The sequence below is a fragment of the Vidua macroura genome, chromosome 4, assembly GCF_024509145.1.
Source record: "Vidua macroura isolate BioBank_ID:100142 chromosome 4, ASM2450914v1, whole genome shotgun sequence".
NCBI classification, from domain to species: Eukaryota; Metazoa; Chordata; class Aves; order Passeriformes; family Viduidae; genus Vidua; species Vidua macroura.
The window spans coordinates 3,399,669-3,543,847 of record NC_071574.1 but is presented as its reverse complement, the minus strand read 5'-3'; the positions used below and the strand labels follow the sequence as shown (position 1 = coordinate 3,543,847).

The 144,179-nt window shown below is 45.7% G+C and overlaps 2 protein-coding genes across 7 annotated transcripts; one reads left to right on the top strand and one right to left on the bottom strand.

Moving 5' to 3' along the window:
• Window positions 1-44,430: 44,430 nt before the first annotated feature.
• On the top strand, window positions 44,431-52,287 carry PAQR3 (progestin and adipoQ receptor family member 3). 4 transcript variants are annotated; one of them, XM_053974913.1, is made up of 7 exons: window positions 45,578-45,901; window positions 45,987-46,149; window positions 47,117-47,272; window positions 47,950-48,147; window positions 49,533-49,623; window positions 49,928-50,076; window positions 50,496-50,582. In XM_053974913.1, exons 1-6 carry the CDS (start codon window positions 45,717-45,719, stop codon window positions 50,068-50,070), a joined length of 936 nt encoding a protein of 311 aa, XP_053830888.1. In that variant the 5' UTR covers window positions 45,578-45,716; the 3' UTR covers window positions 50,071-50,076; window positions 50,496-50,582. The 4 variants fall into 4 exon arrangements, with proteins under 4 accessions (XP_053830889.1, XP_053830890.1, XP_053830888.1 ...); XM_053974914.1 differs by lacking the exon at window positions 49,928-50,076 and having other exon boundaries at window positions 44,431-45,901; window positions 50,496-52,287; XM_053974915.1 differs by lacking the exon at window positions 47,117-47,272 and having other exon boundaries at window positions 44,432-45,901.
• Window positions 52,288-52,856: 569 nt separating this feature from the next.
• Window positions 52,857-102,803, bottom strand: BMP2K (BMP2 inducible kinase). 3 transcript variants are annotated; one of them, XR_008436641.1, is made up of 17 exons: window positions 102,399-102,803; window positions 83,648-83,766; window positions 83,199-83,304; window positions 81,383-81,525; window positions 80,977-81,098; window positions 79,907-79,988; window positions 79,140-79,272; window positions 76,956-77,059; window positions 75,461-75,540; window positions 74,510-74,670; window positions 73,035-73,195; window positions 72,303-72,398; window positions 71,443-71,624; window positions 70,473-70,630; window positions 67,327-67,440; window positions 55,704-58,035; window positions 52,857-55,550 (listed from the first exon to the last, which is right to left on the bottom strand). XR_008436641.1 is itself a non-coding variant. In XM_053974912.1 (16 exons), exons 1-16 carry the CDS (start codon window positions 102,547-102,549, stop codon window positions 56,609-56,611), a joined length of 3,339 nt encoding a protein of 1,112 aa, XP_053830887.1. In that variant the 5' UTR covers window positions 102,550-102,803; the 3' UTR covers window positions 52,857-56,608. The 3 variants fall into 3 exon arrangements, 1 of the variants encoding a protein (XP_053830887.1); XR_008436642.1 differs by having other exon boundaries at window positions 52,857-54,555; XM_053974912.1 differs by having other exon boundaries at window positions 52,857-58,035.
• Window positions 102,804-144,179: the final 41,376 nt, after the last annotated feature.

The window sequence follows — 144,179 nt, the reverse complement described above, 5'->3', positions numbered from 1 at the left end:
TAGTTACGTAGATTAAGTTTGCTTTGGGTTCACTGCAATGAAGCAGCCTTAAAGTTTATCAGGAGATTGTTTTTTCACCTTAAAAATTATCCAGGATTTTCCTAAAAGGACAGAAGTGACAGCGTGAATTCCCTTTATTAGAATCGTCAGAATTAGGATTGAGACTTGAGCACTAATGCCACAGGATAAAGTTTCAGCTGTGCATTCCAAACATTCCAATGCCCACTGCCTAATTGTGTCCAAATATTTTTAAAAAAAAAATTTAAAAATCAAGATGAAGATGTCAATCTTACATGAACTAATATTTCACTTGACCAACAATTTTGGGTTTTAATGCTAGAATTAAATAGTTATTCAAAATAGCTTTGGAAAAATTATTAGAATCTTGAAGTCCAGGGATTTGAACAGTCACAAGCTGTACAATCAAAAGGCATGAAGGAGTTTACTTCATTTGGCCAGCTGACAATCAGATTTCCAGCTAACTTCCTTCGTTACCAGAGAAAAGGAGAGGAAGAGAGGCAGAGCCTGTTGCCACACTGAACTGCACACCAAAACTGCTGTTCCATCAGCTGAGAGCAGGATTTGGTCCTGAATATTTCTGGGAAACCATAAGAATTCCCAGATTTTTCCATCCCCAAGCACAATATTAGATTTTTTTTCTTTTTCTTCCCTGTAATTAAATTCTCACCAGTCAAAGAGGGCACAAGAGCAATCTATAAAGAACAGTCCTCGGAAAAAGGATCTGACTCACCCTCACTCTCTCCTGCACAGCAGCTGGGGCTTAATTGGGTTACTGGAAAGTATACATACAAACTAGAGATCTCATATTTCTGACCAAGCATTTAAAATTCCTGTAAATAAGACAACAATAAATATTTCACATGAAGCATAATCTGGTGCCAAGCCATTTCACACACAAAAAAATTAAAAAGGAGACTAAGCAAACAAGCAAACAATTGCTGTATCCTGGTCTGCTGCCTCAGATCCTGTTTCAAGGGATGCTGCTCTTATAGTCCCTGACCTCTTAGCAAAGGGCTTGGCCCTGGCTTTTACTGCTGAATATTATTTCTCTTGGGAATGAGAGATTATGACACTGAAGTGATGGGAAAAATATTTATGACTCAAGGGGAAGATGGTTTGAAGCATTTTCCCCCTTTTAAGCTCACAAGTCCAGGGAAGGGAAACTACAGACCAAGTCTTCTTAAACTCTATGAAGTCTGAAAGAATTGTTTTATCCTATTCTACTCTTACCAACAGCAAACACGGCCTAAGGTGTTCAAGACCCACCCACCAAGTACTCATGGCTAATTTAAAAAATCAAGTTGTGTTTAGAATTTTATCCTGACCATGGAGTGTCTGGAGAGCCTGAGCGTGCTGAGCATTATGTGAACATTGCAGACTCCCTCCTCCACAGAAACTTGCCAAAATAGGAATGCTGGAGTAGGGTGGATTTGCCCAAGCTGGTCCTCTTGCCACTGTGCTTTTCCAAGAGAACAATACACAACTCCTACTTTCCCTCTGCCTGTTTGCTGGCTGTCCTACAAGGTACTGCCCAGAAGTCAGAGGATGCACTCCAACTTCCACAGCTGCCTCCACACAGGACCAAATGTACTCACTAGAAAATCACATTTTCACTCTTCTGACTTCCTCAAGGAAGGAACCAGAGGAAAGGTCCAAGTTCAGCTATTACCAATCATCTTGGAAGGTTTTCCAATCTAAAGGGGCTAGAAGGAAAGCAAAGCCATGTTTGTTGGCGCTGACTGTCACCAGTGGACAAAGTCCACATGTCATCGAGGCCACGGCTACAAAAGAACAATTACATCACTTGCTTGACAACATTTGTGATGGCACCTCAGGGCTAAACCAGATTTAAACACCTCCCTCAAAAACATGAGGGAACAGAGCCATAGGAAGTGAAGTTTGAAAAACCATATTTATCAGCAAATAATGGTGTCCTGGAGACTGGGTTATCAAGCTGAGGGATAAAGCCTTGTCACTGTTTGTCATGGGTCCCTGCAGTGTGCACAGAGCTCAGCTGCACAGTGATGCCAACACCCAGCCGTGACACAAGTGGAGATAATCCCATATCCTTCCAGTGTTCCTGCCCTTCCCAGGCCAAGGCAATGCAGGTACTCGCACAGTGGCCAGCTCAGCAAGTAGAGAACATTCCAGGCAAGTGCCTGTGTTCAAACACCTGGGAACTGGGATTCTGGTGGACAATATTTACACTATCTTGCCCCAAGCTGGCACCCAGGTGCCTTGTTCGGGTACACCACCCATGCAGAGAACAGCACTGCAAAGCCTCAGGATGCTTTCCTCCTTTGCCAGGGAAAATGGGGCAACGTGCATTCAGCAGCAGTGAAAGGAGTTATTAGAAACAGAGACTGGGGGCTGAGGAGGGAACACTGACCACAGGATCCTGTACCTGCATTTGCACCCATTGCCCACACAGTGAGTGTCACCCAGTCATTCAGTCACTGAGCTTCAGCATCTCATGTTGAAGCTGCCAGCAAGCACCCCAAAGATGGTAACAGTTTTGGTCAGAATAATAACTGAATTCACAAAAAAAAAAAAAAATCACCGTTTTCTTCACTCTTTCAGTTCCACTGATTATTATGATTAAAGGAACAAAGGAGAGGAAAAATAAACCTGAACCAAAATAATTTCAACACTGAGACCTTTTAACACCAGGACCCAACTTTAAGCTACTGAGCTCCCCAGCAAGACTTACACACTGCCTCATTCTGAGACTCCAGCATACAGCGCTGGCAGAGTGTCAGGGAGTTTCTGACACTCTCCTTGACCAAAGGACCTGTGGCCTAGGTGACTGTGGTGTTTCCTTCACATTTGAAATCACGTGTAACTCCAGCAGAACCAAGTGCCCTGGACAGTGTTCATTCCAGGACAACTCACTAGAAATATTTTGCCTAATTAAATACACTCCATTCTCCACAGAACAGCAGATCTCTCGGTGCTGGATAAATTATATAATTTCTTTTCAGTGAGATGGTCGTGCTTTTCCAAAAATGTAAATTAATTCCTGAGGGGAAGGAGAGTGAGGTCTGGCCCAAAGAGTGCTATTTGGCATGATCAGCTCTCCTTGCTGTCTCACCGTCGTTCCTGCACAAAATCTGATGTGGCAGCTTGTTTGAAACTTGTTTATTGGGAAGAGGTCATAAGCTGAGAACTGTTCAGAACAGGTCAGGCATCTGATTAAAGGGTAAAAAAACTGAAATGCTTCACATGCATCTCTGAGACAGAAGCTTGATGAGGAGAGAGCTTGTTGTAGAAGAATGTTGCCAAGTACCTCACACGGCAGGCAGCAGCAGACTGCAGGACTGGTTAGAGCAGGGGAAGATTAAGTAATTCTGCTGTCAGCATTAACAAATAGTCAGTATTGTTCTTCTGTACTTCAGGACAGGTTCGTGCTGGAAGAAAGCCCCTCTCTAAAAGGGAGATAATATGAAACTCTGCTAGCCCTGAAGAACTGAGGGTCAAAACAGATGGGGAGAAAGAATAACATTTTGAAATTATCTGCAAAACAAAGGAGAGGCAGATCATCTGCTTATCCCTGGTCTTGTACCACTTCAGTGGCTGAATTCCCATGTCCTGAGCCCCAGCTCCACGACTGCTTCCCCAAGGTGTTCCTTCCATCTGTTGTGCTTTTTGCAGTGTGTGGGGGAAAAGAAATCCAGGGCTTTGCTATGTTATGCATTGTTGCTCATACACATTCCTGTCAGCTCCACGTGAGCTGTGCTGTCCCAAGCTTTAGAGGTCGCAGCCTCCAGCCTGGTGACACCACTGGGCTACTCTCACCACTGTTGAACTGGAGCTGTCACGCACTCCAGAAGTACCAGGCAAACAGCCATGTGCTTCTTCTCCATCTCTCACTCTGCCTTTCTCCTTCCAATTTCATTGTGACGCTGTTCCACGGAGCAGCCTGAAAAGACAAATTCCTTGTTCCCTGCAGTGCAGGTATGACACGGTTTTCTTCTTGCCAACTTCACACACTCTTCTGGTTAAGCCCTGCAATGTCCTCCTGGGGGACTCGAAGTTATTTGCATCTGGTATGGAACAGTGAAACCATTTCAGAGTCCCCTATAAATGCTGAAGTAACTGCAAGTTAGGAAAAAAATAGCTTACAGATTTTCCAAGAAGAAGAAAATGCTTAGGAAACAGTAGGGAGAACCAAAGTAAAACATGAGAAATCAAAGTTGACTGAGAGGCATGAAACTCCACTTAAAAAGCAAAATCTGATTAATTTTTCTAGAATGATTTCCTGATCAACAGCTGCACAGAGAAGGGATGGCCCAGGTTGTCAAGCACAAGTGTGTGGTCCTTTGCTGCACTTTCCCTGGGAAGCTTTGTGGCACTTCCCAGGATCTCCTGCTCTCCTGGGGCAGTCCCCTCTCAGGAGCTGAGCTCAGCACTGCGTGCCTACAGGATTACTGAATCGGCAAAGGTGTTCCAGGAGCTCTGACCCTGCATTCCTCAAATCTCTTTCACTCCTTAGAGCATTATGTCCCTCTAACCTAGAGAGCACCAAATAAATCTCTCTAGCTGTTAATTCCATGCAGGCTCTTGCTAAGAGTTCCCTGGAGCATGAGATGCTGCTTTCTTTAGAGTATGCCAGCCTCAACTGTACTATAACCCGACCACTCCTCTGGTGAGAGCCTAGAGCTGACAGCAGGGACCTCCAGCCCCCCTGCTGCCCTGCAGGGGTGACAGGAGCAAACCCCTAAACCTGTGGTCTGGTCTGTACAGTTCCACACAGGAGATGACAGATACCATTTATGCCACTTAAAGTACAATTGTTGTGCCTTGCTACCTGGGCTTCCAGCATGCAAAGCACTGGAAATACAGGGAATTTTTAACAGATACTTAGAAGCCCTCAGGTGAGGCATTTATTATTAAGAAACCAGAAAGTCATGGGAAGCCCAAGTAAGGCAATAATGCTGCTTCTGACACACACATTTCGCCTGCAGCCTTCAATGCAGTCAGTGGTTCTGAAAAAACAACCAACCAACCAAATCAGCATCGCACACAGCTCCTTACCTCTTACAGTGCTGAATTTAGCCCTGGGGAGAGCACAGCTCTGGCCTGAGAAGCACCCCAAACGTCTCCTCTTTAGCTACACTCCAGCCTGAGCAGGTTTTTTGTGGAGGAACAGATGGCTGCAGAAATTACAAAGGTACCAAAGTAGAATCACCTTTTGAAAAAAACAACTAAAAAGTGTTCTACTCTAAAATTAGAGTGCAAAGCACAAAGTGAGGAGGACACAGGAGAATTGCACTCCCTCATGCCTTTCCCTTCTGCTCTTTAGAACCACTTGAAAGACTTCCTCCTGCCCCCCCAGTTAGGACACTGCTCTCTCATGCACTCTCACTCTCCCCCCGTCTCCCCATTGCAGTCTCCAGCAAAATGTCAGAGGAAAAGAAAAGTGACAAGCTCCTAAGAAACTGAATAGCTCATTCTGTTTGAATATCGCATTAACCCAAAGCTCTGCTGCTTCATTTGTCAGCTTTTTCAGCACTCTCCATCTCTGCAGCCCCCCTGACCCAAGCGCTCTGATTAGCCATGATCAATGTGCACATTTGTGGGAGCTCTGTGCACACCGCTGGACCCTCGGCCTCGCCTGCTCATGCAGATAATAAAGGCACTTCGAGTCACTTGCCCATAACTCCAAGCTTCATTAAACAGGGGGGATGTCACCAAAAGTCCCTTTAACTGTCTTTTCACTTGCCCGTAAGGGAAAAATTGACAGTGCTGAAAAATGGGATTTGGAATATAAATAACCCCTGTTTTGGGTGTTGCAGTAAATGCACGCTGTTGCCTGAGCCCTCGTGTAGAAGCCTCCTCGCTGGCATAGGTGGGAGGAGAGGTGGCTGTGCAGAGAAGGGAGACTGCACAAAACCACCCCCTGGGTCAGGAACAGCTTCCAAAGGAATGGTTTACCCTGCACAGAGCAGGCTCTGGGCAGAGTCCTGTCAGTCACCTCTGCTGCTGGCTGGCACACTATTTTCCATCTACCCTAAAAATGAAATAAAGGTCTGACGAAGCACCAAGGGGAAAAAAGGATAGAAAAAAAATAGGTATTTTCCCAAAGCAATGGAACCCAAACCCCACAACCCCTCACACCCAATCCTTTGCATTTTTAGGCCATGTTAGATAGTACCCTGACAGGCTCTGGGGTTCAGAGGTCTGAACCCTAATTACAGTAAAGAACTACAGAACTACTTCTTATCTGCCCCCCCAGGATGTCCAGAACTATTCTCATCTGATCCCTGAGGAGCTTTCTACAGAGCTCTGTACAGATCATTCCTCCACTCTCTCAGTGGGTCTGAGGCGGGAATGCTTTCCAGCAGAGCCTTAGGGCAAGAGCCCTGCAAACCTTGCATCCCCCATGAACGTCTCCGAGTAGATCCTCCCATATAGCTCAGCCAAGCGATGTGCTTGTCCTATTACAGCACATTCCATGATGCAGACAGGCTCCCAGAGATTTCCATGGACTCCAGAGCAGGTTCATGCACTGTCACCTCTGCTGGGAAGAGCTACACATTCAGGGCAAACAAGAGCCCCTTCCTTTGGGAGACTCCCGACCCCAGACAGAATTTCCCTTGCCTCCAGAGCACAGTCTGCAGAATGAGCCACTGTCTTTAAAACAAACACTCCAACGTCGTGCTTCTCATTAGCCCCAGTCTTTTGTCCCCTTATTCATGGGAAGGAGCACCCTGACCACAGAGCAGTCGTTCCAGTGCTCTCCCTGAATAGGGTCTTGTTTCTCTGTCGGAGCCCGCAGCTCTGCTGGGCTGAACTCCCCAAACTGCAGCAATTATTCTGGCTGAAACAAGACACAGAGCACATCGGGATCAGGCCACAAAGACTCCAATAAAGGCAACAAGCACATAATAAAGCCCCATAACAACTGATCCTTACAAAAGGCTGTCCTTACAGAGTGATGTATGGCAAGAGTTTTCAGCCCGGTGCTCCCTGCTTTATCTGGATCCAGTCAGCCCTGAAGCTGAGATGATTTCTGTGCTTTGCTCTCGTTTTCTCCCTCCTGGCAGTACTGCCCAGGGGACAAGGGACAGACTGACAGAGGCCAGCAACCTCAGCAGGGACACTTCTATCCCAAACCTGCCCCTTCTGTCCTGCTGTAAAAGTCAGGGAAGATCTGAAAGGAGGAGCAAGGGGGAGGAAAGGAATGCTGGACACACAAAAAAAGATGGGGCAATAAAGATGACATGCTTGTGCTGTTTGAGGGAAGGCAGCCTGAATATGCAATGGGAGTGCAGCCTGAACCCCAACACCTGCTGGATGTAATGGACTCTGAAGTGTTGTTTCAGAATTAATCAAGTCATTTAAAATCATAGCTGTAGTCTCCATTCACTACTCCTGTGCATAAACGCACTGATCCCGATACTCATCCATGTCGGGTGACTTGAGCAATATATCACCATAATTGCCATTTTAGGGCTGCAAATGGGAGCTAAAATAACCAGATGCAAAAGAGATGGCCATATCATACTCTCAAGATGGATCTACAAAGTTCAAGGAGAGTTCAAGCATGGAAGAGGCAATAGAGAGGGGTCAAGTGTAAGGAGATTGTTCATGTTCAAGAGGAATTAACTTTACAAATATATTGTTTCTGAGGTGGTAATTGTACCATCTTACAGCTATTCATACCTCATTGAATCTTTGCATTCTTCTCAGCCATTAGAGTGATTGTTCCCCATTGAAATAAATTTGATTTTGACAAAATATTCTGTTTTAAAACTGCAACTGATTTCCCCAAGATTTTCTGCTTTGAAGTAATTCCTGCTGAAACTCCAGAGCACCCCAGGTATGAGATCTTCAAACTACAGGCTTCACATCCATGAGAGTAACAGAACTTAGACCTTGAGATCTCATGAAGAAGAGCCTTTAGAGTGCTGTTCTCACCCAAAATAATGCAGTGTGGCTGTGGGCCTGGTCTGGAAGCTTTGAAGTATTCAAACACTTCAGCTACCATGGATTTTTGGTTGCCAACACAGAAATGCCTTTCAGCAGTCAAGAATAGTATTTTCCATACAACTTGACAAAGAAAGGCTCACATAAAGAGCTAAGTCAGTTGTTTTCTGAAGCAATCAAGAGACAGAGCATCAACAGCATCAAGGCAAAGCCCATATTAGCAGGAACAAACTGTCCTGCCATGTTTGGCCAAGCATTCCTGCCCTCAAAAGACAGCAGTCCTACACATCTCTGCAAACCAAAACAAAAGGCATTCCATCAGCTCTAGGGCAGGTGCCTATGGAACTTTTAAGCCTCTCAGCAGCACTAATTTAAGAAATGGCTTATCTTTTATGCTTTAGAGTCAGGTGAGCCCATTATTTGTGTTTCTCTTCCCAGCTTCAAATTGCACCATTTAAAGTCTGATTCCAGCTTATTGCTGAACCACCCCCAAACCTAAGAATTACTGGCAGCATCTAGTAAGTCACATGCACAGCCAGGGAAAACGCACTTCCCATTGTTCCTGTATGGCTGGGTAAGTCTCCCCTGCAAAGCTGTGATTCCAGCGTGCTGCTGCTGCACCCCAGCAGACAAAGGGGCAGCCTCAAGCCCTGTAAATCAGGCTAGCACCATTGTGCAGGGAGAGCTGTGCTAATTCATCCTGCGAGGAGCTGGTGACCTGAGCCCTCCCCACAATGGCAGTACAGAGAGCTAATGTGCTATGGGTTACTTGGTAATTCCTGCAGCATAATTGGCCAACATGGAAACGGTAGCAATGATTGAAGTTCATAACTAATTGCAGCCATTACCGAGACAGCATCATTTATGATTAACTGCATGCAGTAGGCCTGATTCCGATTACACTCACATCTCATTCCAGGCAGTTGTTTGACAGGTAGCTGGTGATGTTTCCCTTCTGGAAGAGGCTCACCCTCATGGCTACAACTGTGTTTCCAGCATATCAATTCTACATCATGCTGATAACACCAGGAAAGCAAGGGTTTTGGGGCTTGAACTCTAGGGTGAGGGGAAAAAAGTCTGCATTTTACTTGTCCTTTGATTGCCTGATAGCAGAACTCTGCTAGCCCACTCCTGTTGCTTCAGGCAGCCTGCTGACCTGTCTGCTCCTTTACTCCCATGTTTACCTGGCTGTCAGGTCAGGTGGGACTTCTGCAGCCTCACTTGACATGTTCAGCACTGGCAATTACCTGTGTTTCAAATCCTCACGTGCTGTTTGTATGGAATTGGAACAGAGAAGGGAGATTGCCTCAAGAAGCTTACATGCCATTTACAGTTCAAAATAAATGGCTTCCGTTTCTCATTTCTTCCAGAGGTCTGGCTGTTGAGTTTCAGCAGGAGTTTTTGGGAACTAGCCTCCCTTGGAAGTCTCCTTTCAGCTACTGGTGCTCAGCACAAAAACGCAGCTGGAGGGAAGGCGGCTCAAGGCAGCATTACTTGGGTACTGCCCTAAACACAGATTCATACACAAACATACAAGAATGTGCGTATGCACATACATAAAATGTATGAAAAACAAGTCTCCATAAAGTGCCCCAGGTGGACACACTCATTACATTTGATGCAGCTGGGTCAGAGCCTGGAGTCCCTTGCAGAGAATGAACAGTTCCATATCTTTATTTTACTGAGAGGCCTTGTCTAAAAACCATCATCTGCAAATGTTAATTTTTCTCCACCTTTCATAAACACCAGCAATAGCACAGCCCTTTCTCCCCCTCTCTTTTTCTTATTCAGGATATCAGGCAGATAAGAGTTATCAGTAAAGGTCATCCTCAATTTCTGTACAGAAATGATCTGTCTCCGGTATGTAATAAACATTTATCCATGCCTTTATTAGCTATATTGGATCTGACAGTTCTGTTAAACCATTTTCTTTCATTTTGCTAGGTCATGACGGTTAATGCTGCTAAAAAATCTCATCACTGCTTTTGATCACTGTATTGTCTTCCCAGCGTTAGCAGGATTTTGTAAAGGTAAGCACTGGCTGGAATGACCTATTAAAGTTACAGCCCGTTGAGCTCCTGGCTTTTTTCTCCTCACAATAAAAAGCGAAGGAGTGCAAAGCATAAATTCTACTCTCAGGGTTATATTTAGTTGGGCAGCTGACATTTAGGAGAGCAGCCACTTCAAGCCCACTTTGCATTGGTTTCGCTCCATCTTTTTCGCATCCTCGGGTGTCTGAAATGGTGCTGGAAACCACAGCATGGCAAATGAGCCCAATTAGTGGGACCAGGAGGTGATGTCCCAGTTAACCCCCACCATGCCAGCAGCATGTTAGGCAGCTGCTCAAAAAGCAGGGGCTTGGCAAAAAGCTACAGGAAATACCAAAGTGTAGGAAGACCCTGCCCATGACTGGGATCTGCAAAGGCAGCAACAGGAATGCAGCTACCTCTCGTGTACCTGGGCAAGGCACATGGTCAATGCAAGTCTGCCAGCCTCTGGAGAAGTTCAGTGTGAGTTTCACCTACTGTTCCACGTAGTTAGCAGCAGCCCCCATAGCCTGCTGTCCTGCCAAGCACAGAAGCCAGAAACAAGGGGTTCACAAGGTACAGGTATCCCTTGTGATGGCTGGCAAGAGAAACCTCTCCTCAGAAGGAGCCTGCACTGAATTGTGATCAGCTTACACACAGTTACAAACTCTAAAACACCACTCTGCTGGGGGTGGAACAGGGCAATATGGGGATACTGCAGCCACAGAGACTGCACTGGAGCTATCTTAAACATCTATAGCTAAAACCTACCTTCTGCCTGCCGCTTTGTTTTTAGACTGTAACAAGGGCTTGAGATCAGTGGTACAAAAGAGCATATAATCTCTTTCTGTAAGCAATATATGGCTTTTCAATTTCCTCAAGCAGCCCCTTATTCAGCAGCAACAACCCATGCTGTTCTGTTCTCTTCTCCAGCTGTACCCAGCTGTAGCTTCCAAAGGAAAACAGGAATGGATGACTGCAGCAACTCACAAGAACAACAGCAAAATATTTTCCCGGTCTCCACGACAACAGGCATATCAAAGAGACAAATCTCTCTGACTGCTTCTCCCCACATGCTCTTCATCTCCCTTTGTCCTGCCTGTCTGTGTTCCCCACTGTCCGTGTGATATGTACCTGAGGCAGCAGAAGACCTCATACCTTCCTGATAAAAATGACTGCCAACCTTGTATACACACAGGGGCTGGTGTCCCTGCTGCCAGGACCCTGGTCAGCCCCGGGGAAATGCAGGACTTCCCATCCCTGGCTTTTCTCTTACCAAAAAAACCGCCACTTCCCACAAAGGAAGATAAAGGGTGTTAACCCTGCCGCCCCAGCTGGTTCAACCCAAACCTTGTTTCCGGTACCCAGGTTCCAAGGAAGAGGCCTCTCTTCCTTGCTCCTGGGTGGCCACCCAATGTCAGCAGCTCCCTGTGATAATTCATGACCAGGCACGGCCAGGGGCAAGGGCTCGGCAGCAGGGACTGCTCAGACTCTATTGTCCTTCTCTCCAGCCCAAGCTGGAAGGGCAGACAATAGACACACAGCCCCAGAGACGCACTCTGACCCCAATGCCTCAGACCACCAGGCTGCTAAACAAGGGGCAGGACCCCTGTGGCCATGGGAATCTCCAGCCTGCGTTTAAAATTAACACTGTTGGTGAGCTTGGCCAAAGCTGGCTCTAACACTTCCAGGTATGCACCTCTCTGCAAGATATTCTCACTCTGGATACAGACATGCAAGCACAAAGAGAGGAAGACAGAATGCCTCAGAACAGCTTTTGGATGAGCAGCCACTGCTGGTGATTTTTCATGTATAGCTTTAGTTTAGCTGGCAAACCAAAATTTGCTACTGAGCCTTTTCATATTACAAACAGGCAAATCTGTGCCTTGGTGAAGACAGCAGCTTGGGCCCCAGGCTCTGTTTCCTGTGCTCTGCTTAAACACAGTAAAGTGCTTTCTGTTGGCTGGGAGCAACTCACATGCTCCAGAGAATTCAGGCTCAGCAGCCAGCTTTGACCAGCTCACCTTGTACAGCTCCTCCTCTGCACATCCCAACAGGACTCTGAGGGGTTATGTAACAACTGCTTTGGAAGGGCCAGTCTTCCAGGAAAATGTCAGTCCTGACTTCTCTATGACCAAGCAGATTTGTGCAAAGGAATGAGAACACCTCATGGACCAATTTGCCAAGCTATTAGTCTTTACAGTGAGACAGGTAACATATCCTACTCTATGCTGAGGGATCAGAGAACAAACATAGTGCTAAAAAGTAAAATCCATACCCAGATAATGCAGCTGGTAGTTAATGACTACAGTATGTGATATGCATACCCACTGAGTTGACACTGACCTGATCTGCCTTCCCTAGTTTGTGCTAAGCAGGTTGGCAAATGAGGAGAGTGGTTTATCTACCAACATATTTAACACAACCTTGAACTAAATTACAATCAAAAGCCAGAAGCCTGCCTCATTTTAGTAGTTAAATAATTTATTTCTAGGAAAAAAAAAAAAAAATAACCCCCAATCCTGCCCTGAAGTAATTACCAGCATGATCATCTATTTGAAGTCTCGCAAATTCTCAAGGAATGGCACTAGTGATTTGGCCAAAGCAAACCAGGCACTCAGCAGTTCTACACAAGCCAGAGGAAATGCAGATCCCAGTATGAGAAGATTAAATTATTATGGCTTTTGCAACAGGGTGCACAACTGTGAGTGGCCCCCTTCCTCTGCTGACCAGGCTGTGCTCCTCCCTGTCGTGAGCACTCACTGTCATACCTAATACTGACAGGCTTTGATAATAATAACATTGTCAAGATAATAGCAGGGAAGTTTCAGTAGAAACTCCATATTCAAGAGCCAGCTGTTCACAGCCCCAGTTGCTTTTTCTAAGAAGATGCCTTCAAAAATTAAAATTCAGCCTAGCTTCTGAGGAAAAAAATAATTTATTCTACTCCCCAAAAGTGAAAAAAGGAAAGGAAGTTATTGGACAAGAGAGGGATGAAGACATTATTACATGAGTTTAAATTTCTCAAAGTTCTCAAAGGCATTTTGGTCACTGCAAGCAAATAACATTGCAAACAGAGAGGCAGGCCTTAAGTCAGAGAATAATTACCTTTGTCAGGTGTACTGATTGCTCTGATCAAGCTGGAAGAGTTTGGGAGCTTTTCTCCCTCATCCACCTTCCTGCATGACATAACCATTCAACAGTTCAAACGAGGTGGGACATAATGTGATTTTTCACCAGAATGGTACTATTGCTGAAATCCAAAAACTCTGTATTTCTTAGGGTTTTGGCAAACTTGCTCCTTTGTCCCCACAAATAATGGCTTAACAAATGAAAGGAGAAGAAAAAAGTCTGCTCCCTCTACTCTTTGTCTTTTCTCCCTGCTTCAGACTGCATCATCCTGAGTTACCCAGGCTGAGGGCTTCAGAACTCTTGTGAAAAAGCACAGCAAGGTGAATGTCATGCACTGAACCCTCAGGGCACTGGAAGCTCACCCTCTCCTGCACTGTGGGCACCCTAGCAGCCCACAGCCACTGAAGGGCTGAGCTACGGCAGTCAGGCAGTCTTCACCTGCCTCTTCTGTGCTCTTTGCTCACCTTGGCCTCATTCTACACTTTAAATAGTTTTCTTTTGAAAGTCATCTGAATTCAAGTAGTTTCTCCAGTGCTTTACACACCTCTCCAAATACATTGAGACATAAAAACTAAGTATTTGCTTCTAGATTCTGGAAGCAAAGCCTGAATGGACTGCACTGAGCTATGCTGGTCTGTAACCTCAGTCCCAAATCCCTTTTCACAGAGAGAGAGAGAGAGAGAGAAAAGATCAGAGTTAAAACCACCTCAAGCAAAGCCAACCTTCACTCTCTCTCACGGACACCTCTGAAATTCTAACAGGTCTGTGTATAGTCCTTTACCATAACTCAACTCACAGAGTGCAAGTCACAGCCCAAAAGGCAGGTGATGGGGAGGAATTCCACAATATTTTACATCATTTGGCCCGATCAGGATTTATATGTTTCTGGGCCCTCACAGGAGTCAGGAGCAGGTAGTGGAGGCACAGAAACCTACGTGTGCTTCCCATAAACTGAGGATGTCTCTTCACTGGCTGGTGTCCTGTAGAGTTATGTATACAGTAAGAGTGACATGAGCATAAATGACTAAGCATTGATTTGAGTTCCCTGACTCTCATTGCTGTGTGAGCAGGGATCAGCACAGAAGGTGCAGCACAGAAGGCACAGCACAGAACAAAACCCCACAGGACTGAGCTAGAGCCTCAGGCCAGAACCACTGGAAAGAACTTTTCTTGAAGGTGGGAGGCTACTGAGGGAGTAACAATCTCTAAAAGAAATCAACAACAAGGAGCAGAGATGGTAGCTAACTGGATATGCCTAGGAGACATAAATACCAAAATAAGAATGGCAAGACCTTCCCTTGCTTCTGGCATTACTGCTTTCTTTGGAGGGGTTTGGAAAGTAGATCACAGTTCTAATAATCCATAATTTTGTTCCGTGGACCAATCCAGATAATGGTGGTGCACCACCACCTCCCTATTAGGAGACTAAAAGACAACAAAGCATTTATTAAATGCTTTCAAATACACTCTATAATTCTAGCAGGGTAAAGACAGAAATATATATATATATATATTGCAAACAAAATATGTCTCAGCAGCATAGCCTCACTGCCCCAAAAGCACAAACCCCAGGCAATGGGTTACCTGCATGCTCAGCTCTTTCTGCCTTTGGCACTCCTGTGCCTTGGACAGCCAGTCTCCCATAGGCTGAGGAAAGGGCTGCCTCAACCCCCAGTACTGGGAGTAGCACCCCCAGCTCAAGTCAAGAGAGTGGAAAGAGCCTGAAATCCCTGACAACTTTATTTCCTTCCCTCTCTCACCAGGCTCTGCTCCTGTGTTTTAGTTGCAAATTCCTGTTCTGTCACTCACTTGCCTTTCAGGACTAATAAGTGGACATCATGATGCCTTGAGGAAGGAAAGGTATCAGCAGAGCATAAGGAAGAAATCCAAGGGATAGAAAGGAAGGAATAAACTCCAATATTTTAGTCCAAAACATGTGTCTTTTTACAAAATATGTCTTTATACAGCACATAGGTTTTGAGGGGTTTCCTGTTTTTTTTCTGTGTCTTGAAAAAGCAAGGGAGCAGGCATTTTGCTGGGAGCTGGTGAGTGTGGAAGGGCAACTTCAGGATTCCTGCCCACAGCCCAAGTGGATCCCCAAGCTGGCTGCTCCCTCCTTTGGGAGGGGCACTGTGGGACAGGCAGGAGAGGGGGAAGGAGGGAGGCTTTTCTTTACACTTGTGCTGTGCTGAATGTGGACCATCTGTGCCCCCAGCTGGAGTGCTGGAGATGGTCTGGCACTTGAACCACACCATATTTACAGATCTAAACACAAATGGCTACTGCCTGATTGTTTCATGATTCATTAGTCAGACAAGCTCTCCTCTCCCGCCAGCACAGCTGTTACAGAGTAAACCTTTGTCACTTAATAGGCCTGATTATTACTTTCCATCAAAGGTATTGATCTGTGTCATCTCTACTTAAGGGAAAAGGGGAGAAGCGAAAAGGGGACCAAAATGTGTCGGGAAAACAAGAAAGGGGGGAAAAAAAATTCCAACAGAATGACATTTGTGTGGTGAGTAGGGGCAGCGGTCAATGCGTTTCATCTCTCCTGGCTGTACTGTATCCATGTATTCATTTGCCACGGTGCTGAGGTTACTCATGGAGATGAAACGTCTCACATGATGTGGCACTCCTTGCGCCGCACCAGACTGCTGCAGTCACACAATATGGCCATGCATATAATTGGTCGGCCAAAGACACAACGTGAATTAACAAACAGTATTTTTAAAAAAATAGAAATCAATTAAGACAAGCAGCAGAAGGTAAAAATACAGGTTCATCCCCAAATGGCACTGCAGAGATTGATGGCAAGACTTGGGTGAGCAGCCCCAGGGTTCAGGCCTTGGCCACCCCAATCAGTGCTGCTCCCCAAATTTCCACCCATGGAGAAGCTGGTCCTTTTTGTTCAGCACACGGGCTCGGGTGGGATGTGGCTGTTACATCATTGCCATGCAGTGTTTTACCACAGCCTGAGAGCTCCTCGTTGCTCCGCAGCCACCTGCCAAGCTGCCATTGCAGCAATCCAGGGTTATTGTGGATTCAGTCGCTCCACTGGCAGGAGGAGGTTTGCATCAGCCAGACTGAGAGTTTCATGGGCCCTCTGACTCCCAGCACTGTTACCAGCAGCATTTTTGCTTCCTGCTGCACCCAGCATGCCAGCAACCGGGGAGGCAGTTCAGAGCCACAGATGTGGCAGTGGGGAGTGAGCAAGATCTCCAGCAGAGTTTCACTTTCCATTTTCTTGGCATTTAAGGGATCCTCTCTCCTGAAGCCAATTCCCAAAGTCCTCGGCCAGTCCTCTTTCAGACCAGGTGAAGGTCTGGGAGGTATGGGACAGAAAATGAGTACGGTGAAGACTGCTTGGCTTGCACCCACAGCAGCACAACAGTGTCACAACTGGGATCACAGAGGAATAAAAGCAAATGTGTCTTCAGAGCCAAACATGACATATAAAACCAGTGTAGATGTTCTGAGTGCTAGGTCCAGCTCTCTCTCCCAGTTTGGGAACAGTTTCAGAGCCACCCCAAAATTACCGCTGCTCAGCTACCCCAGAACATGTTCTTTCTGGGTGAAACCCACTCCCTTTGTTCCAAACTCAGTAGCTGTAGGACAGGGCAAGGAATCATCTTGTAAATCCTTTAGGAAAAGAGAATTCCAAGACCCACACACATTCCTACATAGTACAGTAAGACCTTTTCCTCCCTCCGCACCTCTCAGGAACAGTCTAGAAGTACAAGAAGTTTGTCCTCAACCCCAAACTGTGTTTTCCAAGCAAAGAGGTCAACAGGACATCAAACAGGGAAGACCTGTTACTAAAGGCTAAGCACTGGTCAGAGAATGAAGGGGAAGGAGTGGAATGCCCATCATTGCTGTGGAGATCTGCTCAGAGCACATGGTTTCCCCTGAGGTCAGCCTGCCTTGGGGCCACCAAGGCCTGTCCAGACAAGGGTTGGAGAGGGTATTGACAGACACTGTCCCAGCATGTCAATGGACAGGGAAGCCATCCACACTCTCTGGAGAGGAGGATACAGGCATGTGTGCAGTTCTGACATGGAACATTCTTTTCCCATCCGGTTTCCACCCAAAGCTCCAAAACAGACCAAAACATGCATGACTAACTCCGTACCCCTCAGGAAACCTGGCGTCTCCACCCCAGCATTTCCCCCAGCCGGGCCAGGTCCCATCATACCCCCTCACTCCCGCAATTGAGCTGCATGGAAAGAGAATTCAGAAGCCTGCAGCACGTGACACCAAGCGAGAGTCGTGGCACACACAATCCCTGGAAAGAGTAGCTTGGCAATCCTGCGCGAGCTGCGCTTCCCGCCAAGGGCCCGGCGCTGTGACGGTGCCAGGAAATCAGCCGTTCAGCCAGCAGGCACAGCAGCAGCCACGGACATGGAGGAGCAGAAGGGAGCCGTCAGACCCCGGAGACACGCTTGTTCTCTTCTCCTCCCGCGCTACAACAAGGAGCAGGGGGCTGGGCGAGTGAGGAGGCAGCAAGATGCTGGAAATGTTAGCTTAACCCATTTATCTTTCCAATGCATCAAAAAAGAAAACTGCTTAGTCAGTGCTTAAAGAGAGACCCAAACCAACAGACTGAGATGATGCCTTAGAGCTCAGGTTATGAGCAAAAACCTTCCCACTTAAGAGCTGCCTTGCCATGGCAAAAGGTGCCCTTTTGTCTCTGAGGCATTCAGAAGGAGGCCGAATAAAACCATCAGGAACAGGCTGTTGGGAACAATTCTGCAGCAAACAGGTCCTCATCATTGTCAACACTTCACTTCCTTCCCTTGGAGATCTTCTTCGGTTCTGGTAGTTGGTGACAAGACTAGAGCAAGGAACCAGCAAGGGAGATGAAAGACATGAAAAATCCAAAACCAAACAACCCAAAAAAACTCAGCCAACCAAACAAACAAACCTCCAATCAAGTAGCTCTTAAAGCCTTAGCTTCCAAAATCAGACCTTTCCAGGTACTTGCTGAGAGCAGGGGTTTATTACTAATTTTTCTTCCTGTCCTCACTGATGCAAATCAGGAGCAATCATACATGAGCCCCACATCACACCTGCTGTCAGTGCAGCCCAGTAAGACCCTGCAGAGACCCTGCAGCACTACCAGCAACATCTCCTCAACTTCACTGCAAAACTCAGACAGCAACTTCTTCCTGGAATACATCACAGACTACACCCCAACACCCAGCATTATGGATCCTTCTTAAGTGAACAGGTACTGCTGGCTGGGGTGGATTTCCCACCAACTTCCAACACTGATGTTCTCCCTTCCCTGATGTTCAAACAACTCCCTTGGACGTCCTTGGCAGGTACCAGGGGCCTAAGGCCTGGTGACCTGACCTACCTGCCATAAGCATGGCTCTGACTTCTCTGCAAAAGGCAGCAGCAACAGCTAGGCAAGTCCATTCCCAGATTTTCCATATAAATATCTACATTTGCTGCTTGTATAAATTGCAGCAGGGCTTTGTCAGGTTCCCTCTGTAAGCGTGGTGAAGTACTGCCCCCCGCAACTGAATTGTGTCGTCAGCCCAGGACACCTTCCCTGGGAGAGGAGGGAGGAAAGCGAAGAAGAAAAAAGGGAAAGCTTCAGGTCAAACGATTGATTACAGCTCTGAGTTACAGGGGGCTATTGATTTTTCATTAAACACCATGTACTGCTGTAAAGCAGAAAAAAAGTAATTCATTGATCCGAGCTGTGGGCCATGTTCACTTATTGGCTTCCTGCCACTTCCCATTATTCCCAGTTCTAAATGTATACTGAGGTCAGTTCATTCTCATCATTGCCTCCTGTCACCAGAAATGTCTCTCAGTAACTATTAGTTTAATCACCCCTTTCTTACAATGATAATGAGTGATAATATCCAGCATTATGGCAGATTCAGGAATATTATTCGATGTATTCTTGTATTGCATTCCACAATGCTACAGTTAAGGGTCTGTCAGTGTCTCCATTACAAAGCCCCAGGCCTTGAACTTTATAAATCACTCCTCAAAATTTGCTGCTGGCAGAAGTAAAAAGCAGAGGATGTCTCGGCTCTGGAGAGAATATTGCTGAAACCGCACTCTACAAAGTCTTTCTGGCCACAGTTTAGCCGCAGTGAATGGGAGCTGGAAAGGGGAGGAAAAAAGGGGGAGAAAGAAGAGGAACTTGGCCGGCTCAAGCTGCTTTCTCCAGTGAATTAAAATGCCATCATTTCACAAACAGGATGATCTCGCTGTTCCGTTGGACGGCGATTCAGGAACAGGCACACTCCTCCTACAGCTGATACACAGGCAACACTGCCATCCTGCCTGGCTGAGAGTGACACTGGAAATCTAAGAATGTCTACTCTGAAGCTTTTGCCTTGTGTTGGATAACCTGCACTTCGAGAGTGCTGCCAATGTAGGGCCAAGGGCTGAAACCCTTAGAGTTTAGTAGCACCTGCTCAGGTAAACCTTAGCCTGGGAACAGTGGTGGGTACAGCTTTCGTAAACAGCTTGTACCAGACTCCAGCCCAGAGATTTAGGGAGAAACCGGTCAAATTTGGGATTTACATCCATACCTACTGGAAACCTTGCTGTGTACAGCAATAAGCATTCCACAGAGATTTCACTGGAACTGGATGCCCTAAAAGCAACAGTAGGCTCTGAAGTGTTAATTTCAAAACTTTGCGCTGATGAAGATTTGCTGAGGTGAACAGTCATCAAGCAAGAAGAGGAAAAGTAGATATGGTAGGATCCAAAACTGTGCTACGATGAGAGAAGAGAAATGAGCAAATAGAAACTGCATCCCAGCTGCCTCCAGCAGCACAGAACCAGGGCTGAAATAATGTAACCGTGAGCAAAAAGACTATTTTTAGAGAAATATGAAACTTTTAGATAGAACTTTTCTAATATGTAAAAAATTTATATATTTTCTTTGTCACTAAGACCAAAAAAAAAAAAAAGTCAAAGAGAACAAGAAGCACAAATGACTATCAAGTGGCCATGCATTTTAGGCTACTGTACGACTTCTTACACTTTTTGATTTTGTCTTAGTTTTCTAGAATTGAAAGACTTATTACAGGAGAAAATAGAGAAACAAAACAGATGACTACCCAACCATAAGGAAGCATTACACTAATTCGGTAGAATTACTTTTAGGTGGACCCTACTTCAGCACCCACACACTGCTGGCAGTGCCAATAGTGACTTTTCTCCGCCACCACTTAGGGATGCTCCAAGGAATCCAGTCTCAAACTCTTACCAGGCTGGAAGAGCTTACAGACCACTCAACCCCTGCAAATGAAGCTGTTGTTACAACCAAACCTGCACATGTTGCTACAAGCCAGGTTTGGCCTCTGTTGCTAAAACTTCAACTGTGTGCTTTTGTCACTTAGCCTGGAGGTGCCAGTGCCACCCTCCCCATCAGGGTTCTGTCCCCACCGTGGCCATCACCAGCAGCCACTGCTGGCACAGACCAAACAGCCACAGTGACAAGGGACATCCACAGTGCCACCCAGCCCAGGGAAGTGCCTCTCAGGGGCAGATTCCAAAGGGGCAGCCAGAGCAGCACTGAGGAGTATCCCCTTGCCCACTCCAGGAGGAAGGGACCCCTGGGAATGAACATTTTCACCAGACACCTGAGGGAGTTCTCTGTTTCAGCGGGGGGTTCCAGGCCCCCCCAGCCCTGCTGGAAAGCAAGTCCCAGCTCCAGGCATGACGGCAATCACTCATTTGCTTCCCCACATTTTCTTGCATGAAGTGGCTTCTCCAATGTGCTCCGAAACACTGCCTTCCCCTGAAGCCAACCTCCTGCCCAAGCTCTTCACAGCTTGTGGTGAAGTAGAGTATGAAGCTGGCTAATTCCTGCTTCTGAGTCCAGAGCCTGTTCGTGAGAGGTCAAGTAGGGCTCAGAAGGGCCATCTGGACAGAGAAGGAACAGCAAATTCCTACCAGGAACTTGCTTTTGTGCAATAGGGCTCTGCAGAGGGAGAGGAAAGGGTCCTACGCACGAGGCAGAGGTGGTGCCCACTGTAAATGAATTCTAGTGAAGAAAAGAGCTAATGGGTGAGTTACAGGGTGTGGGAATAAGGTAGAGGATGATGGCAGGGACAGCAGTGATCAGCCTGAAGGCATCAGGTGCAGCCCAGAGGGAACTCTCCATTCTCAGAGGATGCTGCAGGAATAAATAATACTTTTCTTACCAGGCACACGAACAAAAGAGCAGCATGTCAATGTCAGGTAGTTATATGGCTCCTATTATCAATAAGCACTTGGCAATCTCTGCTGTGTTTATCCTCACAAGACCCTGACGAGGGAGGGAAAAACAGTCTTTGCAGATGGAATAGGTTTGCCTGCATAGATCTTGAATGTGGCAGGACAAAGTATCTGTGAAGCCAAAGAGAGCAGGACCCAGGCTGTTTGAGACACTTCAGCCTCAGGATATCACTTGGGAGTCAATGTGCAAACACATCCGAGAATTTTGACCTACCTCAAGCTCACACCAGGAGCATGCAGCAGGAGAGACTTACCTCCCATGTTCTCTGGGAGAAGTTACTCTCATTCCTGCTGAGACAAATGCACCCACCACAGACAGGAGCAGCCTGCACCTGCAGGGCATTTCCGCAGCCTCCCAAGAAGTTACAAAGAGCTCAGAGCTGTTATTCTGGCTGCCCGAGCACTCCTCATCTTCCAGAAAGCCCCATGCCTGCAGGAGCCAGGTCATTTAAAATGGATTGGTTGGTGCTATCACATATCACCCTAGGAATGAAGCTCTTACTGGCAAGAGTTGTTTATTCCTCTAATATCCCCACCTTGTGCCAAATAAACAGCGTTGATGTCACATCATTTGCAGAGGACAGAAAACCTCTGCAGAGCTGCAACCAACAGCCCTCTCTTGTGCCAGGACATAGCACACATCCCAGGGTAATAAAGGCTTCATTTCATGCTTCAGCTCACCTGGGCTGAGGCTGGGATTCAGCAACCTATCCAGGCACAGCTCTGACTCCACAACAGCTCCCGCCTAGTCTTGCTATGAATGCTCCCAGATTTTATTCACATTTTTAACTCTTTAACGCAGTCTAAAAGCAGGGTTCAAAGGAAGGGAAAAGGAAAGGAAGGCTTAAAGAGAAAAGGAAGATAAAACCCATTCAGACTCTGTACTTTCCACTTATTTGGTAACTTTTTTGCAGACCAGTCTGCTGTAACCAAACCTGAGAGAGCACTGACACATTTTAAGACAGTTCAGCTCCTGCAAGGATCATGAAAATAGGTTGCTTGCTGGAGAGAACAAACATCTTAGTTCAACAGCAATTTACAGCCCATCTTCAGAGCAGACCCTTCTCTGACTCTCACTCAATGCTTCACCATCCGTCCATATGAAGGGTCTGTCAGAGCCCACGAGGCTGCAGAGCATCATGAAATATGTGTGCACTTTGTCAGAAGCATGGCCTAAACACTTAGAGTGCTGTAAATATAAACTCAACAGCTGCTGTGCCTTACAGTTCAAGGTAAGGGAGAATAGCTGACGTAAATTGTGCCAGTGTGCTATCAACATAAAACAACAGGGCATGATACATTACCATGAGCCCTGAGCACTCCACATCTGTCTTGACACCACTGTGGGTTTGACACCCGTCAGTTCAAAGGAGAAAATACAGCTTGCCAAGGGAATCGTTCCGGCCCTGCATCAGGGCACTTGCCCCACCACAGAGCAGACAGACAGCACTCTCTGCTCAGGCAGCATAAAAGGATTTGGGCCATGACACACAAGCAAACATGCCGATCTGTTCCATGGGAAAGTACCTGTCAGGATGAGTCTCAGTCCAGCTGGGTGCCTATGCCAGCACATAACCTCGAGCACCCACTTGAAGAGAGCTGCTTGCAATTTCAATTTATGCACATACTTAGACTGTGTTCATCCACAAGGGCAGGCTAAACCAGGCTCTGACAGCCCCTGCCTTGTCACGGCGCTTCAAGCAGCCCAAATGGCATTCCTGACCTGAGCCAGCCTGGGGCCCAGTCTGCCCTGCATCGCAAATGCCACCATGCTCATTGCCCGCTACCAACTGCACCGATTTTAAAACCTCTCACCCCCATCCCGAGGGAAGGCTGCTTACTTCTGAACAACGGAAGTCTTGGTTAAATTGTTATTGAAAACCAGCAAATATATGGCACTCGTGAAACAAGGTACAGTCCTGAAGGCTCACATGGCAATTGGACACTAAAAATTGGGGATACAAGCCATCATCAGGGCACCCATATTCCTGAGCCAAGCCTTTCCTGATCTAAGCATGGCTTAGAAGTCAAGATAAACATAAGTCATTCCTTAAATAAAGTTCTTCGCTCTTAAAGATTTTTTATGGACTTTGACCTGACAGAAACCCTTGGCTTTTGGATGTTCCTCACACTTTAAAAACCCAAGACCCCATCGTGCTGTGACAAAAATCTTTTTGTTGAGGTTTAACTCAAGGTACCTGTGTGATTCTGGTGACACCATTAATGGCATCCACACACTGAGCAAGACATGTTGCTGGAAAATCAGGGTGGGAGACAAGTTTGTGCTCAGGTCCCCTTCCAATATACATATGGGCAGGGCATTGCCTGTGCCTGGCACCTGGGAAGCACTTTAGGATCCCTGGGTTTGAAGGGATCCCATGAGACTGCACAGTTTCTTCAAGGAAAAGCTTGAGGGCTTTGTGGGATGTCAGTCTAACCTGGTTCAGAGAGTTCAGGTGGTACAACAGCAAGGCACATCCTCACAGGCCAAGCCCCAAGCACATTTCCTATCACACGACAGCCTGGAACACACCTAAGCACCTGGCTGAATTATGACCAGGAATCATGAGAGCCCAAGGACAAGGTGTGTTTATGGTCACCACTCCTCCATACTCATTCTGCAACAGCACCACTATTCTGGACACCACAAATGGGATTACTGATTTTCACAGATAACTGGAGTTTCCTTACTCAGGCTCCAACTTTCAGACACAAGCTTTGCCCTGGGGAACAGAGCCAGGCACAGCAGGTATGTGTGACTGCTGGTGAGCACTGAGTATTGCCAACCATTATAAAACACAGGAAAATAGCAAGCAAGGTTTTAGCCAGTTTAAACAATCCTGCAGGGAATACTACCAATAGAAACTAATACATATGTAAGCAAGAGCAAGCTGCCCAGGAAACGGAGCACTTTGCCTCCAGTGTCAAATAAAGCACAACACTTACATTGCCTTTGGTCCAGTGTTAAGTGTATTATTTAACATGCATATATTCCCAAAAGATTCTTCCTGAATATCTACATAGATTTATCCCCTTGTGTTCAAAGCTTTCATGCATGAGGGCAACATTATGCCTGTGGTCTGAATGAGGAGTGACTGGTTTTGCTTGTCTGGAAACAGTCCAGATTTCTCCCTAAGTACCTGGGAGCAGAATTTGCCCATGTGGAGACATCCCCCAGCCTAGATGGTGACGGCAGTCACTTGTGATTTCTCAGGAGTATTCAAAGTCCACATGTAACCATCCTGTGTTTTACTGTGGATTTGTCTTAGACCTGCTTGTTCATCCGCCCCTGCTGTTGGTGTAAACTCAATTTATCTCTGTCCCAGTCCTCTCCTCCTCTTACAGGAGAGCTGCATCCTCTCCTGAGTGATGCTGCTGCATGTGTTTGTGAAACAGTCCTGTTCAGAGCAAGGGGAAGGGCGAGTGAGGGCCCCCACACAAAGTGGCAGTGCTGTGCCAGGAACAAAGATCTCAAGCAGGGGTCAGCAGCACAAGTGGCTGTCACCTGGTCAGCCCAGCACTCCAGAGGCTGAGCACTTCCAATTGCAATTCAAATCTGCCATGGAGTTGCTCGTGTTTATTTAGCCATTAAAAGCAATTTCCCAAGCACATGTCTGTCACATTTAGACACAAAAGGCTGGCCTGTAATTAGGATGTATATGACCTCACTGGCTTTAATTGGGAGAAGCCGGCATCCAACCCATTTCCCAGATAGAAGAAAACTGACATTAGGAGGGAAGTTTGATGTCAGCTGGTAGAACATGCACAATACCTTCTGTAATGGCCCCCAATTCATCATCAGCCCCTCCACCATCAGGACTTTGTCAATGCTTTACTCATCAATTTGCTCATGCACCAACACATGAGATGAGGAGACCGATACTGTGTCAGAGAGAATGATCACACAGCAGGAAAAAAAGGATTTTAAAAAAGGAAAAAAAAAAAAAAAAAAAAAAAAACAAAAAAAAAAAAAAAAACCAAACAGGACTAGCAAATTCTGCTTTGGTAAGGCAACAGGGTAGGCCCAGGGCCAAAGGCAGGGTTAGCCCAAGGGGCTGTAAGTCTGCTAACTTTGCACCTGCTTATGCAGGTCAGAATTTAGCCCGCTGAGGTTTGCTGGAACTTAATGCACAAAGAAAATATTTAAGACTGAAACAACACAGCAAGAGCCAGTAGTAAGGAAAAGTCCATTTGCTGTAGGAAAATCCCGCAAAGAACACCGAATTCTGCTACACATATCCTGATGCAGAGAAGGTACAATTTTGGCCTGTTTGAGAGCTGACAGCCACACCTCTACCTGCAGCGCACTGCTCCTGCCTGCAGGAGAGGCCAGAGAGCCACCACCCACGCCAGGCAGTGCCAGACTCACCCAAGGGACAGACAGAGGTGGTGTCAGTCATTCCAATCACAGACCCTCACCCTCCAAAGCGATCTGTGCTCAGGCCCAGATTGATTGGTCCCATCAACCAATTTTTTTCAAAACAGGGACAAGGCTTGGAAAAAAATACTGTACATAAACTACACCTAATTTTATTACTTATATTTTTTACTGTGACAGGAACAGAACCTGCAACTCTGCTACACCAAGAACTGGAGAAATTCAAGAGATAAACAACTTAGATCTCAGAACATTTTCCAGAATTAAATACTTACTTCCAACCTATATCAAAAAGTTTTTTCTCTCTCAGACAGGCAAATACTTGGTCTTTCCTGACTGCCATATTTCACTGGGTCAGCAGAAAACCTAAGTGAAGCCAGCTGACTACTCAGGCATAAGGAAATGCACCAGGTAGGTGAAAATCAAGGAAAAAGATACCAAACTATATCACATAATCAGTCTGAATTCTGTTCTTAGCACAGTTAATGAGCTCTAACACAAAGAAACTGGCCCCCAAGAGACAGCCAAAACCTGCACAAGCTGTAGAAGGCCTCTTGCTTCCTTCCACTCCTAATTCTGTCCTTCATGCTTCTGCAAAATAACCTGCTTCTCCATGTCCCTTCTGTTGGTTTCTGTCGCTCTTGTTCTGCTCTGGTTTTCCTCTGGCATTCCAGCTCATGGGGGTCATCTTGTACTCGTGTCCCAGTCCCCCCTGGCAAAGAGGAAGAGCCGCACGGGTTACTGCAGCATGCCTGATCTGTATTCTGAGCCACAGCTGGGGGACAGACCCCAGCCAGCCTCCAGCCACAGCTCCAGGATACAGAGCTGGGCCAATGAGGGAGAGACGCTGTCTGCTTACTGTTTCCAGCAGACATAAAACACAACTCCCAGTGTGTGCTCCCAATAAAGAGGGGCTGGAGGGGTGGAATTAATAGCTGCTGAGCATATCGTGTGCAGGATTGATGAGTTAAATAAGTAACAAACACAAAAAGCACACAGAGCAAACACGCAGGGGGAGGCAGGAGGAAAGGAGCAGGCACTGGCCTGGAGGGCCTCCAGCGCCATGGAGCCCCTCGGTATCTTGGAATAGGCAGGGCAGCCCACAGCCATGACACGGCCTCCCCAGGAGCCACTGCCACTCCAGCTCCGAGGCAGCACTTGCAAAAGCCATCAGCACCAGAGCCTCAAGAGCAAGGGCTGCTGCTGGTGGGGAGGGCAGGGATGGCACCGGGTGGGCCTTGCAGCCCACAGATGTGTGCCTGTGCACTGGGGGAACCCCAAGGGTGTGGGGAGGTGTCAGCCGTGGGCACACCGTACCTGGCATTGCCCATGGACAAGGAATGGAAGAGAACATCATTTCTTTAAACTCATCTTGCATTCAGCCAGCTGCATATAAATTTCCCTCTATCTCATCAAGCTCTCACTGTTTGGCCTCCTCTGACTGATATTGGCTCATCATACTTAATCTAGGGTGAAATTTCCTCGTCTGAGCTAAATTACTCGCAGCCATCAAGGGAAACGATATTTATTTTTCGTGGGGCTAATGACCTGTCCCCCGGACCCACCCACTGATGGTTATTTACTAGGGCCCAGATGCTTGGGCTCAAAATGAGTGCTAATGTCAGCGGGGGCCATTCCTCATCCAGGGCTCTGATTGAATTGGAGCGATCCCATTGACATTGACTCGGTGACTTTTAAGGCCATTACCCTCAGCAAGAGATGAACCTCTCATCATTGCTCCAACACTGACAGCTGATTAGCGACAAATTACAAGCGGGAAGAACCTAAGACTTTGTTGGGTGATGGAGGGGAGGGAGAGAAAGTGGAGGGGGAATTTGGAGGAGGTGTGGGGAAAGCACAGAGTCGGGGAACTTGGAGCAAGGAGTACAGGAAAAGGAAAGAGTGGGAGGGGACAGCAACACCCAGAAGCTGATGCCAGCCTTTGGCTGATGTAGAACAGGGCCCACAGCCAAAGGTTGCAGAGAGGCAAAGACACGTAGTGACTGCAGGAAGCCCAGAGTCAGAGCAGGGCTGGGAGGAAGAACCTCCACTTCCAGTCAGCGTGTGAAGAATGGACAGCGGGGCCAAACGTAGCTGGGGCAGGCAGACAGCTTGGTGGCAGCTGTGTGCCAGCTCTCAGGAGACACAGGTCCTGTGAAAACAGAAAAGCCTCCAGGAGAGGAAAGGCAAGAGCTGCCTGACAACCCTGACATGCATTTCAGTTAGCAACTGAACGTTGTTGTTAACAGCAACACCAACACGACTGAAGGTACTGTCACAGTGACCTGTTTTGCCAAGTACACTGGTACCTGAGTTTCAGGTACCTCTTTTCACTGCTCTTACATTACTGAGGGATAAAGTTTTAATGACTCCAGGTCACACAGTTTTGGTTCTAATCACAGAAACACAGATACTTCTGCTGTCAAACATGGGAGCAGCCAAGAACCCACACCAGTCTCTTGTGTCAGCTCCCCAAAGAGGGAAGAGTGGGTAGGTGTTAATTTTAAAGGTGACAGAGAAAGATACCATACCTTAAAGAAAATGCTACCCCCTGTGCATACAGCTTTTATCTGGATGATTTGTGAAGCACACTATACTCGCCCCCTAAGTAAAAGAGAGTATTTTCAGTGACATCGTTAATGGAGCCATCCTGAAAGGCATTACAAGGAGGCTTGTTGCTCTGTGGTCCTGCATAGCAGGCTCACCACACTTCACAGCTCACAAAACACCAGGCCCATATCAAAGAACAAGTGTCATGAAATACAGACAAAGAAAATGCTTGCAAGGCTGAACCACCACGGTTGCAATTGCCTTCTCCGAAATAAAACCTGGCTCTGGGTACTTGGCAAACAAATGCACTATGCCTAAGTGCAGTCTGTCAGCTGAGGTCTGAAACCTCAAACGCACCTTCAGCAGGTCATGGTCATGGCAGTTTGAATCTCAGCCCGCAGCTGAAGGAAAGCTGCTCTGAGAGACCCAAGCCTGTGGCTGAACCTCCCCTTGTTCCTGCTTTACAGCTGCATCCAGCACCTGTCTGCCACCGCTTCCAAGGAAAGGCAGCCAAAGCAGTTGCACTGCTCTCCCCCTCTCTGCTCCACATCAATTGTTACAGTGATCTCAAGAGGTCACTAGGAAAGGTAGCATACACTGACATCCTAAAATCCTCCTGGGGAGGAGCAGCAAGCAGTGCATTGGACCGGCCAGACAAGTCACTTTGTTTTTTGGTCTGCCAAGAGCACCTGTGACCTCAGCTCTGCTCCCGGAGGTCTCGAGCTACTCCATTTCAGTAGATGCAGATCCCTCACTGCAGAACTGATGGGGCTGCCATCAGCCTTGGCTAGACATGACCAGCTGACACATACTTTGATGCAGTGACTGACCAACAACCCTACGCAGTGCTCTTCACAGCTACAAGCCTTGTCCCACCTCCAGTCCTGCAAGTTTGGACAGCACTCAATGGCTACCTCAGAACATTCTCTGAGGGAACGCAGCTTGGCTTCTCTGACACGAGCATAAGCTATGGCAAGTGTTATCAGCATGAAGGATGTGCTAAGGGATAAATGTCTGATTATCATGGGAAGTTCCCTGGTTTTAAAAGATCCTAGCTGCAAAATTTCCACCTCAGAGACCATTCCATGAGCTCATCACCCTCACTGAGGTTTTCCTCATACAGGGAACTCATACTGCCACAGTTAAGTCCTTCTTTTACCTAATTTCCATCTGCCTATCCAGACACTATCTATCAGTGTGCAGGGAACCCACCTGTCCCTCCAGCACTGGCCAGCCTGCTTTGAGAGAAAGCCCTGCCAAACCACTACCTCCTAGCTTTGCAGCACTACCCTCTTCTGAAGCAGGACAACACCAACTTGGAACATTCAACAGAGATTAAAAAAACTTCTATGGACAAGCAAAGGTTCACCAGCTTGCAACAATATTGAGCAGATACGGTGTACAGGAATGCATATGGCTTCCACCCTAAGAAAATCTTTCTTCAAGACAGGACAGAGGAGCTTTTCTACTTAGAAATAATCTCCCCAATAAATGTAGCATTGTAGGGAATTAATCATCTCCTAGAACCAAAAAGAAATCTAGGTAATTGGAGCAAATCTAGTTGTCACCTAGTCAAACAAAACAGAATCCATTCACCAACTGCAGCATCACAATACTTGGTCACCAAACTGCATCTCAGAGCTCACCAACAGTATAAAAGATCTTTAAAAACCCTACACATTAAAAGGAAAAGAAAAGATTTCTTGCAACATGTTCTGAATAAGCCCAATGACACCTGCTAGTGAGAGGAGGTCTGAGCCAAGCTGCCAGGTAAAAGCAGCTCGTCTCTCCGGCTGTGGAGCGCAGCAGGAAGCTGATGGAGTGCCTGGCTGCCTGTGTGTGCTGCACAGTTGCTGGGGTGGGTCTGTCCGACCACGCATCCAAACAGGCTAATGCTCCCTTTCCCAGCCTGATTGGTCAATTTAGGTGACATATTTTGGGCATCTCTGCTTACTCAGTGACTGCAACTTGTACCCCGTCCACAAATCCCCATCTGCAGCTACAGATGGCCCTTTTTTTTTCCCCCTTCCTCCCTTCTCCATTGTGTAGAACAGCTCTTGGAGGCTGCAGAACAGAGGCAGAGATGCAGAATTGCTGTACTCTGCCACACAAGCCAGACAGACATTAAATTCAACACAAGCAAGGAAACCCCAATTCTGAACCTGCAAACTGTTCACTGTGCAGCCAAAAGTCCCTTTCTCCAGGTCTGGCTCGCACACAAAGCACAGCCCAAGAGCAGCAGTTAAATGCTCTTGTAGGACAAACCAGGAAAAAATCCTGCTGAGTTTTTAACTGTGCAAACTTGATTCTTCCTTTAGTGTTTAATATACTTTATGCCAGACTTTGCAAAATGTTCTCTTCTTCTGCACCTTATGAGGAACAATAAGACTTACCCCAGCCTGGGAATAGTTCCAAAACCTGGGAAAATGCTACAAGGAAATCCACTTTTATTTCTGTTGCAAAATACCTACCTGTCTTTTCTCACATTGCCTCATTCCTAACTCTTCATTTTCTACTTCAGTACTAAACAGCGACAGAAGATTAAAAAAGAGCTGTTTCACCACTCATTTAGTCTCATTTCTCTTACCCTCTAGTGAAACAGGACCCAGACCAGGGGAAATGAGTTAAACAGCAGAGAGTAAAGACACAACTGTTTGTACATAGACTCACCTCTTTCAAACCGCCTGTGCTGCAAGAAGGAGGTAATTTACCTGTACAATGCTACCTCATGCTGGGCTGTTGATGCTGCCAACCAAGCTGTTCTCAAGCCCTAGGGTTTTGGTCTAGGAATGTATTTGTTGTTGTTCTTTTGCCTAGGAGAGTAACTGTGGTTATTTTTCATGGTTATCACCACTGTTACCTTCAAAGCAAACAAGCGAGGCTGTAGAGTTTAACCATGCTCCAGTTCTGCATGAATTACAAGTGCTTTTACACTTCAGCTGAAGGAAAGCAAAGCCTTGTCCTCCTCCCTACATTGTTTAAATGCCTTTCCTGTATTTCAGTCCTTTGCACTACAAATATATCTCTTTTTTTTTCCTTTTTTTCAGCCTGTTTATTGCAAAGTTCTGTGCTTCTAGAGTCACACCTTGAGCACCGTTAGTGACATTTATTTTACATTACTCCTAGTCTGAAAACACATTTCATGTGATATTTTGCCAGCTGGGCTCAAAACTATTAATCCATTTTTAAAATGCAGACCATTTTGTTTTTAATCACACACTTCTATTTTGAGTTGGGTGCACTGTAATCCATGGAGTTCTGTAATTTTCCACTTCATTTATTTTGGATTTAATGAGCTGGTAATAATGTATATTTCCAACTGAAATGACTGCCTGAAATGTAGAGCAGAAAGTCACTAAAGTAAAGAATTTGGGCAGGGAATGTTGCTGTCTGAAGTTTTATGGAAATAAATTGAGCAACATTAAGATCTGGAACTATAACAGAGTGAAAGCCATGGTTAAGTGCTGATTTTATGTTTTCAGTAGTTCTTAAAAAATATTTTTTAGTGCTTACTGTTGTGTTAGTCTGAAGAAGTCTTGGTACACCTCTGCACAACATCAGTTGGAGCCGTGATGTTTAACTGCAGAGGGGAAATCCCCTCCTCATTAGAGCCTTAGGTGTAATTCCCATTGCAATCAGCCCAGGAAGACTCAGATGATCCACCTCCCAAATCAGGCTCCTAGCCTCCACCTGGGCGGCTAGGCCAGGGGGGTGATTTCAGAAAACTCTGAGCAACCAGAAGATGCTTGAAAATTAGGCTACTTAATTAGATGTACAAATATGGGACATTATTTTCTACCTTGAAATGAATTCTTTGATGGCTCCTAGATTTTCCTCTGCTCTAGATGAGCAGGAATTTCATGCTAAGCAATAGCAACCAAAAGTTTCACCTGTTATATGTGTGTTTATGTCTGATGTGTATTCTTCTGTGTGTGTATGCTCCATCTGGGCATGGACAAAGAACACCATCACGTCGTTATATCTACAAAATCCGTTTTGGTTTGCCACAGAGGGCAAGGATCAGACGTATACAAAGTAGCCTTGCTTCATGTGAAAACACATGGGGTTTTCATCTTGGTTAATTTTAAAATAATCCTAAAAGTTGCATCTTCTTGCATAGCAGCTCTTTAAACAGAGTAATAGGTCCATCGCCCCTACTCTCCATTCCTGGTCAGTGCCATGGAGTGCCAGAGAAGAGGGAGTGCTTCCAGCAGTGATCTTAGACAAACATTTGAATGGTTAGCAGGCACAAGCCAAATGTTGTGTTTGTTATGGCAATCCCAGCCATGATCTAGCCCGGCCAGGATGTGTCATCTAGAACTCAAGAGTAAACTTGGCAAAAAAAACCCTAGGCTGTCTCTTCAATGGCAAAACTGCTTTAAAAGATGATGTTTAAAATATTAGTTTAAATGCTACATTCACAGTCCTGTTCTGCAAACTGTAAACAAAAGCTGATTACCCGAAGACATTTTCCTCTGTAATTAGGTTCACTCCTCAGTTTAAAAAATCCCCACATATCTTGTAAGGAAAAACAGTCATGTGGTATATATCCCCTGCTCTCCTCAGAGCCTCTGGATAATGTGACTGTGCTAATTGGTACCCATTAGGGCAGGAATCAGAATCCCACTGCCCCAAACATGCTGCCTTTTCCTGGTAATTATAGTGCTGGCAAACAGCCCCCCCCCCCCCCCCCAACAATTTCGGGGCTAATCACAGTGAATCCTGTACATAGTGTGATGCTGCATTATTCAAAAAGGTAATGAAATTCCAGGAAACATCAGATGCAGCAGGTACACGAAGATAATTCTGTTTTTATAACCAATTTCAGTCAGATAAATACTAGAATCCTTTCCAATTTTCCCCCCATGAAACTAAAGTGTCACTGAGATTTACAGCCCCCTCAAGTTCTTTTTTCAGAGGAACATTCATTTACATAAACAGATAATCCCAGATAAAAATTTCCATTAGACAAAGGTGAAATGGATCAATTTTCTCTGCCAAGACAAATCTTAAATCTTGAACAGATAGGGTCATTATTACACCAGGCCCATTTCAGAAATAATGTGTTAAAAAAAAAAATCAGCCGATAGCAGCCATTTCCAGCTTTCCAATTATCTTTAAGAAAAGCTTATTCTGTGGACAATAAAGCACATTACTGCACAATATGATACAGTCCATAAAGATCACAATGTTTTATGAAAGGTTAAAGAAAGCTCAGCACATTTAGGGGAATGTCATAACCCACAAAGTCTTTCAAGACTTAACCAGATCCCTGTGCAGGCCGTGCCAGCGCCGTGCTGTGCGGTGCTGCCCTCCCGCTATCGCAGCGGCGCTTCCCGGGGGCACCTGGAGACTGGGGGGTCCGTGTGCTGTCACACGGAACGGACGGGCTGCCACAGCTCCTCTTCCCCCGGGAAGAAAGCCAATTACCTCTCCCTTCTCAGCGTGCTGGGGAGGAGGAGACAGTGGTTGATGACACTTACCACACAGACGGAGTCCCTCTGCCCCTGTCCTCATGACCAAAGGGCTCTTCTTAGCCCGCTGGGACACCTGGCACACAGAGAAACATGGAGTGAGGTCACTGTACTGCCTCCTCCTGCTTCACCTCCACCCCCAGCTGGGCACTAACGGGGCGGAGGCAGAGCCCCAGCCTCTCCTCCCCACCACAGCCCCCTGCTCCCCACCACCTGCTGTGGCCTTCCCTGCAATGCCAGAGCAGAGCATCCAGCTCTGCAGCCCTTCCCTGGCCCCAAGTTCCAGGGGGAAGCCGGGCAGCTGGGGCAGGAATACCCTCCTGCAGCAGGGAGGCCACACTGCTCTCCAGTGCCACACAAGTTTGTCAGGCCCCTGGGAATGGAGTTTATGAGGGGTGACAGCAGCAAGGAGAAAGTGCCAGAAATCACTGCCTAATAGACACAGCAGTCAAAGCAAAACAAGCAGCAACTTACCTGAATCGATTTTTCATCCAAGAGGAATCAGATTTATTTGCCATTTAACTAACTGTCTGCTCCTTACAGACATCACAGGAGGAACAGGGAGAGGAGTGGTATGGGTATGAGTGACATGTGGCCAGTGTCAGGAAACAAGATCGCCTCACAAGAAATAACCTGCAGGAAGGCTTTATCCTGCTTGCTGCCAAATCCTGTCCTGCAGATCCCTAAGCCTGCTCAGGAGTGCAGGTGATAAGGCTGCATAAATCCCTGGGAGAGTTATAGGTACTTCAGAGCTGGGGATGTGCTGTCACTTGCTCTGAAGAATGAGAAGCAGGAATAACCTGAAAGAGAAATGGACACCAAAAGGTGAATCTGGATGTGCCTTTCCAAAGCATTATCCTATACCAGAGCATCAGGCAAAGTTATTTTCATTCCTTTGCTAAGAGCACCACAAGACCACCAAGTGAACCCAACAGTCTCCTGAGTGGGGACCTAGTTCAGTGACCTCGCCTGAGGTATTTTAATTCCTTTGTTGTGATGGATCTTCTGGACCAAAAAGCCCAGTGGAAGAGAGGCTGCTCAGTGTAATTTACCCTTACAGCAGCCAGCACCCAGGACCTCTGGGTTCTCTTCTCCATGGCCATCACCAATAGATAGTGACAAAACTGTGGAGTAACAGCAGGTCATTCATCTGTGGAAGGAAGGCCATCATCTATCTAAATGCAAAAAAAGATGTGAAACTGCACAAACACTTTTTAAACGTCTCTTCAAGGGTCTTCTGGTTCAGCCACCAAAGCCAGAGACATACCAAATTTGAAAAGTCTAATGATAAGGAATCCCTATTTGCAGGTGAAACAAATCTCTGCATGAGCAGCAATGAAAATTTCCCTCCTACATTGCTAGAAATGTGATTACCTTTTAGTGACACCAGAAGAAAAAAACCTGACAGGACACAGCTGAGCCATTGGACTGTTTGCTACAGCTCTATCAGCTCACCAGAGAGCTGGCAGCCCCTGTGCTGGATGGAGCTGTGCAGGCTGCAAAGGATTAACACCACCCTGGTATCAGTTCTCATCAGATTTTTCAAGCCATGTTTGCGCTTCTATTTCTGTCCTACAGGAACATGACAGAAAGTCTGCTGTCACCTTCTACAGCTTGACACTATTTGTAAACTAATAAAAGAATTACTTGGTGCAGAATTTCTGAATGACTACTGGAATTTTAACCAATACCTTTGGTTTGAAAAAAGGGGATTTTCTGTAATGTAGATAAATGCCCCGGTGCCAAACTTAAATTAAAATTAATCACAAAAACCATGTCTGCTTTATCCCACCCCAGACAGCAAAGAGCCCATAAATGACAATACTTGTTTTCAACTTTATAAACTCTACTATCCTGTGTGTAAGTAAAGGATTCTTGGGAGGCAAGAAAGAATAACAAAGAGCAGAAGCTCAGAACTATCATCTCTCTCTTTCATACAGGCTGCATGATTCAGTGATCACTGCACAAAAATCACTGTACAGGAGGGACTTGGGTTATCCAAAGAGGGATCACTGGATCACCTTTCAACCTAAGACGTGGTCCCAAATACTTCTAAATAAAGTAAGGTAACTGCTGCAACCCAGAAAAAAACCCAAACAACCCAGGCAGGATTTCCTACAAACCAAGACAACTGTGGTAGATCATGTTGGGGTCTCATCTGCCCCAGCGTGCAGCCTTTCAGCTGAATTTTGAGTAGGTAAGGCTGTAGAAATCACACAAAAAGAAAATAATGTTGATGTTCAAAAGTGTCAGGCGATGTGATTAAAGCTGTCAGGCGCAGCAATCAGCATGGCTTCAATACACAGAACTTGCAGCTCACTAGAAGACAGTACATGGCTGACTTCATAATTTTATTAAATTGCTTTAATTTTGAGCTGAGAAAATCTTCCAAGTAGAGCCATACTTCCTTTAACTGCTACTGGAAACTTTTTTAATGTGTGGAAATACTTGCTATTGCCATTACTGGCATATCAGTCATAACATCTAATGGTGTGGAGATTGTTGCCTTATAAAATTCACAGCTGGGTAGCTACATGGCTCAAGGCTAAAACTTATTTTAAAATCCAGTATTTTAGGAGGGAGAATGTTTATTAAAACATTTTGCCCATTAAAAATATATGACATATCATCGGTCATTCCATGTGATGCAGTGCCAGCCCTTTTTTAGGCAGTCCACTTGGGATGACTGCTGAAAACCTGGCAAGCCTGTTTGACAAGACCACATCCTAATAACTAACTAGTCCATCAAAAAAATCCCAAACAAACAAACAAAAAAAAAACCCCGCAAACAAAAACCATTCCAGCAGCCTGAAAGAAACTCACCACTGCCCCTGACGTAGCATGCCCAGAACTTGCTCACACACAGAGCCACAGTTGGTCTCTTCACGCTGACAGTCACACACTGACATGCTTGCTTGATCTCCTCATGGCACAAGTGAAACTGAAATAATAATGAGGCTGCAGGTTTTAGTTGGGTTTTGTTGCAGTTTTTTGGTTTGGGTTTGTTTTTTTTTTAATGAAATGTGGTGAAGAGAGAAACGTTGATAAATATTCTTTCAGCAACTCCAGGGGCATTTGGCATCCACTTCCATGAGCTGATGCATGTCTTAACCTGGAGAACACAAGGATGAATACTTGGAGGCTAAACAAAAGCACAAGATTGCTGTCTCTTCAACCATTTCTCCACTTGTACTCTCTCTGTAAGGAGAGCTGCTGGCACAGGAAGGATCCTCCTTGTCCAGGGTGAATCTCCCTCCCCAGCGAGTACTCCCACTAGAGTCAGCAGGATCACCCACAGAGGGACCAATTGCCAACATGAGTGACCAAGTTCTCCACCTGACCCCACCTTTCAAACAGCTGGCATTTCAATTGTTAATTGAGAAAATTATCCGAAAAGCTCTGACAAAGTGGAAAGGACTCGGATATGGAGAGATGGATGTGCAGTCAAGGTCATCTGTTCTCATGGCTCGTCACTGCCCATCCTGCAGCTCCCTCTCACTCTGGCTGGCAGCAGCAGGTCTCACTGTGACCTGAGGAACCACAGCCCTTCCCAGCTGCCTGCAAGACATACTTCCATTGGGATTTTGCTTCCTGTAGCAGCAGGACCAACAAGGCCAGGCAGGAACTAAGAGGTCTCTCTTCCCAAACCACCGACATAGCTTCTGGATAGCCAAGGAGGTGGGGATGAGGGCAGACCAGGCTGCCTGAGCACAAGAAGGATGACACCTTGGATGTGAGGTGTCAGTCATGTTCAGTGTGGTTTTTGTCCTGTCAGGCCCAGCCAGACTCCTCACAGGTGGCAGAGTTACCTGCTCTTCCTACTCAATGTGCAGAAGAGAGGGCCAAGCTGTTAAAGTCACTTTCCTACTGCAGGAGAGATTCTTCTGGGAAGTTAACCCAATCATGTCCTGTGGTCCCAAGGAAGCACAGCCTGGCCAGTACATCCTTGTTGTAGTCCCAGCTGAGTCTTTGCTATGGACTAACTCTCCAGCAAAAAGAACACCGTGTTTTATACTTGCAACAAGTATGCCACCACTGCTAACAACCAGGAAAACAACTGTGACTGCATTGCACATCCCCTTGCAGGAAAAAGCATGGACACTGTTATTCATACTTGTACTGTACAACTGTTCCCAAAATGTCAGTCTTCTCTAATGACCCTAAAGAGACTGAAAATTAAAGTGCAGTTCTGGGCAGGGAAGCGACTCTATTAAAAAGAGACAGACAGAGAGAGCCCATAGCTGTTCCGAGCAGCCTTCCAAGTTCTATATATTAACTAAGCCTATGCACCAAAGCCATGTTTTTAACTACTGTCAGCACTGAGGAGTCACTCCAGCAGCAATTGAGCAAGCTGTTCTGCCTCATGCCTCATCACCATTTCTCACAGCTCTGCATCAAAGCACCAACATTAGCAAATTCAGCTGCCCTTCAAACTCCCAACTCCAGTCAGGAGGAAGCATCTGCAGCCATTCAGCTCCTTGCGAGGCCGCGGAACAAAGTCCCAGCTTGCCAGGAGCACCCAGAGTAGCCCAGCCCAATGGCTCTCCGCGACACGTGGCCCTAGGACAGGCAAGGGAGCTGCGAACAGCTCCACATCCCCACATCGCTGTCGGATTCCCACTCCAAACCCCTCCCGGCAGCATGGATCATCTGCAGGCTTTCAGGAGTCACTCCTGCCATTCGGCACGTCGGCAGGTATCAGATTTCAGCGGGGGAAGAGCACACTTCACATGTTGGTAAGATCACTTCCCAGTGACACAGCACAGGCTGACACAACTGCGGCTCCAGCACTGTGCCTTCCGCGGAGCACAAAGCTCTCATTCCAGCAGTCACTCCGACGGCAGAACACCGTCAGAAGGCATCCATCAGCTTAGCAGACTGTAGGAAAACAGGAAACAGAATCAAGATGGGCTTTGGGCAAGAGTAGGAGAATTCTAACTCCTCACGGCTCAATGTGCACAGCGCAGACAGGGAGTTCAATCACTGCCTCGTTTCTCCCAGAACACTGGGTTACTGTCATTCTGAGGTCACAGGGAAAGGAGGAGCAGAAGCAGAACAGAATTCTCAAGACTGGTCAAATCCAAGTGCTCTGCAGCTGGACATGCTGGTGAGTTTTGTATGACTGATGAGACACAGTACACAGCATGATTTGTGAAATGAAATGGCAAGGAGGGTGTAACTGGAGAACAGAGGAAAATTCCAATAGATGCTTCTAAGACTGGAAAACAATCTTCTGTGGACCTTGCTTAATGTTTGACAACTTAAAAAAAATCAACACATTAGCTTAAATATGTGGAAGTAATAGATGAAATGGTCAAATAATTTGATGACAAAAGGGAAAAATTAGGTAGGAAAGCGGGTTACTGATTCCCTGCCCTCTCTTCTCTGCAGAGAGCTTTTAGTCCAAGTAATAGCTGAAAAGGAGCATTCCAGGTTTCCCAGACCCACATGGAGATGGGACAGGGGCATCTACTAGCATGAAACGTGGACAAACACAAGACCTTACAAAATAAGAGATTAAAAGCAGTTCCAGGGCTTGTTATACTGTACTTGGCTCTTCACCAACTTCCAGCCCTTCCTAATACATGGCCTCCTCCTCGGCACTTAAAAGCCTCCATGATTTAATGAAGCTAGACAGAGAATGAGGATAAGAGAGGGAAAATGACCTGTGTATTTTCAGAAGGTCATGGAATTCCAATTTTAGTAATCAAAGCAACTCAGGAAAACCTATCCAAAGGCAAACTAAGTAGCAAGGGGAAAACCCCAATCTGGCAGGCAGGCAACAATATCCACAGTGCAGTGAGCCAAACAAGACGTTAATTTCCTCCCCATTTCCTGGATCTTTCTGGAGCATTTTTGGATGCAAGGCAAACCTTCATTTTGATATCACCAATTCTCAAACTACACCACTGCTGCTTAGCAGAGATTGTGGCATTTAGCAACACAGGAAAAAAACATGATGTGCATGTGTTCATCTTGGCAGATGACGAAAAAACAAGCCAAAAGGAAGTGCAGTGAGATCATCCCAAATGTCAATACTCAGGCCTTGTTTGGGATTAAAGCAGAGCTTCATAGATCAGATTAAAAGGCCCACTAAAAGTTTGGAAGAACTTTTGGAAAAGGCCCAATTGATTTCAGCGTAGAAATCCTCATCAGAACCAAATGAGAACGTGTGTCTGTGGTCCTACTTACAGCAATATTGAAATACCTGGAGATATCCATCAGCACTAGTGAGGCTTTACAGCAAAATCCACAGGATGACTTTACAGAAAGGCTGGTTTGACTTTTAAGTGCCTTAGAAACACAATCCCCTTTGGTAAATCAAACTCCAACCAGGTGAGAGGAGCCTCCGACTGTTCCACAGGAACAGTCGGGTTCTTTCTTTAGCAAACTCCCAAACCCACATACTTCTCCAAAATTACTTTATGGAAAGTTGTCCACAATTCCTAGAGTTTCACTCTCAACATAAATACATCAACTAAACTTACCCCAACTAGAGAAGCAAAACATCTCAGTCAAAATAATTGGTCTAGAAATGCCTTCTGTTGTGGCATGAATTCCAGCTATGACAAAATTTTATAGGCAGACTGGAGTTAAAGAGACCTTTAAATATGAAAAACAAAAAACCCAATTCTGATGCGCCTAAAATTCAGGACTCCACAGAAGTGGAGGATTGTTTTTTTCTCTACCAATTTCACTGGAAGCAGACTGCTGTGCTAGGAAACACCACCCATATGATTAAGAATCTTTCCAAAGCAGCTTCTCTCTTTCCCTGAAAATCCCTGCAGTTCTCAAAAAAAATTTCTTTATTGCCCCCATACCACTTCCACCCTCAGAACATATCCAGAAAAAAAAAAAAACATTTGTCAGTTACTTCCAGTTCTTTCCGTTCAGGACTCTATTATGCTGCACAATTGTTCATGTGCATCTGCTTAATGTGGAAGGAAAAGATGTTGCTAAATTGGCAGCAGAACAGTGGGCTGGGCAGGAGAGGTGCCTTCTCCATTGTGTGCACCGGGCAGTTCTGCTGACTGCAAGGGCTCACGCAGCAGAAAAAAACCCAAATGCCATCCCTGCTCTTGCTATTGGCAGCTGTTCTCTTATCACCAAAGAGAATTTATTGCACCACTGACAGATGCTGAGATTCAGAAGCTGGAGCTGAAAGCCAAAGGGATTGATTAAAAAAAAAAATCCCTTGAAAAAAGAATTTATATTAAAAAACATATAGGAAGAGCCCTACCAAACCAAGTCACTTCCGTGCACACATCACATGACATCTCTCCATGGCGAGAGGAAAGAGGGAGCCGAGCCCCCACAGAGATGTTAGCAGGTCTGTCTGCAGCACTCCTGGAAGCTGCTCAGTGCTAAACCAAAGAGCTGCAGGAAACCATGGAGAACTTGGCCGCAAAATTCCTACTGGGGACAGTGGGAGGAGAGAAGACTTTCAGGGAAAAGGACCTTGAAATCAAGCTTTCTTGGTATTAAAGTCATTATCAAATACAAGATACTTGCATTCCTAGTGCTCTCTCATGAAGGGAATTGGTGGATCAGGGCTGTCTGGGATTTCTGTTCTTGCACACACACACACACACACACACACACACTTTGTCAAAGCCTCTTTCACTCCTATGAGGCTACAAGTCTTAGTTTCTTATATGTGACTCCACCGTGTACCAACATGCAGGAATCCACTGCACAGCTGCTGTGGCTACTCCCAAGAACTGGAGACAGGATTCCTGTGTTGTACATGACAAGGGGCTTTAATACCTCCCCTCCCAATGTCACACATGGCCGGGTGCACACGGACACTCCATGCACATGAACAGCTACATGGTGTCTGTGGCCGTAAAGCAGAGCCTGTACTTCATCCACAAGTTTTGCCAAATTGCTGCACACAGCATGCCAGTATATCCCTCCTGCTTCCTGTCCCCAGGGAAAACACAGTTTTGTTTATCACAGGCAAAGAAACCCTGAGCTATCCACCAACACTGCTGTAGACACAATGCAAAGGAAGACATGCAGTGCCTTCTGTCAACACTCCCAGGTGCACTTCCCTAACTAAGGCAGCCTGATATAAGGTTTAATTCCTGGGCTCTAATCTGTCTTTTCTGGAAAACTCAGAGCAAGCTGAATTCTCCCAGAGCAGCGGATTCCAGCAGTGGGGAAAGGAGTCCCAGACCACCTCCCATTTCCTTGTAACGTGGGAAGCCCCCGAACAAAACTCAAGAGGAGGCATTATGCCTGGCACTTCAGAAGAGGGCCAAACTGGGAGCCACGGCAACTTTAGGAACGCCAGCACCACCCCGATGAGCACTGCTAGGGGTGTGCAAGGCCCGGCCCCGCCGGGGCCAGCCCCGAACTCTACGGAATGAGGGTGAGGACGACAAGGCAGCCGGCGGGAGGCAGGCCCAGGTGTAGCGGCAGGACGGGCGGTAGCGTGGAGCAAGGCTGTCACCTGCAGGGAGAGCTGGGCATGAGCGAGGCGGAAAAACCAGTTTCAATGCCTCAAAAATCAGCAGCGAAAATATTTCCACCCTTTCAGTTTTAAACTTGAACCGCTTTGGGGTTTGCTCACATTCTGCCACCAATATTTCAGATATTTGGTTGGGATCATTGTTCTTCCCCCGGAAAACCAGAGCATAAATGGAGCAAACAGATCCTGGGATACCACACAGTCCAACCGGCAAGGTTTCCTTACCAGCTCGGCTCTAGGTTTCGAGCGGCAGAGCCCCACACCGCTTGTTCCCTAAATAATTTAAATGTGGTGCAGACGCACAGTAGCAACTTGGGGTGGTGCCTCGGGAAGGCCCGGGGACAAAGGATTCCCCAGGCGTTTATCACCTCCCCGGCTGAGCGCCCAGAGTCTGGGAGCTTCCTGCTGAGCCATGGGCTCTTGCAGTCTGGGAGTGCCTGGTCACCCTTCCGGAGCCGCAGAGCCCCGAGCCCTTGGCCAGGCGCAGGGTCAGGTCGCGGCTCCTTGCTGGGAGCACCGTCCATTCCTCCGCTCAGGGCACAACCTGCAGTGCCCCGGAGCTCCCCTGCTCTCAGTGTGCTCCTCAGCAGGCAGGGACAGTTCGGCTCCTGGGTGACCTCCTCAGCCACCTCTCTGAAAGGCTTCCCTACCTCTGTCTGCACAGCTGACTCCAGTCCCAACAGAAAAGATTATGGAACTCTCAAGTGCATTCATCTTTCCTCCCAATTAATCTTATCTGCCACGTAAAATTCGAGTAAAATTTGAGATGCAGTGTAGGAATTAGGGCAAGCTACTTACTTACCCAGGAAGGTCAATTTAGGTCAAAGCTACCTCACACAGATGGCTAATTTCAATCCCTTACACATACAACACAATTGTTCAATATACTCAAAATAAATAGTGTGAGTAATTTGAAGCTGCCCTAATTGTTTCTCAATTTCCCCTATTAATTTAACCTATAACACACCTCCTATCAAAGCTTCAAAGCTCTAACTTAACAGCCAATTAAAGCTTCTTAAGGGAAAAAAAAAAGTGCTGTCAGCGCCGATCGCCGATTTCTTCTGACTGAACCCCTTGAAGCACTTGGGAGTTCATTTAAGTTGCACTGGGCTTAGAACCAAAGTGCTTTTTACAGGTATAATGTTCTCAGTAAGCTAATGAGACAATGGACAATTAAGATTAATTAAGGTTTTCAACTCCGTATCAACTTTCTGATCACCCTTTGGCTTGACGAAAGTGGTCTGACTCTGGAGCAAACTAGAAATCCCTGGGTGTGTGAGTGGGAGCTGGCAGGAGCAGACACAGTTTTCCCCCAGCTCACTGAGATCTGGGGCTCAGCTACGGCTGAGGGTCCCCCCGCAGAGTGCCTTCTCTCTGTGCTTCTTTCCTAAATTAGTCTCACTAACCTCATTAGTGGAAAGCTTGGGTGAATGGGAAATCCTGAACCAGAGAAGCAGTACAGAACAGGAAACAGAAACTGAGTAAAACAGGAATGAACCATTCCGAGTCAGGCTCCAAATACATCCCAGGAAGTAGAAACACAAGCAAGTATATTAAAGCTAAGCCTGCTCAATTATTATTGTGAACAGGATTCCTCTGAGAAACTCCTGGGGTTACATGAGGGGGAAAAGGTACCCAGCACACAGCTCAGCTGAGCAGGAGGGAGGAGGGAGGTCTGAAGGGGCAGGAGCAACAGCGCTCTAAGGACACAGGAAGAAAATCTCAGTGAATGATTGATCGGTGCAAATATTCAAGAGCTGTTGCTGACCAAATCCACCTTAATTTGGGGAACCAAATGGCATAACACAAATCCAGGGGTGACACAGCACAGCTGGTTCTGTTGAACACCTGGCCTTGACTGTCAGTGTGGATTTTAACCTCCCATCATCCCCATCTTTTACTTCACATGACACATCTGTGCCATAGGACAACCCTGCACACTCCTCACATTGTTTGGTTTAATGAGACCAAAAACCTTTGCAGGGGCCTTCCCAGCACAGAACCGGCAGGGAGGGCCAGGTGAACCAGGATTACCCTGTGGCATGCTTGTCTGCAACATTGAAACAAAAGTGTTATTATTATACCTGGGGAATTACTGCTTTACCCCCACTACTTTTTTTCCTTTTTTTTTTGTTGTTGTTTTTTTTTTTTTATTCTTTTAATTAGCAAAAAAAACCCCACTAAAAGTAAACTTCTGGAAGAATCATTCTCACTACTAAGACTTTTTTGTTACTTCACAGAGTACACAGGGAAATCCCCAAAATGCTAGCAATCATGATCTCAAATTAACCAGACATTGCTCTTGCACAGTGTAATTGCAATTCCCACGGGGAATGACAGCCCTCAGTGTTGTTTGACCTGACAAGTGTGTTCCTGGCCTCTGTCACTGAGGTTTGCAGCCTCAGGCCTACCTGAGAGGAACGCCTGACTGGCCCAAAGACACGTCTCAGTTGTTTCGGAGGGCTGAAGGGTGCAAGGGGCTCCCAGGGGGTCCCTGCGGGTTCAGAGGTTCTGAGGAGTCCTGGAAGGTCTGAAGACTCTGAGGCATCCCAGGTCGAAGGTACCTGAGGGGATCCTGGAAGTCTGAGGGGTCCCAGAAGGACTGAGGCACCCCAGGGTGTCTCAGAGGGTCCTGAGGGTCTGAGAGCTCTGAGGAGTCGCAGGTCTGAGGGGTCTGAGGCACCCTGGGGTCTGAGGAGTCCAAGGCATCTCAGGGGGTCCCAGAGGTCTGAGGGCTCTGAGGTGCCCTGGTTTGGGGGGGGGGGGGCGGTTCTGAAGGTCTGAGGGACTCTGAGGACTCCAGGAGGTCTGAGGAGTCTGAGGCACCCCTCGGCTGGGGGACCCCTGGGGGACCCCGACTGGGTCTGAGGGCTCTGAGGGATCCCGGGAGTCTGAGGCACCTCAGGGGGTCCCGCTGGTCTGAGGTCTAAGATACCTCAAGGATCTGAGGAGTCCAAGGCGCCCCAGGGGTTTTCAGAGATCTGAGGGCTCTGAGCGGCCCCGGGGGCGTGAGGGCTCTGAGGCACCGCGGGGATCTTAGGACTCCAAGGCGCCTCGGAGGATCCCGGAGGTCTGAGGGGTCCTGCGGGGGTCCCGGGGGTTTGAGGGCTCTAAGGGATCCCAGAGTCGGACGGCTCAGAGGTCCCGGAGGTCTGAGTGCTCTGAGGCGCCCCGGGGCGCTCCGGCGGGCCCGAAGCCGCTGAGGTGTCCCGGAGATCTGATGAGTCCGAGGCGCCCTGAGGGCTCCGGAGCTCCGAGCGCACCCGGCGGCTCTGAGGGAGCTGAGGCGGCTCTCGGCGCCCCCTCGCGGTCATTGCCGCCACAGCACGGGGCGGAGCCGCGCAGTGACGCCATCGGCGGGCGCCGTGCGGTGACGTCACCACAGCCATTCCCGGCGCCGCTCCCGATCCCCATCCCCATCCCGATCCCGGCCCCCGGCCCGTGAGGGCGGCTTGGGGCGGTCCGATGCGGTGGCGGGCAGGATGCACCAGAAGCTGCTGCGCAGCGCGCACTACATCGAGCTGGGCAGCTACCAGTACTGGCCGGTGCTGGTGCCCCGCGGCATCCGGCTGTACACGTACGAGCAGATCCCGGTGTTCCTAAAGGACAACCCCTACATCACCGATGGATACCGCGCCTACCTGCCCTCCCGCCTCTGCATCAAGAGGTGAGCGCGCCCCGCGGCCCCGGGCGTCCCTCGGCCCCGCCGCCGCTGCTCACCCCTACCCCGCCTTGTGTCTCCTCTCCCCCAGCCTCTTCATCCTCTCCAACGAGACCGTCAACATCTGGAGCCACCTGCTCGGCTTCCTGCTCTTCTTCACGCTGGGCATCTACGACCTGACGGCCGTGCTGCCGGCGGCCGGCGCCTCCCGCGAGGATTTCGTCATCTGCTCCGTCTGCCTCTTCTGCTTCCAGGTGGGCGCCGGTGCCGGCGGGGCCGAACCCCTCCCGCTGTGCGGGGACAGCAAGGGCTCAGCGGCATCGCTGCTCGGGGTAAAAGCCGCCGCGGTTGGGGGGCCGGATCTGACCTGTAGTCAGCCGGGGGAAGCTGAACGCAGCTGGCATAGGAGAGAGTCCGTGGTAGTGGTAAACGAGTGCGTTTGTCCAGGCCGTGTCCCTGTCCCAGAGGTTCCGCAGTTTGAGGCGGCCTGAGGTGGCTCCAGGTGCTGCTGGACAGGGCCGAGCACCGGAGCACAGGGATCAGCCGTGGCCTGATGGTCGGCAAGGGCAGGAGGGCCGGTGGCCTCGCTTCTTACTTGTCAGAGAAATCTGCACAGCAGACTTGAGGCGTGTCTCCGGTGGAGCTCCTGTGCAGCACGCTGTCCTTGTGAGAGCACAGAGAGCTCCGTTTGTGTTCTCTGCAGGGTACAGGATGCCTTTGTACAGACACAAGTGGCTTTAGTGCTCCTCCCTGCTCCTGCAGAAGGCCAAACACTTCTCAAGGAAAAGATTTTAAGCCAGCCTTAAGGAGCAAACAAGCAGCCTGTGCCTAAGAGTTAAATTTCTGTGTGTTCCCTCAGTCAAGGCACACAGTGGGTGCTGGGCAGTCAGGACAGAGTTGAGCTTTGGGCTCTGCCTGGGGCACTTTGGCCCAGCAGAATTCATCCTCCCCCTGTACTGGTGCGGATGTGTCTCCCTGGAGCACTGTCAGCTCCCTCAGCCTCAGGAGCCCACGTGTGTTACTTGTACAACTGGTTACCATGGTTTGCAGCGTCCTGCTTCTCCTGCCAGAGAAGCTTTATGGCCAGCTGGCAGGGATCACAAGTGCCTGCACCAAGGTGGGTCATGGGCCAGGTGCCTGCTCCAGCTGCAGGGCTGAATCTTGCTGTGCTCCCTGCTCCTTTGTAAGGAATTAACCCTCCTCCTCTGGCCCTCTGTGTAGGTCTGTATGCTTTGCTCAGTAGGATACCACCTGTTCTGCTGCCACCGCTCCGAGAAGACCAGCCGGCGCTGGATGGCGCTGGATTACGCGGGCATTTCCATTGGGATCCTGGGCTGCTACGTGTCAGGCGTGTTCTATGCTTTCTACTGCAGTAATGTGAGTCAGGAACACGTGTCCTTGTAGGGCTGAGTTCGTGTGGTCTCACTGTAGTTTCTGTGCTGCAGGAAGGGGGTTCAGTGCAGGTGTCCAAAGAGAACAGGAGTTGGGAGGCAGGGATGGGAACTGGAACACGCCCCTCTGACCTCAGCAGAACTCTGCCAGCTGGAGACAGGCAAATGCAGGTTTTCCTTTCCAGCTGTTGATTGCACAAGCCTCAGGAAAATATTTAAATTTCTCTCAAGACAGGGAAACTTTACAGGTCCTACCTGTATCCAGTGCCTGAGGCTGGTCATGGGATGTGCCCCATCACAGATATTTTATTCAAACAGCATTGCCCACGAGGTAGCTGCTGTGAGGCAGAAACAACCTTGTTTTCCTTCCATCTAATGAGTTCCCTTCCAAGGCCTGCCATGGACATGGCTGTCCAGGAGCTGAACTGGGCTGGTGAGGCACAGGTGCATTGAAAACATTTGGTGCAGGAAGTGCTTGGAATGAAGGATGTGGTACCAGGTGCCCCCCAGGAACAGAGTCTCCTCCCCTCAGTGCCAGCTGACAAGCACAAGGCCTTGCACTCAGACCCATCGCAGCAGGGACAGGGTGAGGTCACTGAAACCTTCTGCCCAGAGCTGATTTTTGCACTCCACAAACTTGCCTTTGTTTCTTTCTGCCCTCAGTACTGGCGCCAGGTGTATTTGATCACTGTGCTGGCCATGATCCTGGCAGTGTTTTTTGCTCAGATCCACCCCAGTTACCTCACACAGCAGTGGCACAGGCTGCGCTCCATCATCTTCTGCTCCGTGTCTGGCTACGGAATCATTCCCACCATCCACTGGGTTTGGCTCAATGGCGGCGTTGGTGCATCCATTGTGCAGGTAAAAAAAAAATAAGGAAATAAGATTCCCTTTTGCTTTTCACTTGCCATCTTCCTTGAGTTCTCTTACACTTGGGGAAACAACGGGGAAGGAAGAGGAGTTAAAATCCCTCTAAGGACAGAATTCTTTTGGTTGATACCATCCATATAGGAACACTGAGAACTGTGTTGAGAGGGGATAGACAGCTTGGGAAGCTTCATTGTGTTGTGCTGCCCTAAAGCTGCATGGAGGAGAGGAATGCAGGATCCAGCTGTGTCTGTGCCTGGGCACAGAGCAGCCTGTGTGGGCAGACCGCACCCTTGCCAGGGCCAGGGGCTGAGGTGTCTGTGGAGCAGGAAGGAGCCTGTCAGGCTGCATGAGTGCTCAGGGCTGGCCGCCTCCACAGCTCCAGAGGGCAACCAGGAGACACTGGGATGATGGGATGATTATTTGTCTCCTCTTCTGTTCCCCAGGATGGCAGCAGAAATCAGCATTTACCTGCTCAGCCCTCTGTCTCCCACACAATCCCCCTCTAACAGCTCTTTCATGTTACTATTTTGCTGTTTTTTTCACCCCTTGGAATTATGCTGTGAAAGCAGCAGCCCAGTACAGCCAAAGGCAGTCTAATGTGCCCTGGTATGAACCACCCTGAAATCACTGCAGTTGCCCAGCAACACACCTGATGGTGCTGAAGGAAATGCTTCCTTTTCATAGTGAGCACAAACTGCACACACCTGAGCTGGCCTGGATGGATGGCTGGCCCCTGGGGTGAGGGTTCAGCCCGGTCCAGAGCTGCTGTGGAATGTGGCAGAGCACTACTTGGAAATAGATGTGGCCTTTATACAGGACATTTCACACTGAATATCATCTGTAGCAGTTGTACCCCCACGCTTCCCCATCTGGCTTCCCCTGGGATAACAGGGTGGTGTCTACAGTTCACATTTTGTTTCGCTACTTCAGAAAAATGGCCCACTTTTGGTAACAAAACATTCTGCTAACAAGATCCACCTGGTGGCTGAGTTGCTGGTTATTGACCACCCACTGTGAGCAGTCCTATGTGCAGCAGCTGGGATCCCAGCATAAGTGGGATGTGCAGTGCAGTGTCCCTCACCCTGGCTGTCCTGTGCAGGCTCAGGGGCGTGGCAGGTGACCTTTCACAGACACATGCTCTGTCGGCTGAACTGAGTAGCTTGCATGTAGAAGCAAGAGGCTGGAATAAAAGAGTTTCTTCCCACTCAGGCTTTCCCAGAGTTTGGCATGTGCGTCCCCATTGGATTTGTGCATAGCTAACACAGGCAGGGAAGGAAGATTCGGTGTTGTCGTGCCTTTTCCTTTTTTATCTTTAGGAACTTTTTTTTCTGTTTTTGCCTTCTAACAGAATAGGAGAGCTTCCTTTTCTTTTGCAGGAGTTTGCTCCGCGGGTATTTGTCATGTACTTCATCGCTGCTGTAGCTTTTCTCTTCTATATTTCCAAAGTTCCAGAAAGATACTTCCCAGGTAGGAAATTATCTTCTGGCTGTTTTCTTTTCTGCATTTAAGCTTCCTACAGTGTCACAGTCCTTGCTGTGGGTCCTGAACTTCCTGGGAGAGGACAGGCTGACCATGTTCCGCATGCAGTGTTCCCATGCAGAGTAAAAAAGTGGGATGAGGCAGACAACTTCCATCAAGTTCGTTAAAGAACTTTCCCTGTCACCCCTCAAGGGCGGGGTGTGGCGGAGCTCTGCAGGAGACTGCTGATTGCACTGCATATCTTGTGGCCAAATTTAACAGCTGAACTCTATGTCCCTGTTCTCCTCCACAGGCCAGCTGAACTACCTCGGCTCAAGCCACCAAGTGTGGCACATCCTGGCAGTAGTGATGCTGTATTGGTGGCACCAGTCCACAGTGTACATCATGCAGTACCGACACAGCAAGCCCTGCCCCGAGTACAGCACGGACTTGTGAGCCAAGGTACGGCTGTTGCCATCCTCAGGGAACAGGATACTCTAACCAGAGGCTTCGGGAATGCTGGCCTGAACCTCAGGTTGCTGCCCCAGAGTGGGTCCTGACTGGTGCAAATGAAAAGCAGGGATGTGATGCCAGGCACTCTGCTCACCTGTGCTGCTGCACTGGATGAGGCTTTGTGCAGCTGCTGGGCCCTTGAGCAGTTTTAGAGCAGGCTGGACTTAGCCCTGCCAGATCCCTTCCAGCTCTGTGTCACAATCTGAGTAGTCTCAAACCATCATTAGTACTTGTCCTTAAGTAGCCTTTTCCTCAGGCTTTTGTCAGGTTTTCAGTCTGCTTAGCATTGATCTGGATGTTGTGGAAACCAGATGAGTTGCCAATTACATATGCACAGTGATTTACCTCGTTTCCCTGCTCTATTTCAGAAGCAGCACAAGAGGATTTGTGACTCTGAGGGTCTGGACCTCATGTGAAGAGCTGTGGTGTCAAGGACTGAGGCAGTTCCTTTCCTGACTCCTGGACTGTTAACCCCTTGCCGGGACAGAGTGTTACTGCAAGCTTTGGTAAACAGAGCAATACTGCCTGGGGTCGGAGGGGCATTTCCTTCTCAGCCTGTTCCTGCCCTGCAGTCAAGTACCAAACAGCTCTTCCTGGAGCGGGACAGCAGGATGCTGAGCTAACTTGGCACGCAGATCCCAGCAGGATGTTTTGTTGCTTGGCAGACATGAACGGCTCAGCCAAGGATACTCAGGCCTGCACACCAGGTTTTCAGGGGGTGTGCACAGTTAGGAGAACACTCTTGGCAGCATGCCTGTAAAATTGTGGGAACTGTGGGAGCTGGTCCTGGATCCAAACCACAGGCCTGTGGACTGTGCATCCTTCAGCCTTTAGGTGGAAGACGTGCTTACACTTCAGCACTGGAACAGGAACGTATGAACTGGAATTCAGTGGATTTGTATCCTGCTCTGGATGAGCTCTTTCCCATTCTCTGGGAGATAAGATCACGTGACATCCTGCAGACCTAGATCTTCACTGCAGATCTTAAAAATAACCTCCCCCAAGGGGGGTCGTGGTCGTGCCAATGCTTGAAGAAATTTCTCTAGACCCCTTCAATAATCTGGAATCAGTATTTCAAAATTTCAGCAGTAGCACTAAGCCTGCGTCTCCACGTTTGTTGCTGTTTTGCAATCAGGGAACCTGCTGGGGATGCAGATCCCTGACTTTTGGCCTTTCCCTGTGTGCAACATGATACTGCACTCGCAGACACCGCAGCCCAAAAGGACTGGCTGTCACAATCCTTCCACAGTGCCAAGGCTGCTTGGAGTTTCAGGACGTGTTGTGGAACCACCTCTTAAGAAATGAACACCAGGGAGCCATTAAATACACTGGTTATTGTGCAGCTGCAGCCCAGCACCATTAAGCTCCAGAGGTGCCAGTCTTCAAAACAGCACTGAAATCCTTTGGACTTCCAGGTTAGAGGCAAGGATGCTCTTGGGACTAGTCCTACATGGCTGTGTCCTTGTGGAAAGGGCTTCCCTCTAATCCACTGGGAGAGGCTGGCTCTGTGCAGTGACTGTCTCAGGGCAGGCAGGCTCTGTTAGTTGCCCAAAGCTGCCTCCCTCTGGGCTAAGGCAGAGGAGCAGGACTGGTTTTCCAAGGAAATGTGGAGTGGAGGTGGAAGCTTACAGATAGGCACCTGAACACCTTGGGCATGGAGAAGGCAGGATAGGAACTCCTGCTGATGTGCTGGGCAGAGGGTGGTTCTGGTGCTTTTCTGTTGATTTTTTTTTTTTTAATTCCAGAAACAAGTATTGCAAAACTGACTCTGCATCAATGATTCAGCTCCCAGAGCTTTCAGCCTTTCAGTGTAAACACTGATTTTTTAATTATTTTTAACTTGACAGCCAAGCAAGTTTCAAGTGCACTAATTACTACTACTGAAGCCTGACAAGGAACTTGCCAGTGTACAAGTCTGTTTCCAGTGTTATATGTACAGTAATATCCCAGGAATGTGTCTGTGCTCTGAAATATTACTGACTTTAGCATTTGCTAATGTATTTTTATAATGGAAACCCTTAACTTCTCCAGCAGTTTTCACCAGATAAGGAAACTGATTGCCAAGCTGTACATTTTTACCTGACACAATTTATCAAGCTGCATGATGATCTTTGATGTACATACTGAACTTATAAATAAATTTCAGTTCATTGGCTTTTTCCTTGGAGTAACATCATTCCTGCTTCTCATGCAGCAAAACAGTAGATGTCCAATGGCTCAGCCATGGAACTTGTGCCACAGACAGGGATTTTTGGGGGAGACTCTCTAGCTGAATTGGCTGATGAACTCAGCTTTTCAGCCTACTACCAGTACTCTTTATTAACGGAGTCCTGCTGCTGCTCTATCTGTTCTTGACCATTCCCATTCTTACTTCAGCTCACCCAAGAGTAAAATCAATACCAGGAGCATTCAAACAACCTGCTCCAGTAAACAACTGCAGGAAGGGGTTCACACCACATTATAGCCACATCCAGAAATGCAGAGCTCAGTCCAGTGGCATTGGGAACTGTACATGATCTTTCTGCAAGTAAGGCTTTAAGGACTAACACTGAACTGAAGGATTTTTAACTGCTTGGGCACAGCAGGATGACTGGACAGCAAACACAACTACTTAAAACAGTTTTAAGAGAGTCACAGGTGCTTTCATGACAGCTACAAAGTCATTCGGCAGCAGCACTGCTTATAATGAGTAAATTAAAGCCTACACACGAAGACTTCACAATGCAGTGTTGAAGATCTGCAAAGGCACTGTTAACCAGGTTCCTTTATTTAACAACTCCAAGGGTTTTATGATATACATCAGTTTCACAAAAAAAGTTAAAAGTTTTCGCTTTAGTAGTACACAAAAAAGCTTTAGAAACTCCAAGTCTAACAAGAAATGGAAGTGTAGTTCAGGCAAGTGCACTTAAAAGCTGAATGCCAGCAATTTAAATATAGTTTCTATGCTCTTTAATAGTAGGTGATGCCTCAGTCACAACTTTAGCCATACACACCATCTCCTTGATTTCCTTTCAAAATAAGCTCTATGGAACAGTAACACAGCAGCCACCCTTGGTGCTTAACTCATATTCACTCAAGTCACAAACATGATTGTGGCTGCTGGGTTACCAACACCACAGCAACTCCAAGGGCTACGTGATGTGTGCGAGCATGTGTATATTTTATATATATCCCTCTTAGATATATAAAAATACACAATATAGTATAAAAAACTCCAGATAAAACTCTTTTTCTCACAGTAGCAAATATATCAACTTATTTTCACAGTACTTGGTTTTACTAACTGGGACACCCAGAATGATTATAAGCTTCTTCTTCAGACACTGGTGCTCACAGAGCCCCCTGCCACACACAGGACAACCAAAGCATTAATTGTATTAATTACACACCTAAGGGCCTTTTGAGTCTGGAGGCAAACACAACTAACTGGTTTTTCTTTCCATGACCACAGCCACAAAGTGGTTGTGCTTCTTAGGACTTTGGGACAGACGCTGTCTCCAGCAGCTGATCCTAAAAGGCCTGTGGCTTCAGTCCCTCGGCATGCTGAAGGAGAAGCTGTAAAAACCCATTGGGATTTCTGTATGGAAGGGAAGTGTCAACTCCTTACCTTGCCTTCTTGCTACCACAGGCAGCATGTACACGTCTACTGCAGCAAGGGCTTTCCTGATTTCAACTAAGGTTACATTGCAATCCACACACCCTGAAAACAAGCAAAGGATACCCCATTCCCTGACAGTCACACATTTCACCTCCTTTGAATAGTGGATAGTGGCTGTAAATAACCCCAAACTTGGTTTCAGTTGTGTATAAACTACATATACCAGGAAAAGCTTAAGCTTAGCGGGGTGCACCAATCTCACATCAACCATAAAAAAGGATAAAATAACTAACTCTAAAGAAAAAAAAAAAAAAAAAAGGTAAATTTAAGCAAAAACCTGATTGGTGTCTTGAGTATGAAGACCCAGGTTTGTTAAGGCCATTAGGAGGCAAATATCATGGGCCATAACTGGTGGCAGCTCTAGAGTCACTGGGGTCTGCAGCTTGCCTTTGCCTTATCTCTCCCTTCAGCTTTGATGTGCTGCAATATAACTACATAGAGACCCTCTGCTAAAACCCCCTGCAGCCCAGCCTGGAGCCTTGGGGTATAATTTACCTGATTGCTTCTGACCACAAGTCTGTCAATGCCCAGCCTCCTCCCTGCATGTCCAACAGCCCTCACCTCTCCTCCTGGGCCCTGGAGCCAAGCCCCAGGGCCATGTGCATTGTTAACCCTTCCCGTTGCTTTCCCACTGGGAAGACAGCAACAGCCTGGCTTTGGCGAGGACCAGCCACATTTAGGACCACAGTTTTCATCTCATTTTGTGTCCACCTCACTGCCCCATTTGTCATCTCGCTGTGTTCCAAGAGCTCTTCAGGCAGGTAACAGCTCTGAAAGACATTGAGAAAGGTAGCTCATAATAAACATGCACAGAGAAAAAAAAAAAGGGAAAAAGACTGTTAACCTGAGTGTCAGAAATGCTACAAAAATTGGCATGTGCTTCTTGCAGCCTTTGGCACCAAACAGGTGAGAAGAGCAGTAATAAAGCCTGGAAAGTCCTGTGTTGAAACATTTCTACTCAATCTCCTAAGGGCTTAACTCCTAAGCCTGGAAAAGGCACCCTGAAGCAGGCACAGCTGGAATATTCCACTTATACCCTGTGAGAACTGAAACTGAGGAAGATGAAGGTAGCTATCTATACACCATCACTATGAGCTATGTTCAGATTACAGAGCTAAGGGAAGCAATATCCCACACATCCCAAAAGATCACAAACTGATCCCAAAAGAGTCACGTGACTTGTTTTCCATGTGTTTTCAGTGACTACTGAAAGGGACCAAATCCCCCCACTGTGAGATCTCAGGATCACAGAACTTCTGCATATCCAGCAGGAGGCGTCGGGGGAAAAAAGCTCACAACCCTGAATATTTCACTTCACCTGTGACAGGGGGCACATGAGGACACCCGGCCACAAATAGGGAAGTCGCCCATGTGCAAACAGCCAGCTACCCACTCCTCAGCCTCCAGTGGAGCAGTACAGAAATGTGAGACAAGCCAAGAAGCCACCTCTTTCCATGTCCCTGTGAGGATGGCCATGGAAGCCAGGCTGGGCTGTCCCGAGGGGCACTGTCTCTGCACACAGTGTCCATCCTGCCTACACACACCACCAGCTTCCGCACCACAGGAAGCAAACCCTGTACTCAGCAGTGTTCACACCTCCTGCCATCACCTGAGGACCTCCTGGAGGTCCTGGGCAGCAGGACAGGGGTCCTTCCCGAAAGGCTCCGTGGGGTGAAATGAAGCTCAGCGGTCCGGCAGGCACCAGCTCCTGCTGGAACACAGGCGGGGCAGGAAGCGTCCCCAAAGCTCAGTGCATTTAGCAAACCTTAAAAGAAAATCAGGTTACAGTCATTTTATAAAACTGTTGTGGTAAAAAACCAACAGGTCTGAGAGAGGACACATTTTCTTTTCAATCAAAACCCAAGAGGAAAACAGACACAAATCCCAAGTTGTAATCAAACCAATCCAATGGCTGTACCTCACAGTCAACTCCGCAAGTCATCTGAAACACTCCACGTGCCCAAGGACAGCCCCTCTTCCAGTGTGCTGAGGAGTCTCCCAAAGTGCTGTAATCCCAGCCATGTTCCTGCTGGCTCACTCCCCCACACATTCAGGCTTCTCATAGATCAGTAAATCACCTGCTTCTTTAGTTTTGAGTCTACATTTCCAGTTTGCTACTTTACATTAATGGCACTTACTATTAAAAAAAATATTCAAAATTGACCATTTAGGCACACAAAAAAATAATCTGCCTTTTATGTCTGCAGCTGCATAGATGTCTGCAAGGTCCCAAGCCATAGCTGTGCTCTGGAATTCTGGGCCACAGCCCCTTGAGGATGTGGCTGCTTTATTTTTATGATTAATAAAGGTAGTTTTCACCTAGGAAGCAAAGACTTAGCTATTTCCAGCACATAATCTGGATATCAGTATGTCTTGGTTCTTAGGTCTGCTGAGACACGAAGAAGCACCGCAGTTCATTAGCCTCCTATACATACAGGAAGCATTTTCCATGTACTCCCTGCCTCTTCTGCTTCACTGGGGCACATGGCAGAGGGATGGAAAGGCAAGACCAAAGTGCACAATGATAATATGTCCCAGGGCCCCAAGTCAGTGACAGAGATTCGTATCCAATTCCTCACTTCATTCTGGGAGCCATCTCACATAAGGAAACAACACTTCTGATTTTTTTTCTCTTTTTCTTAAAAAGACCCAAATCAGAATCAGCTGTTATTTGCAACTCCATCACGCATGCAGGCCATTGCCTCCTCAGCCTGAACAAGCTGTACAACCCAGGCTCCTGGCATTTCAACCATATAAATTACTCCACTAAACCTTTATTAAGGGACTTGGAGAGGTGGAGAGGGGGGAACCCATTGGAAGCCTCTACTGTTTAGAAGGGAACGGAGCTGCTCCAAAGGGATCTAACTCCAGTGCCTGCTGTGGTTGGCTCTGTGTGCTCTGCACCACCAGCTCTGTGAAGGGCACTGCACCAAAGTCATCTGTTTTCAGCCCATCCCCACCGTGAACGGCCCCATGCAAGGAGCTCTGCCTCGGCCTGCCAGCCACCACGACTGTGCCGTGGTCCCCGCAGCTGTCCCCAAAGCCCTGGTGCTGGGCATGGCGCATCAGCTCTGGTGGGTGGAAGGGTTTGGCTCCGAAAGGATCCAGCAGAGTCTCGTCTGTCTGCAGAGGGTTGGCTCGATCCTTGCTGTCGGTCAAGGCCACACTGATGTTCTCCTTGGAGTCCGAGATGGTCAGGAACTCGTTGCTGCTCTGGGAGTCCCTGCGGCCGGCCTTCCTGTGCCGGCGGGCGCGCTCCGGGGTGCGGTAGCTGGGTTTTAGCCCCTTCTTTGTGCTGGTGGGGGTACCGTGATGGCGCTTCCCATTGCTCTTGGACACCTCCTGCTTCATGCGCCTCTGGCGGGAAGACAGCTTCTGCAGGTTCCGCTGCTGCTTCACCTTCTGCTGCTGCTGCTGGCTGCCTGTGATCTCCTCAAACGGAACCAGCCCAAACAGGTCCTGTCTACTCCCAGCAGACTTGGGGACAAGGGACGGCTGAAATGGGGTGCAACCAAAGATATCCACGCTCCGTGGAGAGGTGGGGGAGAGCAGAGGCTCCATTCCTGACCCCTGCCCATCTCGCTGCGGCACCTTTTTGCTGAAAGGAGCTTTTATGAAAACATCAAAGTCATCCTGCTCTTGGCTGGGAAAAGCCACCTGAGAAGAAACATCTTTGTCCACTTTCTCTCTTGCCTGAGGCTGCAGAGGGAAAAAGGGCACAGCTCCAAACACGTCAAATTCTTGGCCAGAGTTGATCAGAGTGGTTGGCACCTCAGGCAGGGACATAGGCACTGAACTGGGCTCTGTGATTTCACTGCTGCCCACACCATCTCTGAACCGAGTGCTCAGGAGCCCTTCCACACATTTTTGCTTGGTTCGGTCACAATCAGAATCAGAGCTCTGCTTTTCTTCCTCCTCTTCTTCCACCTCTTCCTCAGAATCCATGAGGAGAGGTCGGTGGCCTAAATTCTCTGGTTCTGTATCATTGTCATCATTGAAGTCCCCATTTTCTCCATGCAAGACTTCTTCATCCTCCTGTTCTTCTTCTTCCTCACTGCTCTTGGGAGAAGGAGGATCAGATTCAAAATCACTCTCTGACTCCTCACCACCTTTTGTCATGTGTCCCTCTGCACTTTTCCTCCCTGCCCGGGGATCTCTAAATGCATGGCTCAGTTTTCCAGCCTTTGTTGGGGTCCCTAAGTTATTTCCTTGATTGCTGGCTGAGTTATCCACTTGTTTTCCAGGGGAACCTGCAGGTCCAAAGAAAAAAGCAAATGAAAACTTAACACATAAAAAGGCAAAACTTGCTCCACACACCCCACAGCCACACATCCCAGAAGCTGATGCAAACATATATGCTGTACTTAGGGAGGGAAATGAGCTAAAAATCAGATTTGACATTTCAAACAACACACATAAAATCAACAGACAGAGCTGCCAGCTTTACTTCTAAAGCACAAGGTGCCTGGAAATATAGTACCAGTATTTGGGGGGCATACAGAAGGGGCTAATGGACACAGCTGATCTCTAGACACAGCTCTTCAAACCCAGTCATTACACAGCCACTCTCCTCTGGGGAAATGGGAGGCAGCAGGATTTAAACACTAATTTTCTGGTTTTTTAAAGCAGCTCCTTCTAACTTCTGCAGCAACTGAGGCACAAAAGCTCTTGCTTTTCCTCAAGTTTGAGAGCAATGCTTTCTGCTTTGTGTCTAAATGCAACCTGCCAGCTCAGCTTCTCCATGGCAAGGAAATTTATCTACTTGTTTCCCTATGCCAGCTTCCTCCCTACTATTCACTGACAACTAGAACTGAAAGAACAAATCACTGATGAGTCTTTTGTGGTGTGGTTGTCTTGGGAACACTGGAAGCAGTAAAAATTTTGCAGCAGTACAAAAAAGAGATGGCAAGAGCAGGCAGAGCAGGGGAGTGCACAGCGGCACTAGCACCGCTCTCGTCACTAAGCACACCCAGTTTCTCCCTGTGTCAGTGCCCCATGATGTGGGGAGATGTCTTCAGGAGGGTAACTGCCTCTGATTCCTACTGGAAGAGAAAGAGAAGGTGGAAAATAAAAACACCCAAGTCTTCACTGGGTAAAGCACACTTGCCCTTGAAATGTCCTCTTGGCCACAGACAGGGTGCATAATGTTAGCTGTAATGCCAGTAACAGCAGCGAGAATTCACCCCCTGGCAGGCCCAGAGCCACGGCCCACAACTTGTGTGCTACTCTGCCCAGAGAGGCTGCCAGGCACCCTGGCACTGGGGACAAGCCTCTCACATCTACAGCATCTGACAGCAACTGGGGCCAGGACTGCTCCTGTGAAAGCAGTCATTAGAGAACTCTACCCACAGCACTGCACTGCACCCCTGATCTCACCCAAGCAAAATTGATGTCTTCCACTTAGGGCTTTGATACACAAACACTGACATTTAACCCCTTCCATCTGTTCAAAAGATAGAAAAAGCTAGGGATGGCTACAGGCATCTTCAAAAATCATCTTCAGCTACTTCTCCAAAAATCACCTTCAGTCAGAATCCATCTCATAATTCTTGTTCTTGCAATATATCAAACAATTTCTCAGCTAATTCCTTCTTTCACAAGGAAATTAACATGCAACTTCCAGGCCAAGTCAGATTCTTTTCTTTCTATGCTCCAGTTTTACAAGAGCCATTTCTTCCATTTTTAAAGGGAATTAAGAGCGATTTCTTCATCCACCAGCTTCCTCACTCCTTTGCAGCTACACTTAAAATAATCAAAATACAGCAGCAATACAATTCATGTAAGGATTTAAAAACAAGATGACCACAATGACTAAAACCATCAGGTGATTAGGGCTTTGAGCTGTTTCTTCTTGCCTTCTGGTGTCAGATTGATTCTTATCTACTGTAATTTTAAATGCTACATATTTGCTTTACCCACTAAATTAGAATCTGGATTATTTTGCTGCTTACTTTAGATTTCCCAAAGGTACAGCTTTCACATTGCACTAGAAAACCCCCCTAGCCTCCAAATCCTGCTGTCTCCAATATTTACTGGAACACTAATGTTAGCATAAATGCAAATAGATTTAAAAGAAAAAGGGACTACTTCCAGGCTAGATGTTAACACCACTTCCACAACAAAAGGCCCAAACTTTTTCTCTGTGTCCATTCCACAAGAGTTTACAGTCCCATGGAATGGTTAGATCGTTGCACTTCATCTCAATATGCAGTAAACAACTAATGAGGCAATTTTTTTTTTCAAGGAAGAACTGAATCACAGTGTTACCTAATATATCTGACTTTCCAGAAGGTTTAAGTATTATTTGTTAAGTGCTGCCACAGTCAGAGTCCTGAGAAAACAAACTGTAACAGGCACTGACAAGACAGAACACCTCTCCCACGAGCAGCTGAGCTGCCTAAGGGGCTGTCAGAGGCACACGAAGTGCAGCTCTCAGCCCCAGAGCTCTCCAGACAGACGGCACAGCAAAGAGGACGTTTCCCACAGCACACTCCATGCACGGGCACCCCAGCTGCTCCAGCATCCCAACAGACCCACCTGTTACTCACAACTGTGATTCCTGCTGGCAACACACAGCAAATCATCTTGGGAATCAGGCATCAAGACAACCCAGCCTTTCCATCCTAAGGTTTCCTCTCTTCAGTCTAACAAGTACAACCTCCAGAGGAACTTGGATGAAACCAGGAAATCCCTCTTGCTGGAGACACGCATCCACAGCAACACACAAGCCAGGTATTTTCCCCCTGTACTTGGAGCTCTAAACCACTCTTCAAGGAAATGCTGAGCACCTTCCTGGCTGACAGAGGCACACACAGGGGAAGTGACTGAATAGCCAACGAGAACACAAAGTTGGATGCACGTGTTGATTTTTACTTTGCCCACAGCAGTCTGTCCTGGCCCTGGTCAGTTCTGTGGCCTCTTGCTTCACTGACGGCAATGCCATGGCACACTGGACATAGCACACACCAGCCTTTTTGCTGGCAGGAATGAGGCAGTCCACAGGAAAGGGAAGCTTAAGGTGCATATTTGTCAACATCTGTCCCTGCACATGAGAAAACATGATCCAAAATGTCTTAATTTTGAGGCCACTCAAAGACACAGCAAAAAGACTTTTTCCCATTCTAACAGCACAGTCAGTAACAGCATCTCAGCTCAGCAGTTGTTTCTGAAGAAAGTTTCCAAATTTCTAGCTCTTCAGCTGAGATTGCTCCTTCTCCAGTCTCCTTGCCAGAGTTAGCAATGTGACTTGCTTATTGCAGCACAAAACCAGTGTCCAGGTATTATGTACAGACTGGGAATTATCCAACAGTGACCAGAAACTTGAAATCTCCGCTAGGAGCTCACTATTATCAGAGTTGCAGAGCCAGCATGTATGACCCTACATAGACCATGTCACCTGGAAAGCAGGTGGCACGCAGCAAATGATGCTGTGAACAGCAACTGCTCCCGATATGTGGGTTTGAAGAAAACGCTTGTACTCCAAGGAGGATTTCCAGAATGGCGACATCACTGCTCCCACACTGGAGTGTGTCAGGAGAGAACAAGTATCTTCCTTTATCCTTCTGTGTGTGTTGAGGACAGAAATAACCAGAGCCACCTGCTCCAAGCAGAAACTACTCTAAGATACTCATCTTGCACACTTTTAGCCCTACCTGGCCAACCCTGAGGGAGCAAACCATCTCCGCGGCTGTCTTTGCAGCTGCAGTGGCTTCATGTTAACCTCAGGAACAGGGATAAAACTGCATCAGACAAGAATCAAAACCAATCCAAAGAAACAAAAATGTCCTCCCTAGAATTATGGTATTTTAAACTAAGATAGGAATAGTTTTGGTCTTCTACACTACAGTTGCCCCCATTTCACTGCTAATCAAGTTAGCAAATGAAATGGAGCACTACACACAAACAATCCCCCAAAAGGGAAAAGCCCCTGCTTAATGACAATTGAATGCTCTGGCCAAACAGATTTCCAGACTGAAATGTTGTGTCATGTTGATTTCATGCAATCTTGTCAGGCTACACTGCTGCAGAGATATTCAGATACACATTTACACAGCACGGCTGCACACTGGTGGCAACATCTGTTTGCAATGTGCTGCTCAGATTACCACACTTTTAATCAGGTTTGCAGCTTGTAGGGAACAATTGTTCTTGGCTCAAATGCGGATGTTCCAGGTGGAACATCTTTAATCATATAAGAAGATCCCAATCTTCAAGGAAATTTTCTGTTCCGATGTTCTTTTTCGAGACACGGGATTATAAGAGGATGAATTCCCTCTAACAACCACAGTAATTACATGCCTTCTGCTGGTTCTTCATTTTAGGGTATGGCGGGGATAGCCCAAGAGTGGGGCATAAGAGCTTTAAGCTCCCTTGGAATTGGGAACATACTGCCACCATCATTTCATAACAATTTGCCACATGTCAGCCCAAGGATTAGTGGCAGGCTGCAACTAAATCTGCACCAGTTCTCTGACAACAGCCAGGGCAGCAGCTGCTCAACACTGTAATGGATTTACACATCTTATCACCTCTATTTTCAAGAGCAACAAAAATGGAAGAATACCACACTTGTGCCTGGCACTACTGCTGACATTCTTTTAAATAATGACTCCAGAGATTAAAGAGCAATATAAAAAAGTAGTGTAACATGCCCATGACTGTTGCAAGATTTGAAAAAACTTAAAAAAAAAACAGTAAATCATTTTGGACAGAAAATGCAGACCCTTGGCAGAGCCCAGACATACCATTTATACCTGTGATGGGTGAACAATTGCAGGTCACTTAGGAAGGGGTATCTAGAATAGGTGAAGTTGAAGATCTTGACACAGGGAAATATCCTGAACCTGCATTCAGCAAGCACTATGAATAACTGAAGCCACAGCCAAGAAGGTACAGAATAATATCAGCAAAGCTTTCAATGAGGACAGATATTGACAAGAACTTACTCTGGCAAGTTAGCTAAACCTGAAACACTCTACAACACCCAGATCACTGCACACAGGTCTGGGCACCTTTAAACAATCAATACCAACTGTTGGCAGGAACCAATTTTTCAAGTTCCAAAAGTGGCTCAAGTCTTTTTTGTTTCTTCTGGTCTGGTATTAGTAATTTCTTCTTAAGTTCTAGCAAGTTAAATTTCTTCTTAAGTTCTGTGTCTCACTGAAAGGCCCAGACTGCACAGTGGTCCCAAGGCTCCACAGCTGTGGTACAGAACTTGCAGTGGTTTGAAACCCTGTTGGAAGCAGTACACAAAAACCAAGCGAATGATTAATCATCCCCCATGTCTGCTCCCACCAGGACATCACACATCTCCGCTGTGACGCCGTGCACATCCAGCAGCACCTACTGCAGCAGGGGATTCCCAGGGATATGTCCAATGCTCTGGATGACTCCCATGGCACTGTGTCTGGCACACAGCCGGCTGGTTTTCTGCAAGATCCACACAGCTGGGACAATACACGCCATACCACAAAGCCCCTCTTAACCCAAGGCAGACACCTGCAGCCACCATTTGAAGACACCACCAGGCTGCTGAGTGTGGGAAGTTTGGAAGTCAGAAGGAAGCTGCTACAGAACTGGACTCGCTTTTATTCAGTCCCTGCACAGAGAACAGGCCTGCAGTGGCTCGGAAGGGGTTTCCACAGAGGCTACAAAAACAAAGTGACTTGAACCCATCTACAGCACACATGAGCTGTACAACATTCAGCAGAACTGTTAATGAGACGACCTGAACCAGAACCCCACCCTGAGATCCTAGGCGACAGCTCATGGAGATTGTTCCACAGGAGCCAGACGCCTGAAACAGCTTCAGGCAACACTGCCCAACATCTCCACTTCTCACAGAGCCCATCCATGTAACTTTGAGTGTTACCTCAATTCTTGTATTCCTTCTGGAAACTGCAGTATTAAGCTGAGGGAAGCAAAAGGCCATCCTAGCCCAGATTCATCCCGCAACCATTAGTGTGAATAAATGCAAGATGACCAAAGGCACTGAGTACAGCTCGCCAGCCAACTGTACTATATTCATGACATTTCCTTTTTACATTTGAGAGCACCAAAAAGTGTCTTTCTCCCGAGCTTCTGAAACACTTGATAATAACAAAGGGCATTACAACATAAGCCGGTTAACACACACTTGAATCAAAAACTTTCGTTCCAAAATGCTGTCCACAGGAGATGTTTTTTCCCCCATCACCATCCAGTTCAGGCATTCCAGAACCAGGACCTGTTTTCCACATGTGAAGTGCTTAAATGCCCCAGTGCTGGCTATTTAATTCTCTCTTTCATTAAGAAGTTTGCAATGTAGGGTTTGTTTCTATCAGATCAAGCACGGGAATTCTTTCCCAGGCCAAGCTTCTTTTCCAGTCATCTCAGGTCTTAAGGCTCTACTATTTTCCACAAAAATTCAGGCATAAAGTAGTGTGTGTAGCAAGTTTACTTGTGAAAACACTTTTAGTAGGATACACACCAAAGATGAGAGACACCAAGAGCTTCCACAGTGGTTCCCTATTCCCCAAACTGAGAGGAACCCAACACCTGGTAGCTCATTTCACACCCCTTTCCCTCTGTGCACGCCAAGGGACACAAGTGTTGCTGCTGGCTCTCCATTCCCACCGGACAAAAATACACACAGAAGGTCTAACAGATAAGCAGCTACAGTCCGTCCCGTTGCAGGTTTCTTCTCCTGGTGACCTTTGCATCAATGCCAGCCTGAAATGCACTCTCAGCTCCACAGCAAATATCCCAAGTCACGGCAGGCCACAGACTTTCCCAGCGATGATCGAAGGCTTCCAGTTCCAGCCTCTGCTGCTCCCTTGCCTCGCCTTCCCAGACACATGTTAACAGACCTGGTGACACGTGCTTAGCCAGATTACCAGCAGTTGATGTTGGTGAGTCCAAAGATGACACATGATGGTCACCATCTTGCTGCTCTCTCTCAGGAGGTGACCAGAATCAGTTAATTACTGAGTGAAGAGCTGCTTTCAGCAGAGAACCCTTAGGCCTCCAGAACAGGAGGAATCCTCTGGGTGACTCTACTCAACCACAACCCACATATGTACTTTATACATCAGACCTATGCCAGAGCAAGGAGAACCAAGCACAAAAAAACCCAACCTTTGAGTTGGAACTCTGATCAATACAGTAGAACATAACTTCAGTAACAACTGTTACTCTTCAAGAAAGTCAGTTTTATTTACTTTGAAGATCCCATGTTTATAAGGTCACCACTTCATGTAACTGTAATTCAACAAGTCAGAACTCAGTGGCCAGAGCCCTGGGCAAACAGTGCTAGCACACTCCCCATTTGGCCTGAGACACCTTACAATAAAGAAATAAAACTTGTGCTTGAACAAGATCCAAGAGTCTCTCTTGCAAATGCTGGAATTGCACTCAAGGTATCAAACCTCTGTTCCACTTGCCAAGCCATCACCTGCCCTTGGATGCCCTGAGTAAAGGACACAGGTGGTTCACTTCTCAGTTACATGTTTCACAATCACAAGGAACAAACCAGAAAGAACAGGTCACAAAACAGTGTTAAGTGCAAGCGGAAATCAATATATCAGAGAGGGACATTTGTCAAGTTTGCCCCAGAAAGTCCTCAGCTAGAAATTAAATATGTCCAGGTCAACAGCTTTCTCCTTTTCTTAGTTGTCTTGCAACTCCTCTTTTCAAGACATTACCAAGAACAGTTCAGTGGGGAACACAAACCAGCTTTTAGAAGATCAGTGTTAACATTTAAATATTTATTGTACCTGATTTGTTTACTAAGTGCAATTCACAGTTAACACATAATTAACAATACCTTTCTTGAAACCAAGCCAATATTTACTCTTGTTTAAATGCTAGTTAAAAGTCCACAGGAAAAAAGGCTATAGAAAAGTGCACACTTTTTCCCAGTGCCACAGCTATTATACAACCAGATCAACAGGTTTCAAACAGCCTGGTTTTTCAGTCATGACTGAATTTCAGGGGATTTTTCCTCCCCTTAATAGAAGCAACTCTTTTTTTTTTTTTTTTTTTTTTTTTTTTAGTGTGTCAAGAATTAGAGCTTGGATTCCAAGTAACAAAAATAAAACACATGATAAAACACAGTGAAGACATTTGTTACAATCTAAAGCTATATTATAACCATCTAAAAAAACTAGCAACAACCAAATGAACTTCCAAGATCACAGGTGAGGAAAGCAATACAGTAACCTCTGAACACAAGGGTATGAACATGTGGCAGGACAGGAAGTACCTGATGGTCCCCATCTTAAATGGAGTGTGAGCTATTTTCTGTTTGTTTTGCATGTGAATTCAGGCTTACCTCTAAGTCAAAGCAACCTCTGGAATGAAGATGCCAGGGAAACCTTTCCCAATAGCACCTGCAGAGCAAACCCTTCTTCACTTAAATGGCTTTCACATGGCACTGAACTACTGAACATGAACAAGGTGATAGAAAGCAAATTTGTCCTGAGAGCAAAACACAAGTACAAACTAAGAACACAGTCCTACAGCAAGCAGAAAGAACTCAGGTCTAGGGACAGGAGCAGCCATGGGCACAGGGATTTTCACCAAAGGCTCTGCAGAAGACAAGAGCATGACCCTGTCCACCCTTCAGTACGTGGAGCACCAGAGCCTTTGTGAGCACTTGGCAGCCCTACCAGAGTGTCTCCAAGAATGCAGGAGCAAAGCGAAATAAAACACAGATACTACCTTAGGTTGACCCCAGCTGATTTATTTTAAGGCATGTTACCTGAGCTTTTGAAAAAGTTGAAAAACAGACTGTACACGTCATACTAAGGCACCTTTATCACACAAGAACTCGCAACAAAGCCCAAGTGGCTCCATAAGTGACTGACACTCCTTTTACCATTCAACTACCACACAGGCTTTACTTTGTCAAAGGTACCAAAATAAATACTAAAGTGCTGATCAGCCAAATGTTAAAACTGTTGCTTAAGTTGCAGGGTGATGCAGTTTCCCCACTCACAATGCCCACATAACACGTTACTTTTACTTCCATTCAAGGTAAACATAGTCAAAGCTGAACTGAAAAGCAATAATGAATGCCCACCCTCCCCATGTATAGACAATGTAAAATGTTTGTGTTTGACTCAACTTGTACCAAAACTGTGCATTAAATGCATAGAAGCTTACTGTCTTCAACTGGCTGGACAACTGAACTACAGATACAGTGTGAGTCAGAAGCAGACTACAGGGAAGTAGCAAAATTTGGCCTTAGCAAGCAATTTCCCTTCAGCAAAAGCACTTGTGGTTCTGCCCAGGTGATGCCCACTGCACTGGCACAGCACAACCACACCCTACACAGTCTGTCCCAGGGCTCCACAGGCACCAGGAGCTGGATGCACAAGTAGTTTTAATTGGAGGTAAAGAACACACCAACACATCCCCTCAACCCAAGTGCTGTTAGGAGGCAGCAGAGCCCCCTGCCATTCTTTGGTCACTGAACTGCTGTGCATACTTCAGCAGATACATACACCTACAGGTATGTATGCATACAGCTATGAGGTAATCATGTCACAGATGGAACTTGCCTTGCTGAGAAATGAAAGGAACAGAACCAAAGGGATCTTCAGGAGGACTTGTCTGTGGAGCAGCATGTGGCTCCACATTCTTATCTGAAGATGCTCTCCTGTCCACCAGCCTGTCTGTAAAAAACAAAATGAAACAGAACAAAAAATAAAGTAAAATAAAATAAAAACAGAAGGACTTACACCTATGCAAAGCTATGCACTGTACAGGGTGAGGGAGGAATATCTTCTCTGAGAGGGGGTTTGACAGAGGCTTGTAAGAAGAACAGCTCTTGCCTGCACAGCTGGTTTGGACAGCTCCTTCCTACTGCAAGGAGACAGGCAGAGTGCCTGGGAGGCTCTGCACCCACACCTGTCCCTGCTGAAGCACCAGGGTGATCCCAAGCCTTTGTGCAATGCTATGAAAGCTGGGCTGGGGTTCTTTCCCAGCGAGGAGCAGACTCGCTTTCTTGGCTCCCAGTTCTGCAGAGATGATTAAGTGGTTACAGGAGCTGTTTAAGAAATCTACTTCAAAATGCTGTCAGAAATGCAGCATCAGATGTCACTTCTGGCCCATCACTAACCGAGGATCACAGCAACACCAACAACAGAGAAACAACAAGAGCCAGGAGCTCCAATCTGTCACTCTGTGTCACAGCCCTCCACAAGTGCTCAGTTCAGAAATTTATCCAGTTGCACATTACCTTTTACTGCAACCAGCACCATTCTACTAGGAAAACCCTCACCAAGTATAAGCAATGTATTCTATCCTAGGAACTGGATCCCCTTTTACAAGAGAAGTGATTAATGGCCCCAGCAGTACCCATCACTGCACACATTAAGCCCCTCAACACATGAAATCTGACGGTAATGCCAGCCTGAAAAATTGTGGTGACGTCTTCATCCTCTGACAAAGGCTTTGTATACTTACTTAGGTGTTACTGTCATAAACATGTAAGCTTTAAAAATATTTGCCAGATTTAGAAACATCTTTGTGTATAAAGCATCAGCTCAATAATACAAACTAGGCTTCTGAGAAGAAAAAGAAAGGATTCCTGTTTTGAACACTAGTGAGCACTACAAACTTACACACCACTGTATGTGAGTTATAAAGTACATGACAGCAGTTTAGTAACTGCTTTAGTAACAGAAAAGACAGAAAAGGCAGGCTTTAGTAACAGAAAAGTAGAACCACTGATCAAATCTGCATCTGCAATTCTCTTTTGTCTATATGGCAAAAAAGTTACTTAGTACTCAACACCTTTCTTCCCTCATAGGAGATAACTTACATCTAAAGAGAACTCTCTGCCTTCAACCTTAATGCATATCTAAGGAAATTCCACTAAGTCTTATGCAGTTAAAGACAATTTTATGGGTACAAGACTTAATTTTACAATAAATCTCCTGATCTCTCTTTATTCCAGCCAAGACTGAGAAAGTACCAGTAGACAACACGAAGTAAAATTATTCCTGCTTTGACTGCAGCAAAGGCATTAACACTGCCAAGTATGCTCATATGATATTTGGCACCCTCGGTATCAGAAAGCCAGGTTAAAAGGTCTCTGAAGGCTGTGACACGTGCACCTACATGCACATACAGACACAAACCACCAGTGCTCCCCCTCCTGAGGGACACCAAGCCCCAGGAGCTCAGAGCAGCTGTAAGGCAGCCCATCTGTACAGACAAGGCTGCCATCTAGTGTGCTGCTGGCAAGGGAGTGACTCGGGGTTATTTCTGCACTTTCTGTATGTGAGTGACTAAAATCCCAAATGCTGGTAACTACTGAGCAGAGCTGTGCCATTGGGTTTGGTTTACTTTGCAGATACAGCATATCAAGTGTGTTATCACACCCAGCTCTCCTGTGCAATGAACTACCTTGAAGAGCTGAGCCCAAAGTGGACCTTGGTTATCTTCTTTGGTCCTTGCATTTGTTCAAAACTCGTGGCTTAACCAAATCAATCTCATCCAACTTGCATAAGTAGTGCCAGCAGTCACAGCTGCTGAAAGTGGGTGCTGTTGTGCTGACCTTTGGTACAAACTAACCTGCTGCAGATTCACAAAGTGCACTATTTCAAAAGACTAAGGGCCACATTTGGAAGGAGCGTGCCTACAGATATTCAATTCTACTACTGAATTCAATCCTTAACTTCGACTTGGAAGGAATGCTAAATTTCAGCTAGTACATAAGCCATTTTTCCCAGCTACCAGAGAGACATTTGACTGTAAAATGTGTGCAGGCTACATTCCCAACTCAAAAACAGGAATCTTATTCGATCCACACAGAATACAAGGGAAAACTAACAACCAGAGTTTCACAAACAAACCCACCCAGACACTTTCCTAAAGGATTAATAGGTAATGTGCACATCCATAGGAAAAATACTCAACTGAAGGCAAAGGTATTTTTTCCAGTTACTTGAAATTCAACTTTACTGTACTTTTAATTGCAAGAAACTTGCTGACAGACAGCCAAGCATATACAATCTGTTTTTTAACATTGTCACATCTTCCAAGTCCCACTAATAAATCTGATCTCAGCAAAACCAGTTATAGGAAGAGCAACTAACAAGCACGTGTTCAGCAATTAAGAACAGAAGGTAATTCCAAGTAAAAACCATGGAGATAACTGACTTCACGAGGAAAAAGTTTATTCAACTATTGCCATATCAGTACAATAAACCAGCCCTTACATGTAGCCACTCAAAAAGGACAGTACAAAACATTAACATAATGTAATAGATCAATTTTCTTTCAGGCATTTTCAAAGGACATATCAGACCCACACAATCTTCTGCTCTGGTGTGCAAGAAAAAAGCTGGAAAGGAATAAAGCAAGCAGCCAAAATTCTCTTCCCATCTGACAACATACCTCTGCTGTTGAGAGCCTCTTGGCAATGAAGGTGACACAAGCAGTGTAGAAGAGCTAAGATACTACCATTTTTGCAGTAATTGAGCCAGTAACTACCAGTTTCAGACGGTGAGCTCCTATTGCACGTGTTTTCAAAAAGGAAAAGGAAAGGAAGACAGGCCCAACTGTGCCCTCAAATGCTCAGAAAGAATGTTCTGTACACAGCCTGCACAGTCCTTGGACAAGCAGGTGTTGGAACTGCTGAGCAACCACAGAGCCCTCATTTACTGGGAAGCAAAGTAAGCCTTCAAGCGTCCCTTACTTGATCTTAGCAGGTCAAACTCTCTGTCCAGCAGCTCCTCCTCTGTCAACTTGGAAAAATTGTCCTCTCCAAATGGGTTCCAACCTGACATATCAGGTGGGTTACTGATGTTCTGCTTGGGGTAAGTGGCAATTGCTTCAGCATCAGGAATACCTGACCTGTAGAGTCAGTTCAAGGAAGCAAATGAAGAGAAACATGACAGGATTAGTTATCAGGGTCAAAATCTGAGACATGCTTTATCATACCACATCCTACACTGAAGCAGCAAACGTGCATTAAGAGCTCACCCCAAAAAATCTGAAGGCCAATTTAAACTAAGCATAATAGGAACCGACACAAATAGGTATCTGGTTTCTATCATCAGTGAAACTGGACAGATCTGTAGGTTCTTTTATTTTTAAATCAGAAAGGAAGGGGATTTTTTTATTACATACACTGTCATTCACAAGAATTAATGCCAAAATAATAATTTATTACCATTTATTAAGCAAAGGCAGGTCTGAGGGCCACTGCTCAGGGACTGTAACTCTTCCGAGGTGTACTTTGTGTTACATACTCAGGTCACACCTCTGAGCACGGGAGCTGGCAGCCCTAGCACACCAAGGCCAACTACAAAGCAGCTCTTTAACAGGGTATTTGAAACTCCTTTCAGATGCACATAACCTCATTCAACATAGACTACTGACCATCCCAAGCAAAGTGCTTAACAGTCAGCTCCTGCAGTAAGTCCCTGAACAAGAAATACTGGAAGAAATACTTTAAGAAATTGTACCAAGCTTATCTGTTAACAAACTGTCTCACTCTGCTCCCAAAATATCCTTTACCACCGAACACCCACTGTCCAACTGCTCTAAGTCATCTCTTACTACCAAAGCAAGTAACTTCTGAGGAAAGGATTTGGCAGCGCTCGCCACAATTAGTAACATAAGCCACGAGTAACCCCCAGGCTCAGCTGAGCCACAATTCTCACCTGTTTGTAGGGTAGGAAGGATCTGCCACTGTTCCACCATGCACTGGGAGCGACCTGGGGTAGGAGATTAAGGCTGGTGCAAAGTCTTGTGGAGAAGTGATGTATTCAGGGGACTGCACCTTCTGTGCCCGCTGCTGAGCCAGCATCTGCTGCTGCAGGAGAGCCTGCTGGTACTGCTGCACCTGGGGAGACCAGGGCTGTGTTACCGGAACAAAACTCTTCTGCCAACTATCAGCACTGCTCTTGCAACCAAACACAGCCACCACCACCACCCTCCAGAACCCATGAGTGCAGAGAAACCACTCCAACAGGTCAGGGAGGTTGCTTTTCTTTTCCAGCCTATTACCACTTTGATTTCTGTAATTATTGCAACCCAAATATATGCCACTGCAGCACTGCTAATTGTGTGTTCATCATACTCTATTCTTAAATCTTAAAACAAGATTTCAGGACAATTTCTCCTGATCTTTACAACACAGGCTCTGGCAGTGAGCTCTCGTGTTTTCCAAGTAAGAATTGGACATCACCAATTCAGTCACTCTGTTGTGTAACATGTATTTGCTGCTGTGGCTAGTACTGGAAACATTAAGCAAGTATGTTCGAAATGAGCACAGAAACCTTCTTATGAAACTTAGGATAGATCCCATCCTATTATTAATACACAAGTGCAACTCCAGACGAGCCAGTTTTATTGAATTCCCACCAACTAAAAATATTATTTTAGATGCCAAAATGCACACTATTTACCATGTCCACAGCTCAGTACAACTAGCCAGGCACTTCTCTTACTGCATCTGCACAAGAGATTTACAAGCACAGGCCATTATTTTAACACTGTACCATCTCTGTGACTTGCTTACCATGGCAGGATACTGTGACTGGGTAGGCTGCTGCTGGTACACAGATTGCAGCAACAGCTGCTGCTGGACCATCTGCTGGTGCACTGCTTGGTGATACTGGAAAGACAAAAAATAGCTTTAAAAAGTAACAATGCCCGCTCAGAAATAAGCAGGTATTTTAATTAATGCTTTTTCTGACTATCACATCTATGACTCCACAGCATTTTTCAATTAAGATACCATATAATCAAGAACCAGCTTGCAATTCAGTCACTGCACTTCAACCACTCTGTTTGGAAGCTTTTTCCTTCCTCCACTCCCCAGCCAATTCTTAACAAAAAAAAAACCCAAAAAAAACTGAAAGAAAGGGAAAAAAAAAGTCAGACTACATATTCAGCATTGGTGCATGTACAACCATCTACTGCAAGCACAACATCATCACCCATAATTACTCCTAACATTTATCCTGAGCTCCTTTACATGTGGGTAAAGCCTTCAAGTCACACAGTGGTGATGCAAAGCAAGATGGAATTCAGGGTCAAACTGCAAGAACACAGCACAAGGCAAGCAACTTTCTAGGACAAACATTACAGGGTCAATGAAGGAACAAAGCAAAAGCAAGAAGGGACAGGAGTTCTTTTATCTGGAAAAGTACAGGCAGCAACAGCAGAAGCGTTGAACGAGCACACAATTCCAAGGGTTATGAACACACACAATGAGTCTCAGACACTTGTCTAACAGATGTGACTGTACCTGCTGGATATAAGCATCCTGCATGGCAGGCTGGTGTTGCAAATGGTGCAGCTGCTGCAGTCTCCAGTCTCCCTGCTGCAGCTGCTGGAGAACCCTGTGCTGCTGTGGAGTGGTCCCTTGGGACTGTGAGATGTCTTGTGCATTCCCTGGTCGCGTGGTTCCTGTGACAGACAACACTACTGACATCCAGAGCCCCCAGCTTCAGCCAGAGCTCTCCCTGGCATTTTTCACCTCAAGCTGACTGTCAACTTCTCTGTCAATTGTCTGTCAAGTTCTCTTCCCAGTCTGACAACCAGGACACCCCAGTAGAGAGCACATTGACTTCTTTACAAGTAATTCCAGGCCTGCAAATGAACCATTTCTATGTGCAAGATGCTGGAAGCTTTCCCTGGTCTCATGACAGCAAGCTGAGTTTCAGACTTCTGCTTTACCAACACTTAAGTTACACACTGGAGGATCTCAAGCCCTTATCTCAAAGCATGCAGCTTTGTAAGCATTCAACACAGAGGTATTTTTATTTTTTTTTCCCTAAGGAAACTATTAGCTCATCCATCAAACTCCCTTAAACAGGACACCTGATTAATTTTGCCACTCAATTGCTTTTGCACCTTTTAAGAGACAGGTACTACCATACATTTCTCTCTTGCACAATGTGTTTTACATTCTGAAATGCCCATGAATAATCTGTTACTTGTCATAACAGAAAAAGCTTTTCAAGCTGGATGTTACATGGATCCCCACCTAGTAAAATGTATTTATACCTGGGACACAAACATTCTCAGTGGCCTTTTGAGACTTTTCCAATACCATCCCTGAAACTACTCCTCCTTTTCTGCAGCAGACATATAACAGCATGAAACGCAATTAGAAAGTGCTCTAGGTCTAAATGTCAACTATATAAGTGAGTATTTATCAGAGCTATAACTCTTTCTGAATGAGAAAAAGAACAGGGATTTTTCAAAAACCCATTTCGATCGAATGAGTCTCCTCTAATTCCTCCTGCACCCACAGCACCACGTGGAATGAATCTGTCAGTCATGAGAGAAGTGACATGTTTCCAGCCTACAAATACCACCAACCTATTGGTGCTATCTCATGACTTCTTGAGGCACAGGAAAATATTTTTCCTACTACAAAAAACCCAGTTTGATACAGAAGGGCTCTGTACTTTTTGTGATTATTCACAAGTCAAAACAAGCCTGAACTTCTGTCAGCAGTGGGCAAGTTCATTCAAAAACCAGTGTTAAACACAAGGAAAAAACACTTTCACTTCTCAATCTGAATTTAGTTTTTGCAGCACCTCAAATTTACAGCTCACACATTCAGAGTCTTTCAGAAATGAAGATCTGGTTTTTGGTATATAAAAAAATAAGACTGATAAAACTGAGTTTTAAATGTTATCTCTAGTAGAGCAAGAAGAAGAATAGAGGCACAGTTGCTTCTTTATTTTCATCCATCCTCAGACTTCAAGTTACCTTTTTGCCCACGATTAGCAAATTCCCCAGGAACTTGTACTTTGACAGGAGTCGCTGAGCTCTGGATCGCCAGCACACTGGAAGGGGCAGTGCTCGAATTGGCCTTTGGTCTTTGTCGTGGTGCAATTGAGGTTTCTGTTGGTCCAACAGCATCTGTTATTCTGAAAGGGCAATTTTTCCCATGTAAGATAATTGATGACTACTTCAAATTTGACACAGTACATCTCTTAACAGCTAAGTTATGTCTTAATCATGTGCTATTCTATTTCAGCACTGCATCTAAGTATCTTAAAATTCGCTTCCAAAAACTCCAGTACTGTGCCCGAGTCCACAACCCTACAATTAGAAACAGGACTACTGTTCATATGTACAAGAAATAAGAGAAAGGAAAACATTTTGTGTTAGGTCAAATTATTCCTACTTCTATGAATCTCTTAAGTTTTAATTTCTCTTTTTTTGCAAACGGAGCTGATAATTATAGCTGAATGTGAAAGTATCCGAGTCACACATGCTGGTAGATTCAAACCCAAATAACTTCCATTAACAAGGAAAGAAAGGTTAAAGGATTTACAGCATCAGCCTTAAGTGCATACACACTAGATCATAGCAAAAATCAGAAGCATGGAGAGGAATTCCCATGGTTTTGGGTTTGTTTTTATTAACAAGGACAAAAAAGTGAATCTTTCTCCATAAAAATTTTAATTTCTCAAAAACAAATAACAAAACCCATTTACCTTCAAAATATCAGCTTCCCTCCATGGATTGTCAATATAATGAAAAAAGCAAAGGCGTGGAATCCAAACAGACTTGAAGTTCTTAGAAACACAGTTTATCTAATGACTTCTACTGAGGCAATACTTCATTTATCCACAAGTGTGTATGATAACAGATTTTAAACAAACATGTAGCTTAACAACATTAGGAGAAAGAAAAGTCACATCCTCTGCTTACCTTGCTTTTATTTGGCTTTTTCTAGCAGCTGCCTCACTAGCTGTCATGGGCTCAGGAAGACTTGAGGGGACAGGAGAATTCTTGGGGAAAACAAATTTGAATAAATTAAAAAAACCAAAATCCTGAAAGAAAAAATTTGTTACATATTGAAGAGGAATACTTGGATTCAAGACCCCCACATGACAAGGCTTCATGCAGAACTCACAGCTGTAGCTGGAAAAGGGTTTACCTTATCTCTATATCCTCTCAGTGTGTTCCAGGTTCCTCAAAGCAGAACCTGACTGGTCTGACTCTCTTGTCAGCTCTTTCACTTCATTTACACTGCCAACTATCAACAATAAGGTACAACATGGTCTCCAAGCACTTTCGTGTGACTGCACAGAGACTCACTTCAGCATCAAGCTCTAAAGCAAAGACCAGTCTTTGGAGGAAACTGTTTTAAGCACACTCTGCTCTTCCACCACAATGCAAATTCCAGAAAACCATGCAGCACCAAAGCTTCGACAGGCTTTTACCTTACCCCCAATCTCAATCACATCCCTGAATGAATCCCACATCACCAAGACTCTGTTTTATAAGGAACATGGCAGTTTGGAGCAAAGAAGAAAATAAATCATCTCTCATGACAAATGCACATAACAAATGCAAATCTAAATCTGGTCACAAATAAAAGAGACAGTTAATTATCAAGTGTTTCAAGACTTCCTGGTTTATTTTAATCTGTGTTTCCAAAAGGCAACACTCAAATTTACTGAGGAGATCCTTCTACAACAATAAAGGAGAAAAGGAATTCAAAGGGATCTCAGAACATTCACTGGTCTGCCTCTGAAGACAGAGATTACTACAATCAATATCTGTTGCAAACTCAATTTTGAGATGGATTTTTCCTGATGCTTGTCTTGAGAACCACTTTATAATACTCAACATTAGCTAAAAGTCCCCAAATTCCATTGCACTACAGATGTAATTACATCTGTGAAGCAAGTCAACTTGCAGACCAAGTTCAGACCCCCATGGAAAGCAAGGGTGGGGGAAAGAAGGCAGGCTGACTCAAGTACTGCTCTGTTTGCTTTCCAACTCACTGGAGTCCTTCCAATGGACTACCACAATTGCTAAGGATGCCTAAGCAAAGTGTTTATCCAAGAGCAAACATACATGCTCTTGACACTCCATTTATAACATTCAGCCTTCTACTGTCAACAAGGTTAACATCTGTATATTTCATATTGATTGTATTAAGAGATTACTAATGGCTAAAATCCTAAGCCAGGTATTGGTATGGTATCAATAGAGTCCATGGAGCTCTGTCCTCAAAATTAAGAACAAATTTTATTTATAGAGAGCTCACATTGCGCGTACACAACATCAGCTTGACATGTTCTCCGCTTTGTGTTACATTCAGGAACCAGGCACGTGACAGAGCTGACGTGATCTCTCAGCTCCTCTGACAGTATGTCAATACTACATTAGACACTGAAAACACAAGAGTACTTACATTAATATTAGACACTGGACACTCCTTTTTGGCAATTTTAAAGGCAAAGTAAGATACTTGAAAGATATCAGGTCTCTTCTCTTGATCTGGTTCAAGCATATATCCTGCAAAAATTGATAAGACTTATCATTGCTAGATCACAAAAAGCCTGTTGAGACAGTATGCTACCAGCAAGGAAAAAATCCAGCAGTTCCACCAAATCAGCTTACCACCATATGAGTCATTTGCACTGTTATCTTGGGTTTGGGGGACTTTTTTTAATACTTTTTGTCAAGTTAAATAGTTTATAGGGTCAAAAACAATTGCAGAACATGTATGCTGCTTGATATGCTGACACTCAGCTGTGCAAAAGGGAGCTAAACTGAAGTAGGAATTAGCAACTGCAGCGAGAAACAACATAAAATCAACTCACTGCACTAACATTTTCCAGGATTAACAAAGATCAGTGTAGCTAAAACAAGATTGACAGATCTTACTACATCATGCTAAGGCTTTTATCTGCAGGTTTCATTGATTATGAACAATTTTGCATATTAAAAAAATACAGTTCCATGAATAAAAGGACCTTTCCCTGACAAGAAATTAAATATAACACAGCATACATAATCCAGCAATCTTGCCTAGATAACCAGAGAACCTAAATAAACAATAAAATATACTTTCTAAAAAACCTAAGCCTCTAAAAATATGTTCTGCTATCAAGTAAATGAACACTATAAAAATTAAACTTCTCACTTTTGATGAGCAAAGTGAACTACACTTGCACAAATGCTCAGTAGAACAGCCAGTCTAACACATCATTTTACAAATACCCTCCATAGGTTGAAAAAATAGTATCAGCCGGATCCCAGAATTTTACATAAAGTCATTATTTCATGTCCTGTACAGTTCACTTCAAGTTTAATTTTTAACAGATCCCAGCACTCAGTTGCAGCACTACGGCATGGAAGCAGAACACTCACTGAAGTGACTCTTGCCACTTGATTCTGAAATGTTAAATTCATGGTGTGGGGCACTTTCAGCTTCTTCCTCCCCAGTCACTGCCTTGTAAAAGAGCTGAGATGAAGCCACAGTCCCTGAAATACCGTTTATGACCAAGTACAGCTTTTTATGACTTCCATTCCAAATGGAAAGAAGGGAAGTTTAAACAAGAACCTTCTGCCTCACTCACATATATTCCATGTCAGTATTGCTCATCTGGTACAACTATTCATTGAATTTAAAAATCCGCATTCATACCTACGAGAAAGGATTAAGCCCCATAATTTTCTAAAAAAAAAAAAGTAATCCTGTGACAGAGAAAAGTACTTAAAACCTTTGAAAATACATCTCATTTTGTCAGTACTGGCAGAAGACAAGTGCTTACTATCGTAACTGCTGTTTCTCAATTATGAACGTGCACTCAAAAAAGTGGTTTGGATTTGGTATTGCTTATTATATGAAAGTATAAACTATATGGTCAACACATCCATAGCTTAAAGTTATAAGAGCTCCTATTCAAACCTTTTGAATTTTTCATATGCTGTCCATCTCACTCTTTCAAGTGAGTCTACTCTAAGCTGAAAACAAAGACAGTACTGATGATTACTGTAAATATTAGCTCCCAGATCTCTGTGCCTGGGTAATGGATGAATCACAAGCCTCAGAATTGCTTCTTGTCCAAAATTTTCCTCCACACACTTAGTGCTTCCAAACTTTTGCCAGAATTCACATCTGACACTTGGGGTTGCCCAAAAATTTCCAGATTTTTGTTCCAGTATAAACCATGCAAATGCTATTAAAATTGTCCCCAGTGCAATTAATCTCAACACACTGATGTTGCTATGATAAAGCTGCACCTCAAATTTATCTAAGCACAACTCTCCAACTCTGATAGAAAATACTGTCAACAGTCCAACATTCCACAGAAAATACAAACTTAATGGCAAAAAATATTAATACATACAGCTAAACAATAAATAGAAGCAGTCTTGGCATTTCCCCTATTCCTTTGGGATTTATGGACACCGAAAGAAAAAAAAAAAAACCATCCCCGAGTCCCAGAGAAACCAAAAGGTTCCCTTGAGCTCCAGCAAGGCTCTTGGGGAGGTGAGAGGCACAGCTGATCGTGACAGGTCTTGGCACCTGCTGTGCTTTGCTGGCTCTATGAGCTGGAAGGGCTGCTGCCAGTGCCTGTGTACTTACTGATCAAGCAGTGCACGCTGTGGGAGTACCGCGAGCCATCCGGGATAGTAAAGCTCCCGTCGCAAATGGCAACCTGACTTTCTCCAAAGGGAAGTGAAAAGAAGCAGAGCTTATACAGCAAGCAGCCCAGTGCCTGTAAAAGAAACACAAGCCCTGTGAGGGGAGGAGAGAAAGCCCTTGCTACCACAGGGCAGCACTAAGAGGGCGCTGCACTCTGGCCACAGTGATGTTCACATGCTGTGCAGGAGCTGCACTTTGGAACACAGCTGATGTGAATAGCTGATGGATTGAAAGCAGCTCTAACAAAACTTGCTCTTCCACTGATTCCTGTAGCACGCCTAGTACAAACCAGAGCATACCAAGAGCTGCATTCTCAGTGTCATATCACTGACAGATACTCTTTGCACTAAATTTCCCCTTTTTTTCTTCTCTGCTCATCAACTACTAAGAATACCTTTCTTGAGCATACCAGTAACAGGTTTCCATAAGAAATCGCTGGGGGCTATCAAGGAGAAACCAGAGCCAACATAAGAAGAGATGTTCTAAATCACACCCCACTTCATTTAAATTAAAAAAAAAAAAAAAAATCAAACATGGGATTCACTTACAAAAACGTAACTACCCAAGATATCTCTACTGTTCTGTGTTCTATAGCTTCCCAGTGTTTTTCATTTTCCAGTAATTAATTTTTCAGTCAGTCAATGCTGGTTTTAATTCCCCCTTCCTTAACCAGTCCCATGTATCATACTACCCAATTTTTTGCTTACCCAGATATCTGCCTTGGTAGTAATTGGCTTTCCTCCATATAGATTGATCATCTCAGGAGCTCTGTATGATAGTGTAGTGTACCTAGCAACAAAATAGAGAGGACAGAGCTAAAAATCTAGCCTCAGAAGTGAGAGGGTGTTTTCCTGATCCACCATGCACACACCAGTCACACAAGTTTCAGACATATGCCTGGAATTGACTTGCATCCACATCATCAGTGCATTTTCAGCTTCACAAATAATATCTGGAACAGCAGGATGAACTATCATACACAAGATTAAGCCTTAAGTCAGATAAAAGTGGCTTTTATTGTTACTCCCCCAAAAGCACAGACTTTTACTGGAGTGACTGTGTGCACACAGCCAGTCACCTGAGGGGGGTAACTGCCGAGTCCTGCAAGGGCTCTCCCTGTCCCACACTGAAACACACAGAATGCAGACTTCAAAACACTAACACCCCAAAACAACTGCTCAACTGGTAGTTCAAATACTTCAGAGCTGGAAAAAGTCTGTTTCACTTCATGACTTGAAAACAAGCAGCCTGTGTTTACCCCTCTGCAGTAGTTAGCCCAGAAAGGCAAAACAACAATAAAACATGTTTTCAAGAGTGTGTCTAGGAAAAGCTGAAATATTTTTCTGATCAGTCTCAGGAGAACAGACATGGACCACACTCTGCAAATGAGACTACATAAATCCACTGCAGTGCTTCTTTACACTAGTTCTTGGTATCTTAGCAAGTATTTGCTTAGCAGTATTAAAAAAGCACAAATTAAAAATATCCAATGCCTAAAATGGCCAGGAGCCAGACATATTTTTGAACAATTCACTTTCACAACAGCATGCTTTTTCCCAACAGTTTTATTTTTAAGAATTGCAGTTTTGAAAAACAATCTGTGAATAAATGGAGGAAATCTTACCAAATACTTGCCATCTTTTACTATATTTACACCAAAATTAATTCAACATCAGCCCTGAATTTCAATTCATTAGCAATACATGTACACCACACTATCACACATGGAGTTTCCTGGCAGCAGTCATTGCTTATGACCACCTAAAAGTGAACTTACTTTTTAATTTCTTCTTCAACCATATTAACACCATCTTTTTGGGGGTTCAGGTATTTGTTAGTGGCACTGCCAAAGTCACAGAGAACATAGTTCCCATTATCATTTAACAACAGATTCTCCACCTTCAAAGAAAATCAACACACAAAAAGTAGGTTAACAAAAGCATGAATTTCCAGGTTAAGCATAACTCATGTTGTCACACACAATCAGGAAGCTTTCCCAAAAATCAACTGCTAAACTTTGTTTTAGCAATAAATGATGTCCTATGGTTAATGTCTGTTTATAGCTCCAGCAACAGCGAGCTCCCAACTAGAAATCTGTCTTACAGAAATCTCTCCCATGCCCTCAATCCTTTTCAAGCAGATCCCTGATTTTAGCCTGGATTTTCTTACAGTGAAGGTCATACCTTGAGATCCCGGTGAACTATAGGTGTTTTGCACTGATGCAACCGGGCAACAGCTTCACAGGTGTCACAAAATATTCTCATTACTTCTGACTCAGTGAAGCCTGTCTGCAGACGCTGGTTCATCTGGTTCACAACTTGCCCAGCTAAAGAAACAGGAGAAATCTCTTTCAAGTACTTCCTATCAGGTAAAGAAGTAACGACTTAGTTATGTGCATTAAGTCCACAAATATGATGCAGGAAAGTTTTCCATAGTTACTGTATTTGAACAAAACAAACCTGGTTTTCCAACCACACACTCTTGTATTACCCTAAAGAGAAAAATTATTGACTCAAATGAAAGCAATCCAGCCCCTGAGGCTGAAACGTGTTTGAAACCAATTGCTGCAAACGCAAAAAAAAAGAATTCATCACACCAATATGTCATCTCAAAACTGTCTCTTGCAATAGGATCCATAACCCAAACTCTGTCAACTGAGTTCATGAATTCATTCTCTGAACACCCACTTTGTCTTTCTGGGAGACAAAGGATGAAGAAAGGGGAGGCAGAGAAGGAGGGAAACAAAGCCCTTCCTCCAAGGAAGAAGAGCTCCTTTTCCCTTTTTATAGGTTTCTTTTAAGATTAGGAATCAATACTTCCCTGTTTCTTGAAGTAATTGTACCAGACACCACTAAGCTCTTCCTACCACAATGCTCACTGCACACAGAGATGAAGAAGGATTATTGCAGAGACACAGCAGGGCCTTGGTGGGCATTCTGTCAAACAAGGATGATTACAACACAGAACACCTACCACAGTCAAGTTATCTGACAGCTGACATCCACGGGGCTATTTACCAGGACCATTAGGGAAACAGTACTACCAACAGCAAGTCAGAACTGAGCTCCCACAGAGGTATGCACCCATACAAGCAGGGTAAAGGGTCAAAAATGTGGCCATTAGTTTTCAAGTTCTCCTTAATCCATCCCCCAAAATCTACAGTAATCTACATTGTCTTCGGCTCCTTATGGTACAGATTGCACAAACTGCAATGCTCACTGCTTCTATTGCAAATATAACCCACACATACCTCAGCTCAAAGTATTGGTCGAGCAGTACAGACCATAGGAGGCTTCTTTCTAGGAGTATTTACTTTGTGCCTGCAGCACTTGTTCCAGGCTATCACCAATTACTTGGGTTAACCACCATCTTGTACTAGGAGGCCAGCACCCAGAGCCCTAGATTTTAGACAAACTTCACAAGTTAAACTCATTGGCAAGTTTATCCCATACATATGTGAAGTGAGGGGAACAGAACCCCAAAATAGACAGTGCCTGACTTAGGTATTGTTTCAAACAAAGTTACACTGTCAAGCAGGAACCTATGGCTAACATATTTTTGGACAGCACTATCAACCTGAACTTTACTACACCCATTTGTAGAAAATCACCTGTCAGGTGAAGCTTTTTCAATGTTGCCATCTTGAACAGAAATAGCAGAGGGAGAAGAATGGTGAAAATTTGCTAATCTTTCCTATCAAGTTACGTTCCAGGTACCTGTTGCTTAGCACCACCAGCAGAACAGCACAACAGCACTTCATACACAGAGAATTAATTTCCCTGTTTGTAACCATATTTAATTACAAAGCTTCATGAAACTTTGCCATTTTTCCCAGTGCCTAGGTAGCAATGCCAGCAAAAAAAGTGAAATGAACTTCTACCTGGATTCCAGCTGTGACATATGCATGTTAACCTCCTATATTAAGGGAACAGTTTTAAGTAAAATCACAGATGACAGTAATAAACATTTTCATCTGGAAACCTAGTCGATGACTCTTACCTCGACAGTACTCCATGAGGATGAGCACCTCCCACACATTATCACTTAGGGAGTTGACAGCACAGTCCAAATAACTCACAATGTTCTTGTGCCCAGATAACTCTTTCTGAAAAAGAAAATGGACATTAGACTTCAGTACTGAGAAAACAAAGAGCGATTTTCAGTTGCCACTGCAGCAGTGGAAGAAAGTCCTTTTGCTTAGGAAGCAGACACACTGACCAAATGGAATACACACATTTCATTTGAGTTATCAAATACATACTTGAATAATTCCTTCAGAAAATCATCATGCACCAACCCTAAAGCCAGCATTAGTTTCTGAAAGTGCTGGTGGAAAATCAGAAGCGCTGCATCAAAAGCAAGAGGTGCCTAGAAACACTGGAGAGACATTTGCTGCGTGTACACTACCAACTGACACATTCTCCAGTTCCAAGTAATGGCTTTCTTACCATAATGGTGATTTCCCTCTTGCAGATGTTGAGGTCTGGCATATTATTCACACACATCCTCTTCAGTGCGCAGCGCGTCCCGCTGGGTGTGCGCACCAGAAACACAGTGGAGAAGCCACCTGGAGAACACAAGTGCAAAAAGAAGCAGCTACCTGAGCTTCTTGGTATTCCTTTAGTCAACATCACTACATCCTAAGAATGAGTAACAAAGACTATGTTGCTCACTGAGTGACTAATAACAAACACTTCAGAATTTAAATAATTGTTACCTCAACCCATTTCTTTTAAATCGAGTATTCACGACAAAACCAAAACCATTCAAGTCTTAGTATTTTCTTACAACATTACATAAAAGCATTAGAAAAGCATTTTCACATTCAAATGAATTTATAAATCACAGAACAACTATGTATTGAGATATCAGCCCTGAAGTAATTAGAGTAATTCAAAAACCTGAATCAAGTCAAGGTATATTAATTCCCTAAACCCACATGCTAACATATAACAAATAAAATATTTAGGAAAAGTCTTGAGAGACGCTGAAGAAGTCACTTGACTTTTCAGGTTAGCCTCAATAGCCTCCCTGGACCCCCAGACAGCGCAAGCAACCAGTCCTAGAGAAGCATTTTTATTTAAAACCACACTCAATGTGCAGACTACAATTAAGCATTTTCTTACAACCAGTCCCACCAGGAACATTCTTAGTCTGACAATGGCATGAACTGGGAACCACACAGTCAAGCCCACTCCCCTCTGGGTTTCTTTTCTCTCTTCACTGGTAGAGAAGACTCAAGTAGGCAGGAAATACACACACAAGTGAAACAACCTACACAGGAAGTACTTCCCAATGCTCAGGACACCGAAGTGGAACCCAGCAGGGCTGTTTTAGCTGCCTCCTGTTAGCCCTGCCTGCTGCTCAAGGAGGCCACACTGGCATCACCTCAAGGCTCACATGCACAGCTTTCCCAGATTTACAGGAAATCCACCTCACAGCAGAGCCCATGTAAATCCCTGCCTTCCTTAACTGCTGCCTGATCCAAAGCCAACCAGCACCACAGGAACTCTGTACGAGGCCAGGAGCTTGGGTAGACCACCAGGACATAAATAAGTAAATTAAAATTATTAACTACTCAGATAATCAGGCAGCCAATTGAAAAGCACACATTTCATGGTGCCCAGTAGCATCTGCAAGCTGTGTTGATTAAGTATAGTGCACCTCATTTGATGCAAGTCTCATGTGCTTGAGCAAACAAGCACATAATCACTGCCACTCAAGAAGCTAAGCTATATTAAAAAATTCTCTTGAAAATTAAGTATTTATTATTTTTTTACTCTATTGTCATGTAGTCAAATGACATGCTAGGCTGTCAACGCAGAATAATTCAACAACCTCACCCTAGTTTACATAGGGCCTTCCTAAAAATTCACAAGACACCCACTCTTAACAGCTCAAGTTCTTAACACTGAACTCCAGCTGGCACTGAAATGATCCAAGAGGGCTCCAGCTTGGGGAATTCTGCCAGAGGGATGTGCAAGACCCTTGTTAGCAGAAGAACTTCTGTACTATCCTCACAATAAACCTACCTGGTTTTTAAGCACCAATAGACCAAAAATATAAAGCAGTAGTCAGATAAAGCAAACAACTCGTGATTTGAGGGTAATAATCACTTCTTGGCTTTTTAAGCCAGTTTAAGCCTTGAAGCCTTGAAATTCTCTCTGACTAGCAGGAGGACAAAACAGAACTCCAGATTTCAAGTCCCCCTGACAACTGTTCCAATGTAGCCTGAGCAAACAGGCCTAGGTAGAAACCTTCAGTGAAAAGCAGCAAAACCCTAAATGCTGAGCCAAAGGCTGCTCTTGCCATCAGGTGGCAATATCAGCCAGCAGTTGAATCCTAGGGACTGAAAAAGCAGACCTGGTCCTGTTTTGCCAAGAAGCAGATCCCTGACCTTGAATGGTTTGCCATCAGTAAATACCACTGCTTTAAAAATCCTTTCCTGCAAGAGTCAAGGGGCACAACCCTGAGCAAGACCCGACTAGGTGAACTGTCCTGGTTTCCTCACTGCTCCCCTTCCTGTTCTCTCCCCTCCCACTGGGCCGTGTGGGGCTCAGCTGCTCTCTGGTATTCAACACAACAAGAAGCTTCATCTCTTTCAGTCTTTGATTTCCACCAAAGTCACTCGAAGTTTAAATCCTCCCAACGACAGCTACATTGCACTTTTCCCTGGAATGCTTAGTAAAAAGTCTTTCTATAGAATCTATAGTTAGATAAGCCAACAGATACTTAGCACAATTAAACTCCTTAAAAAGCTCACTCATCCTTCTTACCCTTCTTTACTTGAACTGTCTTTATGTCACCTTATCTATGCACTTTTAGGATCATCTTATCAGCTAACTAGAAATGATTCAGGCTTTTTTTTTTCCGGGCTAATTGTTTTGTTTGTTTGTTTTCAATGAAATTCTACATCAGCCACATGTGTTTGGTTTTTTCCTATGTATATTTAAGGTCAACCTTGAGTAATTTCACAGGCCTCAACATGCCGTTTACACCTTATCATGTTACATTCCTGAGACTCAAACCAGGAAACAGTGGAGCTGTCAGAATTCTAAGCACCCTATTTGCTTACTCAGGTAGAACAAAATAAGGCTGAAAAATCTTCCAGTGACATTACCATCGTTCAGACTGCCGAGAGCCATTTTGTGGAGACAGTCTAGAAGAATAGTAACAAAGATATTCTGAATACAGTTACACATATTATGCATATACAGACAACACCTTTTTTTACATCATACAGATTTCTTTCAAACATACAAAAGCATCAAATATTGTTTCTCCAAGTAGTGAATTCCTTGACTATATATTCAAATCTACAGAACTTACGGCACAGAAGGATTTTACCTCTATAGTAACACACAGCAACCATTAATCACATACGTAAAAGCTGAAGCAGGAATGGCAGCTACTACACTGTAAATGGTTCCTTACAAATCCATTAAAACTTAGCTATTTTGGAGAGGTGACTGAGTTTTTAGCATCCATTTCCATTCAGAGAAGTAAATCCTCAAATGTATGTTTTGATAAAGCTAAGGATTCTACAAAAGTATATTTTCGGATACAATATTTCCATGTGGTTTTTCTGTACATTTCAATACCTAAAACTAATGAAGAAATAAATGTGTACATCAACAGATCCTAGTCGTTCTCATGTGCCTATGCAATGTGGACAGTTAGGTATTTAGGAACTTCCTCAACAACTCAGTATGATCTTGGGTTCAGGAGGACAGTTTTTGAAGACATAAAGCCTTGGAGCTGCAAGCCCTAAGAGGAGTTCCAAGGCTGACCAGACTGCCTCCATCACAGCACAGTTCCACACTGGCTTTACATCCCTGTGGAAAGTTGTTCTTAATAAAGTTCAGCATAAAGCTGTTGTTAACAAAGCCCAACAACAACCAAAAAGATAGTTTCTTTCTAATTTGAAGCCCGCTGCCAAGACAGGCCCTCAGCTTCACATCACCTTGGTCAGGGAGATAGCCTTGTATCCCTCTCCACAAAGCTAGGATAATTGTTCAAGTACAATTATCTCCCTGTGACCTGTCTACCCACACGTACCCATCTTCTTCCCCAATTTTTCAAGAAGATGGCTACCCATCCACATGCTAATTTCCTTTAAAAAACCACGTCTGCCTTTATGGCATTCCAGATACTGCCCCATACAACGATTATTTCAGTATATTTGTCTGTGTCCTGAATAAATTTCTTCACTTAGCAACACTTTCACTGCTAACTGACTGGGAGAATCACTTGATGCCTGGTCCACTTGTGCATGTCTGCCCCCTGTTAGTTCCAGAGACAGATCTTCAAGATCAGGCTGAGCTGCAGCCAGAGCTGACCTGCTCCAGAAGTGACCCACCTCCCAGAACTGCACAGCCTTCCAAGCACTGTAGCTGCAAGCCCAATGCACTGGAAAGAACCATTTCATGGACTAGGAATCCACTCAAAACACAGAATAAGACCAGTTCAAGTACAAATGCTTTGAAACAGGCTCCTAGCAATACAAACAAATAAAACCTTACTGCAAGTCCGTTATGACGGAAAGCAGTAAGACCTTATTAAATGTTTTAAGCAGCCTTCTTCCACAAGAGGAAAAAAAACCCACAAAACCATAACAAAAAAAAGACACAAAAATCCCCACTAAAAACAAATATAACAACAAAAAACCCCCCACCAAACCAAACAAAAAAATAACTCCAAACATCCCCCCTTTCCCCCCAGCTCTAACCTCTATAACTTCTCTGGTACTCCAACACAAAAGAAACCAGCATCCAAAATGAAAGGACATTAAAAAGAAACTGCAAAAAGAACTAGTCCTTCTCCACAAAAAAAGCACAACCTCAAGAAAAACAGCTCTTCATATCCCATTCACTTTTGTATGGAAGACTGAAAAAGGCCCTTTTTCAACCTGCATCAAACAATATAACCATGTGCTGTTTTACCAGGCATTTGGAGTCAGCTCCTTTCTGCCACAGTTGAAGGTAAACCCATGCCAAGAGCTGCTTCCTGCAGCTCAGTTTTGACCCCACCTTCATGTTGTGTAAAACACACACCAGCACTCTGGCTCTTGAGAGTCCTTCCACGACCCTCATACACTGCTACGGTGCCACAGAGCCCCCTCTTCCATCTTGCTGCTCCATTTCCCTGGTGGTGCGCTGCCACAACATCCATAACTCTACATGTCCATTGGCATCTTATTGGGATAGGTTCACTGGTACAAATGCCCAGAACCTCCCTCCTCCCCACAAAGATGGCAGTCCTTCCCCTCAGAAGCACTGCCTTCTGTCAGCACAGATGCCATACTGCAGGCACTTTTAGGAGCAGCAGACTAAAAGCATACACAAGAAATACCTGAGTTTTGCATAGAAAATATTAATTTAATTCTTGAAGCTGTGCAGCTTTCCATCTGTTTTTGACAGCAAAGCCTTTAAAAACACACAGAATTCAAACATTTGAATTTCTCATCAGATTCCAAACACCATGTGATTGTTGACTGAGTAACCTTTAACAGAAACTTAAAATACCTTTTTCAAGCCTTATGAAAAATGTTTGATGGAATGTTTAGGTTTTGTCACAAGTTCCACCAGAGAAGGAAGCCACAGTTCTGTCTTCCCATTCCTGAAGCACCTCTGCATGAGAAGATGAGTTCATGTCCTATTACTAAAGGTCTGTTTTGCAGCAGTGCAACACCAACTCCTGCAGCAGCTGGTGCATGCCACATGCCAGCTTCCAGACTGTGGGCTGAGGAGCATCCAGTGTTCCCCATGCCAGAACACTGCCACACTCTGCTCACTCCAACACTGCTGCCCCGGTGACTGCTGGCCCTGAGCATTCCAGACCCCAGGAAGGTGCCAGATGTGACCTGCCCCCCAGCCCTGCTGTGTGGCTGCCAAGCCAAGCTGTAACCCCTGTGTGTGTGCTCCCTGCCTGGAAAGCAATGGAAAGCGGCTGAATGAAGGCAGCATTAACTAACACTGATCATATACACATCCACCTTTCCGTACATCTGTGCTTTTGTGAGCGTGCACATGGGCATGGATATTCTTAGTGAAGCTTACCCCACGAGCCTCAGTCAGGAGCACAAGGCTCTGAGACGCAGCTCCAGCCCAAAGAACATTTGACATATGCTGCTTCCAAGCTCAAGAGCTCAGCATTGCCCAAACCAAGAACAGAAGTAGCTCCCTACTTCTAAAATACTCCATTTCTACACACACATTTCAGTGTTGAGTATTTCTCCACTTTATTTTAAGCATGCAGACAATGCATTCCAAGGGCCATACCACTGCTCCCTTTCCCACTGCCCACACAAATTCCCACCATGTAACAAGCTGACTATCAGGGCTAGTTTAGACAAGTAGCACTGTTTTTCTCAAATCTGCATCCGCTCCTACGGCAGCGCTGGGAAAACAGCAGCTGTGAATCACATCCCAGCAGGACAACTTTGTGCAGCCACAGCAGGCAGGTCTGCCATGCACACCTCTGCTAATGGCACTGCTGCCCTGCCACAGGCTTGCATGTCTGGATTCCACTTCTCCCAGCATCAGCTGTAGGCCAACCTCACAAAAAAAAGCTCTGACAGAAGCACCAGCGACAGCCTGGGAGATCCAAGACACTTAAGTTACTGAGCAAGATGGCAAAGCTGAATTAAGGCCTGCTATAGACTTTTGTGAAAAGTTTCTGTGTTTATTAAGACCCATGCCAACCTTGAGATGCCCAAGATCCGGCATATCGAACAGCAAAAGGAACAGAGCTCTGTGTCCCGCAGTACAGCTCATCACCCCACCTGCTTCTCCACATCCAGGTGACTTGCTAGCCATGTTTGACTACTGCTTCCATGGCACCTTCTGCCTGACAGCCTTGGCTACTGGGCTGCTAGAGAAACAGAAAACACCCATTTCCTATAGCATATAAATTTCCTAACACACTTGCAATTCCTGCAGTAACCTAAATTTAAGGAAGATGAAAGCAGATTGACTGAAAAGCTCACTTAATGCATGCTTTTAAAAAATAAACAGACAAAACTTAAAAACCCAAGCATTTGCTACACCCTGCAAGGATGCATCCTATGCACCCAAGACAAAGTATTTTATTTCTTAGGGTAAAGCTGATGCCTTCTCATACCCTGGCTGGAAAAAGACCAAAAACCTCCCTGTATTTCCATCTTCAATCAAGCTGCTTGAGCGTTAGTCACAACCACTGTACTACTTTCATGTATTATATCATCACCACCTCCTTCTGTTCACTGGGGAAAAAAAAAATCTAACGCATTTAACTCTGCAACTATATTTAACAGAAGCTTGTATTTAAGTCAAGTAATACTTCCTTCCTGTCTATAAGGAAAGGACCACAGAAGGCTTCCAGCAGATCACCAACAGTTCAATTTACTTACTATGAAAATTATTGTTAACATCTACTTACTCACCTGTGCTTTTCACAGGAAAGCTTTTCAACTTACCCAAGACATTGATAAGACACCTACAATGAGCATCCAGTAACACTGTTTACAAAAAAAATCCCAAAACCTGAAAACTTTGAACAGCAGTTTTATCCTTTGCATGTCTTTCCCCATCTCATGTCTTTGTTCACTGAACTCGGCTCCAGCTGCAGTTTGGTCTGACCTGAAAACAGAGTGAGCTGGAAAACCACAACAAGGACATGATCAGTGCATATAGGCTCAACAAACACAGACTTCACCATTCTACAACGGTGAGGTTAAGAGCATGAACTCATTTCATTTCCTAGATGAACTTCAAATGTCATTCGCTACTTTTTTTATAAAGCTTAATTTTAGGTCCAGTATAATCAAAAAATCAAATATAGTTACCAATTAGTTAAATCAGCAGGTAGATAATATATAGCCAATATGCAAATACCATGACTTTTCAGTTTTTAACTGAACTTAATTGTCATACCATATAGTTACCAACCAGTTAAGAAAACAAACACCTTATCTCTACCAAACTCCTACTTGCTCTCTAGCTGGCCTTTCATTTTCCTTGAAATCACTGCTTTAATTGTGATTTCCATGTGGAGGGCAGGAATGCAAAGCCAAGCAGGGCTCTCTAACCTCCCCCATGACTAACTGTGCACTGAATGCCCCCGAGCCGCCGTGGCACGGGAACAAAGCTCCGCACACAGAGCCCGGCTCCGGCCCAGCGGCTGGTTCGCGGCGTCCTGGACCAGTGCCACCTCTGGCTGCCACACAAAGCAAGAGCCACCAGGCCAGGCAGACACAAACCAAGCCGTTTGTAAGGCTAGCGGCACTTCAGACTGAGGCAGATGTCACTGGAAGTGTCTCTGGTTTCCTCCTTTTCTAAGGCATCTTACACATACAAATGAGCAAGACGAAGCCCATCTCTTCCCTGCTAGGAAAAGCCTACAGTCTCACCCACCTTCACATCTGAGCATAATTCACTGACCATTTCATCCAGGAGCATGACTAGAATTAGACTGACTGCCTGGAATTAGTGCTAAAACATCCAATATGAATAATTAAGAAGGCTTTCATTACCATACCTCATAGTCTTTAGCTGCTGGCAAATACTGGCGCAGGTTTCAACTCCGGCATACCAAAGGTGTATGCTGAGATACAGAGTTAGTCAGTCTAAGAACAACAGGGGACCAGTAAACTTTAAGAGCACAATATCTGAGATCCAACCTGCTTACACCAATGAACAGAATTATAAGCCATTTTAAGCAATAATACTTCCTTGGGACCTGCATGGGGACAGGCAGTTCTTGAACCTCTACCTAGTACATGGTGAATACATTTGAATAGTCCTAATTGCATATAAAGCATCTCTCAAGACCTTGCAGCACTTCTGTGCTTGGGATTCCAAACTTCGCACTGTAACATTTGATAATTTTAAATAAACAATACACGTAAATTTCATAACAGTAAGCAGCTTGATAATTTTCAATAAATAAGCAATGGTGCAATGGAAACAGGATTACAGATAGAGTCGAGATTACCAAAATAATTTAGTAACTCTCATATAACTTGCATGTTTCAGGAAGCCAGTCAACAGTGGTAACTCAGAACAAGGGAGTTATTTATTCAAGGGACTGATCAGGAAACTCATGGGTTTGGGGAAATCTCAGAAAATCAAAGTGTTAGGACCCAACTACCATCTAAACTCAAATATGTCCTTCAGCAAAAGCCTCCTCTTAAAAAGGCAGCCATACAATTTGATGTCAGTTTAACAAAACAGCAAGTCATAAGAAAAGCGTAAAATGTCTAATGGAGAAATCAAATATTTGAGGAAAGCACAAAGCTGGGAGGATAATACTGTGAAGTCACACCAAGATGGATGGAACTCAAAGGCTACAAGACTAGGCCAAATAAAATGCAGTAAACTACTTCCTTTTGAGTTGCCAAAACAACATAAACTTGCTTTTCTATCTTCAGATTGCCTAAGACGACTCTGGATAGCTCTTTCTGGGATCGAATACTCCTCCCATTGCTTACAAAAGTTCTCATGATATAATAACCAAGTGATAGTTCATTTAACCTCACAGCCAAGTTGAAGGTGCCAAGTCTTTAGATGCAGACTGTGCTACTGAGCTCTAAGGAGACACAACAGCATGGCTCAAAGAAAGCCATTATTTCATTTGCTTTTCTCCAAACAATTAATTTTCCTGCACATCACACAAACCAGAACTGATCCCATGTCTAATGCTGACACACTAAATTTCATTCACTCTTCCTATTCTAGTCTCATGAACACACATTGTATTCAGGTCAGGTTCTTATACATACATATCAGCAAAGTAGAATTTAGTGCCTTACATTCTTTCATTATTTATTTGCTCTGCACCACTCTCATAGTTATATGCAAGTTAATCATCCAGAACAAGAGAAAACTTGTTCAGCAACAATTTCTCTAAATAAAAGCACATTCAGTTTTTCAACCTGCAGGAATTGCAAAAGAACATAAGAAAATGTCATATTAATCACTCACTTGCAAAGCTATTTTTTGTTTCATAAGAAGCAAAACACTGCAACAATTACTCATTACAACTGCTACTGAAAGACAAGATACACAGATAAAAATCACAGCCAGAGTAACAAATTTTTTAAAATGAGTCAGTTCAACAGAACTGAAACAAACCAGGAATTGAACCATCCATGTGTTTTGGCACATGCTTGGTAGAGACTTGCCTATTGAAGTTTCTAGGCACCACAGGAACAAATCCACCCATTTAAATAACAAGCAAGTTTGGAAGGAAGCCAAACATACATGACTCTGAATAAAATCTCCTCAAGCCCTGTAACATCAGAATTCCTACCTTAGTTTTACATGTGGCAATTAAGGCACAGCATGTTACAGAAGAGATGAGGAAGAAGCTATCACAGAGCCAGGACGTTCCAAACTCTACCTGTATCTCTTGTACAGACTCATATGACTCAGGGCAAATCCCTTCATCTTTGTTTCTCCATCTCTGGAGTAATGACTCTCCACAAAAGCCAGCTCTTTGCAGCAATACCAGCTTTGAAGATACCTGTTGACGAGCAAAGTAAAGATTGCTCAGATGTTCACCCTCACTTGTCTCTATAATAGTTTCTTCAGTACTTTCACCACTAGCCTCAGAAGCAAAGCAGACCTAAATGATCAGCAAGACTAAGGGAAGACTCTTCTACCTTTACAGGGAGAACACTCCCAAGTCTGCCAATTTTCAGTTCCACTACACAAGAGTGCTTTAACACATGATGCTCAAGGACAAAGCAGCAGGTTTTCTGCTATCAAACCAAAATAAGTATTCCTTATTTCATTATGACAGTCACCTAGGATCAAAGCTAGGTTTTTTTTATTTCCAGTTGGCAACCTTCACTTTTCTACTTTCCTCCACCCTGCCTCTGTTCAGAAACCCAGTTTCACAGATGAACCCACCCATATCCAAGACATCACACTGGAACTAGAAAAAAGTAACCAACCTAGACAAGCATGAGCAAGGAACATGAGAATGTGGAGAGGAAGGGAAAGGTTCCTACCTCCTTAACCAGATGACGAACACTGAAGGAGACTGAAATCCATTCCCAAGGCAACCAGGAAAACAGGAGCAGAGGAATTCATGCTCTTTTCTTGTCAGCAGCCAGACAGTGATGCAGAGAAACACAGACCCTCCTTGGAGGACAGCAGGGGTTTCAGGATCACTGCACGTCTCCATGCGCCGGAGGAGAAAATGCAGGACAAGCCATCTCTACCACAGCGCAACAACCGAGCAGAGATGATGTGACCTGCACCGGGGCACTGCTGCTCTGTGCTGCTGGGACCTGCAAACCACCCTCAGGCTGGCAGCTCCAGGCATCACTAACAGGCAAATACCCCAAACACATCAGGAAGCAGCTGTTTATCCAGCACATTGATAGTTTTTAAACTAAGCCCACAGACACAAATGAGGAAAAGCTTCCATTTCATAATGGATGCTTGCAAATCTAATAGTTTCTTAGGAAAAGGATGACATCTGAAGCAATCCAGTTACAATCAGGCAAGCGATTGACCCTGCCTGTGTTCTGGGTTAGTTCCCAAGCTGCCATCCAACTCTTACACTGCCCTTTGGCAGGTACAGAGCATTCATAGTGTCAGTTAACACAGCTCAGCTTACAAACACCAATTCCTTCAACTGTGGCAGCCTGCTTAGCTAGAACATTACAGAGGCAAAAAATAGCTACAGCAAGTAAAATATAGCACAAGGTTAAGGAATTAGGAGAATGAAGATAAACAAAACACTGTAAACTAAAGCGATGCCAGAGACAAGCAGCACAACCTAACTGAGCACCTCCAACACCTCCCTTCTGAACCAGAGATGACATCTATTCAGCTGCAAGTGAGACACCCATCAAAGAGCATATGTGCACATGTACAGAGCCAACCAACTTCTACAGCTGGAAAGGCAGCTGAGCTCACTCAGTTAAGGTGCTTATGCAATACAACATGCTCGTTCTTCCCTGCTGCCAAAGCCAAGCATGCCAGTGACCATGCCATTCCCTAAACACTGAGCCCCATCCCTGGTGTTAACTTCTCTTCTCCATGCACAGAACCAGTGCAGGAACCCTTCCCTGTGGGCAACATACAGGTTACTGACTGACAGCTCTGCTAGTACACTGACAACAGCCCAGAGAAATACATACCCTCTTCCCACAATTACTGGCTCCCAGTTAATGTGTGTCTGAAAAAGAATTCTACTGCTTTTATCCAACCATTTTCCTTTTCCAACATGCAAAACACTGAGATTTAATAAAAAAAAAAAAAAAATCAGTTAAACCAGTAAAGCACACCAAAAAAACTTTAAGATCCTGTACAGCTTTTTTTTAAAAGCTTTGCCATGTCCTTCGCAGACCCAGCTAACATAACCTCCATTCTCCCATACTGCCTTATCCTATAAGGGTGTCCAAGAGCTTTCTCCTGCAACACATCTGCACACATACCCTCCCCTTACAGATACTGTAACATCAGCATTCTTTATCAAAATGCATCTGCAAGGAAAAAGGCAAGTAGATGGCACACACATTGGCACATCCGTTTTTCTTCAAAATTTGGCAAAGAAAAGATGGTTTGAATATTTGTGTGATATTAACATGATACTGCTAAAAATGAAGTTCCTCCTCCTGTAGCCATCTCTCAGCCACTAGCCTGAAAACTTAGCTCGGAATTACTAGATTCCTCTTTACTTAACTACTGCTGGCCACACAAAAACTAAAGGGATAGCATCCTCAAAAAAGACCATAACTGTGTGCAGTTAACAGAGGCGTAACAAGACCCGTCCATATACACACGATGCAGGAAGGAGTGTCCGCAGGGCATGCAAGAAGTAATAACTGGATAATCAAAGAGCATTAGACCACGTGTCCTAAGAGCTGAACTTGGCCCTAGCTGTACAATAGATGCCTTTGTCAGCCTACAGATGTTTCCCAACCTGTTCGTTTCTCCACCCATGTCCCAGAGGCACACAGCAGCTCTGAAGAGCTGACTGCAAGAGCAACTGTTCTGCCCAAGTGCCACCACAGTGTTCAGCACACCAGATGTGTGACTGACTGAACTGAGTTGGAGCTTCATTCTGTGGGCTACATTATATGAAAATAGACATTTACCTGCATATTGGTGTAAGACAAGGATCACATACAAAGCACCAAACTGCTTTTTGTTTGCCTGCTCATTGCACAGAGCACAGCTCCATGCTGCGCTAGCCAAACAACGCTCTTTTAGCACCATGTGAACTGCCTTAATGAGGCTCAGGAAGTCCCAAGAAAATCCCCACACGCAACAGCACAGGCTCCCCAGCTTTCACCACCAAGAAATCAAGTCTAGCTTGGTCCAGGATCTCAGCACCTGCCAGTCTGCAGATATACTTGATGTAAGGCAGCTGTGACTATTTTGGGGCGTGTAGAAGAGCTTCATGTGTATTGTATTATGCTTTCAGCCAAAACAAAAGTCAGTTTCAAGTACTCACTCTGCTTTTTCTCTTTTATATCTTGAACTGGAACAAACCCTATCTCCTACTCCATTATTAGCAAAGCAAAACTGTTAGAGACAGAACAACAGGCTTGACCTTTACAGTCATGTGCAAACAGATTCAGAAATGTTTCACTCTGGGAAAAAAAAAAAATCGACATGACCAAACCAACTGAAATGCCACAAGTTAGTTTTCCAGACAGCCTTCCAGCTCATAATCCACCTAAACAACTGGAAATAAACCAGCAGCTTCCACAGAGCAGCAAGTCACATGCAATAACCAAATAAACCAAGACCAGTACTGTACATGTCACCTTGTCTCATAGGATAACACTAGCACACGCCAGTGGAAGTAACCCCACACTAGGTATATTCATAACACTTGCCACAGAAATAAGCTCTCCCAGAGCTAAAAAACTTGGGCTACACCTTGTGGAATCACTTGGAAGTACTGAAGTTCACAGATCCATTACAATGGCATCTCTCTCTATTTACCTCTCCAGAAAAAAACAACAACAAACAAGCCCCACCTCGAGAGGAGATGAAGAAGGTCAGCTATACAACAGCCTGCTTCCAAATTTACAGCAGCTGCTGGAGCTGCAAATGCTCACAATATCTCGCTCTGGGGACCAAAAATGATGGTATGAGAGTTCAATTGAGGTGGGGGTTGACAAAGGCCAATAGAATCTTATGCACAATACTCAATTTGTTTATTTGCATTACAAACTGAACTGCTACTGCTGAGACATAAGGTAGAAAAAACCAAAAAACAACAGAACATTCAAGACTACCCCAATTTCAAGATATGTTTGGAAGAACTTAAATAATAAATAAATAACTTCAATAAAGTATCTACAAACACAGAGCACAAGAGCTCACAAAACAGGACTTGGAATTCCTCTCAATTACCGTTACATTTTTATTAGGCCTCGACTAGAACAGTATGAATGTAAGAGGCAAACCGAATCATAAGAGTTGTCAAGTACTTGCAAAGACTACACACAATTAAAGTAGGACAGTAGAACTCACAGGAAGCTCATTCCTTCACTGGTGTAAGAGACTGGAGGAATGGTTGAGTGGCTCAAAATAACTGGGCAGGAAGTGTGTGGGGTAACAAGGTGAGCTTTGCATAGGTGAGGCAGCCACTGCTTCTCCCCTGGCCCCCTGGGGTTCTGTTAGCCTCTGGTCCATGCTGTAATGTTCTGACTGACCCCCTCCCTGCCCCAGAATGGCACTGACTGACTCATGTCCTTACCCAAAATGGCACTGACCAACCCACTGCCTTCAGTACCCAGACCTGCTGAAAGGTTTTGTCTGGGAGAAAGTCAAGCTGACCCCCAGAGTGAGTAGAAGGGGAGAGAGCTACTGACCCTCTGTGGCTTAATGACCAGTTTGTTACTGAACATCCTGGGAATTTGGTTGTTTCTCTGCACACCACCTAGAAGGAATCGAGCTACTTTCCCTATTGAGAGGCCCCCTTTCAAAGAAAATTGTGCTTTAACCGCCATATCTACTAAACAAAGCAAACATTCTATTATACAAACATGAACGAATGAACTTTTAAGTACTTAATGAAGTACCTAACAAATGAACTTTACCACTTGAGTGGCCCTTCCCCTGCCTCTCTAGTCCTACACACAAGGTCACTTAGAAAAGCAAGGCCTCCTAAGCCACAGCAGCAGAGGCTCAACACCACACAGCTCCAGACTCACCGCTTTATCAGCCTAGACAATAAAAATAAACCACTGTACCCACTACCACACAACTTCTTTCCACACACAACAGGGCAAAGCAAAGTCACAGCAAGAGACCAGTGAAGCATCATGTTCACTCTTTCCTATCCAGAGCAAAGAGCTGCTCTGCATCCCCTCTGGGTACCTCTGAGAGCAAGGGGCATGCAGAACTACCCACTTCTTCAAGGTGCCTGCCCTCTCACCTCCACGCTCCTCAGCAATCCACTGGCTGGCAAGAGCATGAGCTGCTGCGTGGGGAACACTACACAGCGCTGCTTTATTTTGGTAAGATGCAACAGCGTAGACCCCACAACTCCATTAACCAATTCTGAATGAAAACAAAAAGCAGATGATGACCATCTTTCCCCATCCACAAATCAGCTTCCAAACCTAGCCAGTCAAGCATGAGAAGGAAGCTGAAGAGTCTGCTGGCCTTTTTTTACAGTTGTAATTGCCTCTTTCTAGCTTCATCTGCACTTGTTAAAAACATACCCTTATACTCAATTACAACACTTCCCATAACCTCTTTGGTCTGTTCGTGGTACAAAGACAATTTAGAACCTGGCAAAGCCTTTATTTATTCAGTTCCAACATCTCAAACCTAGCCAAGCAATAAAGACAGTAAGACAAATGAGCATCTTGCAATGCCTAGCTTTATAGTAGGCAGAAAAATTACTTTTACTGCAGTTATTAAGCAAAAAGGACTTAGTGAAGTCCAAGTCAAGGCAAACAACTAAGTAAGTAGTATCACTATATCAAGCCACAACTTTCCATCTCCTCCCCATGTAAGACAAAAATATTTTGAGAACTTGCTAATTTTAACATTCCTTTTCACTCTTCACAACAAACTGTTCTGCACTGACATTTGAGATAAACTTTCAAGCATGTTTTATATCTGGCCACTTCCAGTTTGCTGCAATTTCTGAACTGTAAAGTCTTTTTCATTATTGGAGTTTCTATAACTGCAGTTCCCCATGCAACACCTCTAACTTTCAACAGAGAACTCCCTGTATTTTTATTAGATTTCACTTTCCAAACTTGAGCTGTATTGCCAATAGTCTGCTTCAACAAAAAGACAGAAAGACAAGGCCTTCACTCTGTATCAGTAATTTATTCCACATATTTCTGCCTTGCCCTCAAAATGGACAGGAATTAATTTTCTACATCAAACCTTAAACCAAATTAACTGCTTCCCCCCCATCTCTGAGAAATAAAAAGTAACAGTACATACCTCCATCCAACAGCATACTGACCACTAGGTTATGGAGGCCAAGAAGTCATCAGAGAATAGGTGTTTAGAACAAAAGAAACCATCTAACAGCCTAATAACTACAGCTCTTCAACTTTACACCTTCTTTAGTCAAAAGGATGCATTTCCTTTATATAGAATTATACTTTATTCAGAACAACTGGATTATAATGCTCCACACTTCTACCTTTAGAACACTGCAATAAAACCATTTTGTCAAAGACTACAGAAAAGCATCTGGAGGGCAACACTTGTATCAACACAAGAAATCTACCCAAAGATCCATCACTGCAGCCCAGGAAGGTCATTACAACCCCAGCTGTTCGGTATCACTACTGCCAGTCCTCCAGTTCCCAGGAGCCTCAATCCTCCACAACACCAGGAGCTGCCTTCCTGAGACTGCTCAGAACAGAAGCTGGAAAGAGGGTGGGGGTTAAACAGCTTGCATGAAATAGACATCTCATGCTATTAATTTTAATAGCTAATAAAAATACAATATACTACACCTCTGCTAACAGAACACTGTATCTCCTCTTAAATAGATTTGTTAAGAACTTTAGATTCATTAACTGGATCTCTCATTAATGCTTCATAATGCAAGCTCTAACTTGGATGGATATTAGCATCTTAAATGCTATTTCATCAGCACTGAGTAATAGGAACTACCTGACAAGTTTACAAGCCTCGGTTAAACTGGGTTTCAGAAACTGAAAGAAAAAAATGCCTTGTGCAAAGAGAACAGGAAAAAAAAAAAGTTTTCACCTCTCCCCTCCCAAGAGAAAGATTATTAAGCAGGGGATTTGTGAAGTGTTCAGCATTAGTTCCAGGTAGCAGTATGACTAATGTGACAGCAGTAACACAATTATTACTATTAAATGCTACTGAGGCAAGGGATTGACTGTCAACGAGTTATTCCTGGATAAAAAGCCATCTCCTGACCCATAAAGCCTTGTACCAGTTAGGAGCACCCAAGGGCCACCTGGACACTCAACCACAGAGCCCTTCCCCTGCCCAGCACACACACAGCCCCTGTTACAGCCCAGCTGCTCCCCGACAGTCAGAGGAGCTGGGAGAGCCCGGCCCCTCCTCCCTCATGTCCCTACTTCCCCAACCCTGCACTTGTGCCACCTGTTGTTTTCTTATCCTCCAGGCCCCTTTGGGTCCTCCCTACTGACCCGCTCCAGGGGTACCTCGGAGACTTTTCTCAGGATGCAGCAAATTTGCACTGCCCCAACCCTTATCAGTTCTCATCCTAAACATCCATACTCAAGAGACCACATAAAACCTGAAGGGGAAAAAAAAAAAAAAAAAAAAAAAGCAGTAGAAAACAGCTTTCAGACTCAAAAGTAGGAAGTTAATTCACACAACAGTCACATGTTAAAATTTGGACTTCCCCTGGCCCCAAGAGCTATCAATTTGTTTCTGCCAGCTACAGAAAGGAAAAAAAACCCATAATCTCTAGTGACTCTAAACACAGAACATCATGACAAAACTTTTAATGATGTGCTACACTAAACAAAGCACTAGAAAATTTCTCTCCTTTCCACTACACACGTTTTCTGTGATACCACCTCAATTTGTTCAAGAGCCTGTTGTCTTTATTTTTTTAAAAAAGTCCCTAACTTGTCATCAAGCCGTGCCAAGACATGACCTTCTGTCAGACCTTCTTCCAATGACTTGGAAGTAGTTCCCAGCAAGGACCACCCAGACCTTAGGCAACGAGGTATGCAGTTGGCTAATTCCTGACACCATCTTCACACCCTAAATACAAAACACTGCATTCTAAATATTGCGTACCAAATCCACTTTACTATGAAAATCATTCCTAGACAGCAATGAAAATATAAGTGCCACTTCTGTGTTCCCGTTCCAATTAGTAATATTATCTCCATGCACTTGTTAAAACCACATCTTAAATCTCCACCAAGAAATGCACATAATCAGTGAAAGTTAACTGGTACACTTACACATAAATATACTTAGGCATAGTCTAAGCAACACACAGACGAAATCGACAGAGATGTATTATTTCATCCACAACATCCCAAGCAGCGCACTGTAAACATTCAGTAACCGTAAAATATACAGAACTAGCCCTAAACTCAGTGACCTGGGAGGCGAATTACACTTGACACATCACATCAATTACCAGCTCTGGGAGATGGACACCGCACTGTTTCCCCCACACAGTGCAAAACTCAAAAATGGCCCTTCTGATGGTGTCCCATGCCAGCACCTAGTGAAGCAGTACAGCTAAGAAAGTCCAGCCAACCCCATGGCTACAAAAACCCACACAACTCTTCCTTCAGTCCCAGTGCAAGTCCGATGACATGGAGTTCACCACAACAAGCACAAGCCGAACACCCTGCAGCGAGGGGAGGCTCTACACCACAACCTGCCAGCACTGCACTTCCACTCGTGACCGTGACACCAATCTGCCGCCTTACACCAAGGAAGACCAGGAAATTTATTCTGTCGGGTTTGTTTGGGTTTTTTTTGTTTTTTTTTTTTTTTTTCTTCCAGAGTAGGGGGCAAAAGCAAAAGACGCAGGCTGACGGAGGCGCCGGTGACACCTCACCCTGCCTCACACACCCAAGGCAGCGAGCCGGGGAACTCCGAGCGCCCTAACGAGCCCCCCGGCCCAGGGAGCGGCCGAAGCAGCACAGCCCAAAGCCCCGCAACCGGCTCCCCGCCGGTGAGCGACTCCGCGGGGCCGGGAGGGCCCGGCTCCGGCCCGTCCCCGCCGCCCCCGGCCCGTTCTTACCTTCGGCAAGCGGCTCCTCGGGGGTCACCTGGTACCGCCCCACCGCCAGCGCCCTGCCCAGGGCCACGCCGCTCCCGGAGCCACCGCACGCCGTCCCGCCGCCGCCGCCGCCGCTCCCCTCGGACTTGGGCATGCGAGAAAACTTCTTCATGGCGAGCGGAGAGCCCCAGGAAGAACCGGGGAGGAACCGGAGGCAAGCGGCGGTGAGGGGGTGCCCCGCTTCACATGCCGGCCGCGGCACTCGCCTCTCCTCGCCCGCCGCCGGCTCCTGAAGGGGAGGAAGAGAAGGAGGAGGAAGAGAAGGAGGAGGAGGGGAAAGGAGGAAGGAGCAGCCAACAGCTCCGGGCGGCCGGGGCGGCTGAGGGGACGCCGCGCGCTGCGCCGGGAGCGGCCGCCCCGCCGGCGCGCGGCCTGACGGCGCAGGCGCAGGCCCGCCCCTCGCGAAAGTACCCGCCCGGCCGGAAGTGCGGCCGGCCCTGCACGTGCCGCGGGAGCGAGGCGCGAGCCCGCCCCTGCCTCACGGGGGGCCCCCCGCGGTTTTCCCGCGCGTGGGGCGGCGCGCGCTGCCTGAGGGGAAGCGGCGGGAGGCGCTGAGGGGGGACGCGGCCCCGGGGGGGATTCGCGCGTCGCAAACCCCACCCTCAGGCTGGCCCCTCACGGCGTTCATCGTGCTCCACCGACCCAGCCGGGACCGGGACGTGCCCTCGGGAAGGAGTCTGCGGCGAGCAAAGCGGCGTGGAGACGGTGTGGTAGTGATCGAGGTGGTAAAAATGGCTCTGCGCGCCCAGGGCTGTGGAGCCTCTAGGGGTCTGTGGAGTGCTTCGAAGGGAAACCTCAGGGGGGTGGTGGAGTCTCCTTGTCTGCCGACATTCCAGTCTCACCTGGCTGCTTCCTGGGTCACGTGCTCGAGGTGACCCGGCCCTGGCAGAGTTTGGATGATCTCCAGAGGTCCCTCGCAAACCTAACCTAAAAATCTGTTTATGTGGGAAATACGTGTGAAAAATGTTGATGACGGGTATGAATCCCAGTGGTGTGTCTCCGCATATGCTCTGCACACAGGTTTGAAGGTGACTGAAAAGAAGGGGTGAAATTACAGGTCTGGACAGGTAACCATCAGCAATGAAATTTAAAATATACATTTCCCTTCTGTTGAAGTGTACTGACCAGCTGCAGTTTCTCTACAAAACAAACCAGGGGATTTTCCACCACTGATTCACAGTGCCCAGGCTGATTTCACGTGGGAGTCCCCCCGCCGTGTGCAAATAAAAATGTGGTACTTGTGTGGTTTTTTTCTCCTTACCAAATGAAAACATACAGGAAGACCAAAACTGGTAAAGGACACTCTATCAGTCTCTCATAGGAATGAATGAAGATGAATTTTTGGCACTGACAGTGGTAATTTAACAAAAACAACCTTTCCCACTGAACAGGTAAGTTTTGGATGAATATCACTTAAAGCCACTGGTTCAGTAAAAACTTCGGAGAGATCCGAAGTGCAAACATTCGGAATGATGTTTCAGTAACCAAATTAGTTTCAGCTTAACCATGTTGCCACACTCTTAGTGAGTAGGAAAATGACAGTGTGTCTGTACTGAAGGGACAACCTGTCACATATGGAAAGCACTGATAAGCTGTTTGCATGGGCAGTCCCCTTTCTGAGGTTGCTGATGTCCTCTCAGTAACAGCAGATCAGTTCTTCAGCAGCATACAGAGATTAAATTGCAGTTTTCCTTGGGAGAGAAGGGAATTTTCAGTGCAGATGAAAGGAGCAGAGTTCAGTAAGTGGGATGACATAAGCAGGAGTGTTGTGTTAATGAGGGCATTCCTACCATGGGATGTGCCTGTGCCTCTTAGACATTTAGGGATCTCTTTGAGAAAAAATGCAGCTAGGTTAAGAGCACGTACGTTTGGTGCCACTGGCCGCTATGATTTTGGTGGTGCTCAGTAAAAATAATGTATTTCCTAAAAGCCACTGTGCCTTTGAGAGTACAACTGGCTTTCAGGTTGAAGTAGGAGGTTGAATTATTGCTGGAGTTATTTATGGGCCGGAGAAAATGAGCCCTCTTGTTACACTGGGATTAACGCTGCTAATCTCTGTCTTGGCATCCTGGAGAACACAGAGGTCCCCTCCTGGGCATAGCTGGCAAATGAGTGTGTCAGCAGTGCACACTGAGCTGCACTTGTGAGCGTGTAGTGGCTGCAGGGCTGGCTGGTCTCCTGTCAGGAATCTCCAGGAGCTGTGTCACCACTCCCTCACAGTGTTCCACAGCACTAAATGGGTTTTTCCTGTGAGATGCCAGCATGTCTTCATGTTAGGGAGTCCCTTTTATTTAAGTATAGATCAAGGAAGTTTGGTAATAGGGAGGATTTTGACAACTCACTTAAAAACACAGGCCTGACCCTCCAAGCAGGTAACTGAGTGATAATTTTACATATGTCAATAGGCCCCCTCTCTTTTGTTTAAATCCTCACCTGAGCAGAACAATATTGTGACATTTCTAGAAGCTATATTAATTTCCAGAAAGGAGGAGTTGTGAGCTGTCTTTCACTGATGGTGTGAAACCCAAAGTAAACTTTGCTCTCCCTTACTGAGGTGAAACCTCTCCTTTGGTTCAGTCACAGCAGGGATGCTTTGGTCTCCTGCATCTGCAAAGTGTGCAGCAAACCCCACCTGTTTAATGCAACACGTTTGGCAGTGTGACAAACAGATCAGAAAGGTGCTTACACTACTTAAAAAACAAACCAAACAAGTTTTAGTACCTTGAAAGTACTCACAAGCAGTTATTTTCTGATTGATGTAAAACAGTACACGGTGTGAAGAAAAATTTGGTGATAAAGAACAAAAATCAGAAATACAAATCCTGGATTTAGGAGAGATCATTCAGTGGGGGGATGATGGCCTATGTAAATTTTTTTTTCTTAAACTGTCAACTTGATGAATCATGAAATCACAGGAGCTACTCAGATTTCATTAAAAAAAAAAAAAAAAAAGAACAATATGACAATAGAGGCAATCCTGAGCTTTCACTGCACAAAACATAGTACCAGTCACCTCCTCTGTATGTCTCCACCACAATATTGGAACATTTTGCTTCTTCCTTCCTCTTATTGCTTGGGGTCTAAAATGTAGATATGTTCCTCCACTTTAAATAGTTGTGTAGTGGCAGATCTATATGGCATATAAATGATCCACTTGCTGGCCCTGTTCAGCACAGAGCACACATCCTGAAGGTTCTGTCCCCAGTTAGAGTCACAGGCGCAGGTCTGGAGGGGTTTTTAATACAGCAGTAACTGTGCTCTCCACGTGCAGACTGCGAGAGCCACTGCTTGTGTCAGAGAGTGTATCCATAACTTTATTTCCAAGCCCTGGAAATGTCGGTTCCGCCTGACTCGCGGCCCGCAGAGCACCTGCCTCGCCTCAGACCTCGGACAGCTGTCCTGTCCCTGGGAGCAGAGTGGGGCAGCTTGGAGTAGATTGCTCACCTCCACGTGTGAAGAACTTTGCCACCTATAAAATCAGTGCAGTGTTTAGCTAGACCACTGTAAAACCTTTAAGGATTTGTGGAGGAGAGCTCTAGGTGAGAACACTGCTTGAACATGAAACACCAGATACTTCACGTGCGCTGGGAGTATGAAACGTGATGGTTTAATCCTCTTTAAACTGAATGGTTGAAATGCCGGCACCTTGATTTCTGTTTATCGAGCATTTCTTTCCTCACATCTCTCCCTACTCATAACTCTCCTCTGTACAATACATGAATTTGTTTTAAATCAATCCCATGAGGATAAAATAACTTCCTGCAAAAATATTTTAAATCCATTACAGAAAGTATTTATTAAGGCAAAAGAGAAGTAGAAAACTTCCTTTGTGTGGGTGTTGTTTTGGAAATGTCTCTTGCTGCTTCTGGATAAACTCTCTTCATTCTAATTACCCAAACTGAGTGTTAGAAACAAAAGGAAAAAGTTCTAATTTTATAGAAATATTTCCTTTATGTATTAAAACTTTGAAAGAAATTGGTAATAGAGGATCTCAGGTGTACAGCAATTACTGCAGTAAATTGGTTTTTTTTGTCTTATGTGGGTATGTGAGGGTTATTTTCTATTTTGTAATAATTCAGTCAGTGCGAACGAAACACTGTCAGAGAGTGGGTTTGCCCAATAAGCTCTTGTAATTCATTTTCCTCTCTTACTGTTTCATTGTTTTGCTGTTTTGCTTCTGGTCCCCTGACAGCCATGAGAAACATCATTTTACACATTTAAGTAGCTGTGCAAACTTTCTATCTCAGTGTCTGAGTTTTGTACTGCTGACCCTGATGCAGTCTGGTTTAGGCACGGTTACTGAAACCACACAAAATGTTTATGATGAGCTAAAAGCTAAGAAAACCCCGGGAGACAACTGGTTTGGGATTGGGTTTGCATTTTTTCTAGGATGAAGTCATATCCCAGCTCCACATCTTAAAGGCAGGAGTAGTAATGAAAGGCTCTTGTGCTTTACTTTATTATAAATACAGATTTATATATACAAAATCGCAGAAAGAGTTTGGTATGTTGTGAAATGTCTTGGCATGGAAAATAGGTTGATGGGGGGGTGGAATAAAAAGCAAAGAAAAGAAGTGGAATCACTTGGAGCAGAGGGATGGCACAAATCAGTCAGAAAGCAAGTGCATCCTCTGAAGGCTGCTTCGGTCCAGAAGGCCTGAGCAACCCTGGAGGCTTTGTGAACAGAGTGACCTTGTGAACAAAGACAGATTTTCATTCCTTTCAGTTTCTATCATCTCTTCTAATCAGGAAAGAAACAAACAGAGCCATGGAAAAAACTAAGCTGCTGATTTCCAACTTTAAAATGGAAAAAAACGGAGGAGCCAGCTGGTGAAAATATTCAAGGTGCAAATAGCTGACATCAGCTTTGGTGACACCCAGCACAGCTGTCATTGACACTGAGGTCAAGAGTCTTTTATTGCAACATGAGATTCAGTCATCTGTACTGCAGCCAGCATTGGTACCAAACAAAATATAAATTCCTTGTTGAGATGACAACCCCTGGCCCGTTCAACAAGGCAAAACGGGGAAAACAAAGGCAAATGTGCTGGTAAGAGTCCTTGATAGGAATCTGAGGGGAAGGAATTGCAAAGAGCTTATGAGGGACTCAGAATTGTTTGCATCTGACCTGGTAAATTACATTACATTAATAATAGTCTGTTTCCTTTCTGGAACAGAGCAGTCCCCTGTGTTTGTGCTGATGACCAGGCCTCTGACTTTATTTGATAGGGTAACACGTTCCTGCTCGCTCTGTAAGAGCATTCTGATATCCCAGTATGTGGCCTCTTGCAGTTGAGCTCTTTGCCTTCTGTTGTCCAGGTTCCTGGTCATTCCCAGCTCATCATCAGTCTAGTTGTTTCATTCTTTCTTAGAAGCAAGGACTGATCTTCCCCTTGCTGTAACTACTTTCTTTTGCAGTCCTAAAAATGTCTAAGGAGTTTATTTTCTAGAAATGCAGTGTACTCTGTGCAGCCTTTTTAAGGAAGGCTGCCATCCCAGCTTATTTAATGAGTAAGTCTTACAAAGTTGTTCTCTTCCTTGAAAAAGTTACTCATGTGACTAAAACACGTGGCCTTTCTCAGCAATTCCTAATCATAAAAGGCCTGCTGACAGTACACAGAGATCTGGCTGGTGGCAGAGTGTTCCCTTCCTGAAAGCTAAACTTTGTTGCCAGAAAACTAAAATGCCCAAATTCTGACACTAATACTGCTTTGCTGCTTCTACAACTGCTTTTGAGATAAAAAGGACAAAAGGTGAAGGTCAAGCACAAGTGATTAGCCTGAATGGTATCCTACTTCCAGCAGCATACAAATTTGACTGTAGCATCCTTTGTTTAAGTACTTTTGAGAACTAAATGCATTACTTCATAAAAAGTATTCAAGTGTCACTGAAAACCCCCAGAGGCATTGATACATCCCAAAATTACTTGTAGCAGTGAAAAATCTTGGAAGAGGAAATAATTGAGGTTCAAGAAATAATTTTACTTCAAATATTTTCTTTTACTGTGTGCAGAGGTAGATTTTACTTTTGAGAATTGTTCTATGAAATGAGCAATGGCCTTTTCTCCCCCTCCCATGTATTTTTTGAGTCTTAGAGAACTTCAGTTATATCTCTGGCCATTAGTCTTTATACTAAAAATTCTTAGTTCTTAATATAGTCTCAGAAGCTTCCAGAGAGGGAGAAAAAAGCTCCCTGGAACTGAGAGCCTGGGAAGAAAGAATGGTTTTTGGGTTACAAGTGAACACTGTGTGCTGCTACACATTAAACCACACTGACTACAGATGTCACTGCTGGCTGACTCCTACCTTTAAAAGCCCACTTATAAATACAGTTATAAATACTTGGGCCCAAGTGCATAGTAAATGGCACGGGTAAGTCTCGGGCACAAGATGGAAGTAACTTTCTGTTGCAGATAGGAGAGATGGTTCTTAGGGGAAGAACTATGTTGGATGTCTGTTAATTTCCTTTGGTGTAAGGGCTGTTACATAGGAGAAATTGGTCAGTGTTTGTCAGTGTTTACTGCTAGGAAGACAGGAATAATTAGTCTTAATCTACAGGAGAGAAAATTTAAACTAGACAATGAGAAAACCTTTCCTGTAATTAGAGTGTAAGGAATCAATAGGAGAAAACTCATTAAATGCAGCATCCCCATCAAAAAGGTGGTGGAAGCTTTAAATTTTTCAGTGGTCTGTTGATTCTCTTTAAAGGCTTAATAGATAAGTATTTGTTCAGAGAAGGTTGAAGTTGGATTGTAGGTACACATAGTGGAGCTGAGTAGGTTCATCTGAACTCGGTATTTATACATATGCATTCATGACAAGAAAATGCTGTGACTCAGTGGAACCTGATGTGACCTGTAACAGAGATGTTAGGAACTTTAGACTTAATGGTTCCAGCCCACAATGTGCTGGCTGCTTTCTTTTACTCTCCTGTGCATCTGTGCTTGATTGGAATGGGCCTTCAAGCTGCTATAATGCGGAATTGACTGAAGACATTATTTCAAGTTTTGTTGACAAGTCAATAAAGTAGTATAGGTTAGCTTGGAAAAAAAAAAAAAAAGCACATGAAAACTAGATTTAACAGTAAAAGAAAAAACTACTTGTGTGGCAGAAGGACCTGCATAGGGCCATAAATCTGGATTTGTGTCTGGATATATTTGGGAAAAGGGACTGTGAGCTAAACCCAGCAAGATTTAAAATGTTTTCCAAGTTCACTTTTTAAGTTGGCTCGGAAGTTGAAAGATGATTGAAACAATGTGACAAGCCTTCAAGACAAATTTTTTTCAGAGCATGCATTGGCTTTCCAATTGTATTGGTTTTGCCTATAAAATTGTGTAATCAGTTTAAAAATTATCCTTTCTGCATTTTTTCCCTGTTTTTTTCTCAGTTTGCAATTGCAATAACAATTTCCATGCAGGATTCTGGCTTATTGTTTCCTTCTAGCCTTTGATTAGTCTCTACAAAATGCCTACACCTAGTCACTACTGTTTAAACAGAGCTGTCACAAATAAAAGTAATGCTTATAATCTTTACAAATTCAGACTTGCAGTGTCCTTGAGAGGAGATGAGTAAAAGCAATCCTGCGAGCCTTGAACAAAACCTGGGTGCTGCCCATGTAAATGTGGTTGTTGCTGACGAGGCAGGAGCACTTGATGCTTCACCAAGCAGGCTTGGCTGTCCACGGTGAGGGATTCATCATTCATGAGTGATTCCTTCAGACCTCCCAGTCCATGTGCACCACCAGAGGGACATCAGCACGGACAGGAGGTAAGGAGAGAATTGATGGAGGTTTGGTAGAGCTGATTATCCTGCGGGAGCAAGGGCACAGTTTTAGGGACAGCCCAGCTGTGCACCGTGCTAAGTCCAGGTTTGGCAGTGAGATCCGGCAGAGATGAGAACGCAGTTCACATCACTGATACCTCAAACATTTGCCCTGCCTGTAGTGATTAAACTCTGGGGGCTCAGTTCACTCCAGCGTAGCAGGACCGGTTCAGACGTGAGCTTAATTAAATCACTGCGGTGCTCACCGCTCAAACAGTTTCTAAACTGATGTAATTAAATCAATCAGGGCAGAGTCTTTATTCAAACTGTTGCTCAAGTACTTAATCTGTGATCAAAGAGATCATTTCTCCCTGCTGCCTGTGTGCCCTGGCTATCCCTGGAGTGTAGCAGAGCATTCATCTTTATTTGTTGCTATCCTGCCCTGTATCAGACTCAACTGTTTAGAAAATAAATCAGCCAAGTCCCACTTACAGATCTAAGGCAGCCTTATCTGTTAAGCTACTATCTGTTAGCATTACTGTATGAAACCCCAGTAAAAGGCTATAGGAGGAAATCTGGTAAAGATTGGACTGGACAATGTTGATAAGGTCATGAATGACCCTGGTATTGATATGTAAAACATTAATAAGATAAAATTATTTATTTTGTCTGCTCTGTATTTGTATTCAAAAAAAAGATGGCTAATTAAACCCAAAAGCAGACAATTTGAACTGCCTCTGGGAAAAAGATATAACTATACAACAGCAGACACACCTAAATATACACAGGAACAGTTTTATATATGTATGTAATACTGGAGTAGCCTGTAGAACCCTGTGCTGCTAAAGGTCATGGAGCTTAACAGCTCAGGTAGATGCAAAGGAGACATCTGCTTTGATAACAAGAAGACTCACAATTACCTCAAGCAGGTTGATTAATTAAAGTGCAGTATTAACATATAACTCATAAAATCATTAAAGTGCAGTATTAACTTTAGTGCTTCGTTGCAGGTGATGGAAAAGGCGTCTTCATTTTTTCGATATCTGCTGTATACTTCTTCCTTTTTGGCATCTGGTGTGATGCATGTTTGAAGCCTGGATGAGTCAGTGTCAGTTACCAAATTATACTTCACATGGCAGTATATTCTGATATTGTTATGTAAATCCGGTGGTTTACCTAAACAGCTCATCTATCTGCAGAACACATACCTGTGTGTACTAGAATTTTTAGGCAGTATAAAGATGTAAACATTTTTTCAAAAAAAACCCAGTCCATTTATTTAAAAGCAAAACCTGTTGTCTTCTGTTGAGGGAAATAATGTTGTTTTTTTTCTTAGCTTTCCCATGTTTGATACAGTTTGGGAAATGAGAAAAAATGTCTCACTTGTGCTTCATTTAGTTTGAATTTGTTGATTTAGTAAGTGTTGTCATTTCCAAAAGCATTTTCAAGCCTTGCTGTCATAATGAAGCCAGACACTTTGCAGTTAATAACTCTGGAGTTATCTGGAAATGAAAAACAATGGCTGTGACTTAAGAAAGCAGAACCTTGCTACATTTCCTCCTGGTTGTTTCCATCACCAAGAGGTCCTTACTGACAGTAGCATCTGTGCTTAAATATCTTTTTTTGTAATGTGTATTCAGCTAGGAAGACATAATTCCATAGATAAGGTACCAAAATCTCTAGCTGGGCTTCTGCCAGCCTTAACTGCTTCTAAGAAGATTTTGTTCACATTTGTGAACTCTCTGCTTTGCACATAAAATGCTTTAAGACATGGAAGAACACAGAGCCTAGATTATCTTAACATAGGCTTGCTACAGAAGGCACCTCTGTCTACCAGAAAATATCACATTATAATGCACTTGATTTAACAACTGTGTGGCTACAGTCACAGCTTCCTGGGGAAAAAGAAAAGTAGAGGTCATGCTTCTACCACCTGACACTGGCCAGAAGGCCTGCCTGTACCACAGAATAACAGAACTAGGTTTAAGTGTGGCTTGAAAACACAAATAGAGGATCCAAGAGATGTGAGGTAACCCTTCCATTCCATATTCAAAGGAGTGCTATGTTTGAGGGGCACACTGCCCTTCAAAATGAGGTGACGTCAGTGAGAACCATCAGATGTCTGGAAACCGCACAGCCTGTTAGTAAACATGAAGTGAGAGGAGTTGTTTAGCCCAGGAAAGAGTCAGCCTATATTGACAAAAATAGCAAATGTGAAGGGATCAGTCTGTACAGTCACATTCCCTTTAAGCAGGGCAGAGATAGGGGTACCTAAATCATATCAAATGAAATTTAGGTTAAACATCATGGACGAGTTGTGTAGCTGCAAGGACAATTGAGCATTGAATGAGTGGCCAGGGGTGTTGTTGATGGTGGTGATTCCAGCACAATGAGGAACAGCCCAGACAAAAGGTGCTCAAAAGCAAGCATACTAGTTTTTAGTTATTCTCCAGGCAGTCTCTTTTCCCAGGGCTCTCCCACTGATTCCCTGTGGATTTAACTACTTTGTCCCCACCCCACCTATGCTAGCTACCTTCAGAGGGCCTGACAGTTTACATGTCCTGTGCAATTCTTGGCAGCTTCGCTGGGTTTGGAGTTTACTGCTACTGTGTAAGACTGGAACACAACCTTGTGTGCCTTACGATTGAAATATTACCTGTCCACTGATACTAGTTCACGTAAAGAAGGTGCAACCTACTCCACATCGCAAGGCTCACCTAGAACCTAGACCAGCAACACTGTAGAGGAGGAGGTCCTCCCACTCCCGCCTGATCAGGACCAGTGCACACAGCATTTTGCAAGGGCTGAAAAGCAGACTAGAATCCTGGCTGGGCAGCCAGAGCCTGAGTACACAGCCTTGCCCTAGGACAGCTTCCTCTTTGCTAAGTGAGTATCGCTGACAATCTGTTGGTGGTTTTCACTGTGTCTGTTTCCTGCCCTGGAAGCTGCCCCTTTTTAGTGTTCTGTGGTCCAGCCGTGTCCAGTGCCTGATGACTGCTTTACGGACAGCTGCTACCAAACGCAGTGGGAAGCACAAAAGAAAAAATGGGTGCATGTTCCAACAGCTGCTATCCAAAGAGCCTTCTGGAGCTTAATGCACAGCAAGCACTTTGTACTCAGCTAGAGACAGTCTTTTTTCAGCCACATTGCCTGACAAAACAAAAACCATCCCCTGTCTATGTAGTCCAACTGTTTCATAGCAGCTGATGTTGCAGCAAAACCCCCATCCCTCCAACTGGAAAGAGACCCCCATTAGTAATGCAAGGTTTAGCACTGCTGCTCAGCTCCTGGGGCCTCTTTGACCAAGGCCTTCGCATCCATTCCAGGGTGGGTGAGAAGCTAACCAGTTGCAGTCATCTCAGCTCACCAAGACAGAGAGAGCCAGGTTAGCCATGATTCCTTCCTGACGTGGCATTTCTGTTCATGCTTCCATTCACACACGGAGGATTGTGATAATTTATAGCTAAAGCTCACGCCAGTTCTGCCTGGCTCTGCCCCCAGAAGATTTGGAAGTTTTTCTTGAAGCTAACGTTGGTGATGGATTATCAGTGACTGACCATTCAAATAGCCCAGTCACACAGTGTTCTGCTTCCACTGGTCTCTCACTTGTCATTTGTTTCTCCTGAAGGTCCCATGTACCAGGAGCTCTAATCCTCCACCAGGAGCTCTAATCCTCCACCAGGAAAATCTATTTAAGTTGTCCCTGTAATCAGGTGTACAATAGTGTATAATCTTTAAGGCAGACAGCATACTCCCCATGCAAAGAAAGCACTTGCATTTACCATGTGAAGCCTGCAAGACAAGTTTTCCTTTAACCTACCACCTGATAAGTAAAGAGCTTTAGCAGGGCTGTCAGAATTCCCTGAAGCAGAGGCTATAAAGAAGTAGCATTTGGCAAGAGCTGCTGTCATCTGCGAGACTGCCTCTTTGATCCTCCTTACACTTGTGTAATCATGCCAACATCTCTGCAAAACAGAGCAACAGAGCTGTTGCGTAAAGGTGATCTCTCTCACTTGCTTTTTTCCTCTGATGGAATTTTTGCTTGGTGACTTCTATTTTTGTACATTAAGAAAAGCCCCGCACCTCCTTCTCTACAGTCTCTACCTTTGTATTGCAGCAATTACCTGTGTTACAGATATTTCCTTGATTTCTCACTACATTTCCAGTACCATATTGTACTGCACAAAAACTGAAAAGTAATTAATGAAGTCAGGTAGGAAACCTGGTCTTGAAGAGTCACCCATTGCCAAGAGCTGACTTGGCGATGCCAAAAGCTGTGGCAAAACTCCAGGCAATCTCTTCCAGGGACTGGTATTCATGTAGTGCCAGTACATTCATGTACCTTTCAAAACACTGTCATTGAAGACATTGGTCAGACAACGTTAATAAAAATTCAAGAGTGTTTCCCGTCTGAACCTCTTCTGATTTCTGAACCCTGAACATAAGCATCAGCCACACTTCTGAGCTTTTTTGCCATGTTCTTTTTAACATGCCAGCTATGATTTTATTATCAGTGAATTAACACAGAAAGGTAATCTTGAGAAAAGAAATAAGCACGGGAGGTTTAAAGCTTTTGAAGTCAAAGTCTCCCTTAATTCTTGTAAGAAAAATTTTATGTACCTCATTAAAGAACATCCACTACATTAATCATTCAATATTCACTGTAATATATCAAGATTAACAGTATAAAAGTACAGGTGTAATACAGAATCAAACAGAAATTACTGATTTACTTGAGACCCTCTGTACATCAGATGAAAGCTGAGGGAGACAAAGATATAGGTACAACTAGCATGCAAGCTTTTGCTTCCAATTATGATCAAACTACCAAATCCTTTTGCTGTTTATGCTTCACTAGACTGCTTCTGTTTCTAAAAGGAACAAGCTGTGTCCAAGCTGCTAAACTGAACTTATCTAGAAAGCATGAAATCAGAGCTTCCCAACATGTGCCTTTACAGTTAACATCCACCACAAAATTAGTACTTTCTTTAAGAACATGTGTTTTAAAGTGAGCATGTGTTTAAAGGGAGCATCTTTGGAAGCTTTAAGTAGGTATTTTTAGAATCAAAACCAAACAGAATTTGGACACTCAAAGCACTGCCTGTATTCTGTATTGGTGTAGCAGCCAGTAGAACAGGTCTTGGTTGACAACCAGAGCTCCTGTAAACTCACATGATGTTTGTCTTTTAAAGAAAACTAACTCCTGCGCTGTCATCTACTACTGTGGGAATTATGTCCTTCAGAGGATCCTGCATTTTACACAACTCTGGGTTATGTCCTTTTTAGGAGCAAAGGGAACCCTTGCATTTACCAGTACTTTAAATACAAGGTGCTATTTAGAAAATACCCACTGTTGGACTCCCTTTCCTTTGGGACCTGCAACACAGCTCCATGTTTCTATGAAGCAGTTGCTGGAGTATTCTTGAATACAGAATTGGAATGTGGGAGCAAGTCCAGTGTTAATTGTAAACATGGCATGAATTGAGTGACCAAGGGCAGCAGACCAGGTCCAAAAGTTATCAGTTTGCATTTGATCTTAAATATTGGGCTTCCACAAGTATGTCTATTTAACAGATTTGTCCCCTACTGGTGTATCTTATTCTTTGTACAGTCATTTATACCAGCACACAGAGATGAGATTTATCTGGATCAGAGTGGTAACATGCACTCACTTAACCCTTCTGTCCTACATATTCATCAGTCCTTTTCCTTCTCTTGTTCTCAATTTACATCTAAGATGACATTTCGGACAAGAGAGCAGAAGAAAAGATCATTATTCTCTGCAGCACAAGGGCCAGATTTTCCATTGCTTTCCACCATGCCAGGGAAAGGCAGTTGGCTTCACTGTGGCTCAAGAGGAGCACAGAGCAGCCCAAGTGCTTTGTGTCCCTCTTTGAGCCAGCTACAAGGACAGCAGGAGATGAGGTGGGAGGTCAGGTGTATAGCTCATAATCTATAACCTAAACAAATTCCATCAGCTGGGCTGCATCACTTACTTGTGCCCTCTGAATGCCAAAAACTCAGTAAGCACACAGAAACTTTCTCAGGACACCTGAGCTGTAGGATTAGTTTTCCCTCGGCCATTCACAGAAAGGGACACAGCCTTAAATTGATCTGCTTGGTTCAGCAGCATTAGCAGGCTCCCTTACTACCCAAGAGCTCATCTCATTACCCAAGAGCTCATCTCCCTTCCAACCAACAAGAAAATTCCTTGAATGCCAGAAAAACTAACTCTTGCTCTTTCTTGCCCAGGCAGTGCCTAGTAGTGTCTTTGGATCCAAATACAGTTTTAGCAAAGTAATTGAAGTGATAAATCAGGTAAAATCTACAGCAGAGTGCCATGGGGATCATGTTGATTGTTACTGAACTGCATTGCAGCAAACAGGAAAACAGCAAGCAGACCCACTCTTTCACCCCAAGCTGCAGGTAAAGAACAGCCCAAGCCATATTTGACTAGCAGGAACCTCTACAGCAAAATTTAAAACCTAATGTAATTGTATTGTTGGCATGCTCTTCACACCAGTGTTGCAGTGCCAGAGGGAGGCAAAGAGAAGTTTTCGATTTATTTTTGAAATTATGAAAAACCTCCAGCAACGTTAAGGGTGAAATTTGAAGTATTTAAAGAATACGGACTTTGTATGCAGTGCTCCCCAGTGATGCTTGACACCTCAGATGGGAATCCTAAGGCTTAGGCAGGATCAGTCAAATTGCTTCTCCTGACAAAACTGGTCTAAAACTCTGTTTCCGTTTTTCTGACCTATGTTCTCGTGTAATGATAATTTGCAAGCTGTGGGTATTCAGCTTCACTGAAGGGACAAACAAAAAGTTTTCTGCTGCAAAACAGTTTAAGCAGTTGGGAGAGAGAACTCACACCTCATCTCTTCTCTGCAAAACACAGCCTTACTTCTCATACTCTATTTTGAGCCATTTCAGCATCAGTGCATGCCTTGGTTTTGACCTATTATGGGAGGCTAATACACATGATCTGTGCACTCAACATATTTCACCATTTTAATGAGCTAATACACATTGTTATCAACAGCATATTTCTTGTTTTAATACCTCGATCCTGACAGTCTGAAGTATGTCTTTAATAGCTCAGAAACAGTCCTGCTGTGAGGGGAATGAGGCAGTGCAAAGCAAGCCTGAAACACGAAAGCCTGTTCCAGCTCACCAGCACCTTGTGCCAGCGGAGCACTGCAAGCTGAGTGACACGCAGGGCTTGGTTTCAGACAGGTGGCAGAGCTGGGAAGGCAGAAATCTTCCAGGCATAACTCCCATTAACCTCTGTGCCCGTTTCCAAAGGGAACTGTCATTTCCCTGTTGGTAAGTTTTCATCCGGGCTGCTGCTGACAAGCCATCAAAGCATTTAGGCAATCCTGCTCACAGCACCAGTTGTACAGTCACAGGGGAGAGGACAGGAGCTAGACCTGAGAAGTCTTTTGGCCTCCTGCTGTGCTTAGATTATGATTTAATGCTAAAAAGTTGGCATAGTAACCAAATGCTTGGCAAAAAAAGGCCAAGGAATGGGTCCAGAAGAGGGCCAAGCAAAAAGCACTGCCCAGCTCTTCCACAGGCAGATCTGTGCCCTGCATACCCATCTCGTCAGCACTTCTGTAGCAGCCAGGGTTACAGCAGAAGAAGGCATTATTAATAAGCTAGGCAGGTCTGCAATAAGTGAATAGCAAATTTCTCCAAAACACTTGAAATGGACCCTGGCGCCTCATTCAGGCTCCTATTGCTCCGTCCACCAATTGCCACACGTTGCCAGGAGACGGTCTTGCTCCACAGGAGGACTCGCCACTGGCTGCCATTGTGCTGTCTCTCTATGTCCCCCTCCTCCCCTGCCCTGCTCTTGCTCTCTCCAATAACAGAAGCCTGGCAGTGCTCTGTTTCTCAGTTCTGACACAATAACTTATTTTAATTTGAAAGTTTTCAAAAGCTTTTTGGTTTCTCTGCAGTGATTAACTGAGCAAAATCCCCAGTCTGCACAACTCCAGGCTTGCGACATGCAGGCTGGAAAAGGGACGCAAGTGCCTTAGAGGGTAGGGCTGGTCTAAAGGGGGATTAGTGACCACTCGTTTGCTGCATGAGCACCTTGGTTGCGTCTCCTGAAGTCCAAGGTATTATGTTTGGGCACCTGGTTAGGGTACACAAGTTCCATTTAGTCTCACTGGGACTAAATTTAGTGCTGGGAACTTTCTGTAGTCCATTGGAGCATGCCCTTGGCTATTTAAATGTTCCCAGACTGTTTTTGATCATATAGGGCCTCAGAAACCTCTCTTGCCTTTGGATATTGGCAAGCTTAGTCCCATGCACATCAGAAAAGAAGCCATTTATTCTTCAGCCTTCCTGAGGCACTTCCCTTATACCCCTAAGGAAACCTTTAAAGTATAGACTTGGTACAGGCCAATATAGCGTCACCTTCCCACGTCTGTTGGTGCCAGTGCCAATCTCGTGCTTCAGAGAGTTGGGCTGCTAAGCAGATAAGTGAAGTTGAAGGTTAATCAGTTCCAGGGTTGGTGTGCCAAATACTGTGAGCCGAGGATCAGTTTATGCTGCCATTTGGCATCATCTTCCATGGTCAGAACAAGCTGAAAGGTGGCAGTTGAGGAGGAGGCTGCTGTTGTGACAGAGACCTCGGCACTGAAAGGCTCCAACACAACAGTGTGGTCAGGGCGTAACTAGAGAACACAGTACTTCAGCTTCCTCGAGGACCTTGGAAAGCAGACAGAAAATGAGCAGGGATTTTAATGTGCTCTTTGCAGGGACTTAATGACACAGCCTGTCCCTGTGCCCGTGGGGAGGGCAATTCCTTTGCCTGTTATTCTCAGTGCTGCATCCAGACTGAAGCATCATCCTGTGTCTACCTGGATAAGAAATCCTTCACTGTCTGCAAGTAAATTAAACTGAGTGTCCAATCTCTGTCACTCCAATACTTCTTTTTCTAATTCCAGTGTTCCTTTTCTCTGTCTGATACTTCACCATCCCACCTCTTTTCCCTCCCTAATGTCAGAGATTTCCAAATGCTCTTAAACAGACACACATCAGCTCTTTCCCTCCATATCATATAACACAGACAAACTGACACAAAGAAAATAATTTTCATTAAGTGGACAGGCTAATCAGACTAATGTATTTAATTTCACCAGAATTTCACTGTTCCGTTTCCAATTCACTCTGGCACCATGGCACATTCCCCTCATTCTTCCTTCCCATCACTACAAGCAGTGACAAATGAGTTACATCTTGTTGCTCTTCTGAGACTCTGCAGTTGAAAAGGACATTGGAAAATGAAGTATCAACCTCACTGTTTCCAGCTCACAATCTGAACAGAGGAGCTGTCTTGTGAGTGCACAGGAGTGGATTGCCTATCAGCAATCCCAGGTCCATGCCTTGCTAGCTGAAGATAAATAGTTGAGATGTTCCCTTGTACCAAACGGGAGGGGAATTTCAGACTACTCAGGCAGCAGGGTGACTCTCCAGGGTGCCAGGTGATACAGTGCAGCTGACCAGTGTTGCAGTGCACTTAAAGCTGTGTGGGGAACACCAAGCTGCTCATTTCACCCTCTCTCACCATGCAGTCCCAATGATCATGTTAGGAAACCAAATTAGCTGTGCTTATAACCCTCACTTATAGCTGATTTGTTTGTAGAGCTCCATGAGGTAATTGTAGCTTGTCCTGGTTCATGTGAACTTACTTCCCAACTCTGCTTTTATGAACATGAGGAACTACATACCGAAATCTCTCAGATACACCAGAGACAGACCATAGGCCTGCCACAGACAAACTGCAAGTCCCCCAGTGTGTGGAAGGGTTATGTTTGCCTGTCACTGCCTGCCCATCCTTCTCCTTTTGTCTTTGATTAAAGATACAAGCCACACACTGACCAGCACGTGGACAGCCAGCAAAGTAAGTGCAAGGAGGTTCACAAGCACACACACATACAGCTGAGGCTTTGTTCCGGTCCTGTTTACTCGCAGGGCGAACAGTTGAGCATTGTTTCTGTTTGACAAATTGTAACTGTCCAGCTAGGAGAGATCTAGTTCCAGCTGGTTAGAGCTGTGTGCATGTCTTACCTCCTCCCCCTCCCTCTTCCAAAACTCACGAATCCATCTTACCTAGGGACAGAAAGAACAAGTACAAGCTACTTGTTAGATTCCTTCCCACTTTGAATTGACACTGACCTCATCAGGGCCCCTACTCCAGCAGAGGTAAGGTCCTTATGAAGCGTGGCTCAAAAGGTGAACTCAGACCTGCAGGTGTCCCAAAGGCCTTAGGGTCCTGCACTTGTGTTACAATGAGGCGCAGTGAAAAGTGACCCTTTTGTAGTCCCCACCAAGTGCTCTCAGCTTGTCAGGCACTGGAGAGCAGCGGACACTTGATAGTGTTGGAGCACAGCCACAGGAATCTCAGAGCTATTTAGTACCTAATTACTTCTTTGCCTTGTGTAGCACCTGATGCAGCAGAGACTGATCGTCCACTGTACAACACCAAATGTCACGTAGGACTCCTGATCCCAGTCTCAGAAAATGAGTATTGGAGCACTCTATTGTCAGAACAAAGCCGCTCATTTTCTGTTAGACAGACAAAGTAGGGCCAGAATGCCACTAAGTGCTGGATTTACATCCTCTTTCCATCAAATAAATTATGTTACCTTTTTCAAGACAACTTACTACTTTAGAAGGACATGGAGGCTCTAGCACAGCAGAAGAAACAGCTGTCTCAAGGACTGTCATCTCAAGTCTTCACAGAGAAGGGGTAGCAGAATCAGTTTCGTGCTAAATGACATAAGATGTGTTAAAGATCTGCAAAGAGAGCACAGTAGTTCTAGAGATACAAAACCAAACTGAAATTCCTGGCTTAGTAAGACCCAAAGTGTTACTCCTAAAGACATCAGTGTCACATGAACTCCATACGAAGAGGTGCTTGCTAGCTTCACTGTTCAGTCAGAAAGGTGGATTCAGAAACTTTCTAATCCATTTTCCAATTTGTCCTACTTATGTAGTGTTTCAAAACTGCTTTCTATTTCATTTTTTCCCTTCTGTAATTAAAGGCCAGTGTTCTTTACCTAGTGCTGAAATGCCTCTGAATAGACACACACAGAGAGGGAAGTCTTTGAGAGCATAATTTAAAGCTAAATTTGTCCCATCATCCAGAACCCTGACCTTTGACTCATGACCAAACAGTAGGCCTGGATACTGAGTGCACAGTTCATGTGTATATAGTTTGTGCTTGTATATGTAGCTAAAGCAGTCCAAGTACTATACTATGTGTCACAAAATTCAAATGAAATAAACAGAACATAAGCCCCAAAGTTCTTTATTTGTTTATCCCACCATCAGTACACAAACCAAGGCTGAGTGCACTGTTAACATTTCTGCTGTATTGCATTTAATGGGCTGCTTTAAGCTTCTTTGCATGCCAGCCTTGTGTGCGAGAACACTGATTTGCCGTTTAGAAGGGGAAATTGTTCTTGTGGGCCTTGTGAGGGGAGGCATGCCGAGCTTCATATCAGCAGATCTCATGATTGCCCCTCTCACTTGTTCCTCCAGTTGCTAAGAATTCTGTAGATAAACTTCACTTTATCTGAAGGGAGGAAGTTGCTGCTGGATGCAGTCAGAAAGGACAGCAGCCTATTGCACAAAGCAATAGCTTTAGAGGAACAGTCATTTTCCCATGCAGATGGGCAAACAAGACAGTTAACCACCCGTGTGCCATGCCACCCATTCAGCCTGTACCGCTCCAGCAAACTGGAAGGAAAGGCCTTTTCCCTTATCATTTAAAGGGGGGAAATTAAATAAGTGAAGCTCATTGGTAGCCTGAGCTGACAGAAATAGAAGTCTTGAAACTAGAGGCTGTGAGGCAGGGACTCTGTACCTTGCACTGCAATAGGAATCAAGCCTTTGCCTCTGCTCTCAACTCCCCATATAACCATAACTTTTTGGGCTTAGTGATTTGCCAAGAATACAGTGCCCAGGAGAACTGATAGCTGCCGGTCCAGTTCAGCTACTGAGGGTCAAGGCAGCTGGAGAAAGCACTGTATGCTCAGGACTTGATCACACTTAAGAGTCACTCGGGCTATCTTTGGAGGGCACTTGGAAGATTAAGCTGATCTGAAAGAATGCAGACAGCCAGGACATTCTCTTTTCACATGGGCTCTGCTCAGTCATCCTTTCTTTTGCTCAAGTAGGAAGTCTGAGGGCAATTGATAGCACCTTCCATATCAGGCTGCCAAGCCCTCAATATTTGTCAAAATTACATTTTTGACAGATGGCTTCTGTGACAGTAAAGCTCACAGTGACCATCTCTAGGCTCACATTAAGTGGCAACATCTCCAGGCTACAAAGGTAGATAGTATCTCCTAGTTTCAGCTGCTAAGCAGCTGAATTTAGAGGGAATATAAAAAAAAAAAAAAAAAGAGTAAAGCCTTCAAGCCTTCCAGTGGTTATCTGCCCATTAAATACTTCTTCCTGGGAGGGCTGTAACAAGCAAACAGATGTAAGGGCTCGTGCCTCCCGAAACCCCAAGATAAGCTTCCCTGTACTGAAAAGGTGCTTTGCTGAATTTCAGCTTAGTATAATGCAGGCAGGCAGCCCCAGAGCTGGCTCTTCTGTAGGAACTGAAGCAAGTGGATTCAGGATCTTGTTTACAAAGAACAGCCACTTGAGTTTGGAGATAGTGACATTGAACCTCAGAAGCTGGGAGGACTTGAAATATCTCCAAGGATGCAACACGTTGTGTGTATCCCAAGCCTTGGTTCCCTCTGCTTGTGTCTGCTGCTTTATGGGGGGGTTACAGTTCATAGTTTGCAACGTCATTTTAATTTTTTATTTTTCTAGGATTAAAGTCCTCTGAGACTTGCTCACCTTAGGGAACCAAGGCCCATCGACTCAGTGTTTACACAACCAAAACTGTACCACTTGGCCAGCCTCTCAGAGGCCTTATATCTGCATATCCTGATAAGATAAGGATACATCAAAGGTGTGATTAACTCTCCAATTGCCTCTCTGAACTCCTTTAGCTTTGTCCCTGAAGCATTGTTACTTTGAAGTGCGAGTCATTTGCTCCCCACTTACACAAGTCCTTCAGGGAAATCTCTGCCTTGTGTTAGGTGCAGTCTGGCTGTCCCTCTGCCAAAGAAAAGTTACAGCAAAGCCCTGCCTGGAGCCTGGAGGGAACAGCATGCCATAATCTCTTCTAAGCATGAACAGCCACCCTGCTAGGAAGTACAAGTCGCCCAGCCCATGTCACCTCTCAAGCCTCGTGGTGCAGTGCTCCCCCAGCAGAGTTCTTCTCTGGAGAATAGCATTCTTTTTAATGGTTTAGAACACATCTGAACTTAATCACATCACTGAGCCCCCCTAGTGCAACACACCTGTATAACTGGTAGTCCCAGCTGCTCTCATTCCTGGAGCTCTTGGCTCTCAGTACAAAATTGTTATCTTTCATCCCTTCATAGCAGTTTGTTGGATGTCCCAAGTGCTGTTGTATACAGATTACTGGGTACAGAGTGCTTGGGCTAAAGAACAGGCAGCTGTAGCCAAAGTTAAGTGATTCCTCCCCAGAACTGGGGCTCTGTCCCATAGGTAGCCACCTTTCTTGAGCCATAGAGTTGATCAGAGCAGCAAAGCTTCTTTGTGACTGTGATACAGTCTTCCCTTCTAAGGTCTTGATATGCTTTCTGGACAGGGCATGGCTAAACAGTGACTAGCACAACCTCTGTGGCAGTGTCCTGGTCACACAGGTTAGCATGTTACATCTCATCCAGTGGTATTTTAACTTGTTCTAAAAGCCAAGTTGCACAGTTAAGCATGGGTGAAGGATGTTTCATGCTTTCTGAACTCAAAATCTCTCTGTACACGTGCACCAAGAGACAAAAACATCTGCTTGTCTCAGTGAGTCCTCTTCATAATTATACATTTCTCATATCTAATCAAATATCTGGAAAAAATGGCTTGACAACCAAATCTTAAAATCCACTGGAAGCCACACAAAAAATTTATTTTCATCCTTTGAAACCACCTTGATATTCAACCATGCAGAGAATTCAGTGTTTGAGAGAGGGGTTTTTTTGGGATGACAGAGAGGAAGTTGCATTTCCCTTCATGCACTGAGCACATGGGCACCAGAGGTGAAAAAAGCAAGATCCATTCAAGACAAGAAAGGGAAAGGAGGGGGCAGCGAGAAGCATGAGACAGACCATGTAGGCAAAACAGGAAGTTCCAGCTGAAGAGGAAGTGCTTCAATGCTATCTTAAAAACATTGTGCTATGAAACTCCATGCAGCTATCAAGAGGTGAAAGAAAAGCAGCTTTCTGCAGATTCAGCAGTCTGAAGCTCACGTGCTGCCACACACGGGCTGTTCTCCCCTGTCCCTGAAGAGGGGCCGCAGCTTGTGCTGCCCCTGATACGAGCAGCTGGAGAGAGGAACCAGGCTCCTGACAAGCAGCCTGGACACAGACACTTCCATTTTGTGTGTGCAGGCTGCTTGTGTCCTTTCAGGTGGTTTCTAGAAGTAGATGAGGCACGCTTATAATCCTTCAGTAGCATGTGCTCTTCTACTTTAGAAGCAGGTTGTCCAGTAACCAGACAGCTACATCACACAGCATCATTCCCAGTCTGTTTTAGGTTGTCAGGATCCCACACAGGGGAGTGTGGTTCGGCAGCAGCCTCAAAAGCCTCAGCAACACTTCACTTCGTCAGCAGGTTGGTTTACCCAGAACTCTCAGAAAGTCTTCTGATATATAGGTTTTAAGAGAAAATGGATTGAAAGAATCACAATGAACTTATTTGAACAGTCCCATTTACAAGTTATGTACTGTTCATCTGCTTTACCATATTTTAGTGCCTGTGTAACTAGGGAGGAAGCAGATTCCTTTTTAAGGGCTAGGAGATGAAAAGTGTGAGCAGTAAGAAAAGGCCAGAAGTGGCAAGTGTCTAGAGACAAGAACAGTGCTTGTGTATCAGGTTGTGATGTCAGGTAAGTCACAGATATTACTAATGCCCTGCATGGTCGCAGCCACACATCTCCTTCCTTCTGTGAATTATAATCATTATAGGCATTTATGCCTTCAGACAGCCTTTCTCTGAGCATTCGAGGGTACTCCCCCATGAATGAATGACAGGGTGAGAATCAATGAGCACTGTTCTTCCTAATTCTGACATCTCAAGAAATAATTGAAACCTCATGGACCTCAGTTGTAACTTCCCATTGAGTTTGTTAAATGCCAGGATGCCTCTTGTGCAAAAGCAAGTCAGCCTCTTAAAGCCAATTTAGATAATCCCATGATCCATGGCACAACAAACAGGCAGAATTTCCGAGTACAAAGATAGCCCTGTAGTCAACATCTCTGAAGCTGAAAGACTCTTTGTGTTGTGCAACCAGCATAATCTCTGAGTTTTCTCAGAAGCCAGTGTAAAGAGGCTCCCTCCAGCCTCCGTTCTGTAGAGGGTAAAGCTTTCTTGCCTCCTGCACAGTGCTCCTCCAGCACAGAGGGCAGCTGCTGCAAGGCTCACACATGCCCAGACACACACGTACACTCACGCATCATCTACCCAAACTGCTTTTGTTGCTCTGGGGCTTCAGCAAAGCCTGTTATCCATTTTGCTGAGTAGTCTTCTTTTTCTTTCTAATAATGGTGAAAGGCAGTTTTCAGTTCGCTGTCAGCGGTGATCTCAAAATGACAGGCCAGCGAAACATTGCGTAGACCACAAAGGAGTGCTTTCTTTGGCAGCACGCCCAACTCTGTCATATTAATGCTCAGCCAAGAGCTATTGTCCTTGACAAGTGACTCTGCACTGGCAGAACAGGATCCACTGCAAAAGAGTTCTTCCCATGTGCTAGCTACACTGCTGGTGATTTCTGAGCCTTTAGGAAGGCTGAAATATCTGCCAGTGCTGGAAAACTCACATCCCCTAAACCAAGTTATTTATTTCACAGAGCTATGGGGCAGCAATTTGGTATTGGAGAAGAGAACCGCTGCCAGAAGTTGGCTACAGAACAGCACTAAATTCACCCAGAAGACACCCAGGCCCAACAGAACCAAGCAGGCTGGGAGACAAGTGAGGAAAGGGCACTCACACTGCAAGGGTAGACAGCCAAGGGAGCAGAGCAGGCAGTGCACAGCTGGCTTCTTTAGCAGCTGGCTTAGGGCAGGGGGTAAAAAGCACTTTGAAGATTACTAAAACTCCATGTTTTATCAACACTGAAATATCCTGTCCACGTCTGCTTTGTTAATGCCCTCTCATTTGTGATCAAAGAAAGTGCAGGATCCCAAATACAAGATCGAAACACTTTCTTTTGGTGATGAACAAATCCTTCTCGTCACAGAGACTCTCCCACACAAAATTTTCCTTCCATTAATCTGTGACTACCTATTAATAAATGCTTTGTTGTAAAGTTGTCAGCCCTCCTGTGTGGAGCAGGGCACTATCAAACTGCTTAAATATTGACAGTAAGGATTTCCTTTTGAAAAAAGGAAATGAAAGAACATGATGTGAGTCACAGAAAACTTCCCCCATGTAAGAACAAATCTGAAGGAGATTCTGGGGAACCGGTGAGACCCAAGAGCACAGCACTGGCACCTTGGGCACTTAAATTTCAGATAGCTTTTAGCTTCTGTCCAGGGCCTGCATGTCAACAAGGACTAGAGGAAGTCTGTATGCACTAACTTTCACCAAGAAGCAGAACTACCTGAGTGTGCCCAGCTTGTGTTTAAAAGAGATTACTTTCCCCAGAAAAAGTTAGACCTTGGTTATGGCTGCTGCCTTTCAACACACTAAGCTGCTGGGCCCAAAAGAGAGGTGCCCCCAGCCAGCATGGTGCATAGAACCCCACTCACCCTTGGGTGGCCCTGTAGGCAGTTCCTGGAGCCACCTGGAAGATGTTCCCATCGTCAGGGAGTTATTTGTGCTCCCTGCTACTGAGAGTGTGGTTGGCTTTAGGTCATAACATGTTCTAGTCAGAGAAATGCAGGAGCTAAAAGGACACCCATCCATGCTATGCTGGCTGCTTCTGAGGGGAGAGATCTCAGGGCCTGAAAAGTCAAATTATTCCAGCCTCCACTTATTTGTCTTTCAGCTGAAAACTTTCTGGTGCCTTGTCTCATTCACAGGGGAATCTCACCCCTGTCACTTTCATTTTACTTTTAAGACAGAAGAGGAAAGGAGACATTCTTTTCATTCTTTTTCATTCTGTAATTCTTGGAACAGAACAATGTGTGTCTGTTGTATTTAATTGTTGATATTATTATCACTTTTTTATTTGGGATATTAGGCAAACCTTCCTTTCCCTGGTGAAAAAGCGAGAACACCCACTTCATGTCTAAGGCGAGAATATAAAAGAGAAGCTCCATAAACGGTTTTGCTCTGTTTTTGAGACGGAATCTGAAGAGGAGGTTCATGAATGAAGTCTGAGCTGTGTGGAAATGCATTACACTTGTGGACTTTAACAAGAAATCTATGATTGCTGTGCTCTGCCACTTGTAGTTTTTTGGTATTCTTTACATAGACCTTTTCTCTTTTCATATTTAGATAAGGTTGTGCTTCCTTTGTCATCCCAGGGGATTGCCAGTGAGGTTTGAATAGAGTAATTTATTTTCCTGTGTTCAGAAAGTGTTACCATTTCTTTAGCTGAGTCACCTATGCATGATCGAAGCTTTAAAGACACAATTTTCAAAGGTGGCTGGGGATTTGACTACTCAATTAAACCAAGAGAAACTGTATCTCCCAATCCTCTGATGTGCTTTAGGAAAATCTCTTGCTAAATGTAGCAGCTTAATGATGATCTAAAGATACATAAAGATATTTTCATCTCTTTTTTACTGAAAAATGAAAAGGGCTACTCCCACACAGTGAAAACTTGACAGGCATTAAAGAACATCACAAACTCCACAGAGGCAAATATTACTCCATTCTTCTGGACTGCAGCTCAGTTAGTAACCCTGTTGTTTCTTTCCCGAAGCAGGGCTAAATTATAGGGCTAGGGCAGTATATCTGCTGTACTTTGGGGCTGCCTTCCCACAGGAAACATAGAGAATGGCACATCAGAGGTCTGCAGCACACTGTTAGGATGCAGGAAGTGCTCATCTGGGTCAGGTGGTTTGATTCAAGTTCACATCTCCATATTTCCATTCCTATTCATAAGTAAAATGAGAATTGGCATTAGGACACTGACATGAAAGCTGTCAGAGCAATGAGGGCACCAGGTGCCCATAGTTGCCCTAACCACCCTCTGCCCATTGCTCCAGCAGTCCTGCTTTGGCTCAGGCATTGGCTTCTTCTGTAAGTGCTATGCAGTTTGTTCAGCTTTATTAGTCTATGTCCTGCTGTCCTGACTGTGTTTCTGGGTTTTCTTACTGCTGCAGAATGGCCTGGTGCAGTTTGGGTGCTGCAGTTGCCTTCATGAGGCCTGCTGTGCCCTGGGCCTGCTCTCTGGAAGCAGTGTGGGCTGTGCCCCGTGCCTGGGGGCACAGCCATGCCTGCAGATAGGGAGCTGGACATCCCAGCTCGCCTGCTCCTGCTGCTCCTTTGGGCAGGTATGCTGAGTGCTGACCTGCCACCCGTCCCTGGCAAGGGGTAACAGTGGAAGGGCTTCAGTAAAACCCCTGATTTTCAGTAAAACCTACTGTATTTATGCAGCATACTGCAAGCTTAGGTGCAGCTCCAAGTGAGGTTTTTATTGCTCTGTAAATTGTCATCACACTTTGTTGACTGGTACGTCCAACATGAGTCTGTAATCACTCCAGAGGACTTAGCTATCCTATTGCTGCTTGCATATTGAAAGCTTTTTAGTTCCCAGTTCTGTTTGGTGCAATAAATTTTTTTCACTTAGTCCCTTGATTTATTTCATTTAAAGATGTACACATGATCTTGATGAGTCATGTGATTGAGAAACATGGTGAGAATCAGAGCAGTAGCTGGTGGGTTGTTCTGTTTATTGACAGGCTATATTTCCCTTAGCGTGAGCTATAAACAACAGATGACTTATGGAAAGAAAATTTGTGGGAAATGATGGATAATATCTACGTAAAGATTGTCTGTGACATTCAGAAAACGTGATTTGCACAAATTCTGAAGCTGACACCATAGCAGAGGATTGCAAAACACGTCCATCTGGAAGCTCCCTTATGTTTTTCTAGGCTGAATCTGTGAAGTGGTTTGGCTTAAGTGGTAATACAATCCAGATGTTGGACTACAGGGAGCAAAAGTTTTACTAAGCAGAATAATTCCCCTTCTTTTTTCAGTGATAAATTCACTAGATTCCCCTCACCTTGTGAGAATAGAATGCACTATGCTGAACAGTAGCAGGAAGCTCTGCATCTTACTAAAGGGCTCACTTATACAAGTTGCTGACAGGCACCCAATAATGCCATCAAGCTTTGTTTTTGCCAAGTATTCATGGTATGGGAAAGGGGAAGTTTGTATTCATTTTACCTTACAGGCCAAAGTTTCATGAAATCTGGTGTATTGACTAAGCAGGACACAAATTGGGGTGATTTGCTGTGACAGAGCATGCAATCTGTCAGCAGTCAAGTGCTTAAGGGAAGGGGGAAGATTTGGGATTTATTTGCTTGGAGAATATCATATCTAATTGTTAAGGAAGCTCCTTTTTCCCCCAGAGCGGACTAGCTAGCATGATTCTGCATCTGTAAGCTTTCTATAGCACATGGCTTTTGCTCTAGGTCATTCCATGAGTGCATGCATTCTGCTGATGCTTACACAGTTGTAAGTGCTGTAACCCTGAGTATGTTCAGGAGTGAAACTGGGAGCTGCATCCTGGTGCCTCGATAATCCAGGTAACTGCTTCTTTGACAGTGCATTGCAACTGGTTGTAAGTGGAGCTTGCTATAGAAAATATGGAACTATATAGACCTGCGTTGCTGGAAGGACACTGCTAAAAAGACAGCTGCTGGCAAACATTTAGGGGGATAGGCAGTAAAGCAGCAGGAGTGGAAGGTTTTTTAAATAGTCTGCGACTTGCTGTAGACCTCTTGGTTTCTGTGCAGCTCAGTGCATACTGCCTTTCATGGCTCTTTTATGAGCATTGTTATCTTGAGTTCTGCAAGCTGAAGTTAATTGACAATACTGGTAGCCAAAGCTATTGCCCCAACAGAGAATGCAGAGAAATCCAAATCACACTCAAGTCGTGGAAAGGATATCCCTGTTGCTCTACAACCAACAAGTTGCCCCAGGAAAATGCAGGCAGTGTGTTAATCTGTCTTCCCAGCCTGTTGTCTACAGATTTCAACCAGTTTCTAGCCAGTGGTTACTTTTAATCTATTCCCTGTATGGAAGGAAGGATTTTTGTCAAGGTGGAAGCCAGACCATTTTTCAAGAGGCTTATTTTGTTTTATTAAATCTTGTGCATAGTTAAATACAGCTGCCCTTGGTACAAGGAAAGGTAATCGTTTCACCCACCTGGTCTGTAGGGAACTTAGTGGAGATGGCTTTTAATAAAACGCATCTGGAAGGATACCATGATTTAATTGGAAGGCTACCCCACCGAGAAAGGCACCTGCTGAAACAGGAGGGTGTGGATTAAGCCCTGCACTGGCCAGTGTGGCCATGAACATGTCATCCTGTGACATGGTTTCTGGCCCAAATGGGTACCTGCCCCAGCAAGTCTTTCCCGGCTCCTGCTGGGAATATTTTCTGGAATGCTGTGAGGGGCTTCCCAGCTGTGTGCCTGCGGGCAGACCTGCCCTTCTATGAGCTCCACGTATCTGAAATGAGACTCACTGCTGGTGCCTTGCTGCTCTTTATGTTCAAGAGGAGCTTACAGGACCTGCCAGCAGCACTCTGGGGGCACATCAGAGAAACCCGAGTAACATTAGTGTAATCCTGAGTACCCCAGCTCTGCTGGAAAACCACCAAAAGCAGGAAAACTCTGCTGCCTAGGTGGAGCTGGGAAGATGATGGAAGTTCCCTAAGCAGTCTTTCATTGAGAAAATGGCTAGACAAGCTTATCCTGCCCTTGTTTCTAAGTAAGTGCTTTGGTTTGACATTGATGTAGGAGTCACAGCAATGCTGATCCCTTTCCTTATCTGGTGTGGTAGGCATGAGTTCTGTAACTGACTTCCTATGGTCAACAGTGGGCACATGTTCGTGGCAGCAGCTCTCCTGGGAGAAACTGGAGCCTGGATCTAGGAGTATTGTGGAGCTTGGCAGACAGCTGTTTCTCCCAGTTCAATGCAGTGCCTCGTGTTCCATTCCCAGCATGTTTCTTCTAGGGAGGTGACACCACCTGGTGCCAGCCTGCAAAGCTGCCTCTTTCTCTCCCTGGATACAGCCACCTGCTAAGAGCCTGTGCTAAGAGTAGTGCACTAAATCTCGGGCAGGGAAATTCAGGCATCAAGGACTCGAGTTTCTCTTAGCAGTATTCCCATGGCTGGGTGGCAAGGCTGCACACAGGGTATGGGTTTATGTAGATATGCTGAGTGCCTTCATGAAATCCTGACCAGATTTGGCAACTGGGAGATGAGAAAGCAAGTAGTTCTCTGCTCTGCACCTGGTCTGGTATTTTGTAGAAGGTCATAAGATCACCAGCAAATGGGAGACAACTGTCTCCAAATCCCAGAGATACAAAATCATGCTGGCGGGGGGGGGGAAGAAAGTGGGAAAGTGTAGAGGACTTCATGACTTCTTATTGCAGCTGTAATAGATTTAAAAAAAATTAAACAAATCCCCCAAAACCAAACACAAACAAAAAACCAAACAGAAAAGCCCACTATCAAAAACAAAACAAAGCAAACAAAACAAGAAAAAAAACCATAACAAGACAAAACAACAACAAAACCCCCACAACTCTCATGCCCTCCCACCAAAGTAGCAGGTATTTCCCTTTTGTGGTAGCCTGGTAGATTTAGGGGTTTTCTGGAACACATTATTGGAAAGGGCTCCTTTACAGCCTACATCCTTAACTGCTGGAGAAAACAATCAGTGTAGCAGCAACTTAAATAACAGTGAGGCATAAAATCAGAAACAGACCCTCAAGTTTGCTATAAAAAGGGGCAACAAAGAAGCTCTGAAAAACTATCATTATTTCTAGAGAATTTTTGTGAGCATAAACACCCAAGCTGAAGTGGAAGTGACCATACAGAATCTTCAGCTGTGAGAGGACAGGTCCACATGGGAGAAACAAAAACCTGCCCTCATCATCAGCTGGGTCCTGGGGAGCTGCTCTGTGAGCAAGGACAGAATTGTGGGCAGTTTTACTTTATCTCCATGGTCTTTCATTTATGTTGGATAGAGCAATGCATTGCCATTTGCTTGCCAGTTTGTTATGACTTCTACCTGCAGTTTCACAATCTCTCTGTAAGGTTTTCCATCTGTTTTTGCTCTGATAATGATATTGGAACAATCTGGAAACTTGTCTTTAAATGTCCAGCTGGGTCTCCAGGACTGGTGAAATGTGACTGGCACTTCCTAGCATGAAGCAAACACATAAGCAAGCAGAAGCAAAATGTCATACTCAGATATCAGTGGATTTATTGAAGAAGAATCCAAGCTCTAGGCAGTTTGCTGGCAAAACTCAGCTAGAAAATTGGGATTGGAGGAAGCTTTACCATTTCAGTGGCTCGAAAGTTGTCACATTTTGTTAATGCCATACAGCTGCTGTAGGGCTGGTAGAGCTTTCAAAGATACTTTTACCTTGCAGGCAGCCACAGACTGTATTTGGCAGAGCCAGCCTCTGATAATATTTAAGCACAGACCACAGCATGTGGCAAAAGAACTGTTAGCAACTGCCTGAAGAAACCCATTAAAATAAGCAGCTGTTTATTCTGATGCTTAATGAGACAGCATTTAGAGTGTTGCAATTTTACACTTACTGAAACATTTAAGAGCTCTTCAAGGCAAATGACAGCAAACTGGGGTAATGTAAGTCTTGTGTTTATTTAAAGCTTGCCTTCAGGTACCTCCTTAGAGCTTCTCAGCACTGGGGCCATGTGGAGCTCAGAAGTGTGAGACTGCCCCAGAGGGAGAACAAGTGGAACACAAGACAGTAAAGTTTGGGGGGGGTATCTCTGTCACGTACTGGAACAACAGCTGTTGTTCTAAACATCAAGTTTTGCTGCTGTTAACCTGGTACCCCTCGGTTTTTGGATTTTTTTGACCTAAAAATTGATGTGTGGAGGTAGAGATCCTTGCTTAAAAAAAACCCAACAAAGTTCTTGGGTTTGGGGGATGAGAGTTGGGTAGAAGATGATTGTAATTAGTTCAATGGAATTGGTAAAAATAAAGATGGTGCTCTAGAATGAACCTGCTCAGACTCACCTATAGGACGGTGGGTGGTTTTTTTTGGTTTTGTTTATTTGATTGTTAGGGTTTTTTTTTTGTTTGTTTGTTTGTTTGTTTTGACTGTTTGTTTGTGTAGGGTTTTTTGGTTGTTTTTTGGGTTTTGTTTTGGTGGGTATTTTTTTTTCTAATTTACTAAAGGACTAAATTTTTAGGAAGCTTGCTAGAGTTAATTGCTTGTTAGAAACTTAATGTCAGTGGCCCCTGTTATGGTTTGATTGGCAGTGGTTTAAACAGATCCTAGCAAAATGAAGCAGTGCTTTAATTGTGGCTGATGCTTTTAAGTTTAAATGAAGCTTTGTTTCCTAAGGTCATTATGGTACCAAGTGCAATTTCTTTTCTAAGGAAGTCAGGTCCAGGGATATTTTAGATTACCCTGAAAAGATTCTCATTTAGACTACAGGAATGAAAACACATATCTGCCAAAGGGTTTGCCCCAGGCTACCTGAATTTAGCTTCATTATCTTAGCAGAGCCAGCTTCCTTAAGGAAACATGACTCATGATGGAGAGTTTCATTGGAGGATATATGTAGCTAACATAAAAGCTGCTTATGTACATACGTACATATATTTGTAGAATATCCAAATAAATCCTGATGTGAGGGTACAGCACTTGGAATAAATTGCAGTGATGCCAAACTCTTGAGGGAAGAAGGAGACTTGGAAGATCCCAGAGGATACTTCATCAGTGTCTGAAGTGGGTCTGCAGCATCTGTGTATACGTGGGGACTACATCACTCTGTCTTGATCACACCAGTCAGTGAGCCAAGGCTGGAAACCAGCACCATTCTGAGCAGTTAATGGGAACATGAAAAAGAGTGAGGTGTAGGACACAGCCACAACAGATACCTGATCTTGCTGCTTCTTGAGGCCTCAGGTTAGCACCACTTGAGAGAACCCAGGCAGTGCGTGAGCTGTGACCATGACAGTGATGGCACTTGAGTACTTCTGAAGGGAAGGGTTGCATCCAGTGAAAATTTTGTATTGAGAGGCATCTTTTGGTCAGAATAGTGTGTTTTGAGCAGTGTTTTCATGAGCTGTGGTGGTGCCCAGCACAAATCCTGTTGCTTAGCCAGAGGTTTAGCCAGCATCTGGTCTGTAATGCTCTGTGTTGACACCACTGTGTTAGAACTGTGCTGCAATCCAGGGTGTCTTTGAGAATGAGGGGAAAAAAGCTTGGCTGTGGGATTTGAGACTGGGCATCCAGTCTTTTCTCAGCAAAGGTGAAGAAGAGACTTATGCCATTCTATGGCACATAGTAACTGTGAATTCAGAAGCACTCAGCTGGGGCAGATGTGCTCTGGAGCAATTATTTCAGTTTGCAGTTGTATTAAGGGCTTCCTTAAAGAAACTGATGTGGTGTCATCCATGTCATAAGTAATGGTCAAAATTTTAGGACTTAATATGAAAGGGTTTGAAATCTTCAAAAACTCAGACAGTGATGCCACAACAGTGTTCCTGCCTTTATCAGCTCATCTCTAGATTCAACACGTCACAAGAAGGTGTGCAGAAACATCTCAACAAAAATTTCACAAAGCAGTCTGAGTAAAAGTGTGCTTCATTTCAGATGTGCACCAGCACCACTCCCGCTGGCCTCTGTAGTGTGTTGGACAGAAGCTAACATTCCTTCTGGGAACGTGCTGATACCTGCTCAGGATGAAGCTGATACACCTAACTTACTGCCTGAAGTAAAAAATACTACCCAGAGTAATTACTCCAACAAATGTGTCAGAAATAGATACTTGGAAATAATAATTTCGTTACTTTAAACATTCTGTCACTCCCCCCAGAATTTTCCTAGCAAGGTAGGCCAGCCCAGGCTAGCCAGCCCCCTGCTGTATTGAACAGCAGCATAAGGAGAAGTGACAGCCACCGTTCCCTCCCACATTGTTCAGTATAGCAACACACCCAACGTGAGCTGGGAATATATATATTCACTGCATAATGTCTGTATCGCATTAACAGGCTTTGACACTAATGCTAATGCTTCCCTAGAAGAAACATGACAAGTAGGCTTGGTTCAATGTGCATTTAGCACTGAAAGATTTCTAGCACACACAGTGAGACTTTTGCTGGTGCCCGACAGCTTTGGCTATCAAATCTCTGCTCAGTCACAGGGGTGGAGCAGCTAGCAGTGCTGCCTTCCGTCCCTTGGCTGTACTGGGGTCCAGGTGCAGAGCACGGACATTTAATCCTGAGGCCTGTTTCCTTCGGGCTCAGATGCTGCAGAGGAGCACAGAAACGGGGGACTCTGGCTTTGCCGGGCTGTTGAATGGGACAACAAAGCCAACACTCCTGACGCTGCAGAGCTTGCGGGAGTTTGGAGCGGGGAAAGTTGTTGCCGTCTCGTACGTGGCAACCCGACCTCATCACCGAAACTTAGCACCACCGAGATGAAGCGGCGAGAGCACCGGTTTTAATAGCAGCAAAACCCGCCCAAGCCGGGGTGTCTCAGAGCGGTGGCGCTTCGGGCGGGAGGGCGCGCTGCAGCCGGACGGACCCCTCCCACTGGGCGCAGGTGCTCGACAGCGAGCCGACAGCGAAGAACGAGAGCCGGCAAGGAAGGAAAGGGATGAGCCGGAGGCGGACACTTGTCCTTGGGCGGCGAAGCGGGGCTGCACGGGGCAGGGACCGCTGGGGACAGCGACTCCCCGGCCGCGGCGTGCGCAGGACTCGCGTGGCCAGCAGGACGGTCCTGCCGCGCTCCGGGGACTGAAATAAAGTTCAGGCTGGGGTCAGCAAGGAGCTCTTTTGTTGGTGCACCTTTGTGTTTTCAGAGCCTGGGGGAGCTGATGCAGACCTGGCTGATAGTTTACGGCACGCCCGGCCAGAAGATGCTTCTCAGCTCTCTGGCAGTCTGGGAGAGGGGGAAACACAGACACCGCCCGCGGCCACTGGGCCTTGGCAGCTCCTTCCCAGCCTGTGCTTTCTGACTGCCAGAGATTTTAGGGACTGCCTGTCTCAGAGGATGGTCAGAGAAACAGAGATTTCCTGTGACTGGGTTCAACACACCACCTTGGAAAGACGAAAAAAACACCCTGGTTTCAGGAAACTGTGTCCAATTTCATATCGAGGTTTTTTAACATCAACGACAGCTTCTTGCCAACAAGTTCATAATATCCCTCAGCACTACATCCATCAGCCCAAACTGTTCCACAGCTGCAGCTGTCATTAGAAGAGTGGATTTCTGCTTTGTAGTGCCCGTGGTGAGCGGTGAGGAGGCTGATGCTCCAGCTGATGCGCGAGCACAGGCCTCATTACCTATGGCAGGGATGTGGCAGGGATGTGTGCCTGCTTCCTGCGTCCAGCTGGACTCTGGGGCTGAGCCAGGGAGAAACACTCAGGTCTCAGCTACACAGAATACTAAAGCCTTATGTCCATAGCTGGAATTAAAGCACTTGCACAGTCCAGGACTGACTGGCTGTCCCTCAATCACATGACTGAGTTTCCTTTCTTTTTGAAGGGCCGGAATTGTGATATGTTCTCTCCTGTTTCTGATTTCTTTCCAGGCTGTGGAGATGCACATACAACCCCTGGCACATCCCCGCCGAGTTCCTTTCTGCTGCATTGGCTGGGAAGCTATCCAACAGAGCCACGGGTGCTCAGGCAGCTGATGAGTGGCTGTGACCTTCCTGGAGATGTGCGGGGCACACAGTCCTTCACAGAGGTAATGGAGACTTTTTCCCTTTGGCTCTGAGCTTCTACTCTCAGTTGTTGCAGTGTGCCATGGGCAGCTGCTGTGGACAGCAGGGCTTTGTCAGCCACGTTTGTATCTCTGTCTGTGGCACCGCCACTGCCAGGACAAACCCCGCTCCCTCCCGTGACCGAGGCAGGAGCTGACACACACAGACTTCCCACTTGCTCCCCATTTCCCATGTGAGCGCCCACTCTTCCTTATCTCCTGAAGAAACAGATTGCTCTGGATTACTTCAATTTTTTTTCCAGAGAAACTTTGATCCTCCAGGAGGAAGGTGAAGGTTTTGCCCAGCTCATAACTGTTGCCTGCTGGGGCCTGGCTTCCCACATCTTCACAATGCCAAGTGCCCTGCCTGCCCCTCTCTCCAGGTGCCCGCTGCAGAAGGCTCCTTACAGGCGGCCCTGGCACACCGCCCTCCCTGTGAACCTGGGGAAGCTGGCACAGCCCGGGACACTGTGATGAGGGAAACTGTCTTGTCACTTTGGTCTGTGCCTGCCAGCAGATTTGGGGTTTCCTCCAGCCGTTTTTTATTTTGGTTTGGGTTTGTCTGTTTGCTTGTATTTCTAGGTTTGCTAGTGTTAGCCTGATGATTGCTTTGGTTTCTGTTGCAGTTTCTGCAGTGCAGGCCCCTAAGGGATCCCCATTCTAGGAATTTAGGGGAGGAGGTCCATCCTGGTGTCCCCAGACATGCTGTGGTCAAGCTCCCTCACCCCCGGGGCATGACTGAGGCTTTGCCTGGGGTAATTCTTGTCCCCACAAGATATAACCACTCCGATGTGGTGGTTCTTGCTCCTGGCACCCGATGACCGTCTCAGGGGGACACTTCCTCATGAGGCTTTTTCCAAGGCTTGTGCCCGGCTGATGCTCCACTCCCGGGACAGCAGGGAAGAGCAGTGATGCCTCTCATAGAGAATTGTGAGTGAACCGAGCACAGCAGAACCGAACCGAATTCAGCCGAACCGAGCTTGGCCGAACCCGGCAAGTGGCACCGAGCTCGGCCGAACCCGGCCTGCTGCTCTCGTGCCCATTAATTAGTGCGGCTGCAGTCACTGCCTAATGAGCTCCTGCCCGACCCCGCGCTCCCGTTCGTGTCCGTGCGCTGGCCGGGCCGCCCGCGGGACGCGGCAGCAGGAGAGCCCGGGCTGCCCGTGTTCAACGTGAGGCGGCGCCGCCCTCAGGGAGCCGAGCCGAGCCGAACCGAGCCGAGCTGCGGCGAACGCAGCGAGCGGCTCCGAGTTCAGCCGAACCGAGACCGGTTCCGCCGAACCTAGACGAAGTGAGCTGAACCGAGCAGAATCTAACCGAAAACGAAGCTTACGGGTCAGGGATGGTTTGTTTAAGTTAAGTTAAGGAATATAGCAAAGAGAGGGACATGAGAGAAGTAGGGAAGATTGGATTTACTGGAGGGTAAAGAGGAGCCAAGGCAGGTTTGGGGTATGAAGTTCAGCGGGCTGAGACAGCACAGGGAAGGGAAGAGGGAAACAGGCAGGGAATTCAACAGGGAAAATGCTTTGGTCTAAAAGCCTATCATCAGACGCGCTTATAAATAGTCACGAGAGCAGGAGGCTGGGTTCGGCTGAGTTCGGCTCGGTTCGGCCGAGCTCGATTCGGTTCGGTCCGTTCGGCCGAGCAGGGCTCGATTCGGCTCAGCTTCGGACCACGAACTGGTCTCATGTGAAATGCGACTCGGCCACCCCCTCTCCACGCCGGGCAGCTCTGACAGCAGCAGCCGTTCGGGATCGCTGGGATCGCTTCTCACTGGGAATGATCGGGGACCAAACCTGGCTGCCAGTGTGGGGTGACACGGGTCCCATTCCGGGAGCGGGCAGGGCCCTACAGGGACACGGGGGGTGGCAGGGGCTGTTTCACTCTGCCCGCGCAGTGTCGGGCCCGTCACAGGCACAGGTGCCACGGGCAGCGAGCAGCAAGGAGCCGCCTGCAGCGGGGTGCAGGCGCGGCCGTGCCCGGCGTTTGAGCAGTGCGGCGAGCGCCAGAGCGATCCGGCACCGCTGGAACCCGGGAAGCGCCGCTGCGGGGCCGCAGCACCGGCTCGGCTCCGGCAGGGTGCGCGCTGGGGGCTCCCCGCAGTACCGGCGTGAGTCCCGCAGGGGGCGCCTCGGCGGGAGCCGCGCCGCGGGCGCGGGGGCGGAGCGCCGGGAAAGAGGCCCCGCCCGGGGCCTGCGCCGTGCGCGCCCCGCGGTCCTTTCTGGGGGGCCGGCAAGGCCCTGACGGGAGCTGTGGTTTAGCGGGGCCTCGGGAGGGGACTGGCTGAGGGGCTCAGCCTTGGACATGGCCCCAACAGGAGCAGCCCTGGGCACACTGGCACGGGAGGATGAGCCCAGGTGAGGAGCACGGCCCCAGCATGGCACCAAGAGAGGCTGACATGGGAGGATGGGCCCAGGTGAGTGCTCTGACCCAGGCAGCTCTGGGGAAGGTGGCAGGATAAGGTAGGAGTGCCCCAGAGGCACATGACCTGAGGAAGTTGTGCCAGGCTATGGCTGAGGAGGACGTGTTGTGCTGGTGGCTTCTGGTGCTGGCCCTGCTGCAGGCCGCTTTGGGGCTGGCAGCAGGCTGCAGCAGGGCCATGGTCGTGGCTGTGGCCTGCCTCTGCATTGTGCTTGGCTGTTCCTTGGGAAGAAAATGGTTGTGCTTGTGGTTTCTGGTTGTGTGGCCTGTCCTGTTGTGGTGTGGTTTGGGGCTGCACTGGCAGTGCTCCTAGACAGGGCCCTGGCTGCAGGGGGGTCAGGACAGGAACTGGGGCTGGGATTCAGCTGTGCCCGTTGCTGTGAAGGGAGCTGAGAGCAGGTGCTGCACCAGAGCTGCCCGAGGGTGGCTTCTCCCCACACCATCAGCAGCCACCCAGTGCTGCTGCTGGTTTGGCTTCTGGTCAGAGATGGGCTGGGACAATCCTGCCCTATTTCCCCTCCCAGGGGCCTTCTCATTGTTCTGGACCCTTTGTGGCCTGTTTTGTTTGATTCTCCCAAGTGTTGGGCTTGACTGAGCGTTTGGTGGCTGGTTCCCACAGTGCCCCTCACTGAGCAGAGGGCTTGCAGCAATCTGTGCCTCCTCCTCTGCTCTTCTGGGCAGAAATATGCATTTTTTGGGCTGAGCCCTGAGCTCTCCCATTGTAATTTCTCCCTCCCCTCCCCATCCTCGGTGCGCAGCGCTGGGCAGTCTGTGCCCAAAGCAGGGGGCAGCAGGGAGGGAAGGGCTGCCCCTGCCTGGGAGGGGGCAGGCATCTCCTGTGGGTTTTGTGGGGCCGTGCTGTGCACCCTGGGATGCTGACTGACCCCCTTTTTGCAGAGACAGAGGACACGCTGCTGCACCACATCCCCAGGAGAGCTCCTGCCTCGCTTCTGCTCTCAGCAATGGGACTGGGAGACACCTCCACACAGAGAGTGGCACTTGGCCTGGCTTCACTCCATGGTGGAAGAGGCTGGGCTTCCTGCTGCTCAGAGCTCCCGATTAGGGACATCCACACCTGCAGCTGGCTAGGAATCCGGGGTGCACTGATTCCAGATCCAACCTTGAGACATTTGTGCTGCAGCTGCAGGTGAGCTCAGCTCTCCCTCAGGGACACCTATGCCTGTTACAGCTCCAGCTGATGCACACTCTGGGCAAGAGCTCTTCCTGGTGCTCCCAGCTCCTGCTGATGGACCCCTGCTGACTTATTGCTCAGGATATTTGAGGACCCAGGTGATTTCTGTTCCTTCTGCTTGTTTCACTTGCAGGTGTTACCCAGTCCAGCTTGCTGAACCTCCAGCTCTGGCTGTGGCGTGTTCTTCATTCCAGCTCTGGCTCTGAGATGCTGCAGTTGATGGCTGCTCCAGTTCCTTCCAGCTCTGGCTTAGTAACTGCAGCTTTTTGTTACAAGCAAATTTAAAGCTCCAGCTAATTGCAGTTACCTGGGCTTTTGGCCAAGTTGTAAATCACTCACTGTCATCAATTGCACATAACTATTAACTGTCATGAAGTTATTGTTTAAATAGAAGTCATAACTTTTGTAGTGGTTGCACACAATAAACAGACGTAGAAAAGGGGCTGGAAAGTGCTTTTCTTTCCTGAGACTATCTCAGACCCTTGAAACAGCCTGGGGCGTGCCAGCATCCCTACGTTTGGGGACCAAGGCAACCGGACCCTCTCCTCCAGAGTGGGTCCTCATCCCCAGCCCTCACACCCAAAGGCCCACCCCCAGCCTCTGTTCTGGGGGCTGAAAACAGCTGAGCTGCTGTTTCCAAGTCTCTGGGAAGTGGCACTTGAGTCATTTTTCTGAGTCCCAGAAACACTGGACTAGACCTGCATTTTCAAGAAAAGAAAATGCAGGACTTGGTGTTTTTCTGAGTTTCAGAAAGGCATTGCCCACCCTCTGCTTCTGAGCCCCAAAAGCACTGGGTGGGATGGGAATGACTGCTGCCAGTAAGGAATTTCTATATAAATGCAGCTCCTTTTCTTCTCTTAATGCTGCTTTACACACCAGCCCCTGCACTGGCTGTAGGGCAGAACTAGCTAGCACCTAATATGACAACACCAAACTCTTCCCCATAACCCTGATTTTTCTGCCCTTTCCAGGATTTACCCAACAGCTGTAAATGTGCTCATGCAATGTCCCTTTGCAGGGAGAAGGGAACAAAACAAGTCCTGAGGGTTACCTTGCTCCATGGCCAAAGTTCTGGAGAGTGGCAGGGGGCATTTCCTGCAGGTGAGTGTTGTCAGGTCAAAATAATGGTGGCTGCTGAGGCCAGGGCTGCTTTTCTGGCCCAGAGGCCTCAGTGTCTCCCTCTCGCTGCCAGCAATGTTCCTTGGTGTTCCCTCTGTGTGTCCCAGCTGGCTGGGAGTGCAGGGCAGGAGGTGGCCAGAAACCCCTGGAAGGGAAGCAGCAGCTCTCATCCTTGGGATCTGCAGGGGAGAAGCTGTGCCTGCACCGTGGCTCCTCAGCCAGGGGCTGCTCTGACCAGGCATGGGGAGATGCTTCAGCCTGGACAGAGGCCACCAACAGCCCAGGAGCCCAAGGAGCAGCTGGCATTACCTGGGAATGGCAGCAAGGGCCGTTTGCAGTGTGGCTCAGACAGCAATTCCTGGTTCAGAGATCCTACACAGCTGCCAGCTATGTCCTGGCCACCCTGAATCCCTTCCCTCCTCTCCAGCTTGAGGCCATCCTCCATCAGCAACATTAAAGCCAAGGCAATCTTCCCTCACAAATATTAAATCCCAAGCAATAGCCCTTGGAGATACCTTAAAGTCAGCGGTTAGAGTGGGATGAAGTTTGGAGTTTTCCAGGGAGCCAGCTGGAAGTCCAGAAGTGATGGAAAGCTTTCACAGGTGGGTCCCACTGGAGGTGGGGATGTGCATCCCTTTCCTGAGGGAAAAGAACATGTAGAGGCTACTGCTGAGGCTCAGAAAGGAGCTGAGCTTCTGCAGGGAGAGATGTCCTCCCGTGGGCACAGGGGCTGCCTCAGCACAGGCCAGAAGTGCATCCAGCCACCGCCTTCTCCTACTTTAAAACATCAACTGGAGCCTGAGCTGAGGGCGGGTGAGAATCAGCTGAATTCCAGGCTACTCTGTCAAGTGATCCCAGGGACATCATTGGGGTGAGGGTTATAAATAGCCATTTCCATGGAATACAAACCTGTCCTCATCCCAGTGCTGCTGAGCTTCCTTGGAAGCTCTGCCAGTTCCTGACACAGCTGGTGTCCAAGGCAGCAGCTCTGCATGGGAGTAACCACGCTCCATGAGGCACTGTGAGGTTACTGCAGCGGGAACTGAGCAGGGAATTCAGGGCTATGGGTATAATTCATCCAAACTAGCAAAGCTGACAGAGAACCCCAAATCTGGGCACCACAAAGAGGACAATCTTTGTCCTGCCCTGTCAGCTCAAGCTCCTGGGCTGGGAAGTTTTGGGAATTAAATTATACAAATTGGAATTATACAAATCATAGCAAGTGGCATCACCCAGAGAGACAATCCAGGTCTCAGACAATTCCTCCACAATCCAGTCTGGGGGAAAACACCCTGTGCCTGCCAGGAGTTCTGACTCTACTTTTCCTACCAGCTCCTGAGCAGTGTCAGGGCTACCATGAGGGCTTTAAAATCCAAATAAACCCCATATCCCACAGAGTGAATAATCCAAATAAAGAAATGCATTGTTGTCATCAAAAGCTCAAAACTATGTTGAGTTCCATGACAGCAATCTCATTAATGCTCTTGGTTTCATTTTTATGTATTTTTAATCCCTTAGTGGGGAGCCTGTAAAACTTATCGTGGCATTTAGAGGTTGAGCAGGGCTGGCTTTGGATTGACCTTCACCTCTGGCCCCAGTCTGTGCAAACACAACTTGTGCCAAGGTGGGTGAACTCATCACCTCAGCTTTTCCCTCCAAAATATCCCTACTTATTTCACTGGAGACTAACTCACATTTTGCCCCAAACCATCCACTCCTCATCTCCATTTGGCCTCCAAGTGTCCGTTCTGTTCCTCACAGGTGCCCTGGTGACACCAGGGTGGTTCCTTTGCCCACAGGGAGGTCCCTTTGCCTTTCTCCAGCCTGAGGCCGCTCCTCTGCTCACTCTCTCCAGTCTCATCCCACAGGAATCCTCTTCTCCCTTCCCTGCCAGCTGCTGCCAAGGAAGGAGGACACAGTGAGTCCCAAGGGATGACCCCTCAGTCCTGGAGAGCCCTGGCTGCAGTCCTGAGCGGCCTCAGATTTCCCAGGGAAATTGTCTGCTGGTCTCCCTTCAATTACCTCAGCAATTCCCTCAAAAATGCCACCTCACTCCCCTTGACATCCCCTCACATTTTCCTACACAAACAGTTTTTGTGTCCCCTCTAAAGTACACCAGGTTATCAGCTAAATGAATGGCATGATCTGTGCCCACTGCTCATGATTCACCCAACCAAAATCAAGAGCAACTAAGAAGTCGAAAGAACTTTGAGGCAAAATTAATCACCTTTTCCTTCTATTTCTTTTTCTTCTAGATGCTGGACTTACCT

What these genes read in the sequence shown, in the direction of transcription:
- PAQR3 (XM_053974913.1), top strand. Translation starts at nt 45,717, where the DNA reads ATGCACCAGAAGCTGCTGCGCAGCGCGCACTACATCGAGCTGGGCAGC. An exon ending in TCCCGCCTCTGCATCAAGAG is followed by an intron (nt 45,902 to 45,986) that starts GTGAGCGCGCCC and finishes CCTCTCCCCCAG; the next exon opens with CCTCTTCATCCTCTCCAACG. An exon ending in TTGGTGCATCCATTGTGCAG is followed by an intron (nt 48,148 to 49,532) that starts GTAAAAAAAAAA and finishes TTTCTTTTGCAG; the next exon opens with GAGTTTGCTCCGCGGGTATT.
- BMP2K (XM_053974912.1), bottom strand. Translation starts at nt 102,549, where the DNA reads ATGAAGAAGTTTTCTCGCATGCCCAAGTCCGAGGGGAGCGGCGGCGGC. An exon ending in AGAGGGAAATCACCATTATG is followed by an intron (nt 83,305 to 83,647) that starts GTAAGAAAGCCA and finishes TTTCTTTTTCAG; the next exon opens with AAAGAGTTATCTGGGCACAA. An exon ending in GTTTGACCTGCTAAGATCAA is followed by an intron (nt 67,441 to 70,472) that starts GTAAGGGACGCT and finishes TGTTTTTTACAG; the next exon opens with ACAGGCTGGTGGACAGGAGA.